This window comes from Ochotona princeps, chromosome 6 (assembly GCF_030435755.1).
Source record: "Ochotona princeps isolate mOchPri1 chromosome 6, mOchPri1.hap1, whole genome shotgun sequence".
NCBI classification, from domain to species: Eukaryota; Metazoa; Chordata; class Mammalia; order Lagomorpha; family Ochotonidae; genus Ochotona; species Ochotona princeps.
In genome coordinates this window covers 29304995-29425915 of record NC_080837.1, presented here as the reverse complement: position 1 = coordinate 29425915, position 120921 = coordinate 29304995, and the positions used below count along the sequence as shown (strand labels likewise).

The window sequence follows — 120921 nt, the reverse complement described above, 5'->3', positions numbered from 1 at the left end:
TTAATTAGAAAAACAGATACACAGAGAGGAGGAGAGACACAGAGGAAGATCTTCTGTTGATTCATTCCCCAAGTGGCCGCAACAGCCAGAGCATAGCCAATCTGAAGCCAGGAGTCCGGAGCTTCTTCCAAGTCTCCCACTCAGGTGCAGGGTCCCAAGGCTTTGGGCCGTTCTCGAATGCTTTCCCAGGCCAGAGGCAGGGAGCTAGATGGAAAATGGAGCTGCTGGGATAAGGACTTTAGTTACTAGGCTATTGCGCTGGGCCCTCCCAATAACTTTCGAAAGTATTGTTGTTACTGGTAAGGCAAAAAACCCCTTGCTGAAGGGTCTGTGGTATGCATCCCTACTTCTATCATAATGGTTACAGAACAGTCACATTGGGGGTCAGCACAGTGCCATAGCATGCTGATTCTCTGCCTTTGATGCCAGCATTACATTCAGGCACTGGTTCGAGTTCTGGTTGCTCTACTTCTGATCTACCTCCCTGCTTATGGCCTGGGAAAGCAGGAGAAATGACTAAAAGCTCCTGGCTGAGTATTGGCTCAGCTACAACTGATGCAACCATTTAGAGTGAAGCAGCAGATCGAACATCTGTCTCTCCTTCTCTCTCTGGAAAACCTTTTGGCTAAAAATTAATCCAGGAAAATTAAAAAGCCACTCACACCCAGGCTCTATGCAGATATTAAGAATAATTAGGCTCTCTCTCCCTTGGGATGGGTGGGCTCCAAGCACAGAAGGTAGAGACCTCTCCCTGTCACATGGTCCCTTCCTGGCCTGCTCTCCCTGGGCATTGTCAGGTGTGTCTGAATGGATTCCTCACCTTCTGAAGAACCCTGGCCACTGTCCCTAAAAAAAAAAACATTATCATCATCCTACTCTAATACCTTGCAGCTAGAAGTGCATCATTGGCAGCTACTTGACATTCATGGCAACTCCTAGAAATGTTCATTTTTAAAAAAGATTTATTTTTATTGCAATGTCAGATATACAGAGAGGAGGAAGAACAGAGGAAGATCCCCCATCTGCTGATTCATTCCCCAAGTGACAGCAACGGCCAGTGCTGCGACAATCCGAAGCCAGGAGCCGGAAGTTATTCTGGGTCTCCCACACAAGGGCAGGGTCCCAAGGCTTTGGGCCTTCCTTGACTGCTTTCCCAGGCCAGAAGCAGGGAGCTGGATGGAAAGTGGGGCTACCAGGATTAGAACTGGCACACATATGAGATCCTGGCATGTTCAAGGCAAGGACTTTAACTGCTAGGCCACCATGCTGGGCCCCCTAAAATGTTCATCTTAATTGTGTTTGCAAGGTAGAGGGATACAGAGTCAGAGAGCTTTACTGGTTCACCCACAATAGCTGGTGCTGGAGCCAGCAGCCTGGGATTCAGTCTGGTTTCCTGCAGGTGTGTGTGTGCACAGCAGTGACTCCTGAAGCCACCTCAGTGGTAGCTCTGATCCAACTCCTTTGGTCAATAGAAGGCCTTCCAAATTGTTTCTCCTCATCTGTAGTCTTTTAACATTTCTCATTAGATTTTATGCTGGCAGGTTAAGATGCAATTGTCACATGTTGATCTTGTATCCAGAAGCCTTTTTTTAAAAGATTTTTATTATTATTGGAAAGCTGGATATACAGAGAGGAGGAGAGACAGAGAGGAAGATCTTCCGTCCGATGATTCACTCCCCAAGGGAGCCGCAACGGGCCGGTGCGCGCTGATCCGAAGCCGGGAACCTGGAACCTCTTCCAGGTCTCCCACGCGGGTGCAGGGTCCCAAAGCTTTGGGCCGTCCTCGACTGCTTTCCCAGGCCACAAGCAGGGAGCTGGAAGGGAAGTGGAGCTGCCGGGATTAGAACCGACACCCATATGGGATCCCGGGGCTTTCAAGGCGAGGACTTAAGCTGCAAGGCCACGCCGCCGGGCCCCAGAAACGTTTTTTTTTTTTTTTTTTTAAGATTTTATTATCATTGGAAAGCCGGATATACAGAGAGGAGGAGAGAGAGAGAAGAAGATCTTCCGTCCAATGATTCACTCCCCAAGAGAGCCGCAACGGGCCGGTGCGCGCCAATCCGAAGCCCGGAACCAGGAACCTCTTCCGGGTCTCCCACGCGGGTGCAGTGTCCCAAAGCATTGGGCCGTCCTCAACTGCTTTCCCAGGCCACAAGCAGGGAGCTGGATGGGAAGTGGAGCTGCCGGGATTAGAACCGGCGCCCATATGGGATCCCGGGGCATTCAAGGCGAGGACTTTAGTTGCTAGGCCACGCCGCCGGGCCCCAGAAACCTTTTTAAACCGAGTCTAAAAAAATTGAGTTGCCTATGTATCAAGGTTTTGTGCTGTGTAACAGATGACCACAAACTCAGTTTCAAATCCCCCATAGTTTAGCTGGGCTGTTATGGTGTGTTGTTTCTTTAGGAAAGGTGCCTAATCTGAAACAACTTTATGAAACCCTTGACTTTTTAATTCCTGAGACCGCATAGTGAAGTTAGGATAGTAATGATTACTCATCCTTAAAATTATTTTCCCATTGTCAGAAATGTCTGTAATTCTTCACAAATAGAAAAGAAACCTTTACTTTGTTTAATACCACCTTTCCCTGGATTATTTTCCTATTTAAATAATTCTTGTGTTTTTAAAAAAATGCATTATACCAATTACATACACATTATATATATATATGCTATATATATATGCAAGCATGTGTCAAAGCTTGTGTATTTCATGACATTTTTTATATTAAAAAAACACTATTTATTTGCAAGGCAGAGAGAATTTTCCACCTACTGGTTCACTACTGCAATGGTTACTACCTGGGCTGGACCAGACTGAAGCCAGAAGCTTCTTCTGAGTCTATCATGTGGGTGCAGGAGTCCAAGCACCTGGGCCATTCTGCTGCTTTCCTGAGGCATAAGCTGGGAGCTAGATCAGCAGCACAGCATGTGGCACTGGACACTGGTAATGCAGGTGATTGCCCAACATGCTATGCCACAGCATGACTCCTGTTCTTGGAATTAGAAACGATGATCAATGAAACGAAGTGGTTTTGCTCACACTTAGGTTATTCCTCAGGCAATCATACAGTGTTACATAGTGCTATATGCATTTCCCATTTTGTTCTTCAACGTACTCTTAGCATGCACTTAAGGGTTAACATTATTACATCATCAAGGAATTTTTAAAATAAAATGATCTTTCCTGGAGACTTCTGATAACCACTGACCTAGATCTATCAGACTAACAGGTCAAGACAATGACAAGACAAACACACCTATCTCCTAGTTTAACTAAACACTTCAACCAGTGAAACTTTTTGGCTGCCAAAAATTTAAACCTAACCTTTTATTTTTACTTCTTTGAAACACAGTGAGACAGCTTCTTTCTGCTGGTTTGCTCTTGAAATGTTTGCAGAAGCCATGGATGGGAACGGCTGAAAATAGCGGTTGGAACTCAAGCCACATTTCCTGCTGGCATGGCAGAGACCCAAATGCATTAGAATCAAAACCCACTGCCTCCCAGACTGTGCACTAACAGCAATCTGGAGTCCCAAGTGGGGCAGAGACCTGGACCCAGGCACTCCAAAAGGGATGCCAGTACTGCAACAAACATCCTTACCACTCTTCGGGTCTAACAACCAGTTTTCAGACATATAACCCTAAATGTGGAAAACTTTAAACCTAATTCTCAAGAAAAGGGTGGACTGGTAAAACATTAAACAGAACCTTAAAACAAAGAGTGGCAGGCACAGTGGGTTGAGTCACTGCTTCTGCCATCAGCATCCCATACTGAAGTGCTGGATGGAGTTTTCTATCTAGCTTTCTGCTAATGCATCGAGGAAACAGCTGACGCTGGTCTAAGTCCTTGAGTCTCTGCCACCCTTGCAGGAGACCAGATGGAAGTTTCTGAGTCCCTGGATTGGCCCAACCCAGCTCCTGCAGTTACTTGAGCAAATGAGGAGTTGGGATCAACTCTTTCAAATAAAACTTAGGGTCCAGCATGGTGGCCTAGTGGCTAAAGTCCTTGCCTTGTGTGCTGAGCCAAGATCCCATATGGGCACAGGTTCTAATCCCAGCAGCTCCACTTCCCATCCAACCCCCTGCTCGTGGCCTGGGAAAGCAGTTGAGGATGGCAGCCATGGGACCCTGTACTTGCATGGGAGGCCTGGAAGAAGTTCCTGGCTCCTGGCTTCAGATCGGCGCAGCACTGGCCGTTGTGGTCACTTGGGGTGTGAATCATCGGATGGAAGTTCTTCCTCTGTCTCTCTTCCTCTCTGTATTTCTGCCTTTCCAATAAAAACAAACCTTTAAAAAAAGAATAAACATAAAATAAGGGTGGGGGTAACCACAATGCACAAATCCTATCTGGGTCCAACTCAAATCATTTTTATTTTTTTATTTTTTAAAGATTTATTTTATTTTACTTTTATTACAAAGTCAGATATACTGAGAGGAGGAGAGACAGAGAGGAAGTGGAGCTCCCAGGATTAGAACCAGCGGCCACATGGGATCAAGGCGAGGACCTTAGCCACTAGGCCACGCTGCCGAGTCCAAAACTCAAATCATTTTAAAAATATCTATTTATATAGTTTGAAAGTCGCCAAGAGAGGTCTTTCATTCTCCAGTTCACTTTCCAGATGGCTACAATGGCCAGGTCCAAGCCAGCAGCTAGAGTTTTATTTGGGTCTCTTACATGTGTGGCAGGGACCCAAGTACTTGGGCCATCATCCACTTTTCCAAGGCCATGAGCAGGAAGAAAAAGCAGAGGTGGAACATCCAGGATTCAAACTGATGCTCTCAGGGGATAGGGGATGTTGGCACCACAAGCAGTGGCTGTATCTGCTACACCATGCAGGACCCTCAAATTACTATAAAACTAAAAAAATAAATTTATCTGAGAGAGAGGGAGACAAAAAGATTTTCTATCTGCTGGTTCACTTTCCAGATGGCCAAAACAGCCAGGAGTCTGGAACTTCTTCCTGGTCTCCCCTCTGGGTGGCAGAGCCCAAGTCCTTGGGCCATCTTCCACTTCCTTCCAAGGTGCATTAGCAGAGATTTAGATCAGAAGTGGATCAGCTGTGAATGCAGTGGTGCCGATACAGACACTGGTGTTGCAAATGGTGGTAACGCCAGACTGCTGGCCCCTATCCAGGGAAAAATCTTAACGATCCTTCTTAGTGGAAAGGGTATATCTAGTAGAGTAGGCACAGCAACTATGAAGAAGTAATGTACGTCTGACTTGAGGATATGAAAGTGTGTTAATTTTGTTGCTTTTCTTTATATTAAAAAGTTTTAAAAATATTACCAATACAATCAACACGCACTGCTTCTAAAATAAAAATGGCACATATGTATCACAAATTTAGGGCATCCCATCAGAGAACACTGGCAGAAAATAATCAATATTTTAAGAATTAGTCTGGTAGGGTCTGGCGCAGTAGCCTAGCAGCTCAAGTCCTCGCCTTGAACCGGCGCCAGGATCCCATATGGGTGCCGGTTCTAATCCAGAAGCTCCACTTCCTATCCAGCTCTCTGCTTGTGGCCTGGAAAGCAGTCGAAGATGGCCCAAAGCCTTAGGACCCTGCACCTGCGTGGCAGACCTGGAAGAAGTTCCTGGCTCCTGGTTTCGGATCAGCGTAGCACCAGCCGTTATGGTCACTTGGGGAGTGAATCAGCAGATGGGGGATCTTCCTCTCTGTCTCTCTTCCTCTATGTATATCTGACTTTCCAATAAAAAGAAAATAAATCTTAAAAAAAAAAATCAGTTTGGTAAAGGACAAGAGTGTGATGAGACTGAGAAGACAAACTAAGAGATTAAATAAGCAAATTATATTTTCAGACACTGGAGTAAATAAAAATGCACTTCAGTAATCACAGGAAAGAACACGTTTTAGGGATAAGAAATATGTAATCCGTCACTTTCAACATTAACCAAGGAGGAGGTAGCTTTGTTTAGAAAAATGAAGAGGAAATGATGCAGAAACCAGCAGTGATCCTTACACCTGGTGTCACACTCTTAATGCACAGAGTGTTGTAAGAGCAAAGATGAAAACCAGTTTGTGTGGGTTCAAATGCTAATCATGCTGTATCTTTATTGAGAGTCTTATAAAAATTTAAACATTCATAGAAAGCCTGTATCTCTCTTTCCTTTTATAATGAGAAATATTTCACTGTACAGGACAGAGGAGCAAGAGGCAAAGCAAAACCACAGAGGCTGTGAAAATACTGAACAGCTTTTCAGAATGATTCAACTCATTAAACATTTGTAAACAAGAATAAATTTATTTAATTTCTTTTAAAGATTTAATGATATACAAAATGTATATAGTATAATATCTTTAAGTAATACACTTTTTCTTTCTCCCATCAATATTAAACACTATTTAAACAGCTTATTATCTCTTTTTGCCTTGACTGTATCTATGAGATACACTACTGGATACATATAAGCTTTTTACTGCTTTCTTCCAAATGAAAATTAAAATTAGTACCTAGGAAACAAACAAAAAGGAAAAAAAAAATCAAAGCATAAAACTTTAGTCAGATGAAAAGCTTTTCTTCTTGTTGAATATTCAACAATATCTGGGGCAGTTAAGTTCCATTTTATTGGCATAAAGTTGCATTGCAATCTCCCGACACACATAATAATCCAATTAATTTCTTAAATAAGTACCACAAAAACATTCATGTTCAGATGTTCCAACACAATTTTAAATATAAGAAAGTTCATATTTACAATCTGATTTGATTGGTTAATAAAAATCTTTGGAGAAGTGTGTAACTTCCAGGTTGTCACTATAGACATTAACAGGAAAAAAGTACTTTAACTTTCCTCACAAGGTAATTTCCCTTCAACAGTGAGCTGAGGTTTCCTTTTATAGGTTTAGGTTATGTACCAGTTTACCATGGCTTTCTTCTACTTAGCAATGACTTGATGGAACAATGTAAAAAAAAACAATACTTTTGCACAATTTGGGCTCTATTTAACAAAGACTGGCTCTATCTTTAAATATGGAGCCTAACCCTGACTCACAAATAAAGTCTCTCAGAAAATGGTGGTCAGCTCCGCCTTCTCATATCCCTGGGAATTCAGAACTGTATCAGGCCATCTTTCTATAGCAGACAACAAGCAAAGAGTTGGGAACCAAGTGACATCATCATGGAACACACTGAACACATTGAGGAAGACTTCGGACTGCCACTTAACCAAATGGCTGACTTCATTTCTCCAGCTGCCAATAAAATGTGCGCGGACACCTAACTTTGGTTAATGGTATTGCACCATGGAAGAGGGCATGATCACCCTTGTCAGAACAAAGTCAAATGAGATCCTCTATTAAAAGCCCTTTAGAAAGTCATAAATACTAATTTTTTCATTACTTTAAAAATTCTCAGTTGCCAGCACTGCCCTATAGGGAGTTTCTGATTGACTAGTTTTATCAGGCCCAAAAAAATGCTGACCTTGTAACTGTGCTGGAGTCAGCAAATTCAATTTGCATACACCTCTATATATTACTAGGTAACTTCCTCTTGAAGGAAAAGTGACAGTAACATTTTAAGGTGTCAATAAAATCGATGATTCTGTAATATTATAACATTAGACGAACAGAATTCGTTGATTCTGCTTCTTTGGTGGAATTTTCAGGTTGAAGAGTCAAATCTGATGGCTCATCCTGAGGAAATATAATCTTATCAGGTGTATAGTCATTCCTCTTCAGATCTATATTCACCACCCAGGACAAAAAGAAAGAAACAAGCATTATTTGTATTGTTTCGAAAAACAGAACATATTTCAAACAGCTTTTAAAAAATGTGTCAGAGATCTATTTTCCAACAGGTTATTACAGTATTATATGTATAACAATCAATAATTGATTCAATAATTATTATGTACTGACCATGAGTCATTAATCTGGCTTACATGTACATGTGGGAATGTTGCCACGAAAAAGGAAGGCAGACAAGCCCCTGTTTCCATGGGGTTTATATATGAAGAAAAGGGAAAAGAAAAATGAGAGCATTAAGTTAGGAACATGTATTTGAAGAAAATAAGTTGATGAAATGTGATGAGGGCCAGCCTGGATGGCGCATGGACATTTCTTTCAGATAGGGCTGGGCAGAAAAGCCACAGAAAGAGACTAAATATTGAGAACTGAATTACCAAAGTTCTTAGAGGACTGTTCTGGGCAGAGGAAAGGTGGAAGTCTAAAGACTGTGAGAAGGAAATGGGCTTACTATGTTCACATAGTTTATTTGCCATGAATGAAAGGAAGACCAGCAGGAAACCAGTCAAGCAATGGTTATGGGTCAAACTACAGCTTTTGGTCCAATCAGGCATGCTGGCTGTTCTTATAGTTTTACTGGAATAGAGTGAAGTTCATTTACTTCATCTATGGGTATTTTTGCATTATGGATAGTTTTTCTTCTTTTTCTTTTAAGCATCTATTTATTTCTACTTCAAAGTCCAAGAAGGAGACTGAGAGAAGTTCCATCTTCTGGTTCACTCTCCAAATGACTGCAACAGAGGGAGCTGGGCCATCTGAAGCTAGGAGCTTCCGGGTCTCCCACGTGAGCACACGGGCCCAGGGATTTAAGCCATTCTTCACTGCTTTTACAGGCAATAAGCTGGAGCAAAAGCAGGACACAAACCAGCACCCATATTGGACAACAGCGCCACAGACAGATTTATTAAGATTTATTTTATTTTCATTACAAAGTCAGACATACAGAGAGGAGGACAGACAGAAAGGAAGATCCCCTGTCCGATGTTTCACTCCCCAAGTGAGCCACAACGGCCGGTGCTGTGCTGATTTGAAGCCAGGAGCCAGGAAACTCTTCCAGGTCTCCCACATGGGTGCAGGGTCCCAAGGCTTTGGCCCGTCCTCGACTGCTTTCCCAGGCCACAAGCAGGGAGCTGGATAGGAAGTGGAGCTTCTGGGATTAGAACCGGTGCCCATATGGGATCCTGGTGCATTCAAGGTGAGGACTTTGGCCGCTAGGCCACTGTGCCAGGCCCTGACCCCAAATTTTTTAAGTTGTCTGCATTTGGCTTATGTCACAACTTCCCAGACCCGCCCTCACAAAATCAAAGCTGGGAAATGAATGATCTGCATGGTCTGCTCCATATCAGACATGAAAAAAACAACTATGGTTTTAGACAATCTTTTTTCATCCGAGCCATTTTCAATCACTAAGCAAAGAAATGGAAAGCAATTTGCCGGCCCAACTGGATGCATTTGAGCAGAGTTAAGGTAGAGACAGAATCCAATTTGTGTTAAAGGACTATTCTGATCGTTCTGCAGAATCTACCATTAGCAGGGAAGTGGCATCAGTCCCAGAAACATGACAGTGACAATGCAGGAAAGAAACAGATGAATTAGAGAGCAGAGAATCTGAGGAAGTCGTTACAAAAGGTGTGAGAAGAGAAACTGGATAGTTTAGGCTTTGGGACTGAGCACCACAACATACGATCATCAAGCTCTCTTCAATTGAAAATAAGGAAAAGATCCTGAAATGTGCATGTGAAAAAAATCAATTGACATATGCAGGAATGCCAATGAAACTCACAGGAGACTTCTCACAGGAAACTCTACAGACAAGAAGAGAATGGAACGACATATTCCAGATTCTAAAAGAAAAAAATTGTCGGCCTAGGATAACATATTCAGCAAAGCTTTCTTTTGTCTTTGAAAATGAAATAAAATTCTTCCACAGTAAAGAAAAGTTAAAAGAATTTGCCTCTTCCAAACCTGCCCTACAAATAATACTTCAAGATGTTCTTTTGACAGAGAAGAGGAATAGCACCAAACAAAACCAAAGGCAAATGGGAAGAACATCCCAGTAAAATGACAACAGAAGACTAAACCAATGAACAACCCATTGCTAAAATGACAGGACCAAAGTACCATCCATACATATTAAACTCTGAATGTAGATGGTTTGGGCTTAATCAAATGTCATAGATTAGTGGACTGAATTAAAAAATAAAACCCATCTATTTATTGTCTAGAAGAGACATACTTCACCAACAAAAATCAGCGGAAACTATATCGCATGGGTTTTTTTGTTTTCTGTTACTTTCATCTCTTCAAAACACTTTCTACTGATTAAATCATTCAATGACTCATAGATCATACAGTAACATCATTTTCTTCAAAAGGGTTCTTGATTTTCATTTCTTCAGCTACACGTTAGTCATTTCGTAGCATGTTATTTAACTTCAATGGTGTTGTTAATTTCTTTTTTCTCCCTGATGTTGATTTTGTTTTGTGGCTTTTAATTTGAGGGGATGTACAGTAGCTGTGTAATGGAGACTGTCATATCTAGTAATATGTCATTTAACTTCATGGCATTGTAAATTTTTCTTTCTATTGTTGATTTTGTATTGACTTTTCATTTAAGGAGATGTACAGTAGCTGTAAAATGGAGACTAACATCCAGATGTGAGGATACAATGCAGTATGCATTTCTACTTCCAGACAAAGATGGACTTAGAATGAAACTGTTCACTGTATCTAGACAATAGGATGCTGGACTCTCTGCCATTGTCCATGCCCACAATGATGGACATATGATTGTGTATGAAGAACTATATTTTAGTAATGATATGGAGGAACTAGGTGTAGAATTGGGGAGGGGATAAGGGAAATGCCAGGAGCCTATGAAACTGTATCATAAAATGATAATAATAACAATAATAATAATAATAAACACAAAAAGAAAATCACTGTTAGCTGACTTGCAGACGCAGCAAAATTCACTAGGCAAACAGGATGTTCTGGGGTAGCCAACTAACAGGAGGAAATTAAAGTACAGAGAAAGGAGGAAGAAGGCAACTGTAACCTGGGTGATAGAAGGTTATACAGCCCATACTACTCCTCAATGAGGAACCAGGGCAGGGATCTGCATGCTGGGATATAAACTGCTTGTTGTTCACTGCCCCCCTGTGCCCGTTCCTAAGACATCCTACCTTGCAACACAGATAATAAAGTCTTGCTTTAACTGTGCTTCCCAAGGCTAGATCCCTGTCTTCAGAGGACAGGGGCGGCTATTTCGCACAGGAACACAACTACCGTACAACTTATCATACAAACAATAGTAGACAGACATGCAATTATAGCTCAAGTCTTGATCAGGGGGTTAACAAATGCATGTAACCATGAGCAACTAACCTCAACTCTAATTATTAAGCATAAATGAGGCTTTACACTGTTGCTATTGCGGTGTCTTCTATTTATGAAATTCTGTTCATAATAATTAAAAAATGTTAAATACTCTATTTAAACATTGTATTATCTTGAAAACAAAATAAAATTGTATCTGTGATGTTAATTTCACCAGTATACATTATAGATATGGCTAAAATGAAGCAAATTCAAACCACTCCATTTCTCCCACTGGTTCTAAGTAAATGATGCCAACAAAGCAACCATAAAATGACTATCTGAGGGCTCGGCAGCGTGGCTTAGTGGCTAAGGTCCTCGCCCTGATCCCATATGGCTGCTGGTTCTAATCCCGGCAGCTCCACTTCCTCTCTATCTCTCCTCCTCTCAGTATATCTGACTTTGTAATAAAAATAAAATAAATCTTAAAAAAAAAGACTATCTGAGATTCCTCAAACAGCAGGCTGACTGAGAATGGCACATACAGTGACGAGCTTCCTAGTTTTTTCTCACATCTAAGCATAGATTTCAGGAGAGCTCAAGCTCCTAATTGTAACAGTAAATGCAGGCAGAAAGAACTAAAACCTCCTGGCCTGAGGATAAGGAGGTGGTTTTAGGGGATGCACAATGTTCTGGGAAATGCCCCCCATTTTCTCTTCTTCTGATGCTGACCTAAGATAAGCCCCACTCATGAAGAGTCGCTCCTGAAGTGCTTCCTGTCAGGGAAACAACTAAAATCCCCAGAAAATCACTCTCATTTGATAAAACAGGACTTAGTGCCTGGAAGAGTCAGTCGTGTTTAGCTAACTACCAAAGGTGCATCCAGCTGCAATAAGCATATGACAGTACAAGGAGGCTAAAATCTTGGCTTTCTAGTTGGAGTACAAAAAAAAACTAACAAGGGGCTGCTGCTCTCAAGTAGTAGGCACCTCTGGCTTCAGCGCTGGCTTGTGGCCCAGCTGCTTCAGCTCCAATCCAGTTCCCTGCTGATGGCCTGGTAAAAGTGGCAGAGTGGCTCAAGTCCTCAGACCCCTGTATCCATTGTGGAAGCCCCTGACTCCTGACTTTGGATGGGCTCAGTTCTGGCCAGTATGGGCATTTGGGGAGTGAACCAGCACATGGAAGATCTCTCTGTAACTGTGCTTTTCAAATAAAAAAATAAAACAAATCTCAAGAAAAAAAATTGAAATAAAAAGAGGACCTTGGCATTCACAGTTTGAAGGACATCATTAGAAGAGGAAAATGGATAAAAGGACACCCTCAATTTGTGGGTGAATCCTAGACACTTCATCCTAGAATCACGCGCATGGTGCATGCAAGGAAAAACAATATAACAGTCTTTGGAACTACAGTGCAATACAATCACCCAGGTCCCATGGTTGCCCCACTGGCACATGGGTGAGACAGACCTGAGAGCTGCTGTCAAGACTTTAAAAACCTAAGGAATACTGGAAGCAGAGCAATAGAAGGTAGATCAGAATCTGTGAAGTAAACTAAAGTAAGCCGCCTGCCTTCCAAAGCAAACTACAAGAAAACCAGTATTCTCTATATTTTTAAACAAGATCCAGAACCTAGCAATATTCAAAATACACAGAACACATTCTGAGGCTGCTGTGGTGGCAAAGTACATGAATCCTCTACCTGCATTGTTAGCATCCCATATGGACTATAATCAAACCAAACCCAATAATATATAAAATAACACAATGAAGTGTGAATTGCCCTAGAAATGCAAGACTGGTACAACATTCAGAAATCAATGTATTACACTATATTAACTGACTAAAGAAAAAAAATCACATGATCATACAATAGGAAGAGGAAAGACTTGATAAAAACAAATAAGCATACAGTGTATGTATGAAGTTTCAAGCTATCTATTTCTAAAATATGTGGGTGCTGGTTCAGGTCTCCGCTGTTCCATTTCCAATCCACTTCCTTGCTAATACACCTGCGAAGGCAACAGAAGATCTGAAGTTCTTGGGCCCCTACATTCATGTAAGAGATCTGGAAGAAGCCTCTGGCTTTATATGGACACAGCTCTGGCCACTGCAGTCATCTGGGAGAGTGATCCAGAGGATGTGAAACCTCTTTCTGTATCTCCCTCTATTTTTTAAAAAAAACTTTTATTTTTGAAAACTCTTTCAAATAAATAAGCAAATCTTTACAACAAGACTTAACAAAAGATCACAAGAAATTCAAAAAAAAAATTCAAAAGATCTCGTTCAGGGCTCCCACATGAGTGTAGGGGTGAGAGGACTTGAGGCCTTCTCCAGGCCTAAAGCAAAGAGCTAAATTGAAGGTGGATCTACTGGGACTCAAACTGGCACCCATGTGGAATGCAGGCGCTGCAGACAAAGGGAAGCTTAGCACCAGCCCCAGGAAATGAATATTTAGGAGTATACACAGTGGGCCGGCGCGGTAGCCTAGTGACTAAAGCCCTCGCCTTGAGGCTAAAGTCCTCGCCTTGAATGTGCCAGGATCCCATATGGGCGGCAGTTCTAATCCCGGAAGCTCCACATCCCAACCAGCTACCTACTTGTGGCCTGGGAAAGCAGTGGAGGACTGTCCAAAGCCTTGGAACCCTGAACCTGCATGGGAGACCTGGAAGAAGTTTCTGGCTCCTGGCTTCGGACTGGCGCAGCACCAGCTATTGTGGCTGTATAGGTAGTTAATCATCAGATGGAAGATCTCTGTCTCTTCTCTCTGTATATATGACTTTGCGATAAAAATAAAATAAATCTTAAAAAAAAAGTATAAATAAAAAAAGCTTTCAAAAAAAGTGAATTAAGTAGGGTTTAGAACACCAGGTTAATATATCCAAATATCAATGATATTTCTGTATACCAGCAACAATCAAGTAAAATTAAAGAGACTAATTCGAATATCTAATAACACTTGGCTGGCCCTATTTTAAGCACTTTACAAATACCAACTAATTTAATCCTCAAAACAAAACTAACAACAAGAAAATAAAAAATACCAAAGCCAAAAAACCCAAAATAAAACCTGGTCACAGGGCAGGTGTTGTGGTGCAACAGGCTAAGCCACTGCTTGCGACATCAACCCACACTGGATGCCTAGGACGGAGTCCAGCCTTCACTTTAGAGCTGACTTCCTGATGCTGCATCAGGGAGGCAGAGATGGCTCAAACACCAAGGTTCTGCCACTTATGTGGGAAAATTGAATGGAGCTCCTGGCCACACAACAAATGCTCCAGGTATGAGGACAGTGAACCAACAGAAGCAGGCTTTCTCTGTCTCTCTACCTTTCACATAAGTAAATATATACATCTTCAAACATACTTACACAACCTGGATAATACAGGTACCAATCAGTCTGAGACCAAGCTCCTAAGTATGAAGTTACTAGCCAAAATGAACAGGACTTAAAAACAGTTTACAGCTTAAGGGTGAATCCAGACAGTAGTAGTTTAACATAGTACACAGAGGATTCTGTAGCACAGTAAAGGTAAAAAAAAAACCATGGTTGTGCTGCAATTTACACCTAAATAACAACGCACAATGCTTAATACAAAGTTTACTAATATGAGAGAATGAAAAAACCACAGTTCCTATTCCTGCTTTATGAAATACTCTTTCCCAAAAGAGTATATTGAATGAATGAAGATAGAAATTGAAGATTAATATGTACATTTACATGATTTCATTTTTGTAAAAGGCAAAAGTGCATTTATGTGTGTTTATATATACTTGTATATACAAAGGAAAATGTTTCAAAGGATGTACTTTAACTTGTTCACAGTGATAACCTCTGGGGAATGGGACTAGAGGGAAGGGGATTTATGTGGCTGTCTGTATACTGGGTGGGATATTGTGCTTTTATTTCTGTATTTGAATTTTTAATAAATATGTATTATTTATAATAATAATAATAAAAAAAGAAATACTCTTTCCCAATTCGGACAGGCTAATTAGACAACCTATTTATCCTTCAAGCTAGTTGCCTGGAATCATTCTCTGCTCTCCAAGTTTCAATTTGACAACTTGCTTATACATTCTACAGCACTCTTGGTATTTTAGTGGTTTCCTTTTCTCTTGGAAATTATTGGTCCCGTAATTCCCTGCTAAATATTGTTAACAGGGAATATCTGACTTCACTCCATGAGGGGAGGAAGTATGTCTTATGTCTGTCTGTCTGCTCATATTATATCATCAATATCTAGCACAACTCCAGGCATTCTGTCGACATGTTAACACATTAAGTAAAAACATAACATTAAGTAATGAAAAGAAATTACAGGTTCATTTATAACCAATGATGTGCATTTGTGAAGAACCTGCTAACACTGACATAATTAGAAACCATTAAATGAAGCTTCTGTACCTCTTTTTGTTTTTTTTTAAGATTTTATTTTTATTACAAAGTCAGATATACTGAGAGGAGGAGAGATAGAGAGGAAGTGGAGCTGCCGGGTTTAGAACCAGCGGCCATATGGGATCAAGGCAAGGACCTTAGCCACTAGGCCACACTGCCAAGCCCAGCTTCTGTACCTCTTGCCTCATGAAGTATTGTAGGAATCAAGCTAACAATGTATGCATTATCATGACGCAAAAAAGCTTTACCTGGAAGTTTAAGCTTTCTACAGCAAGAATTACAGTGATGTTTTGCTCTGAAGTTTTTTATTGCATCTTCCCCTAGATTTGCTGGGCCAAATACCATATCACAGGATCTGTGGAATGGTTAAAAAAAAAAAAAAAGTTCATGTAAACATAAATGAAAATTTGAAACTATGAAAGTATGCCATAATGGAATTGCTGAAACTTATTACCTCTTTTCTTCTGCTTTTATCACAGATGGGTCAGTCAAATTTTCACCTACACCTTTTTATGTATACATAAAAAAGACAAAAAACATTATGTAATTGTTATAAACAGACACTCATACAATAAAAATAACAAATCACTCATCATAGCAATTTCAAACTATTCAAGGGAGGCAGGTTTCCTCTCTTGATATTTCAAAACTTGATTTAAACCTGTAGTTTATCAGGAACAAAAAAAAAGCTCTTGAGATGTGAGGGTTAAATATCTCGGTGGGTAGGTAGGCAGGGAAAAGGCTACAAAGAAAAGTCTATACAATCTACCCTTGTTGTTTCTTAGTTAGCAAAGAACAATCTGCTACATGAAAGCATAATCCACAGAACTTCTAAAAATCAAAAACCACATATGCATAATCCACAGAACTAGAAAAATTACAATCATAATGCCACATAACACGTTTTCACAGAAAACATGCAGATAACACAAAGAGCACAACTGGGAGCATCTTTCTTTACTTCCAGCTCTCCCCACAAGTACTATGTGGCTAAATCTTTCCACCTCATCTATTCTTCCCTCATTTCATCCACCCCCACTTAAGTAATACCTAGTAATATTTTGAATAACCATAAATATTTAACCTATTAAAATGAAATCTAATGAAATGTCTTGACTTCACAGAAGGGAAAAATCAAAATTAAAACAAGATGCTAATTTCCACACAACAGACTGGCAAAGATTAAGAATATTCAATACCTGCACCTGGCACAGTGGCCTAGCAGCTAAAGTCCTCGCCTTGAATGTGCTAGAATCCCATATGGGTGCCAGTTCTAATTCTGGCAGCCCTAATTCCCATCCAGCTCCCTGCTCGTGGCCTGGGAGAGCAGTCGAGGGCAGCCCAAAGCCTTGGGACCCTGCACCTGCGTGAGAGACTCAGAAGAGCTCCTGGCTTTGGATATGTGCAGTCCAGCCATTGCCATCACTTGGGGAGTCCTCCTCTCTGAGTTTGCCATAAAAATAAATAAATTTATATTTAATACTTGAAAAACTGTGAAATGGGCACTCACACTAATACTGAGTGTGAACTCGGCTAACTACAAGCTCTTGTGAAAGTAGTGCTTATTAGAACAAAGACAGTGACCTATGTTGTCACACAGCAGGCATGATGAGTATACTTTCTAGTCCAAGTCCCAGCTGCTGTTTCCAATCCAACTTTTTGCTAATGAGGCTGGGAAATCGGTTACTGATGGTGCAAGTACTTGGGTTCCTGCTATCCACAAGGAAGAACAGGATAGAGTGCCTGGCTTTGGCCTGGTCCATCCCTGGATATTGTGGGCATTAAGCAAATGACCAGTGGATGGAAGATCTTTCTCTCCATCATCTTCCAAATCAATAAATTACTTTAAAGTTAGGGAGAAAAAAAGCAATGGTATTCATTTCTTTTTAAAAAGAAATCAAGGGCCTGGTGTGATGTCATAGTAGTAGGCTAATCCTTTGCCGGCAGTGCTGGTATCCCACATGGTTGATGGTTCGAGTCCTGGCTCCTCCACTTGTGATTCAGCTCTTTGCTTATGGCCCAGGAAAAGAGCAAAGATGGTCCAAGTCCTCTGACCCCTGCACCCTCGTGGGAGATGGCACTCACTTCTTTTTAATACGCCCTATTTTGTGGAAATAGAAGTAATACTACAAGCATATGTGCATTGCAGCACTGTCTGTAGTATCAAAAAGCCAAACACAGACTGAACATCTATCAACACAGGACAGAAGTCACGCTATACCTTATACAAAAGACTATCATGAAGTTATTTAAAAAAAGAACTCAGGAGTGGGTACTGGGCCTAGCAATTAAGATACCTACATCCCACAGTGGAGTGCCCAAGTCTGATCTCCGGATCTGGTTCCTGACTCCAGCTTCCTGCTAATGCAGATCCTGGGAGGCAGTGATGATTGCTCAAGGAGTTGGTTCCCTGCTACCTGTGTGGGAGACCTGGGCTGAGTCTCGTGCCTAGCGTCAGTCTGACCTGGCCCTGGCCACCTGGGAAATCAGCAGAAGGTTGGTGTTCTCTATCTGACAAAGGAAGGAACAGAGGTAGGGATCTAAAAGACATCCTTGACGTATTGTCCCGTAGGGGGGAAAAAAAACTGGAAAAAAACTTGTTCATTATTCCAGATTTGTTTTTGTTTCTGTTTCTGTTTACTGAGGGAGGGGGAAGGAGGAAAGGAGGAAGGGAGCCAGCCTAATACAACAAAAGCAACTAAGGAGGGAAAAAAGCTTCCATTAGCTTTTCCCCCAAGAAGCTATAAGGTTCCTCTACACCTTATAGCAGCAGAACAGGAAAGATGGAGATGCCTCATTCTTTATACTCAGGGACCGCTCCATACTAATTTGATGTAGTTTCATGCAAAATGGCTCAAACATATTAATCATGCAGAGGAAAAAAAAAAACATAGTTATCTTGCTCACCAAAATCAATCATTACATTCACTAAATCAGGTCTGACAAAATTTGTTTTCTTCCCTACTTATAAATGTTTGAAGGAAATGAAATTGTATTAAGTGATATATTTTAATTACTAAATTTGAACTGACTTAAATAAAAATTTTTAGAGTTCTCACTATGCTTGAATATAGATCCTTAATCATTAATATACACTGATTAATTACTAAGAGGGTATTACATATACACAGATTTTCATTCTTGAACTGAATCAACCCAATTATTTGCTCTTCAACAAATCATTTAATCTTTTTTCCAAATCATTTAATTTCTATCTTTACAGTAAAAAGATTGAGAGATAAGCATTCTAAACAATTTTCTTACATGGTTTAAAATTGAATGTGAGTTTACCTTTGAAATGAAGGATGCTCTTAACAGAGAAAAAAAATTGTGGAAATCGTAACTTACTAACCCAGCAGAGCTAGAACAAACTTTCCTTTGATTCCACTTTGAAAGGAAACAGACATTATTTCAAGTAAAGCTGTCCTCTTTTATTATTTTTCATATAGGAGTCTATCCAACAAAGACAGTTATGAGTAATTTTTTTTCTCTATGCATGATGTTCCACTTGAAATGCAATCATTTACTTTCCTTCCTCTTGATTCTGGGCTGCCCCTTAAAACACCTGGACCAGTAAAAAGTGGCAGAAGGGATGTGGGGTTGGTTTTGAGCTTAATCCTGAGGAGGTTCTGCTTTTGCTCTAGAGGAAGCCCACTACCATGTATGAAGTCCACAACATGGGAAAGCCTGAACCAGTTAGTTATGAGAAACATCATTTGGAGAGCTGAAAAACCAGCCAAGAGTGAAGGGCTAAGATACTTTTCCTATCAACCTGTTCAATGGCTCCAATGAGACAAGCCTTCCAAAATGACAGCAGAGATAAGCTACCCCTTACAAGCCCCAACCAAATTCCTAAATCAAAGTGAAAAGGTATTTAATTCACTAATAGAACATGAAATTTCATGTTTCTGCTATCGAAACAACAATTGAGACAGCTAGCTTCCTTCATTCAAGATAGTGGTGGCAACAAGCTATGGCTTATACTTTTGTCATAAGATTTTAAGTTGGCACATTTCTGTATATTCTATGTAACATATGAATAGGTAAGAACCTACTGTGAAATTGCATGTTAGTACTTTTACAAATATTCACCTTGTAATGGCTGGTGCAATGGATCAACCAGTTAATCCTCCCCCTGTAAGCGCTAACATCCTTTATGGGTGCTAGTTGGTGTCCCAGCTGCTCTGCTTCCCAACCAGCTCCCTGCTTACGGACAGAGAAAGCAGTGGAGGATGGCCAAAAGACTTGGGATCCTGCACCTGTGTGGGAGACCTCAAGGAGACTCTGGTTCCTGGGTTCAGATCGGCTCAGCTCTGGCTGTTGTGACTATTTGGGGAGTGAACCAGTGGATGGAGGACCTCCCTCTCTTTCCTTCTCTCTGTAAATTTGCCTTTCCAATAATAAATAAATAAACCTTAACTTTTTTTTTACCTTGTAAGTCAAGTACCAGTAATTCTCCTCTAGTATATTCATAAGTCCAGTGGCTGAAGGCTAGCATGATCTCTTCCAGTGTATTAGTCGGAATAATTTCATCCCCATTATTGTTGTTATATTTTCTAAATTCTCCGGTCATACACTCTTCCACAGCAAACCACTGTCCTGCTGAATGGCAATACAGCAGGAAAACTTCCAGGAACCTTGTGAAAAATGAAATATAGATGTAACTAATATTTTGTTAATAAAATTGTCATTGATCTGCAAAACATGTAAGTGACCATAATATTCAACATCATACATATTGGCCAAAAATGGAGGTTAAAAAAAAAATACTACCATTAAATAATACTGAAAAATTAAGGAACATGTGAAGATTTACCTTGGAGAATATGGTATAGATTTAGGTTTCATCTGATTGAAGGCAAACGTGAGCTTTTGTGCTGCTCTCTGTTGTTGAATTTCCTATAAGAGGGAAAAATTTCCTGTTCAATATTTAAGCTAAGACTTCCGTTGGTTTCTTTACACTTCAGAACTGACAAAATGAAGCTCAAATTAAGCTTCACTATTCTGCATTCACCATCACTTACTCTGAGGCAGAGGTGAAGAACTGTATCTTCTTTATAAATACTTGACCATGTGTTAATCACCTCGGGAAGAAAAGACTTGATAATATACAGGTGTCCTGATTTGAGGATATCATGTTCTGACCAGGTACACTGCACTTTAACAGCTCTTCGTAAACCTCCTCCCATTTCCTCTTTACTTAAAAACTCTATTTTGGCACAGAGGCCTAGCTGTGACCATGAAGACATACTGTTATTCAGTATGCTAGGAGAACTCTCTTCCAAACGATACACTGTGACAGGCTCACCTGCAATATGAACAAACATTATTTAAGATTTTAAAATGACTCTTCAAAGAAGATACAGTAAAACAAAAACAGTCTATCATTAAGGAAAAGAAAACATACTGGATCAACTTGCAGTCTTAGAAAAATTTCCTTAAAATGGCAAATCATTGGCAATCAACAACAAATTTCCATAATATCTAAATTTTTGTGCCATGACAACATTTTTTAAATTGTGAAACTTCTTAAGAATAAACTTTCAGAAACCCAGTAGAACTTCTACATAGGTTAGAACTATCTGTCCCCAAATCCTGCAATGTCAATTCATCTGTTGTAATTATGAAAGAGTAAAGTAGAACTCTTCTAAATTGGAAAGCACCAGCTTGTGGATATGCTGCAACTATAGTTTTGGTGTGTTCATCCTCGAAGTCTGCACCACCACTTAAGTAGTCATACTATTTAAGAATTTATATGAAACTTGTGTTTCTTCATGTCATCTTTTATTCTTTCTCTCATCCATGTTCTATGTGTCAACTAAAAATCAGCATAATGTAAAGTTTCCCTTTTCTTCTCTTTTGGATTTACCTCTTGGAGGCACAGGTGTGAACGGAATGCTCTGGGATAGCCTCATCAAGTTGTTTCGTTCCACAGCTGCATAAAAACCAAAGAAATAATTAAACCTCTAAACATCCAAAATATTACTAACTTTTATTTTTAATAATACTCACCTGAGTAATAGTAATTGGTATCTATAACTGGCTTAAAAGGAGAGGCGAGACCTAAAAGAGCAAATAAACAAATTAAGACAACTTTAAAAGTACTAGTGCAGCAATACTTCATGCTCACTCTCGTACAGTCAGTTATTCACCTCACAAAGAAAAAACAAATAATAGGTATGTCCAGAATACACTATAATATTATCCTAATTCTCTCTGCCAGATTAGTTGTATGTTCATGTGGAAGGAAGAGGCACATTTATGTTTCTCATTCTCCTCAACTATCATAAATTGCACTTTCCTCAATCAAGAAAGACAAAACGACTCTGCCTTCTGGGGGCTGGGTACTGCAGGCATACAAACATCTTAACCATCTGTGAAGGCTGTGAGGTCAACTTCTGCAATTTTTTGTTTAAATAACTTATTTGTTTTTATTGGAAAGATGGTTTTATAGAGAAGGAAAGAAAGATCTTCCATTTGCTTCTTCACTCCCAAAATGCCCACAATGGCTGGAGCTGATCTGAAGCCAAGAGTCAGGAGCTTCTTCTGGGTCTCCTGTGTGGGTGCACGGGCACAAAGATCTGAGTCACCATCTGTTGCTTTCCTTGGCCATAAGTAGGGAGCTGGATCCAAGCACAGGAACTATACTAGAGCCAACACACATATATGGGATGCTGGTGCTGCAGGGAGAGGTTTAGCCTACTACATTCCAGTACCGACCCCAAGTTTCATTCTTTTTTATATACATCCTCTGTGTGTTCATGTGCCTGAGTTTGTGTGTATTCATCTGTTGATGGACACACAGATTCATTCCACATTTTGGCTATTGTGAACAGTGCTGCTACAAACATGCTGGGACTTGCAGGAAAGAGGATTAGCTTGCAATGCCACTGTCCTAGTCCCAACTTCTGCAATATTAAACACACCCTAAAACCCTTCCCCCATCTCTAAAATTTTTAAGGAGCATTGCAATAAGTGAAAGACAGAATAAATGTGTTATGTACTAAGTTTCTAGAGCACAGATTTAAAAAACCTATTGTCTCACAGAAGTTGGTCAGCAGTTTTAGCATTATGTATAAACAATATACACAGAACACATGTATGCAAATGATGAGGATCATAAAGGTGGGATAACACCTCTTGATTGAAAAAAGGTCATGAACAATCTCAAAGGGGGTCAGTTATTACAGTCCAGCAGTTAAAACAAACACACTCTCTATTCTGGAGTGTTCCCAGCCCCTGTTCTTGACTCCTGCTTCCTGAGTGAATACACATCATGGGAGGGAGCAGACTCAAGTAGCTGGGTCCCTGCCACCAACCTGCGAGGCCAAGACTGCATTCCAAGCTCACTGTTAGGGCTTCAGGCCAGGCTCTGGCCATTATGGGCATGTGGGAAGTGAACCAGCAGATGTGAACTGCCTGCCTGTCCCTCAAACAAAATTTAAAATTTATTTTTATCATAGAGGCAGATTTTACAGAAAGAAACATGCACCTATTCCTTTGGTGACTCACTCACCAAACGGCTGCCAAGGCCAGAGCTGAGTCAATGTGAAGTCAGGAGCCTGGTCTTCCATTTGGATGCAAGTGTCCAAGGACCTGAGCCATCTCCCATTGCTTTTCTAAGCTGTAGGTTACGGAGCTGGGCCTCAAGTGGAGGAGCCAGGACTCTGACTGGCACTTCATATGGGACACCGGCACTGCAGAACATAAATAAAAATTTTTAAAAAGAAATCAAGGGTAGGGGCCCGGCGGCGTGGCCTAGCGGCTAAAGTCCTCGCCTTGAAAGCCCCGGGATCCCACATGGGCGCCGGTTCTAGTCCCGGCAGCTCCACTTCCCATCCAGCTCCCTGCTTGTGGCCTGGGAAAGCAGTCGAGGACGGCCCAATGCATTGGGACCCTGCACCCGCGTGGGAGACCCGGAAGAGGTTCCTGGTTCCTGGCTTCGGATCGGCGCGCATCGGCCCGTTGCGGCTCACTTGGGGAGTGAATCATCGGACGGAAGATCTTCCTCTCTGTCTCTCCTCCTCTGTGTATATCTGGCTGTAATAAAATGAATAAATCTTTAAAAAAAAAAAAAAATCAAGGGTCTGGTGTGCTAATCCTTTGCCGGCAGTGCTGGTATCCCACATGGTTGATGGTTCGAGTCCTGGCTCCTCCACTTGTGATTCAGCTCTTTGCTTATGGCCCAGGAAAAGAGCAAAGATGGTCCAAGTCCTCTGACCCCTGCACCCTCGTGGGAGATGGCACTCACTTCTTTTTAATACGCCCTATTTTGTGGAAATAGAAGTAATACTACAAGCATATGTGCATTGCAGCACTGTCTGTAGTATCAAAAAGCCAAACACAGACTGAACATCTATCAACACAGGACAGAAGTCACGCTATACCTTATACAAAAGACTATCATGAAGTTATTTAAAAAAAGAACTCAGGAGTGGGTACTGGGCCTAGCAATTAAGATACCTACATCCCACAGTGGAGTGCCCAAGTCTGATCTCCGGATCTGGTTCCTGACTCCAGCTTCCTGCTAATGCAGATCCTGGGAGGCAGTGATGATTGCTCAAGGAGTTGGTTCCCTGCTACCTGTGTGGGAGACCTGGGCTGAGTCTCGTGCCTAGCGTCAGTCTGACCTGGCCCTGGCCACCTGCACCCTCATGGGAGATGTGCACAAAACATCTGGTTTAGCTCTGGCCATTGTGGGCACTTGGGGAGTCAACCAGTGGATGAAAAACCTCTCTGTCTCCTCTTCTCTGTAAAATCTTTCAAATAAAATTAAATTTATATAACTAAAGAAAAGAAATGTAAGGGGAATGGCAGCGGGTTACACCATTGCCTGTGCTGCCAGCATCCTATATGGGCACTAGCTGCTCTACTTCTGATCTGGTTCCCTGCTAATGCTCCTGGGAAAGAAGTGGAAGACAGCCCAAGCACTTGGGCCTCTGCCATCCAAGTGGGAGACGTGCTTAGTGTTCAGGCTTCTGAATTCATCCTGGCACAGCACCCCATCAATGCAGCCACTTGGGGGATGAACCAGCAGAATATCCTTTTCCCCTTCCTTTTGTATTTAAGCAAGCAAATCTCACAAACAAGCAAACAAAAAACCAGCTACAAAATCTATCTCAGAGGAACAAAGGAGTAACTAAGTAATTTGAGAGAATGATATTGCATGCTATCTTTAGAAACTGTATGCAGTTTAGTATGAACAATCTAATTACACATTAGAATGACCCGTGAAACTTTTGAACATGTATTCAGCCATATTTATCTCATTTCAAAGCAGTCTAATTCTGTAGATATGTGCCATCATGGAAGATGTGATTCTTTGTATGTGAGCTGAATATGCTGCCAAGACTGCAAGTTAATCAGCACAGCTGTACAAGTGAAACTATGGAAGCAGGGAATCAAATTGGAAAGAACCTAATATACCATGTAACAAAGAAGGCAGTTCATCGAATCACAATGGGTAAAATGTAAAGTGAAAGAGTAACAGGACAGATTAGAAAAAAAGCTTCAACAGTAAAAATGATAGTACCCACTAGTGAAAATGCACATGCTATTATTTCACATAAAAATATTCATAAAAATCATAAAAACATTAGAGGCACAGGATAGCACATACTTATTCTATTTTTATAGCACAGACACACCTCCCACAAAAACTAACTTATTGTGTAATTTAGAGGCAGAGGTTATAACAAGATCAAGGCACTGGCAACATTGTTTATATTGCTTTTGGTGTTGATTACAAGGGTATGCATATTTCCCAAGTTTTTAATGAGAGCCTATCCACACTATTCTGCATACACACAATATGCTTCAACAAAAAGTTAAAAAGAGAAACAATGGTCTGAGCGAAAGGAGTGATGGAATGTACAGTTCAGCGCAGCGCAAGATTTGGAAATATTTATCAAGTATTTGGGATGCACTGGACTTCATGTTACAATGTCAAGGTGATCAAAATTATGTGCTCACATAGCTGGCTAACAGTATCACTCAGCAAAACAGGTATTATTAGAGAAGGAGCAGGTTGAGAAGAAAGGATGAAAAGAAGGGGTGACAATGAAGAGACTATGTTTTCTAAATACCTATACTATTTCAAAAAAAGTTATTTCAGGGAAAAACTTTCTACTACCTTGGTTTTTAAAATTTGCAATCTAAAATGTATCTATGATATTGTCGTATTTGCTGTAATAGATCAAATATGATTCAGTTTCTCACATTAAGTCTACCAAAGACTCACCATTTAGTGTTCCTTCTTCAGACGGCCTAAAGAAACATAAAAAAAAAAAAAAAAAAAAAACACATACATACTATAAGCTGTGTTACCATGTTCTACTTAATCAACAACTTGTATTTTTTAGTTTAGATTTTGGGGAGATTCATTCCTGTGCTGCAAAAAGGCTTTGGAATGATCTTGTAGAATTATAAAAATATATAAAAAGGATTAATGAGCAAAAATCCAAGAGAATAAAGAGGTCATTTTGTAAAACTCAATTTGATGTGGAAATTTCTCTTCATGATTAATACATTTATTTAAAACAACACACAATGGCCAAATGGAGGTTCTTTTAATTCCAAGAATCACAGTGTAAATCACAGACATTGGAACTGCAGGAAGCAAAAGAGATCATGGGCTCAGCTGTGCGTTACATAACTAATGGTCCTGCTCAGGACTCAGAGGACCAGACACAGAAGCACCTAACAAGCAGAGGACTTCTCCAGTATCTTTCCAGCTTCCCATATTCTTTGTTTCCTGTTGGTTTTCACCTTAACACAGTATTTTCTTTTAACATATATTCTGATCATAGCACTATCCCTTCCGCTGCTCCTGACAATGCACTGTTTTCTGCATTTAAAGAGTGATCAATTACCCTTTTGGTTATTTCCCTGGGTTAGCATGCTACAAGACAATGGTCCCTTGACACACACTACAATTAACATCAAGTTGAAATATCTATTCAGTATTCATATCCTATTGCTTTGATTAAAAACACAATATACCCTTAAGATGTCTAGTAATAAATCTTCCAAGTGTCACCTAGGGCTAGGATATTTCAGTAATTTAAAAGCAATTTATAAAAATTATTTATCTGACTATGAGATCTATTTTCTTCTCCTACCAAATGGGCAACACATCAGACTTTTGAAAATGTTCTTGGGAATCTTAAAGTAATAATTCCTAGGCTGAAACACACAGGTTGTCTTTGTTTATTCACGTCGAATCTGAACTGAACATCTTCCTTTCAGGAACAATTACCTGTAAACTGTCTTTCATGTGCCCTTTGATTTTGTACCAGATCAGGTTTCTAGGGGATCTTCCTATCTGTATATCTTCCTATTTGTACATTACTACTCTATCAATGTGCTTCCCAAAAGTAGATACAAAGTTTGTTTAAAATGATGAACAGAGATGCTAATCAAATACAAAACTAAATTTTCAAATTGGGTCTCTCAATGTATTTATTTAACAACAAGAGGGAAATAGAACAAAACAATAAAATCTTATTTTATTACTATCGGGAAGATAGAATTGCAGTTACAGTATAACTACATAAAATGATGAAATCAGATCTATGCATGAGTTACCTCAATCTCATGTATATAAAGATAGGACAGACTACAATAATTACAGACCATAGATGAAGGAAATTTAAAGAAATAATGCAACGATCAGAGGAAAAAAACATTTGGTAACTATAATACTTCTCAGACTAATGATGTGAAAAAGGCTTACTTACAACGTTTCTCTGTTTGATGGTTTATCTTGTAACCAATCCTTCAGTAAGAAAACAAACATAAACAAAAACTTAATACAAAAACAAGTTTGTATCATTTATGAACTCTGTTTAATGCTATTTTGTTTCCCACTGTATGTTTTAAGAACGAAGAACATTTTAGGGCCAAGTGCTGTAGTGCAGCACATTACACTGTGGTCTGTAGCAACAGCATCCCATATGGGTTCTGGCTGCTCCAATTCTGATCCAGCTCCATGTTAATGTGCCGGGGAAGGCAGCGGAGGATGGAAAAAATCCTTGGGCCCAGGAAGAAGCTTTGGCCTTACCCAATCCTGGTTGTTAGGCTATTTGGGGAGTAAATCAGTGTGCAAGATCTTTGTCCCCTCTGCCTTTCAAATAAATAAAATGAATTTTAAGAAAAATAAAGAGATACCTGGCTTTAGATCCTGCTCTGGTTGTTGCAGGGGAAAGAACTACTGTGCAGAAGGAGATTGGTCTCTGTATGACTGACTGTGTCTTTATAGATATGCCTCTATCTTTATGCCTGTCTCTAGCTTTACATACATACACACACACATGTTCACACACACAAACATACATATACACACAAACATGTATTAGAAAACATATAATCATTTTGGCACAAAAATTTTTAAAATTCATGCATGATCTCTTTTACAACTTTTCATGAACTTTGTGAAGACTCTTTGCCTATACACTATGGCCCTCTGCCCCCCAAAAATCAAAGGATAAAAAGAAAAACTGAGATACAAGCTGAACATTCAACAATAATCATGGTATTTTTCTTCACATTTCATGGCAGCCTTTTGGGTTTAAGTGCATATGGTTTTTATTCTGCAGGTTTAAAATGGTGTTTCTACATCTGGATTAGCTTTACTCTTCCATTTTCAGATGTTTCATCAGTTCGGAAAATTCTAAGTCTCTCAAGGTCAAGTAGATACACGTTCCATGCCTTTTCAACATATTTTCCATCTAATTATGGTTCTATATTGTGTCAGGTTCAGTTGAGTAACTGTCCCCACACATGCCTAGTGTGTTACTTAGGTTTTCATCTGTAGTTCTTATTTCTATATTTTCCTTTCAAATTTGACAGTCTCTTAAAACATAATTATAAACAATGATTTCTATAGAATTCAATATAAAGGAAGAATTTTACTGCTTTCTCCTGAGCTATTTTTCTTGGTTTCCAGTCTGCTATTAAAGGAAATCAGTAAAATCAAAATGAGGAGGTTTCAAAACAGTTCTTGGAAAACTGGAATTAAAAGATAAAACAATATTGATTTCGACATTTTTTGAGGTATCCCATTATCTTAGCACAGTTCATGTACTTAGATTTAATTAACACACAGAAGAGATCTTTGCCTATCTTCCATATAAACTATCTCATTACTCACTGTAGGAAGAAACTTTCTGTAACTGCTACCGTGCACTGATGGTATGGTATCTTATCTTATTTAACTCTTTCTTTGAAAAGCAGAGATGCTGACTGATCTTCCAGTCACTGATTCATTCCCCAAATTCCCACAAACAGCCAGGATTCACCAGGCAAAAGCCAGAAGCCAGGAACTCCATCCAAATCTATCACATGGGTAGCAGGGTCCAAGTTATCCGGGTCATCACCTGTTGCCTCCTAGGGTGTGCATCAGCAAGAAGTGGATTGGAAACCAAGTAGCTGGGTTTCCATACAGACCTGAACCAGGAACCCCTGAATGGGATGTAGACATCTGAAGCAGCAACTAAACCACTATTCCAAACACTTGCCACAGATCTAAGTTTTCTATGCCATAATCTTTTTGAAAACTTGATGCAGTCCCAAATAAAATACTGCCACTTCTAGTTCTTTCCTAGCAACACTGTAATGAATAATATGCATTGGTATAATTAAAATGTACAAACCGGTAATAAGGCTGCTTTGGAATCTACTTCATGAGTATCTTCTGCAGAAGGCCTTCGACTACTGATTTCCCCTAAGAGAAAATTAATGAAAAGTCATACAATTAAATTTTTTAAATACTGATTAACCAAACAGAAGTTTTCTAGCAACTTTCATAAAATAGCTTATTATCTACCTAATACTGCTGACCACACAAAGTTATATGCAGTCCATGAATTGAATAGTGCTGTGGAAAGGCACTAAGAAACAGAGGAAAAACTTAAGTAAAACATCTCTCACCCTTGTCCCAAACTCACCCTTCTTGGAGGCATAAGACTCAAGAAAAAATCTACATTATGACTATGATGACAGCATATAGTCTAAATATTATGAAGAAATTTATTCAAATATTAAAGAATCTAGAGTTTTTGCTCTAACCATAATATAAGTTTATTGGTGTGGAAGAGTAAACAGGTGTGTGTATGGGCTTTGTGTTTTGCGAAGAGATGCCTTTTTTTAGAAGGTAAACAGACACGGCTTAAAATGAAAATACGAGGATGCAGCAATATAATCATACTAACTTTGAAAGTAACTATGTTGTCTTTTTTTCTTTACTAATTCTACAGCTTTATTGCTCTGATTTAGAATGTAAGAAACAGCAGTCCCAGATTCCCAGTATTGTTCTCCATTATGGACTTTGCATATTTTACAATGGACTATATTTGCGGTAACTTTTTTGAAATGTTTTTATCAAAACCAAGGAACTCCTTCATATTCCTACTTTAACTTCCAATGACTATTAAATTTCATCAAATCCCCTTTGTGTAGTTACTGAGAGAATCTTCTAATTTTCCTCTGGTTTACTTTCTTCATGCATCACAGTAATCATATGTTTGAATGTTAAGCCAATTTACATTCCTGGAGAATAAACAACTTGGTCAGAATATAGGGTGCTGAATTTAGCAGACGAAGAAGAAAAAATAAGTGAGGGTAAGAGGGACATGGCAATACTGTTTCTGAAAAGGAAGCTTTAAAATTATTCAACTTTTAAGATATTAGAGTATATAATCTTGACTCATTTTAGAAAGCCTGGTATGGAACACCAGAATATCTTCAGTAAAAAGTTAATGGTACAAAACAACATCTATGGTATACTGTTTTCTGTTGTTTAAGGAAAAAGACTGAATTGTCATGTATTACTGTATAAACATGAAGATCTAATGGGAGACAAACTAATAATGGCTACATTTGGAGTTACATGAGACTTTCCAAAGTGTGTCTGTGTATTTCAACAACAAACCTACAAATGTTATTAGCTGTTTTTAAGATAAAACAGAAAAATCTGATGAACGATACAGATTGAAGCATGATACATGACAAAAAGTCAGACCTATCAGAAACAATTGTTTATGTAAAAAATATGTTAGCCTTACGTGACTTATTTATAGCTAACACTAATGGACCAGAAAACTTACTCCTATATAATTTATTATCCAGGCATTTATCAAATATTAGATAACAGTTTAAAAAAGCATGTATGCTAACAAAATTCATAAATCAAAACACTTACCTTGTTCCACATGAAGAGAATCTGGAGTTCTGTGACACTCAGTAAAGCCAGCAAAAGAACTCATGTGTTTCAGAGTGTTTTCAGAGGGATTATCATTCTGCATATAGTGGACATACACATAATTTTAAAAATAACTGAACTGAATGCCATGCCACTGTTCTAAGTAAAAAGAACCCCTTGATTATTTATTTAGCTCAATATACCTTATTCGAGATGGACACAAAGGGGAAAAATATAGATTATGGTTATTTTCTTCATACAGTCTCAAAAACTGTGTCAAAACACCTTAATTTGGCTATTGTAGACAAATCCATATGAGCCACTCCTATATAAATTTACAAAAGATTAAGGACAATGGGCCCAGCAGCGTGGCCTAGCGGCTCAAGTCCTCACCTTGAAAGCCCCGGGATCCCATATGGGCACCGGTTCTAATCCCGGCAGCTCCACTCCCCATCCAGCTCCCTGCTTGGGCCTGGGAAAGCAGTTGGGGACAGTCCAATGCATTGGGACCCTGCACCCGCATGGGAGACCCAGAGGAGATTCCAGGTTCCCGGCTTCGGATCAGCGCGCACCAGCCCGTTGCGGCTCACTTGGGGAGTGAACCATCGGATGGAAGATCTTCCTCTCTGTCTCTCCTCCTCTGTATATCTGGCTGTAATAAAATGAATAAATCTTTTTTTAAAAAAAAAAAGATTTAGGACAATATAAGGGATCTGTAGAAAAAGAATCAACTCACAAGAAAGAAAACAAAGGAAAGAAAAATGGAAAGGAGTTATTTTACACATGCATTGGCACACTCACAACACTGACTTGGAACTACTTTGTATTTGTGGATCTTGGTAATTTTCTTAATGATCTGTATAAGGTATTCATTTAACAAAGATCTGTTGGCTGCTTGTCAAACTTCTTTCGAATTTATTTAGACTTATCTATGCTTCACATATGTAGGTACTTTATTCTTTTTTTATAATTTATCCCACTATATTCTATTGCCTGCATGTTGAGAAAGCTCTTCCGGGGATTGGTTCATGTCCTGGCTTTTCCACCTATGATCCAACTCTCTGCTAATGGCCGGGGAAAAGCAGAAGTTGTCCAAAGAGTTTGGGCCTGCGCCACCAATGTAGGAGACCTGAAGAAATCTTGGCTCCTAATTCTATGGAGGTCCAGCCCTGGCCATTGCAGTCATCTGGAGAGTGAACAAGCAAACTAAATAAATAAATCTTAAAACAAAGACAGATGAGGTTCTACTGGCTTATGGCTTAAGTTTTTTTGTGATTTCAATTTTCTCATTAAGTTGATACATCTTTCAGCTTTGATCCTAATGTTCTTCAGTCGCAGTGGTTTTACACAGCCAGTTTACAGCTATTTCTTGCCTGCTTCATTTTTAAGTGCTTTTTGATATACTCTATGATAAATAACATAGAAATTCTGCTCTGCAACTAAGAGACAGCTTTGAGGCATTTCAACAACTAGAATTTAAAATTAAAAACAAAACAAAAAACATTTTAATGGGCCCAGTTCATGTCCTGACCACTCCACTTTCCATGCAGCTCTCTGCTTATGGCCTTGGAAAGCAGCAGCGGATGGCTGAAACACTTGCGACCCAGCACCTACGTGGGAGACCCAGAAGAAGCCCCTGACTCCCAGCTTCATATTGCACCGTTTTGGCCACTGAGGCCATTTGGGAATTAAGCCAGTGGATGCAAGATCTTCCTCTTTGTCTCTCCTTCCCTCTAAATGTGAACAGCCTTTCCAGTAAAGATAAATAAACCTTTTAGAGAGAGAGAGAGAGAGAGAGAGAGAGAGAGAGAGAGAGAGAGAGAGATATGAAAAGTAGAACTTCTCCACCAAAGTTGATTTCGCTGTTACTGTAAATGTAACATATACTATTCTACAGTTTTTCTAAAATAGGTTCAACTGAAGTGAATTTTAGAATTAAATAGTGTTGGTTGGATCTCTGTAAGATTTAATCAGTTTATTTGTAATCTTGAAAAGGTTAATAAACTGTCTTACCATATTTCCCTTTTTCTGTAGGTAGATAATTTCTGCATTCTAGTGCTATGTAAAAGTTTTTTTGTTGTTGTTTTGAAGATTTGTTTTTATTGGAAAGGCAGATCAGATTTACAGAGAGAGAAACCAGGAGCCTCTTCCAGGTCTCCCACACAGATGCAGGGTCCCAAGACCTTGGGCCATCCTCTACTGCTTTCCCAGGACATCAGCAGGAAGCTGGATGGGAAGTGGAGCAGCCAGGATACAAAGCAGAACGCATATGAGATACCGGCACTTGAAGGAGAGGATTTAGCTGCTGAGCCATCCTGCCAGGCTCCTCTCTTCTTTCTTTTCTGTTTTCATCATTAGCTGTCAGCCAGAGAAATCTAAATACAGTCAACCCATGTATTTAGCTGTCTTTCTAAAGTTGCTGTTTTAACAGAAAAATTCAGATCACAGGAATAAAATGGCTACAAACGTTGTGCAAAATACAAATACGAGAGATGCACTGAACTTACACCTTTTTCCTCACTAAAAGGACATGTATATTCTAAGCTGAATTTCTGACTCCCATTTATACTAGAGACTTTACCTGATATTTAGGCATCTCTGTATACGCCATAATCATTTTTCTTACATCATTCTGCTGTCCCTATGAGTAAAAATCACAGAATTATTATATTTATATATTATTATATATATATATTATATATTATTATAATATTTTTAAGCTTAGAGCAAACATGGCAAACACACACACACACCTAACACATCTTAACTTTCACATAACCAGATAAAATTCTAAGCAATAAGACTTAGCCAAGAGTCATTAAATATATCAGTATTATTTTAATATGAACATACGCTGTTAAAAACACAAATGGTACTGCAAATGCCACCAAAATGCATAGACCTATCTTCTCTATGAAGGATAACTAATAATATGGCCCACCAAAATTATATAATTCAATCTGGTTCCTATGAAGAGCAATTCATAGAAACTCGTATGCCACTGTAATTTTTTTGGCTTTAGTTTAAGGAAAAATTTTGTTTTCATTTAATCAGTTCAACATTTCTGAGATGTGAAATCTCTAAAGCAAAGAGAAATAAAGATAAAATGAGTGAAAGAAAGTGAGACTGTCTTGTTTCAATAGCATTTACTTACAGATAGAATTTCTTTTGTTTTGTTTGATGTTTCCTTAAATCTCTGCAAATCCATACTATCTCTATGTCCTTTTAAAAAAATTACAATAAAAATTTTGGTTATCTTTAAACTGTAAAAGTAATGACATCACAAAACATCCACAGAAATAATGATTTATGTTGTTTTTAAAATTTCAATTGCTTTACTGTCCAGTTTAGCATGTTTGATGAATAATATTAAAAATATTTGTCAGGACATTTGTGAAGATCAGTAACAGCAAAATAAAAGCACCTTCAAGGATTCTAACATGTGAAAAGGGGCCTGAAATTTAAAAGCAAAAAGGGAAACAATCTTTTCCACTAATATATAGAGGTAAACATACATTTTAAAGATAACACATTACACAGTAACAAACAAGCTAAAATGGACTTTCAAAAATAGACAAGGCTAGACTTAGGGCAGGGAGTCATGTATCTAAATCCACAATCAACTGCACAGAGCCCAGCAGAGGCCATCAGCACTCTCAGGACCTAGATAATCTGCTAGGCTGGCCTTAGTGCAGATCTTACACTGATTCATTAATATTCTTAGAACTGTATCTATGCTCATTCCATAAACGCCAGAAGTTCCAAAGAGTAGCAAGCCACCTAATGGAAAAAAATAATCAAGGACCTATCTTTAAACAATTGTTATCTTCAGAAAATCACAAAAGCAATGACCATCGGATCGCTTCGAAAACCCCTCATAGCAAGCAAACAATCATACAAACTAAAAAAACCTAAAATAAATAGACAAACAACAAAAAGTAGAGCTTGGAATCTGACAGGAAAGAGCTGGCGTGGACTGGCTCATGCCTCGCTGGGTGGGACACAAAGATTAGTCACTCCTCACCGTGGCGTTGAGGATTTTCCTGCACACACCCCCCCAAAAAAATGTTCTGCACCTTAATTGTCGACAAATGTCTAGTTAGAGTTACAAGCCAGTCTAGATTATCCTAAAATCTGCCAAGATCAGCAAAATTATACTTCAACACAACAAATGGCTAAATACAAAAATGAAATAGACACGAGACAGCTGAATGGTACCTTATAGCCATTTTAAGGTGTATAGCAGCCGGTCCTGTATATAAACTAAAATTGAAATGTCAATGAGCTAATCATAGGTTGTGGTTAAGAACTTGCTTTTTTTTTTTTTTACATACTGGTTACTCAAAACCATGTCAATTCCGTAACGTTGCAAATTGCTGTTGATGTTATATTGGGACTCTTAATTGACTGGGATGATATTCTACCAGCTCTAACTTCGGACCAGAAATGGTCTCCCCAAGAAACTGTTCAACCCATCTGGACAATAAGTAGCTGGACTCTATGCTTGGTATACGTTTGCAAGGAAAGAATCTTGATTGAATTTGAAATGTAATACTGCATCAAGGTGGAGGAATCCACCAGGGGGGAGGGGCGTGGGGAGGGGTGTGGGGATTCCCAGAGCCTATGAAACTGTCACATAATGCAAAATAATTAATAAAAAAAATTAAAATAAAAAAAAAGAAAATCCCGAGTGTATACTAAGAAGTATTTGTTAAATACTTCTAGCTATTAACAACCAGAAGTATTATGTTCTTCAAATTAGAGGATTAAATTCTTCAAATTGGAGGATTTTATTAGCTCTATAAAATATTTCTTCTTAACACACCCCTACAATGGCATACCATTAGCATTTTACTATATTTAAATTTCCATTACCACTAAAAATAAAACAAAGCACATCCTTAACAACCCAGTCATTTGTTTCACTTTCACTGCTAAACTTTTTCAGAGCTGCCAATAGTGACTCTACTATCTCTCCTTCCTTTCTTTCCATTCACACTTTATTTCACAATAATCTGGCTTCCTCTATCACTTCCTTAGCAGTTTTGAAGGTCATTAATATGTTATTACTAAAAGGCTTTCCTTTTCCCATGTTATTTAAGAGATCACGGGTATAAGAATACATCATTTTTTCCTGAAGTGCTCTCCTTCGTAGAAATATAAATGCGTAGCACCTAAGGACTTCATAATGACAAATGAACAAGGTACAGGCTTAATATTTTCTATACTTCACAATTTTCTATTGTTATTGTAGGGTATATTCCAACTTACTGAAAAAAACACAATAAACAGTATGGTTGTATCACACTAGTAGCAGTCTCATACATTTCATCAAAATGCCATATCAAGTGATTATATACCCCTTGGGTTTATCTAAGTATGCTCTATAATAGAGTCTCCTAATGAGAGCCTGGCGCCATGGCCTGGCGGGTCAAGTCCTCGCCTTGAATGCGCTGGTTTTGATCCCCGAAGCCCCACTTCCCATCCAGCTCCCTGCCTGTGGCCTGGGAAAGCAGTGGAGGAAGGCCCAAAGCCTTGAGACTCTGCACCCCTCTGGGAAACCTGGAAGAGCTCCTGGACCAGCTCAGCACCAACCATTGCGCTCACTTGGGGAATCATCAGATGGAAGATCTTCCTCTCTGTCTCTCTTCCTCCCTATATATATCTGACTTTGCAAAACAAACAAACAAACAACCACACCACTGATAATGCCATCTTGTCAAAACTCTCAGAATATGCCCCCATGATTGACATGACTCATTCTCTTCTCAATTTAAACTATTTCCTAAAAACCTAATTATTATTTGTATATCCTTTCACTCTCACGTGTCCTGAATTATATCTCTCTTGTTTATAAAGCATTACTGTTTTTCACTTGTTTCTAACTCCCTCTATATCCTTCTGTTGTCCCCAAAGGACTGTAACAAATCATGAATACTCAAAGTTTTTCAATGGGAGATGGCCAAATTCAACTAAAATGTTTAAATTCCAAAGAAAAGCCCAGAAATTTTCCATAAAATTTCAATTATGGCAAATAACACGAAAGAGGCTTTCTCATCATAACTCTTTAAGAATCCAATTTAGCCTATCTCCCCCACTACTAATTGCTTTTAAAAATTGCAGAACTACATATTTTTTTTAAAAAAACGTAGTATACTTGTCACATAGTACTTATTTTTATTATCTAGTTATTTTTTCCTTTAGTGATAACTTTCATTTCTGAGCGGAAAACAAACAATACTGACAAGGCGAATACCAGTATCACTTACCTACAAATGCTCCAAATTCTGTATTGTCTCCTTCTGCAGCTTTAGAGGAAACAGTATCATGATCTTTGGTTACACTTTCCAAGTGACTTTTGCAACTTGGTTGGGATGGTGTACTAACAGAAAACTTGGTTGGAGGGGATGAGAGATGTGGTGTGCTACTAGGTGAACTGCCTACTTTTTGACCTTTATTAAATCCCTTTAATATTTCTAAGCCATGTCTTCTCTGCCGTAGTTCAGAAGGAGAAATAGCACTTGAAAATAAGGCACTGCACGAGGAACCAGCCTCCGGAAAATTGAATTCTTTCCTCTGGGGTAATATAGGTAAATCTTGACCAAATACATTATACTGGGGATCTTTTTCATGTTTCATAAATATATTGCAAAAAAAAGGGTTATTACTTTCAACGTCACCTTGAGGAACAGAGGAGCTAAGCGTATTTGCAACACTATGCTTTTTCCACACAGAAGGTCTGACAGGACCATCATCAATAAGGTTTTGTGTCAAATGTTTAGAAATACTCAGTTCTCGTGTTATTTCATTGTGAACTTTGCTAGCTTCTGAAGCCTTCTGAGCAGTGAGAGTCTTCAATGTATCTACTGTTAGGGCTGAAAGATCCTGTAAATGTCCAATTTGAGAATCTAATGACTGTAAAGATCTTTTTATGTAGTTGACACGATCTCCAACTTCTTTAATCTGAATGCACATCTGTTCCACTCTGTAAAGGAAAAGCAAGCTTTCTGTAAATGCTAAAAATTGATATAGAAATTTCATCTGTGGTCTCAATAAATTATGGTAAAAGCAAATTTTACACACATTCTAACATTGTAAAATTTTTTTAAAAAGATTTATTTTTATTGGAGAGGCAGATTTATTGAGAAGGAGAGACACAGAAAGATCTTCCACTTGCTGGTTAAACTCCCCAAAAGGACACAATAGTCAAAGCTGAGCCGATCATAACCCAAGAGCTTCCTCTGGGTTTCTGATTTGGGACTTGGGTCATCCTCTACTGCCAGGCTACAAGCTGGGTGGGCAGTGGAGCAGCCAGGACACAAACTTGCACTCATATGAGATGCCAGCACTTGCAGGCATAGTGATTAGTCTGCTGAACCATCATGTTGGTTACTCCAACATTGTAAATTTTTTAATAAGACATGGTTACTTATTACAAGGCATACCCTAAGATTTAAGAAGGAATCTAAATCCTAATATAAAATGCAAGATTTTAAAAACATTTTGTGGGGCCAGCACTGTAACACAGCACCTTAAGCTGCTACCGGCAACACTAGCATCCTATTTGTTCATGCTCCAGTTGCTTCAATTCTGATCCAGTCTTCTGTCAGTGTACCTGTGAAAGCAACGAAAGATGGCTATAGACACTGGGATCATTTGAGGAATGAACCAGTGGATGGAAGATTTCCTTTGTTTCTGTCTCTCCCTCTGTAACTCTGCCTTTAAAAACACATATTTTTTAAATGGTTGAAAAGTGATCTCTATTTGGGCGGGGATTCTATAGGCTATTAATTCCAACATCTTTACAAATAATTTGGGTATTGATACATCCACACAGATCTACCATGGCTACACAGACACCAGATGCTTCCAGACTGTAGCAAGTCAATGGAACAAAAGACTTTCAGAAAGTGAGGATAGTTTTATTCCTCTCACAGAACAGTAAAAAACATTAATTCCTCATTATTCTAACTAGGATTAAAAAATTAATAAAGTTTGATTTCTTGAGATTTGTGAAGTACTGAACCATAAGAAATTGATGTTTTTCCAAAATATGAAATGATCAGTAAAAATTATTTTGTCTGGGACCCAGCATGATAGCTTAGAGGTTAAAGTTCTTGCCTTGACCATACCAGATCCCATATGAGCACCAGTTCTAATCCTGAGCCCGGTGGCGTGGCCTAGCAACTAAGGTCCTCGTCTTGAACGTGCTGGGATCACATATGGGCGCCGGTTCTAATCCCGGCAGCTCCACTTCCCATCCAGCTCCCTGCTTGTGGCCTGGGAAAGCAGTCGAGGATAGTCCTAAGCCTTGGGACCTTGCACCCGCGTGGGAGACTCAGAAGAGGCTCCAGGCTCCAGGCTCTGGATCGGCTCAGCTCCAGCCATTGCAGTCACTTGGGGAATGTATCAACAGATTCAAGACTTTCTACCTCTCCTCCTCTCTGTTTATCCGACTTTCCATATAAAAATAAATCTTTTTAAAAAAACCATTTTGTCTGACAAAATAAGTTTAACAATGTGACCATGCATAACATACAGACATAACCAATACAGCTTCATTCTGACATAATCAATTTTAGTGAAAGCAATTCTGAACCTTTCAAAAGTGACACGAATTCTCTCTTCACTTCCAGAATGAAATTTGTCATCTTTTTCATTAAAATACATCTCAACACACTGTTCTTCAAAATCATGTAGTTTCTTTTGATCTTCTTCTGTTAGGAAAAGTTCTATGGAAGAAAAAGTAGGGGAAAAATGAATAAAGAACTATCAAGCTATCAACTTTACTTCATGAGTTTTCCAACTTTTATTCAGAACTCTTCAGAATAAATCTACTTGAGGTGGGTAGGAGACTGGGTGGGGCTTCTCCCTTAAAATCCCCTTTTACATCAGATATATTAAGGAAACAATACAGAACTAATTGTCTTGCCCATCTTCCTGTAGTACTTGAACCTTTTTACCCTAATTATGTCAAGATTGTCAAATAAACAAATAAATAAATAAATAAATTTTTTTAAAAAATTAATCTACCTGTACATTTTCTCTCTTTTCACTGCTGTGCTTCTACTGCTGTAGTACTACACAGGCACTGTCTTCACTCATGCTGTGTCACCAGAATAATTTCAAACACTTCCTGCACTTGTTAATTTTTTTGAAGATTTATTTTATTTGAAAGGCAGACACACATACACACATAGATCTTTCTCTCCAAATGGCTACAACAGGCAAACATGGGGTCAGATTTGAACCAGGAGTTTAGACTTGCATCTGAGTTTTACACTTCGGTTGCTGGCAGTGGCTCAAGTACTTAGTCCATTGTATGCAGCTTTCCTGGGCCAGATAGTAGGCAGCTGGTTCGAAAGCCCTAACACCGCCTCGCCAACACCCCCCGATCACATTGCACCTAAATTTTTCTTTAGGTTTAGAAAATTTAACAAAAGCAGGCATTAACCAATTAAATCTTCTGAATAACCAATTTTTAGCTTTTAGTATAATACTGAGAAGTGATAAAAGCATTTGCATTTATGTATTTTACTTACTTGGTCCACTAGAGGTCTTATCTTTCTTTCTTCTTTTACATATGCAGCAAAAAAGAGAAACTATATGGCTAAGAATGATAAGCGGAGGAGGCAGAACTGGTTTCTCATGATAAGCCATAATAAAATGATAACGCTGGTACTTCCACACAATATTGGATATTGCCTTCACTTGTAAATATACATTGCTAAAATAACAGAAAAAAATGAACTTAGCTAATTGTATCTTAAGTTTTAAATACTTAAAGCTTTGTTTTAAATAAGGACACAAAAGTCGTAAGTTTGAGGTAAAAACATTCTTGAGGACCTTACTCATGCCTGATTAAAAAAATTGCAGAAAAATATATTAAAATTTGAAAAATTATATATAAAGGGCAAAACCACAGGAAACTAGTCAACCTTGATAGTAATTAAAGGAATGTAGGGCCCGGAGTGCTGACCTAGCAGCTAAAGTCCTCACTTTGAACACACCAGGATCCCATATGGACGCTGGTTCTAATCCTCTGCTTGTGGCCTGAGAAAATAGTTGAGGACAGCCCAAAGCCTTGGGACCCTGCACCCGCATGGGAGACCTGGAAAAAGTTCCTGGCTCCTGGCTTCGGATTGGCTCAGCTCTGGCCATTCCTGTCACTTGGGGAGTGAATCATCGGTCGGAAGATCTTCCTCTCTGTATTTCTGACTTTGCAATAAAAATATTATTATTAAAAATATTATTATTAAAAAAAGAAAGGTAGAGAAAATAAGGTCCTTTAATTTATTATAAAACTGGCAACCACTGAAATAATAATATTCAGTGTTCACATAAGTTAGGGTACAGGCCTATGTTTTGCTTGTAAAACTTCTCAAAGTTCTATTTTTTTAAAATACATTCTAAGAAAATCCTTTTTCAGTTTTATTCAAAGGATTTCAATAGTTTAAATTTCAATTTTTTTTAAGTTCTGTACATTTCCTTCAAAACAAGTAGAAACTAGATAGTCAATGATTTGTTACAATGAACATTTAAATGAACTTACTTGAAAAATGCAATAAGAAGATTAACCATAATAATATACTGTACAAAGAGGTAGACTGCTTGAAGAAACGGAGTCAGCCATGTCCCAGGACCACAGATTTCACGGACAGAGGAATCATTTGCACACACTTAAGGAAGAAAAACAAATTTTGGTAATTCACCAGTAATTGCTATTACTTAGTATTTAAGCTTATTTGTTTACTGTACTTAAGAAGTCTTGGTTACACACAAATCTGTATCAGTTACCAGTAACAGCCTTAGCACAACTTCAGTACAGAAAGACCTTTGGGAGAATTTCTCCACTACTCTATTCTGACAAGACTACACATAATACAAATGCTTCACTGATGAGCTTACCCTGAGGTGCATTAAAGTGGGCAAAATTTCTATAATCAGCCACATCACAATACTTCTTTAAGAAACATGTTTTTTGAAAAATTTATTTATTTTGGAAAGGCCGATTTATGAAGAGAAAGAGAGACAAAGAGAAAGACCTTCCATCTGCTGGTTCACTTCCCCAGATGGCTGAAACGGCCAAATCCGATGTGAAACCACGAGGAGAAACACATCTTAACAGTATGAGAGTCATACTAAACCCTGTCAAGCCATTAACATAAAGATCCTCTTCAAGATCTATTGGTAGACAGCCTTTTTCTGTACTCTTGAGGAACAGGTGTTTTTCACCCCAACCTGCTAGCTGTTGAATTAGTTACTTTGTAGGGTCTGTTAAGCCTGTGACTGAGAAGTGAACTGAAAGTGTGCCGTGGTAAAAACAGGCGCTGCCACTGTGACTGAACAGGCTAATCCTCCACCTTGAAGCACCAGCACCCAATATAGGCACTCGTTTGTCCCAGCTGCTTCACTTCAATCCAGGTTCCTCATCGTGGCCTGGGAAAATTATTCAGTATGACCCAAGTCCTTGGGCCCCAGCAGCCACATGGGAGACCTGCACGAGGCTCCTGGCTTTGGAGCAGCTCTGACCACTGTGGCCATTTGGGGAGTGAACCAGTACACGGAAGATCTTTCCCTGTCTCTCCTTCTGAGGATGGAGCATTGGAGGGTGGAAATATCACAATGCTTTTAATACTGCATTGTTAGATATGTGAAATTTGTTTGTATAAAAACATGTAAATGAAGGAAACAAAAAAAAACACAGAAGTTATCTAATTGTGACATAAAAGAGGATTGTAAAAGTAGCCAGTGCTTCTCAAACATATTGTAATTAGATCTGAATTCCTTCTCATTCCCCCTTGCATTGTAGTTTCTGAAGTCAGAACAAAGCTGAATACAAACAAAGGGAAAGCTTTAAAAATTACTGTTAGCTACCTTTACTAAGGTGATATAAGAGTCAAAGTGTAAATATAACAAAACTGTACAAAACATTTCCTTTAAGAAATGATGGTAATTATGTCATTTCTTAGTTTATCCAAAAACTTTACTTACAATCTTTGATAGCAACCTGAAAATCTGAAATCCCTAAAAACTTAACACGATAAAAGCCCTTTAAAAATCACAGAATATTATTATTTTTGTCATTGACATTGTGCTTGACCCCCATCAGGATTGGTCAAAAGTTGTCAGAATAATCCCAGTCCCCTTTACCTCTAACCATATACTATAGCTAAAGTTAACTTAAGCTAATTAGAAAAAAGTTTCTAAAGGAGATTTCTGTGAAAGAAACTTTATGCTATAAATAAGGATAAGTAGTATCTCTTCCTTTCTTTCTACTAACAATAGTCTTACAATTAAAAGGCAAACACACACAAATCAGAAAACATGATTAGGGAGGATGGAATAGGAAAGAACAAGGGTTCTTGTTTATGTAAGTATCCAGTCTGAATAGCAGCATGCCTTTGAAATTTTTGTTATGTGAGCTGATAAATGTTCTTATGTGTTGGGCCAGTTTAGGCCAGACTTCCATTATTTAGAGCCAAAAAAAAATTCTAAAATATTTTATTTTAATCATTATTATAACAGAATATTGATTTTAAAACAAAACAAAAATCTTTACGCATAAATCCTTACCATCAATTTCATATGCATAAACTTCACCAAAAATCATCCAGTATGGATGAAAAACTATATCTTTAGCAAGAGTCCAAGATGGTGCTTCATGAGGATAAAGTATTGCCTTTCTGGGAACACCAAAACTAAGTAACACAAGAGCCATAATCACAACAATGTAGAACATATTGGCCACCTGTTAAAAAATAAACATCATTAAAATATAAAGAAAACTAAATTCTACAACAAATTCTCATTTTTAAAAATGTACCTGATGTTCTAATAGGCAAATATTAGTAGAATAATTAGGCTTTTTAAAAAAAGTCCAAGTAGTATTCATTGAAAGCATGGTATATACAATCTAGAAAGCTGAACAAGTTACAGGCATCTTTATCAACATGCTGAATTGTATTATTGGTTTAAAGAATAAGAGGTCTATAGGCAAATAAGCAGATTTCTAAGTGTCCTTCCCAAGAGCTTTATTGTTCTTTTGTCTTAAGTGTACTTTACTGCATTTTGTCTTTAATAATCATCTTCTACTCACTGCATAAAAGAAAGTTTATTCCTATTGTTCAGATCCCTAACCTGGTGTGAAAAACCTCTTGGCCCAAACAAAACAACAAATTCACAGCATGTGGTATCAGAAAAAAACTACTGACACCAATGTCTTAATAGCTTTTTGCTACTCAGGTATTTTGCCAATTCCAACTACATTGAAAATGGTCTAAATTATCTTTTACCTAACAAATCACTGAAAAATAAATTTTTCTGTTACACTGTAGTGTGAATTTTAATACCATTATGTAAGAATTCAAATTAAGTAGAATGTTATTCCAATTTCTATCTTTTGTTTATCTCTATTTATTTAGGTATTTTCTTTTGTTTCCCTTTACCTACTAAGGCATGTAACTTCTCAGAATTTCTCACTCTGGTAATATATATCTATCCATTAGCATGGGGAGAAAAGTCCATGTACATCAAAACACTATATTTACAATAAATATGAACTTATTTTGAATATCAACAGTTACAATGATAAATTGGTCCAAAAGAAATTATTGTAATATTTTTATATACTTTTAAAATTATTAAGTAGAACTGAAAGAGTAAGTACTCTAGCCTACACGGAATAATTTTACAGGGATATAATATTGGGGGAAAAAAGCTATTTGAACAGCTGAGTCTTAAAACATCAGCTCATATGCAGAGTAGAGGCTCTGCACTCTGCAGGGTTGTGACACTCCAAAATTCAATTTTTGTATTTGTAAAATGGTCAATTAATACACTTATTCAGCATTTTGAAGATTGTTAAACATATATTCTCAGTAAATCTAACTCTGGAATAAAAAATTTCATAAGCAAAAGATTATCACAGTATCATCCATGTCATTTCAAACGTTTTAGAATCCAAGTATCTGCATTTAAAGGAAAAGTTCAATTCAAATACTCAATGTAAAATCAGAATCTGCAGTGAAATAACTGGAAGCTATCCAGTCTGAAACTTGTGGTTTGCAAGTGTTTTATTTATATCATTTCACATAAAACTGACAACTTTCCTTAGAGCAGAACTAAATTTAATTATTTAAAGATATCAAAATATTTTCCCTGTTGACATAAAAAAAAAGTGAGAATTCCAAGGTTAAATGTGTAGGAAGAAAGGAAGATGTTCAGCGTTTATCATGCAATTTCATTAGGCTGCTATCAAATATATAAAAGGAGTCTGATTGTTAATATGTTCAAGCTTAAGATTTATTATTTTGAAAGTGAGTTACTGAGACAAGGAAACAGAGAGAGACTTTAGAACTGCTAATTCACTGCTTAAATGCCCTCAACAGCTAGGGTAAAAGCCAGGAACTTCCTCCAGGTCTCCCCTGAGGGTGCAAGGACCTGAGGACTAGGGCCATCTTTTTGCTTTCCCAGGTGTACCAGCAGGGAACGGGATGGCAGTGAACAGCGAGAATTTGTTTTAGCTGTTTAGCTGTTAGGGACGTGAAGTGAATCAGCATTAGTACTTTTTTTAAAATTACTGATACTAAAAAAAAAAAAAATGAAATAAATAAAAACTGCATGATGGGTAAAGACATTAAAGAGAAATGTGGTTTCATCATATACAGAGATAATATCCTAACGATCGCTGTACTGTTTCACAAAGCACATATAATAAACATTAAAACATTCTTGGTAAACAATTATAATCTATAATTTGCTGCTAAGGTTATAAAAATAATAAATGAAGAATGAATGGTCAGCATTTTTGCTTATTTGGTTTTTTCCTATTTGAAATGGATTTATCCATGTAGGCAACAAATATCTACTAAGGAGAGCTTCTATTCCCAGATTATAGTCTAAAGATGATAAAAAAATCCAGTAAGAATATAGCATAAAATATAGTTAGATATATTCTAAATATTCTAAAGTGAAGATACATAGGTTCCAGCAGTAAAGGATAACAAAAACAACATGATGGAGCTGATATCTAAAGGATAAATTTAGGTTAATGAGTCCAAAAAGCTAAGAGTCGAGGCATAGGGCTTGGCAGCGTGGCCTAGCGGCTGAAGTCCTCGCCTTGAAAGCCCCAGGATCCCATATGGGCGCCGGTTCTAATCCCAGCAGCTCCACTTCCCATCCAGCTCCCTGCTTGTGGCCTGGGAAAGCAGTCGAGGACGGCCCAATGCTTTGGGACACTGCACCCAGGTGGGAGACCAGGAAGAGGTTCCTGGTTCCCGGCTTCGGATCGGCACGCAGCAGCCGTTGCAGCTCACTTGGGGAGCGAATCATCAGATGGAAGGTCTTCCTCTCTGTCTCTCCTCCTCCTCTGTGTATCTGACTTTGTAATAAAATAAATAAATTTAAAAAAAAAAGAGTCTAGGCATAGGTGGAGATGACATCATACCAGTATCTAGTCTGGCACAAGCAGAGATGAAATGTTAAAATGCTTACGTGACCTGCAGCACATGTAAAGAGGTCAAGAATAATAAAAGGGAAGCAAGGAAGATGTTGCCAAGGAAAAGAATACAAGAGCTTTACTATTTCTTATAATTCTATATAATTTATAATTACCTCAAAATTAAAATTTAGACAGTCAGTCAAACCAATAGCCAAATTGGGCATAAGGTTATGGGCTCACTGAAACATATTGATCCCTTAAAGTGACGTAAAACCCTTAAATTTTTTTTGTTGAAACATAGAAGTGATATTATCAGACGTAAATTTTTATAAACAATTTCTCTAGTTACAATGTAAACTGAAGACAAGCCAAAGTAGTCCTGAGGAGACTGAATACTAGACTACTACAGGTGCCAGATGAGTTGAAAAGAAATATACGGATAGGATTTAACAAATGTTAGTAAACGTTCTGTGATACAAAATATTCTTTGCAAGGATCATTTAAAACATCAAAGCATTTCTAGAAAACAAAATGTTTTTCTTAATGTTATTCTATCAAATATTTCTCTTTAAGTTAATAATGTATCCACAAATATATATCTGAGGCAAATAATTACAAAATTCACTGATTCAAATAAAGCTGGTAATAACACATCTTTATGAATTTTAAGAAAAAATTGGCAACAAATCCATAAGTATTAGCAGACATGTTTCAACTTACCATTTTTCCAATCATCATTACATAGGGTCCTGCCTGTTGATTTACTGCTAGAAAATCTAGCAAACGCACATACCAAAATATTATGTTAAGACAGTAAATTAATCTTCCAGCCACAAAAACATGATTATCATACGCATTCTCAGAGTTCCATTTTGCTCCAAATCTTAGTCCAAATCCAATGAAGAAAGAAATTATAGCAATTGTATCACTGATATTGAAGTAATCACTAAACCAAACTTTAATCTTTTGGCTTATTTTTCCAGCTTCGGACATGAAGATCTAAAGGTTTAATTAGAAAAAAAAATGGCTTAAGCAATTTCTTCCTGTCAAAACGTGTTGTACTTAATTGTAATACCACAGTAGCATTTTAGATATCTTCATATTTCAAAGCATTTTTAAAGTCAGTTATGTTGGTATTTGATTACTGAAATACCAAGATAAAGGACTTCCATAAGCAAAGTCATTCAATAAACGACTAAAAAATCTTAAACATGTATGTATGTATACATATATTATACACACATGTATTACTCTATAACCAGAATGTACAATATTTTACAAAGAGATTTATTATTTTTGTAACATTTATTATATTTTTATTGGAAATGCAGAGCTACAGAGATGAAAGTCAGAATGATCTTCCGTCCACTGGTTCATTTTCCCCAAACGGTTTCACCATTAGAGGTAGGCTGTTCTGAAGACAGGAGCCTCCTTAGGGTCTCCTATGTGGGTTCAGAATCCCAAGGCTTTAGACCATCCTCATCTTTTTTCCCAGTCCACCAGCAGGTAGCTGTATCAGAAGTGGGGCAACTGGCACTAGAATCAGCACGCATACAGGATGCCAGTACCGCTGGTAGCGGATTAGCAGATTGAGCCATGGTGCCGGGTCCAAGATTACTTGTTTATTTACTTGAAAGGCAGAGTAAGAGGAAGAGATCTTCCATTTTCTGGTTCACTCTTCAAATTGACCAGGGATGGCACAAGACAACGCCAGGAGCCATGAACACCATTTAGATCTTACATGTGAATGGCATGGGCCTTTAGTACTTGGGCCATCCTTTGCTGCTCTCCAGGCACATCTGCAGGGTCATGCACTAGAAGCAGAACTAGTGCTTCAAAACGGGATCTAACATTTCAGGCAGTGGCTTATCTGCTGTGCCACATCTACCTGTGAACACTATTAAAGGTGTTTTATTTCAAATTGAAGGAGCACTTGGACAGCACAGCCATAACTTTCAAAGGTGCCTTCTACCAGAAAGTAATTCAATGGTTTAAGTAGCTTAAAAAAATCATTTAGGGGCCCGGCAGCGTGGCCGAGCAACTAAAGTCCTCGCCCTGAACGCCCTGGGATCCCATATGGGCACCGGTTCTAATCCCGGCAGCTCCACTTCCCATCCAGCTCCCTGCTTGTGGCCTGGGAAAGCAGTCGAGGACGGCCCAAAGCTTTGGGACTCTGAAGCCATGTGGAGACCAAGAAGAGGTTCCTGGTTCCCGGCTTCGGATCGGCGTGCACTGGCCATTGTGCTCTCTTCGGGAGTGAATCATCGGCTGAAGATCTTCCTCTCTGTCTCTCCTCCTCTCTGTATCTGACTTTGTAATAAAATAAATAAATCTTTTTTAAAAATTCATTTAAACACATATCTTTCTTGGAAATAAGAATTTTAAAAAATTTAACTTTTCAGAGTAATGTTAAAATTCACAGCTTTAACACCACAGTGTTTCATAAATACTGACATCTCCTTAACTCTTGTCCCTTGCACAATAAATCACACCACAAGAGGTAACCACTATATTGACTATGCCACTTATCCCTGTGGAACTGATTCATGAATATTTAATTTTAAACAAGTATTGCAACCTGCCTTTTAACAATTTACAGCTTAATTTCTTCAAACACATTATTAAAGCCACACATTTCATAAAAATATAAATCGCAACACTCAAATAAAAATACAGATAAATTCTTACCACGTCTATATGGGAAAGTACAGTGCTCTGTAACTACTTCTCATTTTCATGTACTTTTGAAATGTAAGGCAGAGACATAAAAAAGTACACATGCAAGTGTATCAAGAAATAATATCTGGTCTCAGTGCAGTGGCCTGGCGGCTAAAGTCCTCGCCTCGCTTGTGCAGGAATCCCATATGGGCCCTGGTTCTAATCCCAGTGGCCCCTGTGCCCATCCAGCTCCCTCATGTAGCCTGGGAAGGCAGTTGAGGACAGCCCAAGGCCTTGGGACCCTGCACCCTCGTGGGAGACCTGGCAGAAGCTCTTGGCTCTGGATTGCGGCCACTTGGGGAGTGAATAATCGGACAAAAGACTTCCCTCTCTCTCTTTTCTCCTCTCTGTATATCTGACTTTCCAAGTAAAAAACAAAAAGAAAGAAATATCTGTGTAATAGCTTAAATAGGAAGAAAAAAACTAAAAACAAAAAAAAAAAAAAACTCAAGAAAAACAAAAAAAAAATCCAACCAAACCAAAAATCTTAGTTAAAGGGGCCAGCATTGTTGCAAGTACCAGTTCAGCACCCAGCTGCTCTACTTCGCGGCCCTCTGCTACTGTCTGGGAAGCAGTGCAAGAGAAGCTCTCATGGCTATTTGGGGAGTGAACCAGTCCATGCAAGATTTCTCTCTCTCCTAATTCTTTCAAATAAACTATTCTTGAAAACACACACACACACACAGAAGGATATAAATCTACATAACTAAGTGCAAACTACAGTACACTTTACTGAGCAGTAACACAACAGCAACAGCAAAATAATCTGTTTTTAGTTTATCCACATGACTAGTTATTATTTACTTACTCATTATGAAGAGTAACAGAATGAATATAGTAATGAGGAAATTAAACTAAAAAAAATGAACTGCACATTACTGACAGTCTTCCAAGTCACTTTTTAGAACAGCAAAAAATATCATCTTTTACTTCTAAACTGTAACACAAACTTAAAAAGACACCCAAAACAAAATGAAACTGAGCATCTTCCATTTTTCCACCAAGTTACTTTAAAAAACCAAAGACATACCTCACGGACTTTCTCAATGGCATAGGTAAAAATATAGGCAATAACAATCCATTCTTGAACTGAAGGTAATCGCTCCATTTGTACAAGAACTACAAATGTATAAAGCATCAGAAAACCTAAATACGCCAACTGATTAAAAAAAAGAAGTATTAGTAAAAATCATAAATCTTTATTATAAACATTTCAAAGCATCTACATAGATTACTACTAAATGAGACTGCGAATCATCCCTCACTAATACAGATTTGGAAAAAGCTCTTCTTCAACAGACACTGCCCTTAATAAAGTATAAACAGTCCCCAGAGTATAAATGTGTGGTTCCAGAACTGCTGACCTTGTAATTTACCATGGAAAGAATCTGAACAACTATTAGGTCAATATGCTCAGTACAGATGACTGAATTATTTAATATATCATAATGCATTTGAAATTACTGTACAATTGCACTATCATAATCATCAAGGAACACAAGGACCTGCTTCCTTCCAAGTAAAAGTATTTTCCTAGGAAAGACATCTAGTATCTTCCTAGCTCCAGATCATAAAAGCTGAATCTCAAGAAACAGAAACAGACATGAAAAGGATTTACTCTGGATAAGGAACAGCCCCATTTCTGACACTGAATCACAAACTTTATAGGGAAATGAAAAGGGCTATAAATAATAAGTATCGATTCATTTCATTTTAGGGGAAACCGTAATCTTAATGACCGTTAAAATAATTATAGCTGGGCCCGGCATGGTAGCCTAAAGTCCTTGCCTTGCACACACCGGGACCCCAACCTTGCACGAGTTCTAATTCCGGCAGCCCCGCTTCCTATCTATCTCCCGTCTTGTGGCCTGGGAAAGTAGTTGTGAATGGCCCAAAGCCTTGGGACCCTGCACCTGTGTGGGAGACCTGGAGAGGCTCCCAGCTTCGGATTGGTTCAGCTCCAACCGCTGCCATCACCTGGGCAGTGAACCAGCAGATGGAAGATCTTCCTCTCTATGCATCTGACTTGCTAATAAAAATAAATAAATCTTTAAAAAACATAATTATAGCTAAGAATTCTCTCATTTCTCTCCTTCCTAACCAGTATTAGAACAAGTTACATTCTTGATTTAGCTATAGTAGGGAAATAAATGGCAATACATAAAGAAAAATTCCTGTGATCACCCAAACTGCTAATTTTAAGTGTATCTTTTGAAAAATGTTATGCTCATATGATTTAAAAACATACCGTGTTAAACCAGAACTTTACAATGGGTGCATGATAAAAGGCATAGAACTTTCGTGTGATTGGAAGCTTTTTGGATTTTATTTGTATCTCCATTTCGTTCTTTCCTTCATTACTACCCAAAATCCTTACTTCCTTAAACACTTCCTAAATTAAAAAAAAAAGTAGGTTGTTATATAATAATTCACAGAAAAACTGTATTTATTTAAATTCTTTTTCCTCCTTACCATGGGGATGTCTTCTGCTATGTTCTGAAAGTTGTTTTCACTGTCTTCCATTGTCATCTGATGAGCATCTTGAGATTGTGGGATGTGAGACATTTCAGCCTTAGTTTTATATTCTAGCATTAATATGGCAGGTGGAACTAAAATGCTTAAAATGACCTAAAATGTTTAGAAACATAAGTTTGCATTTTACAATTAGTGCTCTTTAAAAGCATAATAACCAAATCAATAAACATGCAATAAATATTTTATGACTGTTAACCATTTTGCTGTTAGAAGTACAGGGAAACCCCAAATCTCAATCGCCCAAGTAGAACTGTTTTGAAGCGTCAAACAATGAGAATTATGAGGGAGTTAAGATAATTCAATGATTTTTTTATAGATGTATCTTTTAAATAAATTCAGGTTAGAATTCATTAAGAAAACACATTTTTTTGGGCCCGGCGGCGTGGTCTAGCAGCTAAAGTCCTCGCCTTGAAAGCCCCGGGATCCCATATGGACACCGGTTCTAATCCCAGCTGCTCCACTTCCCATCCAGTTCCCTGCTTGTGGCCTGGGAAAGCAGTCCAGGACGGCCCAATGCATTGGGACACTGCACCCGCGTGGGAGACCAGGAAGAGGTTCCAGGTTCCCGGCTTTGGTTCGGCGCGCATCGGCCCGTTGCGGCTCACTTGGGGAGTGAATCATCGGACGGAAGATCTTCCTCTCTGTCTCTCCTCCTCTGTGTATAGCTGACTGTAATAAAATGAATAAATCTTTAAAAAAAAAAGAAAAAAAGAAAGAAAACACATTTTTGTTTAAATAAAATTTGTTTTAAAAAGGTGCTATGTGCTAAATTGTATCCTAAATCCCCTTGCAAATGTTCCATGTTATATCCGTCAGCTCCTGCTTGCATAAATAGAACAGGTTTTTTTCTGAATCTTACATAATGGGAAACCTTAAAGCACAAGAAAACTGTTATTCTGTAGCAGAAGTTAACTATTCCCTCAACAATATTTTTACTAATTAATACAGTTATTCATTGACAATAGCTGACAACCTGATAATATAATGGACAAATACCTGCCTGATTTCTCTTCTATATTTCTGTACCTTATTTTAAAAGATGTAAAAGAATAAAAAGGGAGGTTTAATAAAACTGAAAGACCATTTTATCCAAATTCTTAACCGTATCCAATATACTTCAAGTAACTTAAAAGTAACAGGTAAGTTTGGCAGATAGGTCTTCCATTTTAGAATTTTTGAGTCATCCTTTCATAAAGCAGCGAGTTTTTGCCAGGGATTTACATGTCATGTTTGGAAGCAAAAATTCACAAATTTCAGCCCTCCATCCCCGCCCCGCACTCCCAGCCCAGCAACTCCCACCACCCTGCACAAGCCAAGGCATTTACTACACACCTAGCTAGACCCTCTACCCCACGTCACCCCCATTTGTGTGTAATCACACATTAACACTGAGAGTGCCTATAAAACATACCTTGTACCATGAATTTTTCCTCATATTAAGCCTTCCCATCCACATATCAGATAACAACATCTGTGTACACGTGTGAGCTACAAAGGGTCTAAGTCTTGAAGAAACTGCTAATTTAAGGCAGGTAGAATTACTCCAATTTTTCAGTTCATATGTGAGCAATTTCATAGCCATGGTTTCATCTTGCCTGAACGACTGTTCCAGTAATTCAACAGCCAGCTGACCAAAATCACTACGAAAAAAAGTCGAAATATACTCAATTAATAAACCACTAATCAAAATTCATACAATACTTTACAATTTTCAATACAGTATTTTCATACATATTTACAGAGCTATGAAACATGAGAATAACTGCTTTCAGAGATTTATATGTATCACAAAATGGCAAAGTCAGTCACATTAAGTATGAGAGTAAATGCGAATGCAAGGACCTTCTCCAGGTCCCAGAAATAAAACTATAATCTGTCTGTCTCTGTCTCTCTCACACACACTCATATCAGAACTAATAATGTTACAGTGCTCTATTTAAACACAAAAGATCTTTTGGGGCCAGCATTATGGTCTTGTGGGTAAAGCTTCTGCCTGCAATGCTGGCACTTCATGTCACAGCTGCTCCACTTGCAATTCAACTCCCTGTTTAAGGCCTGGGACAAGCAGTTTAAGATGGCCTAAGTGTTTGTGCCCCTACCACCCACATGGGACACCCAGATGAAGTTCCTGGCTTCTGTCTTCAGCCCAGTACAGCCTGGGCCATTGTGGCCATCTGGGGAATGAACCAGAACATGGAAGATCTAACTATGACTTTAAAAATAAAACATTTAATATTTATATATATGAGTCTCTACAGAATATAGCAAACATTGAAAAGGGTCTGGTATCCAACACAGAGGAAAAACAAGATTAGGGAATAAGAAACCATGAGAAACATGCAAATCTTCAATACCCACTCAACTCAAGTCTGTGAGTTCTTTTCAGTGACAACTATTACTCTCTCTAAAGACTACCTACTGGGGGATATGGAGTGTCAGCTCAGGGACAGCTTCTTCAAACTACCTTTGCAGTTTAATATTCTAATAATATCTATATGTAAACTGCATAACTATCTTATTCTTCTAAATAATATTGCACCATCTAAAATGCCCTAATGTGAATCTAGTCTATGTTTTAGGCTAGACCTAAAACCTCCATTATTTCATTTCCTTATCATCTCAAATGGAATTTTCTTAACCTATCACTACCATGTGCAATTATTAAACTGGCTTCTGGGATTTATTTTATCTTTTTTGTTTTGCTGTTGAAACACTTAACTCTTAAATTGCGAAAATAATTTTTTCACACACAGTGTGTAATTTCTAAATTTAAAAAAATATATTTATTTATTTGAAAGAATTATTGAGAGACAGGGAGACGATGAGAGACAGGGAACTCTGCCACCTTGTATTTCACTCCTCCCAACGGCTGCAATGGTCAGGGTCTGGCCAACCTGAAGTGAGGAGCCAGCATCTGAGTCTACCATGTGGGTGGCAAATGCACAAGCACTTGGGCTACCTTCACTGCTTTCCTGAGAAATTAGAAGGGAGCTGGATCAGTAGTGGACGAGTCAAGACTTCAATTGGGCTAGAATGCTGACCCATATATAATATTTCACCCAGATTTAGACCGCCCAGCTCCGTTTGACAAGGCAATTTGGGGATTAAACCACTCTATACTTGACTTTGAAGTAAAAATAAATATATATATTTTAAAAGATGCCTTCAAATTGAAAAATATCACTTACTTGGAATACTGCTTCAGTTCTTCTGAAGTATCATCTACCAGGTCACTCTGCTTTGCCTCATATGCCATTGAACGATAGATCTTACAGGCAACTAATGCTTTAGCCATTGATTCTTCACCATGCTGCCATAAAAACCGGGCCATGACCTGTCTCTTCATAAGGCAAGCCCAAATTAACAATTCATTAAGTGGGTAAGGAAAACGCTTCGCTTCTGGATCATCAATATCTACAATTTCATCTTTGGTTCTTTTCTTCTTTCCTTCTTCCACAGCTGTATCAATCTTTAAGAGAAAATAAATGCTATAAGGCCCATTATAATAAGGCCATATGTTACTCATGTTAGTGCAGTTTTTGTCAAATACGTTTAGCCCAATTTTTCAATTTTACATAAACATAATTTTATAAAATTTTTTATGCAATATTTCTACTGTAGTCTGCAATTCAGTTAACAAATATGTCATCTCAACAAATTAAAAACAAATCCCCCAAATTAAAATGCCTAAACATTTCAGTCAATATCTGAAAAAACTTTAATAAATGTCTGATGATACCTGATTTGCAGGTTCTTAAACAAAAATGGGATATAATGAAACATTCATGAATATATTTTGTAGTTATTATCAAAGTTAACTATGTAAAGTTTATCTGAATCATTACCTCACAAGGAATATCTTTGCATACTGAGAAACGAAGATCCACAGAAATATCAAAATAAAAAATTCTTATTGAAAAGTATCTTTTGGTTTATGACTCAGGAGTTGAAAATGAACAAAATCAAAAACCAGGAAAGAGAATACTTAAATATACCTTTGGTCTGTAGGGCTGTGCTGTTTTAATGAAATGATTATGCCTCATTTTTTCCTTTTTATCTGCTCTACTGCCAAAAGACTCGTGACTCTTTCGCAACTGAGGAGTGCTACTGGAGGTATTTCGGCCAGATCTCTGAAAATGAAAGACTATTGGATTTTGCAGCTTTAAATAATCCTGACAGGCTATAAAAATTCAAGAGTGTATTCATCTACCTCTGCAAATATTTGTATATATATACACGCACATACATGGTTGGTTTGGGATTTTGTTTGCCAAATGGTTCTAACTAGTCGTTTAAAATCCCTCATTTTTAGGACAATGTTCTTCTCATCTTTCTAACATATCTAATTCTTAACATTTAAAGTGTATGGATTAATAAACAAGAGTTGGTCCTTTAAACTTAAAAATAAAACAGTTCATGGATTAAATTTTAAAGCACATACAGATACACGCCCCCCAAGCTTTACATACCCGATTGTTTCCACCAAGACTATTATATATTAATCGAAAACGTTTCCGAGTATAGGTGCATCTGTAGGTTCCTCCCATGAGATATTCAATAACAAGTCCTATATCAATTAGAGTGATTTTATATCCAGGAGGAAGATTTCCCTGGAAATAAAATATTTTAAATAGATAAAACAGTATTTCTTCATATTGCCATGCCATGACTAATAGATCTACTGTTCAAAATGTTACATGGTCACGTGTAGTAAGAACTTGGGGTTACTATCAGTAATGCTTTACAGGAAATGGGAGTGATTTCTTTGTCCATTTCCTTTTCTAAGAAAGAATTCTGTTGTGACTGCAGCTGAAGGACTATATTATTGGAAGATACAGGGGAAAAGGCTGGGGAGAAAAGGGCAGTGGCAGAGGGGAAGACATATACCTACAAAACTGTATAATGGAAAATAATAATAATAAATGCTATTCCATTGGCTAAAAATATAAAGAAAGCAAGAAAGCAAACAAGCGAGAAAGAAGAAAGGAATAAAGGAAGGATGAATTCTGGAGCTCTGAGGTCTCAAACTGTGGTCTGGGACAAACAGACGTATGACCTAAAGCAGAAAGGTAAAGTGTATCTGCACCAATATGTCATACGAAAAAGGCACTGAAACAGCCACATACGCCCTTCACTGAAGTACATACAACAAAATGAATTTTCTCACAAAAATGTTATAAAAGTATCAACTACGTTTCCAGACCAGTTCTAAAATGCCTGGAAGTTATTGTTTAACCAAAATTATACTGGGTATATTACAGCTTTGCAGAGAGGAGAGACAGAAAGATCTTTATGTGCTGGTTCATCACCCCAAAACAGCAGGAGCTGAAACAATCCAAGACCAGAAGCCAGGAGCTTCTTCTGGATCTCCCATGCAGGTGCAGGGTCCCAAGGCTTTGGGCAATCCTCCACTGCTTTCCCAAGTCACAAGCAGGGAGCTGGATGGGAAATGAAGCAGCCAGGACATGAACTGGTGCCCATATGAGATTCCAGCGCTTGCAAGGAGAGAATTAGCAAATTGAACCACTACGCTAGGCCCAGACAAATTTTTATAGCCTTATATGGGCGCTTAAATACCTTTTATGAAACTGCTCAGAGCAGGGCTCGGCAGCATGGCCTAGCAGCTAAAGTCCTCGCCTTGAAAGCCCCGGGATCCCATATGGGCGCCGGTTCTAATCCCAGCAGCTACACTTCCCATCCAGCTCCCTACTTGTGGCCTGGGAAAGCAGTCGAGGACGACTCAAAGCTTTGGGACCCTGCACCTGTGTGGGAGACTTAGGAAGAGGTTCCTGGCTCCCGACTTCGGATCGGCACGCAGCACCGGCCGTTGCGCTCACTTGGGGAGTGAATCATCGGACGGAAGATCTTCCTTTCTGTCTCTCCTCCTCTCTGTATATCCGACTTTGTAATGGAAATAAATAAATCTTAAAAAAAAAAAAAACTGCTCAGAGCTAAGACTTCACTTTAATATATAGCATTAGAACACAAACCATCTTTAAGTTAAGAAAAGTGGCCTGTTTCAGAATTTAAAAGCTGACTAATTTCATTAAGCAAACATAAGGACGTTTGATCACCGGATGATCTGTATTAACTAAATATCATATCGTCACCATTTGTTTCATTAACTAGATTTTAATTATATGATCTATTATCTTTTAATAATACACTCAATATTTTATTATCTGTGTAATTTCTAGGTATATCCTTTGAATCTCAAATTTGAAAAATGACTAAAACACTTCTATGCAAAGTACAAGATTTTTGTTATACGAGCGGGTATTGTGCACAACAGTTAAACTGTAGCTTTCAACACTGGCACTGTAAAGGAGAAGATTCCAGTGTCAGCTATCCTGCTTCTGATGTAGCTTCCATCTGATGTAGCTTGGCTTGGGAAGGCAACAGGTGATGGATGGTTCATACTCCTGGGCCTTTCCCACCTTCACGGGAGACCAGGACAGAGTTTCTAGCTCTTGGCTTCTCCCTGGCTGGGATACAATTGTTGAAGCAGTTTGGGAAATGAACCAGTAAATAGATGATCTCTTCAGATATAAATCTATTCTTCTCTCACTGTTGCTCTTTCAAAAAAACCTTTTTAAAAAAGAATATATTACAGAAAAAAAAAAAAGAATATATTTTCTTAAGAAACCTAACACATCCCATTATCCTTAAAAATAAAAGACATATTATAAGCAAATTTTCAAACCACACTGTCAACTCTTTTTTAAAATTTATTTATTTTTATTACAAAGTCAGATATAAGTCAATTCTTACAAACTCCATCTGATTAATTGGAATCAGAAAATATTCAACTACTGCCTTTAAGACTTAACCACTAAATTAAAAAAAAAAAAAAAACTTTCTGGGTCTAGCACACAGACCTAGTGGCTAAATTCTAATCTTATAACCACTGGGATCCCATATAGGCTCCAGTTTGTGTCCTGGTTGCTCTAATTATCCAGCTCTCTGCTTGTGGCCTGGGAAAGCAGCAGAAGATTGCCCAAAGCCTGGGGACCCAGCACCCGTTGGGAGACCCAGAAGAAGCTCCTGGCTCCTGGCTCTGGATCTGCTCAGCTCCAGCCACTGCAGCAGCCAACTGGGGAGTGAACTAGAGAATGGAATATCTTTCTCTCTGCCTCCCCTTCTCTCTGTAAAAATGTCTTTCCAATAAAAAAAAATTGGAAAAAAAAATCTAAAAAAAAAAAAAGGCTTTTCTTTATTTGAAAGGCACAGTTATGGAGAAAGCAGAGATAGAGATTTAGGAGTGACAGATTTCTTCATCCATTGGGTCACTCCCAAAATGGCCGCAACAACTGAAGCTGAACCAATCTGAACTTCTTCCAGGGCTCCTATGTGAGTAGAGGGGCCCAACGACTTTAAGCCATCCTTTGTTGTTTTCCCAGGTCAAAGGCAGGGAGGCAGGGGCCTGGAGTCGAAGTGGAGCAGATGGGACTTGAACCGGCAGCCATTTGGGATGCTGGTGCAAAGGTCTTTTTAGCATAGTTAATCAATATACCCAGTCACATTTGTTTCCAAATATCAATTATGCTTTGTGCTAAACCATATGCAAATGGTAAGCAATGCAAATGTTTTATAAAATCCTGGTCTGAAGGTCTCACAACTATTCAAATTTGAGGTCAGAAAGCTTTAATCACTTTTTAAAAATCAGATTTAGGTTCCTGGTTCCCAGCTTCAGATTGGCACAGCACTGGCTGTTGTGCTCTCTTGGGGAGTGAATCATCGGATGGAAGATCTTCCTTTCTGTCTCTCCTCCTCTCTGTATATATGACTTTGTAATAAAAGTAAATAAATCTTTAAAAAAAAAATCAGATTAATAGGAAATGTACAGACTCCCGAAACCTTCAACTATTGTCTGGGGTCGGAGTATGTAGGGTAGAGAAGCAGCAGGATAGTCAGTTGTTGTTAATGAGAACACAGGTACTTTGAGCTAGTTAATGCTTTAAAACTAGACTTCAGCTATGGTAGCACAATGTTGTGAATATAATACAAGTCAATGACATCTACTTATAATGAATTATATGGTGTGTGAAATACAACTCAATAGCTACACAGAAAACTGTATACAAAATATTGAATTACAGAAAACTTTTTTATATTTATTTGAATGAGTTTTAAAAAAATATTTCTTTTAAGGACAGAGTAGAATTTACAGAGAGACCTTTTGTCTGCTGGTTCACTCCCCAGGTGGTCTTAAAAACCCCACCAGACTCTGGCCAAAGATGGGAGCAAGGAGTTTCCTCTGGGTCTCCTATGTGAGTGGCAGGGATTGCAGGTCATCTGCTGCTTTCCCTTGCACATCAACAGGGAGCTGAGTCAGAAGTGGAACAGCTCGGACGGGCTATGCCACAAAGCTGGCCCAACAAGAAACTTGAAAGTTATAACAATGTCTAAGTTCTTCCTATGAGGTACTAGTTTAATATTACAAGATACCAACTACATAAAAGTAAAAATGACATTTCTATTTTGTTTCTGGTTTTTAACAGTACATGAATACTAACTATCAAGAGCTCAAGTAAATGAAGAATTTTAGGATGAAAGCCCTTAGTCTAGAAACTTAAAACATGGTTAAGATAGCTAACTGAAACAAACTATACTGGATACCCATAATTTGGCTATAAAAATGCTGGTAAAGGTTTAACACTATAAATCTACAAAAATCTCAGCAGAGAGGAATAGCATTTGGTCACCACAAAAACAGCTTTAGCTTGTACAACAGTACTACACATTCAGTTACTATAGTAGGTTTTTTTTACAACAGGGAGAGTATTATAGCATTTTTACTCACTAAATCTACCATAAGATACTAGTCAGTGTTCCCTCAACTTCTTATTCAATTTCCTTTATATTTGGACAAACTTCTAGGAATATATTTTTTCCAGAAAACATTCTATCAATGATCTGCTTTTTATGGATCAATATGCATAAAAGCCATGGCATTCTATCTTGGACCAAGGAAGCTTTGAAACTTGCTTTTTATTTCAAAAACTTTCCTGCTGCTTGATTTTCTCAAGAACAGATGTCCTGTCAAGCGATTTTTAAACACAAGACTTGAGGGGATTGGGGAAAAAAAAAACTTTAAAAACAAACTCTACTCTTACCTGTTTGACATCTCGAATAAGATGTAACAGCATTGGGTTAGTTGGTCCTTGTTTCTTCAGGGAGAAAAACATTAAAGCAAACTGTTATTTTTCTCATAAAATAACTTCTTGTTCCTTTTTATTATTTTTAAAGTTTTTATGAACATTGTGTGCAATTAAACTGTTTTCAAGTTCTATTCATAAAATGGGGAAAAAGATACAGGAATCACTAAAACTTCTACGGAAATGTGTAAGAAAAAATTATGGAATTAAGAAATTTCTGCACTAAGTTTTTTTCCCGTCTTTCACTGTGAAGATTTGTTTATTTACAAGACAGAGTTAGAGAGAAGGAGAGACAAAGAGGGATTATCCATCCACTAATTTACCCCCCAAATGACAACAAGGGCTAGGGCTGGGCCAATCCGAAGCTGGGAGCCAGCAAGTCCTTCCAGGTCTCCCACATGGGTGCAGGGGCCCAGAGCCTTGAGCCATCCCCTGCAGCTTTCTCAGGCCATTAACAGGGAGCTGGACCAGATGTAGAGCAGTCAGGACTCAAATTGGCATCCATATGGGATGCCAGCCCCTAAGAAAATGTATCTTAAATGAAGTGCTCCGACTTACATACAACTTAATGTAATGAATTCTCTGAGAAACACATTAGAAGATTTATACTTTAAATCTTACTGCTTAACAGAATCATGGAATGATTTAACCATACAATGTTACTGTCAATTTTTATGAGTTTAATACAAGCAATCAATTCGACCCACCTTCTCAGTTGGATATCTACAAGAAGACGTATTTTCAAATATAACTGGGTACATTTAGTAATACTTTCATGGGGGAAAACTTTCTTTTTGATATTCCTAGCTTTCAGATTTCACACAATATCTAATATAACACTCAATACTGCATTCAAATTAGCTCTCACTTTGACACTGGAGACAGGATATTCTATGCTAGAACAGGAGTTCAAGTCCTAGCATTCCACTTCTGATCCTGCTTCCTGCTAATGGTCTGGGAAAGTAGAGGATGGCCCAGCTACTTGGGTCCCTGTCACGCACAGAACTGAACGGAATTCTGGAGGTTAACTTTACCTGAGAAGGCCTTGGCGGCAGTGGCTATTTGGGAAGTGAACCAGCAAACAGAGTATCTCTGCCACTTCACCTTTCGAATAAATTATATTTTTTCAAAAATTACCCTTTTTTTAGTCTTTTAAGAATTTATTTATTTAGCACCTGGCATAATGGCTCAATGGCTAAATAGCTCAAATGCTGGGATCCCATATGGGTGCCGGTTTGTGCCCCAGCTGCTCCACTTCCCATCCAACTCCCTGTTTATGGCCTGGGAAAGCAACAGAGAATGGCCCAAAGCCTTGGGACCATGAGCCCGCTTGGGAGGCCTGGAAGATGCCATTTGGGGAATGAATCAGCAGATTGAAGATTTTTCTGGCTCTCTGTAAATCTGATGTACCTTTCCAATAAAACCTTTTTAAAAAAAATATTTATTTATTTGTTTGTTTATATTAAAGGAAGAATGACAGAATAAAAGACAGCAGGGCTGAGCTAAGTTTCGACACCCATGGATGTACAGGACAGCCGCATGGGATGCACGACAACCTGGGACCAGTCTGCTGCATATACATGGAAGCATTGGAAAAAGGACTGGGGATATGGAATAGTAGCTATACGCCTCGCCTTGCATGCACCAGGATCCCATAGAGGCAGCAGTTCATATCTTACTTGCACCACTTCTCACTCAGCTCCCTGCTTCTGGCCTGGGAAAGCAGTAGAGGACAGGCCAAAGCCTTGGGATCTTGCACCCACATGGGAGACCCGGAAGAAGCTCCTGGTCCTGGCTTCAGATCAGTTCAGCTTTGGTCGCTGTGGATATACAGGGACGAAACCAACAGATGGAAGATCTTTTTCTCTGTCTCTCCTTCTCTCTTTAAATCTACCTTTCCAAATAATAATAATATAATAAATAATTCTTTTTTTAAAGAAAAATAAATTAAAAAAAGGAAACCAGGGCTGGGATGGGGTCCAGTGCAGGTCACCCTGACGTTCCCACTGGTGAACGTGAGGGATGGTATGTGGTGGTCAAAGCTGGGCTGGGCCATAACACGTATGGGTTTACATAAGAGAAAAGGCTGGAAAAAGAACTGACGCGGCACTGTACCTATTAGTGTGTGTGTTTGTGTGTGTAGGCTGACATGAGTGATGGACTGAGCTGGACCCTGTACCGGCAATCACAAACAACAGTCAAGTCTAGGATCGCCTCAAGTAAGCTTTCTGTGGGTATCCTCCCAATTGAACGGCTGGACTCAAAACTCAAACCATGAGGAGAATGGCAGGATCAGTGGTCTGACAGTGAGTGTTAGAACTGGACCTTCTCAGTGACTAAGATGGAACAGTGGACGGCATACCCAGATGCACATGGAGGATATGGCACCCCAGTTGGGCCTGCAGAGGACATCTGGTATCACAGCAGAGGAAAGAGAGCAGAACAAATTGGTCAACTACCCCAGCCAAGTGCTGACAGCAAATATCTGGGTAATGGGGACTCTGGAGTGGACTGTCACCAGATGGCCCTTGGAAGGATTTCCTCATCCTTGAATTGACAAAATCAACAGCATTTCAGGGGCCGGGCAGCATAGCCTAGCAACTAAAGTCCTCGCCTTGAACCGACGCCAGGATCCCATATGGGCACCGGTTCTAATCCCAAAGCTCCACTTCCCATCCAGCTCCCTGCTTGTGGCCCAAAGCCTTGGGACCCTGCACCCGCATGGGAGACCCGGAAGAGGTTCCTGGTTTCCGGCTTCGGATCAGTGCAGCACCAGCCGTAGTGGCTCACTTGGTGAGTGAATCATTGGACGGAAGATATTCCTTTCTGTCTTTCCTCCTCTCTGTATATCTGACTTTGTAAGAAAAATAAATAAATCTTAAAAACAAAACAAAACAACAAAAAAAAACAGCATTTCAGAATTATCAAAAGCACTCAAGCGGAATCCTTGGAGCAGGTCCCATACATCAGGGACCTTGGGATGGCATTGAGTAACCATTCTCCCTCCCCTGGTACTGAGGCAGCAGGGAGGCCAGGTGCAGCTCCACCAACATCCTTCCAGATGTAAGAGAAAGAGAGAGACGATTTGGAAACAGTGGTCTCATCATGGTCAACTATGTAAACAAAATAAAAAATAAAATATAAAATAAAAAAAATTCGCTAAGACCCTGTCCCCCATAAAAAAATTTAACAATGACTTACAGTGTTATAAAGTTCTTCCAATCTTGGAATGGTGAGGAATTTATGCATGCTTACTCCATTTTCAATAAGAAGTTTCACAAATGCAACTCTATCCATTACAAGAGCATCAAGCATAGCTTGTTCTAAAGAACCAACCTGAAAGAATAAATTAAAATTAACTTATTAATTAAATATATATATACATTTCACATGTACCAATTATACAAATACTTCTAGAATTTACACCTATTTGTTAATGAATAGTTTTAGAATATTAGATTAACAATAATAAAAGGCTAGGCCTTCAGAAAATAGGCAAAAAGATATTTGTAGGATTGTATTTCATAAAGCACACTCCAAAAGTGCATTTTCTTGCTTAAACAACAACAACAACAACAAAAAACCAAGCTATACTGGAAAACAAAAGAAAGTCCCCAATCAAATAAATGAAGAGGGGGGAAAAAAACAGCTTAGAGTAGTGATTTTCAATTTTTAGAAAAATATATTTTGGAAATAGTTATCTAAATATTCAATAGCTATTGCTAACACTTAATGGACATAGTCAAAAGACACAAGAAAGCATTCAAAGTACTGCAAGGGCCTGGTGGTAGCCTAGTGGCCGAAGCCCTTGCCTTACATGCTCCAGGACCCCATACGGGCGCCGGTTTGTATCCTAGCTGTTCCACGTCCCATCCTGCTCCCTGCCTGTGGCCTAGAAAGCAGTGGAGGATGGCCCAGAGCCTTAGGACCCTGAATGCCCATGGGACCTGGAAGAGCTCCTGGCTCCTGGCTTCAAACTGGCTCAGCTCCAACCACTGCAGCCATTTGTAGCCAGCGCACAAAGGATCTTTTTTGTATCTCCTGTCTTGTAGATCCAACTTTCCAATAATTACAGAGGCTTATGAGTGAACATTCAATAATTTTGCTTTTATATAGGAATATAAACTGTTCTGTCATGGTGTTACACTACAATGAAATGTCCAAAACTAAAATTTACTAGATTGAGGCAAGATTATTATTATGCTTACTTTAGAATTTTAACATAAATTGCTTACACTTAAGAGTTTAGAGTGAAATTACATTGCTAGACAGCCAAACCACTGTGTGATTTCAGTTTAACCAAACACATCTTTATCATTCAGTCTAAACTGCCCCTTTTAAGTTTTTAAAGCCTACTTCACAAACTTTTCAACATACTACCTAATCAGATCCTGGTAAATTAGCAGAGACACATGAAACATGGGGATTTCATGAGTTTCATTAGTGAGGCCCACTTTATGAATATCTCCAGTTCTGTTTTTGAATATTTCTAATATTTTGGTATCATGTGATCAAAATAAATGTAGAAAAATGGGTCTCCCATGTGGCTGCAGGGTCCCAAGGCACTGGGCCATCCTCGACTGCTTTCCCAGGCCACAAGCAGGGAGCTGGATGGGAAGTGGAGCAGCTAAAATATGAACTGGCACCCATACGGGATCCCAGCAGGTGCAAGGCAAGCACTTTAGCCACTAGGCTACTGCACAGGGCCCTAGCTGTTATTTTTCAGTCTTATTCTGATTCCATTTCCAGAAGTTTATCACACAATGACAGTACTTACACATAGCAGCCTGTATTACCATTTCTTTTTCCAATGTAGCCTCAATTCTCATCACATAGCAAAGGATATGGTGTTTTTATGTGCAAAATAATCAAAGCTATGCATTATATATGATGAAATTTCAAGATGGATGGTCTGGTGGATTCATGCCCAGGTTCAGAATTACTGCTGAGGGATATCCCTGGAGAAGGCCACTGTACGTAAATGTAAACGAGGGGCTGACACTAAATGGTTTGGAGAGGGGAACATGAAGGCCTTTAAAGGTCAGAAGCAGCAGCAGCACATGTGGGAGACCTGAGCTGGAATAGTTAGCATCGACCATCACTAAGTACCAGTCACTGGCACACACTAAAGCTAAGGCCGGGGCCTATCTGGCAGGGCAAGATCACAGTACCTACCAGTGTGAATTGGAACAGGGGACAGGTGATGTTTGGATGAGCTATGACAGTAACTAACATATGAAATGGGTCTGATGGTAGAATTTGTGGGAGATATGTAGAACTGCAATTTCCACTGGCATGCCCAAGAGCTGTGGATGAGAACAGGCCTTGCTGGGGAGCTAACGGATGCCCCAGCTGAGTCTGCGCTGGACATAGTTACAGCCTGCCTTGGCATGGGTGTCTCGGATGGGGTCTGGAGAGCAGCACACTGGGCTACACTCCAGCATCACTGGTATTTGTGAGAACCAGGGTGGGTATAGAACGGGCTGGGCTAGGTTTTGACTCCCACTGAACCACACTGAGCCACACTGAACCATGAAAGCTATGTCTGGGCATGGACCAGGTGTGGCTGGGCTTCAACACTCAACAGTAAGAACCAGAATGAGTGTGGGCCAGTTCAGAAAGATCATTGTTCCTGCTAGGACAAGAGGTAGACAAAGTCAACCCGAGCAAAGGACCCACTGTTGTGTGCAAGATCTGCCACTGGGAGGAGACCCGATATGGGAGACTGAGAGACTCCTCTGTTGGGATACAGTCCCTGCAGGTGAGTGTAAGAACGAAGGCAGGGAGCAGCCCCGACGATACCAGGTTACAGTACCTGCCAGCATATATGTGGTTCAGGTCTGGGGATAGACCAGGCTGGACCAATTCATAACATCCACTGGCAGATCTGAGAACCAGGACAGGGTGCAGATGGGCCAGGTCAGGCCACAACACCAGCCAGTTCACATTAGGGCTGGAACAGGGATCGGGCTGGACTGGGCTAGGCTATAGCATATACCAGCAGGGGCTAGAACTGGGGGCTGGCTGGACTGAGCCAAGCTGAGCAATACAATAGAGGATGCTGAGGTGAGGTGAGGTGAGGCGAGCCATGCCAGCCTTGGGTCAGTAGGTACTGGGATTACGAGCCTTGGGGGCAGGGATTCCAGCGGTGCTTAGGTTCCTGGCCTGGGGCCTGCTTGTGAGATGGGTGCCAGGTTCCTAAGCCCTGGAGATGGGGGATCCTCTGGTGCTCGGGTCACCTGGCCCAGGTTCTCGGGCCTGCCCATGAGGAGGTGCTGGGTTTGTGAGTGCCGAGGGTGGAAGATCTGGCAGGGCTCAGCTTGCCTGGTTTGGGTCCTTCGGCCCCTCCGATGAGTGAAAAAAGCTGAATCTGATGCACACAGATAATATGGCAACTCACTAGATACCACAGCAGGAAGGAGAACTGAACAAATTGGATAACTACCACTGCCAAACAGTAACAGCAAAAATCTGAGTCAATGGATACTTAAGGTTGACTGACAATTAATGGACATTGGGAGGGCTTCCTCACCCTTGGATTGGCAAAATCAATAGCATTTCAGAACTATCCAAACCACTTAGAATCCACAAAACATGCATCACATCAGGAGCCTGGGTTAACACTGGGTGGTACGCCATCCCTGGGTCATTTGGGAGACTGGGTGTGGCTTTCCCCTTTATTTCTCCCCTTTTCCCAGAGACAAGAAGAAGAAACAGAAAATTTGGAAACAATCATTTCACCCACTTTCCCCTAACACTCGATCCTTCCCACCCTGATCAGCCATGTAATCATCATCAAATATAAAATTAAAAAAAAAGAAAAAAACAGCATTAGTAGTAACCTCCGCAAAAAAGATGGGGGTCTACTTTCCTTGATATTTTCACTACTCAGTTCTATTGTAACAAGGAAAGTATTTTGACATTATAGTTAAAATCAGATTAACCTAAATTAACTGTCTTATTTCAAAAATGTAGTACTTTTTCTGGTAATAGCCTGAAAAGTATCATGGCATTACCATTCATTTTTTTACTTAAGAATATTTTCCTTTTTTATCATATGTAGATAATTTTGTTACTACTAGTATTAACATTCTTTCATTACCCTCGTGCTCACTTAGCTCACACAAAATTTTTTAAATGATTTATTTATTTTTCCTGGAAGGGCAAACCTACAGAGAAGGAGAGACAGACAGAAATATCTTCCATGCACTGGTTCATTCCCTAAATGGCTACAATGGCCAGAGATGAGCCAATCCGAAGGCAAGAGCCAGGAGCTTCATACGGGTCCCATGCTGGTGCAGGGTCCTAAAACTTGAGACCATCCTCGACTGCTTTCCCAGGTCACAAACAGGGAGCTGAATGGGAAATGGAGCAGCCGGGATAGGAACTGGCACTTATAGGGGGTTCCGGGTATGCAAGGCGAGGATTTAGCTGCTGGGCCATTGCACTAGGCCTTCTCTAATCTTATCTTATTCTTTCAAGGTGTGTTTTCCTACATATCATGGTGTTTAAGTTATCAATGGTACACATGTAGCATTTACCCTGGCAGTAGGTATAGCAAGTATAAGCATGAGATCTTTTAATGTTGCCATTCTTGAACAAATGCAAACTGAAATATTTGTTTTTCATTATAATTTACTTTTCTCTGCCTTTTTTTAAAAGCAATTACAGCATTATACTGCTATTTAGATAACATTTATAAAATTTCATTTTAGCACAACAAACACCATAACAAAATTCTTGCTTTAATACAAGGAATGAGAATTTACTTAACAGGGTTTATAACTGTTATAATAAAGCCTGACAAAATCTGCACATCCACACAAAAAGTCGAAAAAAAATCTTTGTAGTCAGACTTTCCTCACACAATGCATACTAATGTCTTGCAATAAAGACGAAAAACTGAAACAACTCTTAAGTTTGGCATGAGGCACAAAATGAAATAGGTAGCACGCACAACAAATCCAAGACACAAATCATAAATACAAAACAGGGGCAAAAGTTTAGCCTAGTTGTTATCTAAATTCTACGGTAGAAACCTTGAGTTCAATCTCTGGCTCTAGATCCTGATTCCAGCAGCTTACTAACACAGTCCCTGGGAGGAAGTAGTAACGGCTGAAGCAATTGGGTTCCTGCCACCAACACAGCATACCTAGAGTGAGTTCCCAGCTAGCTGTATGCAGTGAACCAGCAGATGGAAACAAGCTCACTTGTTCTCTCTGGTTCCCTCCCTTTCTCCAGCTCTTTGCTTCTAAAAAAAAATTCAACACCTAAAGAAGACAAGCTTCCTCCAAATTTTTAAATCTGAGTTCAAAACTCCATTGAAATCATAAGGGAATAAAAGCTTAGTTTATAGGTTTGTGTTTTACCACACGTGATAAGCACCCATTTCGCTGCAGAGGAGGAGAAATGACTTCAGTTTCTTTACCATAATAGCACTCTTTAGAAAAATGGATAATACAAGTCGTATATAAAGCTTTCTCTCTTGTAATCCTTTCTCTAAATATATCATTATCACCACACAGATATGCACATTTATACATTCATAAAGATAATTTACTACCACTAAGATCAGAGTGTATATACTTTTCAGCAATTTGCAATTTACATTCACTATGTAAACAGAAAAGATCTAATTCGTTCTTTACAGAGGCTGGAAAAATTCCAAGACACAAATGAACATTTAATTTATCCAACCTCTGATGGATTCAGACATCTAAACAAAAATTTAACAACTGCTTACTAAATACCAGGCTACAATTACAGCAGTAAACAAAAGTTTTCCAACTTTCAGAAAATTTGCTTTTTGTTGATGCAAAGGTAAGTAAGAAACAAATAGCTATCTTATATGATTTGTTCAGTGGTGACAACTGCTAGTGAAATTATAAAAAAAAAAAAAGGGGGAAGAACAGAAATTGCTGGCGAATGGGGATGTTATCAAAAAGGAGACAATTAGAAGAAATACAGAAGTAAATCCAGGTGGAGGGTTAGATAAGAGTGTTCCAGACAGAGCTGAGCACATGGGAAGCTCAAAGAAAAGCAAGAAGGCCAAGAAGGCTACTTGAAAGACTGTGATCTGAGTAAACATGACGTGATCCATCTTTTGTCTGAAAAAGGAGAGGGAGAATCAGTGTAATAAAACTGAAGAGAATGTTACTGTTCAATAACACAAAAGAAAGGTGATGATATCTTGGATCATGATATTAAGATCAGATAATAAATCATAAAAATAAAAACATCTTTAAAAATTAGATATATTGAATGTGGAGACAACAGGTGAAAGTAGATTGGAATATACAAAAAAATGAAGAGTAAAACAGGATAGCAAAGCCTCTCACATCTGTGAAGAAGTTGTTCTCATTGAGTAGGAGGGGAAAGAGCGCCAAAAGAATAGGTCTAAACATCCGGGGGAAAACTTAGCTTCAATGCTCATGTCGGGTCCAGGCATTTAACAGATACCTAGATTTTATTTTTAAAAGCAAGTTTTTACCAAGAGGCAAATATAATGTATTAAACCATAAATGAATCTGGATACTGTGGAAATGTTTAATCAAATCCTTTTTGCATTTTCAGCAGAAACTTTGTCTGGCTAGAACAGTTTCTGCAAATAATTTGTCACTACAATTATCATTCAGTATTCATGCAAGTACTCATGCCAGGACATTCCTTTGGGTACCAAAATTCACACATGTAGAATGGTGTAATATCTACATATAACCTGCATATATTCTCCTGATACTTTTAATCATTAGTAAATTAATTACACATCTTATACATGCAAACACTATGTATAATAAATAATTGCTTTCATGTGTTATTTAGGAGACAGGAATAGTAAAGTCTGCATACATTCAGTACAGTGGAAACAATCAGTATGCAATCCAAGAATAGATTAATCAGTGGATGCAGAACAAAGACCAACTGTACTGTTTAGTTTACATTGTATATATGTTATTTACTTACCAGCCACTGCTGTCCATACACAAACACATGATTTTTGGCAATGTCAACTCTGTCCCATGCCAGTGTAAGGATAAGCTGGTCAAATGCAGATGCATTAGTACCTAGTAAAAGAGAGAAGATTTGCCAAGTTCAACTAATTCATTTCAGCTAAAATACGAATGCACACATAACACCCCACCACCACACCTTAGTAATAATTGGTCTAAGACTCCATTCAGAAGAAGATGGCCTCAGAGATTAGGAAAACCCTAGGGTTAAGGAATTTCACTTTACAAGTAAAATGTGGGACAACTGCATTCACTGCAAACAACCAGGAATGAAGAAAAAACAAAAGCAAATAAAGAAGCTAATCTATTTTAATCAGAGATAGTACCGATTCTAAAGCTCATTCATATACTTTGTTATTTATCTAAAAATGAGATTACACTACACAAAATGTTCAGCAGCCTACTCTTAACGTTATACCTCAGTTTTCCTCATAGCATACACTCCTCATAGCCTCACACTCATATATTGTTACATTTTAGAAGCAAATCACAACTGATTCAACAAACACTCCAAATGGTAAATAGTTATCTGTGACTTTTTGCCAAGCACACTTTTGTGCAGGTTTTATTATTAGAAACAATGCCATTTACTCCTAAAATATAATTTAGAAAGCTTATAATATCCAGCAGGAACCTGAGGCTACCCATTTCTGTAAGTGCCAATGAGGGGAGGAAGATGAAGGGAAGACTTACTAAAAATCTATTTTACTTTTTTACCATCATGGTGATTATTCTTCCAGTTTCCCCCAAGATTTTGGTTCTTCCACTGGTGTCTTTTACATAAATTCTGATCCATTTTCCCATAAGATATTCATCTTTCTCTTACTCATTTATAATAATAGCTCCTTGTAAGTTCTCCACTTGAGTATATCTGTACCTAACTTCCTCATTTAAAACATGAAAAAATAAGAGGAATTCTGCCTCTTATGGATATACTAGGAACAGAATAAGATAATCAATAAAAATCACTTGCTTTCATTTTATAAAAATGCCTGATGTGCACTCTCTTCAGGAGCTAAACATCGGAGCAACAGAGTAGAGTAGCATGGCCTCTGCAAAAATATGACAAGCAAATTCATAAAGCATTCCCTATCTCTTTACAACAATTTCTGATACATGGGCGATTAATTGTTGCCTTAGATGAACACCTCTGCTGAGAAAGTGAAAGGAAAAAACTCAGTGTGGTATGTAAATCAATTCCTTAGCTCTGTAAGACACTAACAGATTTCAACTTCTCACTTCAAAATGTAACAGCCTGATGAAGAATCCATCTTTAATTTCTATTACCTAATACATTACGACTTTCAAACATTTTTCAGCCAAGAATCTAAAAAGAATAATTAAACAAATCTGGAAGAACAAATCCTATTATAATATTTCAAAATAAATAATTCTACAAGAAAAACACAAAAAGCTAACTTGCCACCAATGAAAATCACCATACTTTCACAAAGAAAAATGACTGAAAACCTCATGTTCCAAGCATTTATCCAAATTTAAAACTCATAGTCTATAGTAACAGGCCATAAATTAAATGTTAAAAGTTAAGAAGTTTTAAAAATTTTACCTTTCAGTAATGCAGTAAGTATTGCTACATCTATATCTTGATGCTCCTCTGATCCAATGTGGAAAACAGTGATCTATAAAAAGTAATTTCCAACATCATACTTTCATGTTTTCAAAATAAGAGCAGCATAAAACAAAGCAATTTGAAACTACACCTTAAGAAAAACATATGTATCTTCCAAGGCAGGGGACAGAAATAACTTCATTTTAACAAAAAAAAAAATTTTTAAAGAAAACCAGAGAGTTAAAATATATCATTTACCAAATAAATTACAAGTATAACAATATTTGATCTTTTAAAAAAGACTCATTTGTGAACTTGAAAGGAAGTGTGACAGAGAAAGGGAGAGATTTTCTATCTGCTGATTTACTCCCAACATGTTTCCAACAGCCAGGTTTCAGCTAGGTTGAAGCCAGGAATCATGAATCATATACCCTGTTCTCCTCCATCACACAAATTTTAGAGACTCAAATACTCAGACAATTGTTCACTGCCTTCTCCAGCACATTAGCCGGAAGCCAGATCAGAAACATGGTAGCCAGAATTCGAACCGGCCCTCTGATATGAAATGACAGAATCACAAGCTGTGGCTTAACCTGCTCCACCACAAAGCCTGTCCCCATATTTTCTTTTCAGACCTACATTATACCCCTTGCTAGGGTAAGTAACTGATGGTTTGAAGCTATAGATTACTTTTCAGAGTCAAATTTTATCATTTCTTCAACTCATACTGCACAAAAACTTGCAAACACGGGTTGGGCATTGTGGCATAATAAGTTAAGCACTGCCTGCAATGTTGGTAATCCAATATGGACACCACACTGAGTTCCAGCTGACAGACTTCCTATCCAGTTCCCTACTAATGGCTTGGGAAAGCAGCAGAAGATGGAATATTTGGGCCCCTGCACTCACATGGGAAATGCAGAAGAAGATGATGGCTTCTGGCTTTAGCCTGGCCAGCCCTAGCAGTTGCAGCCAACTGAGGAGTGAACCAGCGGACAGAAGATTTCTCTCTAACTCTGAAAGGTGCAATAAAAACACGTATGTTATCTAGATCATGTATCTATCACCAGCCTCCCTAGGCATCAAACTGTTTTAAAACCTTATTGTGGGGCCCAGCAGCATGGCCTAGCGCCTAAAGTCCTTGCCTTGAACGTGCTGTGATCCCATATGGGCGCCAGTTCTAATCCCGGCAGCTCCACTTCCCATCCAGCTCCCTGCTTGTGGCCTGGGAAAGCAGTCAAGGACGGCCCAAAGCCTTGGGACCCTGCACCCGTGTGGAAGACCTGGAAGAGGTTCCTGGTTCCCGGCTTCGGATCAGCACAGCACCGGCCGTTGTGGCTCACTTGGGGAGTGAATCATTGGACGGAAGATCTTCCTTTCTGTCTCTCCTCCTCTCTGTATATCTTTATAATAAAATAACTAAATCTTTTTAAAAAACAACAACAAAAAAAACAAAAGTATTTCACCAATTCAGAAAATGTCTTGAAAGAAAGATTATTCTAAAATCTACTTACAAGCTCTTTTTTTTTCATGCACTCCATCAGTGTTTGAAATAAATGAACCGCTTCACTCTGACCAAAGTTAAATGTTTTCTTGATGGTTGAGATAATATCATGTTCTGCAGCATCAGGAAGATGCCTGGAATAAGAAACAATCATTCACTAACTTCACTCTCTACTATTCTTTTTTATTTTATTTTTTCCATTCTCTACTATTTTTTTTTTCATTCTCCACTATTTTTTAAGATCAACATGAAAGACAGGTGTATCCATTTAAAACCTTTGGAAATACTGATAGTATAGTAATAATAAATACTTAATTTCTGGACAGAAAATAATTCTATATTGTATTCTACATATATTTTCTATATATAATTCTATAATACTATTTTATCCTTCATGAGATTTCACTACAAGTCTTCGGGAGAAACAAAATAGGAGTAATTTTTCTTTTTGAATTGCTCTATGAATTTTTTTTACATAGTATGTGCTATAATACTAGAACACTACTTCATAAAGATAATTTTACAATATTATGGCAAATAAAAAATGTTTTCAAAAGTTTTAAATGAGCATATTCATATTTTTCTTTCTGTGAACATGTAATACATTTACAAACACATTGGCATTTACAGAAAATACCAACACATCCAAAGACTTACGGAACTCTCCTTCTCACTTTTATCTGCCAGTTTCATCTCAACTGTTTTCAGGAATCACTACTAGTTTCCTAACTTTTTACAAAAAGATTTCATTTATTTCAAAGTCAGAGGTGTACACACACACACACATACACACACACATTTTCCACCTTCTGGTTCACTACTCAAATAGCCATCATGGCCAGGCCCACTCCAGGCTAATGCCAGGTGCCAGAAGCTTCACTTGGCCCCTGTTGATGCAGGGGTACAGGGATTTGGGTCCTCTTCCTCTGCTTCCCAGGCAAATTAGTAGGGAAGTGGACTAGAAGTTGAACAGCCAAGATTAGAGTAGGTATCTGTATGGTACACTGGCACTGCAGACAGTGGCTTAACACAATGCACCACAATGCTGACCCTAGTTTGTACAGCGTTCTTAAATCTTCCATTTGTACAATTATCTGCTCTTCCTTTTCTTTATATACAAAGTATTATAATATACATACTTTCTACACCTTTTTTCCACACACATACTTCAATAATCATTCCAAATGTAATACAATTTAATTTTACTCAACTATGAAACATGTCACTGTAGCTATGCAGTGTAGGGATGTAGATAATGTTTATCTAATCTACTCCTTACAAACATTATACTGTGCTCTAATCCCTCATAAACACTCCTGTAGCAAGTAACTTTACTTGTTACTAGTATGTCTCCATACTACTAGATCAAGACAAATGCCTCTGATTATGTGATGGATCCTGTCGAACATTATCTATTAAAAAGATGGCTGTACCATGTCTTAATTCATTTCAATATGTGTATGAAATAGTCATATACAAAGCTAGTTTCTCAAGCTTTAAGCATGCATCATACTGATACTGAAATGTTCATGCTCATAAATAAAAGGAATCCAATATTTAAAACCACAGCAACTTTAGTAAAGATATTAGAATTTCATTATTCACATACCCTTCTTCTTCTGTTTGCTTATAAATGTATGCAAGTAGATCTGCAGCTCTGCCCGTTCCTTCACACACAACTACTGGAACAGGAGGGCTCTCCTGAAGATACTCTAGAACAGTAAGGATAACATTTGGCCCACCCTCAAATACAAGTGCCACGACAGGAACACCTTGGCAAATTCCTTAAAAAGAAAAAAAAAACTTCAATTAAAAACAGACAAAATAACTTTTATTAAATAAAAAAAGTCAAAACAGAATTTTTATGAGATTGGGTTCACTTTACTTCAAGCATAACATGACACTAGTCTCCTATAAGTAAGTGGAGTACTGAATAAACTGCCACCAATCAAATCAATTGTAAATGACAAAATGAGAGCCCAACATATATCCACTGCCACATAAACATTATTGCATTGTTTTTGTCAACTATTTTTTTTAATGATTTAGTTATTTATATGAAAGGTAAAGAGGGAGAAAAAGAAAAACACTGAACCTCTACCCATGGGTTTACTCCCCAATTGTCCATGACAGCCAGGGCTGGGCCAGGCTGAAATCAGAAACCAGATTCCACCTATGTTTACTATATGAGTGGCAAGAATTTGCTATCTTGCAGACAACTAAGCAAAAGGTTGGATCCAAGATGAAGCCCTGGGACACGATCCCAGGAACTCCAATATGGCATATGGGTATCCCAAGCAACAACTTAACTTGAGACATCATTATACAAACTGTAGTCAGAATTAGAAGACTAATCAAGAAAATTACAAGGTTTCTACCTGAGTAATAACAACAAAAAAAGTACAGTGGGGAAGAGCAATTTGTTTTTAAAATAACCTACAGTGCAGTGAAAAAATAAAAATGGTAATGGTAGGATTTGAAAATGTTAACTTTTAGCAAATGCTCTGGCACCAACATAATCTAATTGACTCTGTCATTCAATTTCCCTTCCTCATGTTTTGTTTTTTTGAAAGCCAGAATTATAGATTAAGAGGAGACAGGGGAGAGAGATCCATCCTTTATCCAATAGTTCACTTCCAAGATGGTAGCAATCTTCAGGGCTGGGATAGATTGAAACCAAAAACCTAAGCCTTCTTCTGGGTTTCCCATGTGGATTACAGGGAGCCAAGTACTTGGGTAAACTTCCAGTCTGTTTTCAAGCCATTAGCAGGGCGCTGGGTCAGAAGTGGAACAGCCAGGACTCAAATAGGTGCTCAAATGGTATGCTAAGATTGCAGGTGGAGGCTGTATCTGTTATGCCACAACACCAGCCTCTCTTGATAACTTAAGGTTATAAAATCTCTTACATTTGAAATAAAACAGAACTGTTCAACCAGAAAATTCAACCATAGTTGGAAGAAAAAGTCAATTCCAAGAACAGCATCTCCTATGACACATCTGCCACAAAGCAAAATCTATTCACTTTAGCTAAAAACTAAAACACAAAATTCTAACTCAATAATAAAATGATTGTTTTCCTCTTCGTTATGCAATCTTGATGTTAAAGTCCTATACTGGAATATATTACATTTTAAAAACATTTCTGAACTCCGAGGCTGGTGCCATGATGTAGTGGGCTAAGCACGTTTAAGATGCCATCATCTCAAATGGGTACAAGTCCTAGTCCCAGCTACTCCACTTACCATCCAGCTTCCTGCTATGACCTGGGAGGCAGCAGAGGATGGCTCAGCCTCCCAGTCCCTGCACCCAGATGGGAGACCCAGAACGAAGCCCCAGGCTCCAGGATTCTGCCTTCAAATTGGCTCAGCTCTGGACTTCGCAGCCCATCTGGGGAGTAAACCAGCAGACAGATCTGTCTCTACTCTGTAACTATTTTTTTTTAATATATATGTATGTAAATTTCTTGGGCTGCAACAGTAACACAATATCTTTTTGAGAATTTGAAGATTTCTTTAAAAAAAAAAAAAAAAAAACATTTATTTAAATGGAAAGTCAGATATACAGGGAGGAGGAGACAGAGAGCAAGATCTTTCACTGATTCACTCCCCAAGTGGCTGCAATGGCCGGTGCTATGCCAATCCGGAGCCAGGAGCCAGGAACTTCGTCCAGGTCTCCCACATGGGTGCAGGATCCCAAAGCATTGGGCCGTCCTCGACTGCTTTCCCAGACCACAAGCAGGGAACTGGATGGGAAGTGGAGCTGCCGGGATTAGAACCGGCGCCCATATGGGATCCCGGTGCCAGTTCAACATGAGGACTTTAGCTGCTAGACCACGGCACTAGGCCCTGGTTTCATCTTGATACCTGGGTACTCTATAGATTCTAACTAGGATTCTTTTCCTAGGTCTTATCATTTGGCTTCAGATCAGCAATTTTTGATTGTTTTATGTTATCTTGCTATGTAAAGAGAATAGCTCTTTAAAGAACACCCTACACCTTACTAGAAATGCCAAGTAATTGGTATAATTTGTGAATTCCCTTACTAGCATGAATTCTTTGTTGATTAATGGTTTTTTCAAGTTCTCTTCTCAGTCTTACTTCTGCCCCATACTTTCCAACAGTGCCATCATCCACCAAAATAAAGTGGGAATGGAGATTATTCAGAACATTCAGTTTGCTCAGGGGATTCAGTAAAGTTTGATAAGGAGCAACGACCTAAATGATAATAAACATGAGTTAGTGAACAGGATTAAACACAACATTGCATGATACAACATAAATTTTCAAAGAATCTATAATGATGAGTTAAACTCTTTTACATATTAAAATAAATTACAAAGAATGTATCAAGAAGCCCAACTTTTTTTAAGTAGCTGAGGATTAATCAACAATGGGGCTGAACTGCACAATTGTGTCTTGATTCTACTATATAATTACGTATTTAATCATCATGTGCAAGAGGAAACAATATATAGGTAAATAAGCAATGCAAAGAAACTATTAGGTTATTAAGGAGAAAAAAATGCACATATAAAGAACTAGAGAAAAACCAACAAATTGTCACCTCCTTTCTTTTTTGACTCAATAGAATCCTTAAAATTAGCATTTGAAATAACTTGAAAAATGATAATAGGTAGTTCTTTTTAATAGTTAATTCTCTTGATAAATATTTATAAACCAATTCATGAGTTTAGTTCAAACTACTATTTGATTCCTATTCTTAGTGACACTAAAATTAATTCTTAATGTCATAAAGCCATTAAAAATTTAATTATGACTGGCATGATACAGAAAATATCTGTGCACTAATGTTGTACTTTACAAATAAAAAAGGAGCCTAATATCATAATAGCAATTATTGAATGTTTATCACATTTTCAAAAGCAGCAAAAGAAAACCACAGAAAAATACTTTTAAACTTTTAAAAGTATGGTATTATTATGAATGCTTTGACTTTTATTTGGTTCTTGATATAATCTTGCTTACATATAAATTCAAATACAATAAATTTTCAAAATCATTCTTACATCTCTCCCAACAAGATCATTTCTGTTTTCAATCACTCCCCATGGAGCTATTCCAATAGTGCAAATTTTTCGAGATGATCTGGAAGCATGTTCTTTAAGGGCATCACCAACATGTTTTGCTACACCTGTTCAGAAAAAGGTTTAGTCATTTTGCTTGAACTGGGTTCAGAAACATTGTATGCGTAAGATCTAACAATGACAAATTGTGATAATTTCTTCATATATCCAAGCTATAAGGCAATGAGTCCATAGCCAAATTTGAAGACACATGAAACAAGAATAAAAAAATAACCCCTCCAATACCTGATCAATACAAGTGCCTTAAACATGCAAAATTAACTTTTAGCATGTTAAGCTTAATTGCTTCTCCATCTTTTGGCTAAGAGCAAATGCATGTTAAGCTTAGTTCTCTATTAGGTTTCTCCTAAAGACAATTGTCACTTTTTGTTACAGTTATAAGTACTATGTAGAACAACTACAGCTCAATGGGTATGTCCAAGAAGCAAAATACACACACCCCTACTTAAAATATAAAAGTTGTCTAATTAAAGGGAAAAAAAACAGAGAGAGGACAATTCCCAAGAACATAAGCAATAATCCCCCTTACCAATGTCACTCAAAACCCACAGTGGAAGCCTGATGTGAAAACTGAAGTGACTAATGGATGAGTAGTGTAAGCAAGGTAGGTATGTTGCACAAACGGATGATTTACAATCTATGAAGGACAGAATACAATGTGACATGATGTTTCATCACGCTACTCAAAACACACAAATTTAAAATGAATGAATTGGTTATTTCTAAAATTATAGTTAATAGTATTTTTAGATCACTGTTGACCTGAATAATACAAGTGATCTTAACTGTATACCCCAAAATTCATGAAGTCTTAGCCCAAAACTTAAGTATCTGGAGATAGGGCCCTTTGAGATGACTAAGTTAAAATGAGGCTTTTAGGGTAGGACTGATATTCTTGTAAAAGGAAATTTTAACACACACACAAAAAGACACCACACAGCACGAAGGCAATCAACTGCATGCCAAGGAAAGAGGATGTAGAACAAAACAAGCCTACCGATACCTTAATCTTAAACTTTTGGCCTCCAGAATCATGAGAAAATAAAACTCCAAGCCACTCAGTCTGGTATTGTGTTGTAGCAGTCCTAGCAATCCAACGTACTCATTTACTTATAATAAGACAACAGATTTCACCCTTCATTAGATTAGAGATAGAACCTTCACTGGTCTTTTCAACTACCATGTCTGAATCATCGGATGGAAGATCTTCCTCTCTGTCTCTCCTCTCTGTGTATCTGACTCTGTAATAAAATAAATCTTAAAAAAAAAAAAAAAAGTCTTCAGTTTCAGACACACTATCACAGCAACGTGAGTTTTATGGTGAAGCTTGAAATTGCTTGAAAATGAAAAAATGAAAAAAAAAATCTTTGATGCTTTACAAAAAAAATTGATGCTTATGGAGACAATGCTTTAAAGAAGCCTTGGTACGGTCATGGAAACGTTTGGGGAAACGCTGAAGGAATTTTGCTGGTTGACTTCCTAGAGGACCAAAAGTTACCTTATTCTGGAAAGCTCTACTAAAATAATCCTTTAGCCGCTCTGATTTCCATGGCATGAACATGATTTGGCTAGCAAACTCACACTCATGCTTAACACCAAAGTTATAAACTGGATGGAAGAAATATGACTGAATCATAAGCATTGGTAGAGGGACCTACAGAGGTCCTTGGGTCACGGAAGAGTATCCTAGGAAGGTAGTTCTTGCAGGAGGATTGGTTAAAAAGCTGACTTGAGTCTGGCTACTCCTCTTTCCTGGATGGGTTTGTGATTTTTTTCCCTTTGCACATGCCATGCCATTGCCATCCTTTCGGCCATACCGGAAAGTTGAACCTACCAGCAAACCTAATCTTAGACCACAAACCTCCAAAACTAACAGTCACACCTTATTCCTTCATAAGCAGCTATTTCATTTTAGTGATACAAAGCTGACTAATGGGGCGAGTATTGCAGTGTAGTAAATTAAGCCATCAACTACAATGCTGGCATCCCATTTCATGCCAGTTCAAGCCCCATTGGTTCCAGCTCCCTGCTAATGCCCCTGGGAAAGCCACAGAAGACTGCCCAAAGGTTTGGGTCTCTGCCCCCACAACAGAGACCTAGATGCATTTTGAGGCTCCTGGTTCTGGCTGGCCCACCCCAGCCATTATGGTCATTTAGAAGGTGAACTAGCAAATGGAAGATTTCAGTTTCTCTTTCTCTATCTCTGCCTCCCCAGAAAAGCAACTGATTCGTTTCTAAAAGCTGACTAATACAAACAAAATGCTCCTGTTCATTCCTCTCAACAACAGCCATTTTGCCAGAATTTTGATAGGAAATTATGCATCCATCTCACAGTCCAGATTTGGATCCTACTTTTTCATTCCCTTTCTTAAATTTTTTTGAAGGTACTTGTTTTTCTACAATTAATAATGTACACAAAACAGGACTGATATCGTAAACTGCATAGATATGAATTAAAAACCTGGTATTCTACACCGAAGTATGTTGAATCTGATAGAGGTTATGTTGAAAAATAAGGCTTGTATTTTAAATTTTTACCTGTTAATCCCAGTTTTTCACAAAATCTTTGAATATCCTTCATATTAGTTCCATGGAGACAAATATCTCATCTGTTTTCACAATTGATACAATATTGGTGGCCCAAAAAATATGTAACACATTTGAACTGTGTTCAAAAGCACAGTTGCTGATAATCCACGAGATGCTTACAAGCAGATCCAAGCAAATAACTATGGTTTGCTTTAAACATTAAAACTAAGTTGCCCTCCTAATATTCAACCTATTCTAGTAATACAGAGGAACTGGCATGAAAGGTGATTTTTGATCAACTATTTTTTACCACCGTTACCACCGTTGAGACAACAGATTGGCTTCTTCTTTCAATTTGCCAGTACCCAGAATACAAAAATTAACACAATGAGCAAGGTCGGCAAACCTTTTTAAATAGTTCAAGCAGTAAATATTTCAGGCTTTGCAAAGTATTTAGCAATCTCTTCTTCTGCTGCTATAGTACAAAGTAACAATTACATAATAATAATGAACAAGTATGGCTGTTTCCCACTAAATCTTTATTCAGAAACACAATGAAGAAGCTGGATTTGGTGCCAATCTCTGAATTATATTGTATTCTTAAAGATCAGATAACAACCAAACAGGTTTATACTTACCATTTTTACCAAGAAAGGAGGCCCAAATATAAATCTATATTGGCTATTACTTTGAATGCTGAATTGACAGTTTAAAAAAACTTAATAGGCACACTAAATAAAATTGATTTAGTCACCATATTACCTGTGTTAACTCCTCCAGTTAAAATCCAGGCTCCGGTTGTAACTGCAGCTTTAATAAGACCCTTTCCAAGCAACTGCTTAATTCGTGGATGGAGCTCAAATTTCTGCATACCTCCATGTACAGAGATAACAAGCTTTGGTAATTCCATTTGCCATTCTTTAAGCAGAAGTTGTAGAATGATTTCTGGTTTTGTGTCATATGATAGTCTCACATACTAAAAAAATATTTTAAAAGGAAAAAATGATCGCTCATGTTTGATGGTTTCAAAATGCAACATTGTATAATATGAAAAAGATTTTACTTGACTCAGATGACTTAAAAGTAATTTTCAGGAAGACTATTTTCAACATATTTACACTCCTTGGAATAAGCAATTGATTTTCAAGTTGGAAAATTCATTCTGTAAGAAATACAGTAGCAGTAGTAGTACTCCTACTTTTTAGTATTAAGATGGTGTTATTCTATTTATAGTCAGTCTCCATTAATCAAATTCATAAATTTACCTTATTTAACTATGAACACACTTGAGAAGCATGAAGACTGCCTAAAATGATAAGAAAAGGAAACAACTACAAGTATTCCAAAACTTGATACTAAAAGGTAAACATAAACTGATAACTTGTCAATTTCTTTCTTTCTGTCATGGTACCACACAAATTGTTGTACATTACTGAGACAATATGAATTTGGTAAAATAAATGGATATCTGAAATACCTTAGCTCTGTAGGAATGAGAACCCCCTTGAAAATTTATAACTCCATAAGCATCTGTTGGGCTCTGTTCTGTATGCTTTTCCACAGACCATTCCTCTGTTGCCTGATTAAAGTGATCAACCAATTTCACATCTGAGTATTTCATGGCAACACTTGCAGTAAAACAAGCATGTTGCTTGACTAAGCGACCACAAAAACACCTAGAGGAAAAAAATAAAATTATAAAATGACCTTTCAAAATATTATCCATTGAAAAACTGAATTAATATAAATCAACAAGGAATATGAAAATGGTCTTTTAAATTCTAAGATGTCAATAGTATCTTCAGAAAGTCATAAAGTAATGTAAATATATCAGTACATAACATTATCATCTGAAATATGGGACATCTACCAAATATGGTATAGCCATAACTAGGAATAGCATTCAACAACAGAAACAAACAAACCACTAACATACAATATGGATGAATCTCAAAACCATCATGCTGATGCACCAATATTGTAATGTAGCACACTCTAGTAAAATGACAAATCAGAGAAGTCCCTACTAACGTGCCTGGGAAGACAGCAGAAGATGGCCCAAGAACTTGACTCTCAGGGACCCAACACAATAGCCTAGTGGTTAAAGTTCTTGCATCATACGCATCAGGAACCCATATGAGCACTAGTTCTATTCCCGGTAGCCCTACTTCCCATCCAGCTCCCTGCTAGCTGCTTGTAGCCTGGGAAAACAGAAGAAGACGGCCCAAAGCCTTGGGATTCTACACCCATGTGAGAGACCCAAAGATGTTCCTGGTTTCAGCTCAGCTCAGCTCAGCTCCAGCTGTTGCATCCCCTTGGAGAGTGAATCAACAGATGGACGATTTTCCCGTCTTTCCTTGTCTCTGTATATCTGACTCTCCAAAAAAAATTAATTAATTAATTAATTAATTAAGAAAGAAAGCAAGCGAGCGAACGAGTTTGGGTCCCTTCCTTCAATGAGGGAAGCAAGGATGAAATTTCTGGCTCCTGGCTTCCACCTAGCTCTTACATAGCTGTCGCAGCCATTTGAAGAGTGAATTATTGGATGAATGATCTTTCTCTCTCTCTCTGAAACTTCCAAATTAGAACAAAACATCACCCTTAGTCAGGGATGAAAGACCCTAGAGTACATTTGATATCATGTATCTAGAGCTCAGAAAAAGGCAATTTAATCTGCACAGTAATGACTGATTAGTGATTGCATAAGGCCTGGGACAAAAAGAGATCATGCATTATATTTAAAAGCACAATTCAGGAACTAAGACCCTAGAGGAGGTTCTGACAAACTCTTCCGATCAGGTCAGTGTCTGAGCAAGGACAAGGTAGGGTTGGCACTGTGGCCTCGAGAATGGGTTAAGTCAATGCCTGCAACACAGACTTTCCGTATCAGAGCACTGGCTTGGATTTCAGCTGCTTCACTTTTGATCCAGCTCCCTGTAGCTAATGCACATGGGAAGGCAGCAGAAGAGGGTCCAAGTACTTGGGCTCCTGCCACCCACATAAGAGTCCCAGATGGAGTTCCTGGCTCCTGCTTCTGTCTGGGGCAATGAGCCAGCTGATGAAACACGCACATTTGCTTTCTGATCTCAAACCTTGTCTCTCCACCATTCAAATAAATAAATAATCAAATAAATCTTTTTTCTTTCTAAAGAGCATAAAAGTGGCTGCAAAGAGACATAAAAATAAAGTTTTTGGGGGCCATGCTTCAAAAACACTGTATGTTTTCTGTGATGATGAAGCATGAATACATTGGTGAATCTGATTATTACTCATGATTGCAGAGATATGAAAATTGTTATGAATCTCAAAGACAGGTAAACAAATGTGCAACAACCAGCCCTAAGATCTAGAAATCTACCATGAACAATCTGCTTTCTTCCTGTCAGCTTGGTTTCACTGTATTGATAACTTCAACAATCATCATGCACCATGAACAAACAAAAACAAGACAAAGACACACAAGAAGGCAAAATCTTGGAATTGTTTTTCTGGATATAGTAATACAAATTTTGAAAGAACAAACAAAAGGGAGAAATTCATACTAGGATACTATTGAAAAAAATGTTGTAAGCAGCAAAGCACTGACGTCACACTCTGCGCAGACCAAAGATAAGAATGAGAGCTGCTTCTTTAAAGGGCCATCAAGCCTGAAGTCAATGGAACCACGTTTAAATTGCTTAAAGGGAAAAACAGTCACATTAAAATCCAGAGATGTAAACAAAACTACCAACCAACCAAAGTGATCAAACAGATGCTTACAGATCAGTCCACTAAAGGGAGTAAAAATTCTATTCATGAGCTTACAAAATATTAACTGAAATTGACATTATTTGGGCCATAAAACACCTATTTACAACAATAAAATACACATAAAGAATATAAAGAACATCCTCCAGACAACGAGATTAAATTAGATAATGACATAGTTGGGGAAATTCTAGGGTATTTGGGAATACAATTACACAACTCATAGATCAAAGAAAGGTAAAAAAAATAGAAAATAGGGTACAATTTAGCAGTTTATTAGAAAAGTTATATGCATGTATCTATACATTTTATAATGGAAATATAACACAACAGCACAAAAATCTGTAGTAAAGTTTAAATTAGAAAAGATCTTCAAGAATAATAATCTAAACCTCTACCTAAAAAACTTTAAAAACAGCGATAAGAATTAAGTACAGTAGTTAAGAAACTACTTGGGAACTCTGTGTCGCTTATCAGACCTGGTTTCAAGTTCTAGCTGTACTTTGGATTCTAGCTCTCTGCTACACAGACCCTGGAAGGACGCAGGTGATGGCAAGTAGCTGGGTCCCCATCATCTACACGGGAGACCCAGACAGACTTCTGAGCACCTGACTTTAATCTGAGCTAACCCTGGCTACTGTAGGCATTTGGGAACACCCAAAAGTCAGCAGATGGAAGCTCTTTCTGCCTTTCGAATAAATCATATTAAAAACTAAAAGAACAAAATCTACCCAAGGTAAATCGAAAGAAAGAATAAAGAAAGCACAATGAGGATGGGTGTCTGGTGGCGCACTCCACAACACGTACTTGGGCTCTGTATACAACTCCTAACTCTAGCTTCCCCCTAAGCAAACTCTGGAGGTCAATAGTAATCGTTCAAGTTACTGGGTTCCCAACACCCACAGAAGAAAAAAGCACAGTAGTTTTCTGGATTCCAGCTTAGCTTCAGCCCACTCCAACCATTGTGGGCTTTGCAAGACTAAGCCAGAGGGTTGAAGCTCTCTTTCTCAAAATATAAATTTAAAAAACAAAACACAGGGCCCAGCAGCATGGCCTAGTGGCTTAAGTCCTCGCCTTGAACGCCCCGGGATCCCATATGGGTGCCGGTTCTAATCTCGGCAGCTCCACTTCCCATCCAGCTCCCTGCTTGTGGCCTGGGAAAGCAGTCAAGGACGGACCAAGGCTTTGGGACCCTGCACCCGCATGAGAGACCTGGACGAAGTTCCTGGTTCCCGGCTTCGGATCGGCACAGTACTGGCCATTGCGGCTCACTTGGGGAGTGAATCACTGGACGGAAGACCTTCCTCTCTGTCTCTCCTCCTCTATATATCTGACTTTGTAATAAAAAAAAATAAAACTTAAAAAAAACCACAATGAGACAGAAGAGAAAAACAATGGAATAAAAACCAATATAATAAAAAACTTACCATCGAGGAGACCAATAAAACTAGCAAATCTAAAGCCAGATTGAGGAAACAGAAAAAAAACCGAATAAGAAATTCAATTAATCATTACTAAACCTTCCTACAAAGAAAAACTCAAGGCCAGATACCTTCACTGGTAAATTTTGCCAAACATTTAAGAGGAAATAGTGTAAAATTCTACACTCTGAGCACAGGTGCCACAGCGAGCCGACCCTGTCGCTTTCCTGGGGCTGTGTCCGTGCCCCCTGAAGTGAATGTGGAGGTCCTACACCCCCCAACTTCAGCATGGGTCCTCCCAGCTGGCAGCCCTGAGCTGACCGTGGCCCCACCCGTCCCTCACGCAGAAAAAAAAAATTAAGAAAAAAAAATTCTACACTCTGCCAGAAAACAGAAATAGGGAAGATTTCCTGATTCATTTCATGAAGTGAGATGCAACCTGATGACTTAAAAAAGAAAAGTGCTATAAGAGCAAAACAACCACCACCACAAGACTAGTATTCCTGTTTAGGGTAAACATAGAAATATTCAACATAATATTAGCAAACTGAATGCAGCAGTATATTGAAAGCAAAAATAATCGATTTCAAGAGAAATTCATCCTAGGAATACAAGGGATAAATCATTCAAGGTAATTTGTTAGGTCACAACAATCAGTTCAGAACATGGGAATGGATAGAAACTTCAATGCATATTACTTATTAAATCTTATCAGTGAGTACCTCCCATGCTAAGCCCTATGATTCCAGCTGATAGGCAAAACTGGAGGTAAAGTAGGGGGTTGGGAACTCCTGAAACAGAGTTAGACAAAACATGTGAGGTAACTATTTTCAGATACTGAGTAAGAGGAAATATGGGATACACTAACTGAAATGAGGCTAACACACAAATCAAACCTCCACAATTAAACTGGTCTTTCTTCTCATCTCCTCAAAAGGCCAAGTACTTGCACCAAAATAAACGTAACCAGCTCCTGGCTGAAGCTGGCCACTGTGTCCCTTTGGGGAGTGAACCAGCAGATCGAAGACCTCCCCCCTCTCTCTTGCTGTAACTCTGACTTTAAAGTAAATAAATAAGTCTTTAAAAAGAAAACGGCAGGGGTGGGAGGAGATGGGGTAAGTTAGAGTTTGACTGTACTGTATTCTAACTAGTGATCTTTATTTTTCAAAACTTATGAACTGTATTTATATTAAATGTACCTGACAAGTTGCTGACAAATCTGACATCCTGGAAGGCATCTGAAAGACACAAAAACGCAAAGAACATTTAATTTTCCAGAAGAAACCCGAGATCATGTGTATCTTGATTTATACAAGCAACTATTTTAAAAAATTATTTTTCAAAATTTAAATACAACTAATTAGTTGTGACAAAGTATAGAAAAAAAGTACAATTTAATGACATAAAAATACATAAAAAATGTCTAGAAACAAACTGCCTAAAACATTTGTGAAAAGCAGTTTCTCTAATAAAGAGCTTATTTGAACCAAGTTTTAAAATCTAATAAAAAGAGGCCCGGCGGCGTGGCCTAGCGCCTAAAGTCCTCGCCTTGAACGCGCCCAGGATCCCATACGGGCACCGGTTCTAATCCCGGCAGCTCCACTTCCCATCCAGCTCCCTGCTTGTGGCCTAGGAAAGCAGTTGAGGACGGCCCAAAGCTTTGGGACTGTGCATCCGCATGGGAGACCTGGAAGAAGTTCTTGGCTCTTGGCCTCGGATCTGCATAGCACCGGCCGTTGCAGTCACTTGGGGAGTGAATCATCAGACGGATGAAAGATCTTCCTCTCTGTATCTGACTTTCCAATAAAAATAAAATAAATCTTAAAAAAATAACTAATAAAAAGAAAATATACATGACCATAGTTAATAATAAAAATATACATACAAAAATGTATTTTAGTAGGAAAGGACTTATTTTAAAACAATATCCTGGTAAGGCAGTCTCGAATCTGATGTTAGTTATGTATGTGTACATCTCAATCATCTCTGTGGCAGCATTATGCCAATATTCACCACAATAAAAACTCAGATTCCTTTTCATACCGTAACTCTAATTCAAATTGCATAGGCTAAATGTATCTGTGTTATGTACACAAACTGAAAAAAATGTATAATGTAAGACTTTGCATCATTTTTCCTGATTCCTAAAATATATATGTGTGTGTGTATGTATATATGTGTATGTGTGTATGTATGTATGTATGTGTGTGAACACACACACACATATATATAAAACTGAAATAGCTGAAACACCCATTAGGAAGAGACTCCCAGGGCTGGCATTATGGTGTAGAGGATAAAGCATCTAGCCGGGAACGCAGTAACCCATGGGGATTTGAATCCTGGCTGCTTCCATCATGATGGAGCTACCTGCGTAGGACCTGTCAAAACCAGAAGTTGACTCAAGTGTTTCGGCCTCTGCCACCCATGTGTAAGATCTACAAGAAGCTCCTGGCTCAGGGTTAACCAATGCAGCCATCTTGGTTACGAGTAAACCATGGATGGATCTCTGTTGATCTCTTTTTCTCTCCCTCCCCTCCCTATAACTGTTTCGAATAAATAAATCCTTAAAAAGAAAGGGAAAAAAAAGTAAAACTTTCAGAGCAGCAGAGACCATGGTTTGACAGGAGATACAAGATCCAGAAAGTTCATAAAGTGTAATTTTTTTTCTAAGTGCTTGTGAATACAGATGTTCTATAACTTGGTCTTGATGAAACTTCTGTCTTTGATTTTTTTTTTTTATTTGTAGGTATCAGGAGGAAAAATTAGCAAAAATGCATTTTACAGACTAAAAAGTCAGAAACACACATACTCTTTGATGCTAGGCTTCCAGTAAATGCTAAAGTGTGTTTAGGTACTAGCAAACAACTCTATTAGGTCCACATACATGCACCTCAGCATGAAACACAGTAATGGGTATTCAGTAAATGACCAATAACCAAATACATAAAAATTAGTGAAAAAGACAGTACTAACTGTCTTGTAATACAATAGCATGACTCCAGTGAACTGTGACATGGGGGAGTACTTTGAGGAAGAGGTTTATGCCACCATGACACAGAGGGCTAAGTCACAGTTCAAGCCCAATATCCCATATGAGTACCACTTCTTGCACACTTTCTTTCCAAAGTAGCTCCCTATTAATGTGCCTGGCAAATCAGTGGAAAATGGCTCAAGTACTTGAAACCCAGCCACCGAATGTGGGAAACCTGGATGGAATTCCTGAATTCTTGCTTCGGCCTGAACCAGGCCCAGCCATGCAGGCAATTTGAGAAGTGAACCAGCTGGACTATCTCTCTCTCTCTCTCTCCATCTCTCTCTTTCCTTATCTCTCTCTGCCTTCCCAATAAATAAAAGGAATCTCTGGAAAAATTCCAGAATACTAATACATTGCTAATGCTGTTGCCTCCTGATCCTGAAAGAATAACTTAGCAGCAACTATGAAAATCAGCACTTAACTAAAAATACACTTAATGATTTTTGTTTCTAACAAATTAAATGTAAAAATAGTAACATAAATATAAAAATAATTCTATATTTCTAGAAAACTCTTCAAGGAACAAAGGTAGGCTTACCTGTGAGGATCCTTGGAACTTGGTATGATATATACACATTCCCTCTTGGTCAAAGTGCTTTCTATCCAGGATTTCTGGGACTAAAACAAGTTTGAGAGGATGGTAAGTACACTCATTAATATAATTAGGATATAATTTCATGACTAAAAACATGGAAACAGTTCTGTACTATATAATTTTATCCAATTCATTACATATTTATTATCTAGTACATTCTTTGGGGATGGTAATAACCTAAATCATTAGAATAACTGCATTTAAACCCAATGTTATTCAGCTTATTAAGTCACCAATATAGTGTAGATATCATGGCTTCAAAAAGCCAGAAAGGAGGGAAGTCACGTTTGGGACGCCTATCATTGGTCAAAAGTCTCAAGAAGAACTACAGTGATCTCATGAAATAGACTATCTGAAACAATTAACAGAGGAAGCGGCAACCAGAGAACTGGAAGAAAGCCCCGGCTCCTGGCTTTGGATCAGCTCATCTCCAGCCTTTATGGCCATTTGAGGAATGAACCAGCAAATGGAAGATCTTTTTGTCTTTTCCTCTCTGCAAATCTGCCTTTCCAACAAATATAAATAAATCTTACAAAAAAAAAAAAGGAGAGAGAATTTACCTAAGACATAAGGGCATGGAACTGTCAATGGTGCATGGACAGAAAAAGGAAGCAAATTTGAATGAAGAAAAGCCAGCAGCAGAACAAATACACACTAAATATCAACAGGAATTTCAGGTTATTACATGATTATATTCAATTGATTGGGTTACTAGAACTATCTTACAAATGATTAACCAAATAAAAATTGTCACAATACACGAAGCAAAAAATGGAGAAATACATAAATTTAGAATCATAGTAATTAACATTTCTTTCAATTACTAAAAAACAAAAAGTAATTAGGAAAGATATTTAGTAAGCAACATAATTTACAAGTCTGAGTAAATGATATAGGTTTATTTCTGCATATAACAAATGAGATCCATTCACTCTTTTCAAAGCATACAAAGGATCCTAAGTGATCATTAAGCAAAAAAGAATCATTTGAAAGGCAGGCTTACAGAAAGAGACAGAGACAAAGGGAGGTCCATCCATTCCCAAATGGCCTCAACAGCCAGGGACAATGTCAGCCCAAAGCCAAAGGCCAGAAGCATCTTCCAGGTTTCCCATACTGATACAGGGGTCAAGCAACTGGACCATCTTTCATTGCTTTCCCAAGTGCATTAGCAAGGAACTGGATAGTAAGTAGAGCAGCCAGGACTCAAATGGGCACCTACATGAGATGCCAGTGCTGCAGATGATAGCATTCCATTCTGTACCACAGGCCAAAAAGATCCAACAAATTCTCACGTAGTGGGGTACCTTTCAGATCATATTCATTGATTACATGTAAATACAAATTGTAAATCCTTATTATTTAAAGCTCTTTAACATGAAGTAGGGACCCGGCAGCGTGGCCTAGCGGCTAAAGACCTTGCCTTGAACGCCCCGGGATCCCATATGGGTGCCGGTTCTAATCCCGGCGGCTCCACTTCCCATTCAGCTCCCTGCTTGTGGCCTGGGAAAGCAGTCGAGGACGGCCCAATGCATTGGGACACTGCACCCGTGTGGGAGACCCGGAAGAGGTTCCTGGTTTCCAGCTTCGGATCGGCGTGCATCGGCCTGTTGCGGCTCACTTGGGGAGTGAATCACTGGACGGAAGACCTTCCTCTCTGTCTCTCCTCCTCTGTGCATATCTGGCTGTAATAAAATGAATAAATCTTTAAAAAAAAAAAATGAAGTAGGCCTGGTGTGATGGCTCAATTAGCTAATCCTTCCCTTGCCAGCATCAGCATTCCATATGGGCTCTGCTTTGCGTCCCAGCTGTTTCACTTCAAGCCAATCCCCCTACGGCCTGAGAAAGCAGAGGATGGCCCAACGCCTTGGCCGAGACCAAGAAGAAGCCCCTGGCTCCCAGAATGGTTCAGCTCTGGCCACTGCAGCCATTTGGGGAGTGAACCAGTGGATAGAGGATTTTTCTGTCTCTCCTCTTTAAAGACCTGCCTTTCCAGTAAAAATAAATAATAAACCTTTGAATAACACCAAGTACAAAGAAAACAAATTTTCACAGTTCAATCATTTTCAAAAATTATTTATTTTTCATGATGCAGTTCTACAGGCTCAAGGATTTCCCATTCCAGCCTCCCAATTTACTCTCCCCCATACCCCTGCACCAGTCCATCATTCTGCTATTTAAGTGCATCATGACACTGTAAGTATAGACAATGTGAAAAGTCCAGCATCCAATTGTCAAGATACATTTTATAATCTCTTTAGAAACCCATCTTTCATTCAGGAGTGGAGATGCATACTAACTGTATCTTCTCTTCTCAGTATGATCTATCTTTCCAAAAACATAAATATGTTAAAAATATAATCAAGGAGAGGCAATTGGCCTAGCAGTTAACCCAGTGATCAACATATCTACATCCTACATCAGAATGCCTTAATTTGAACTTCAGGCCCCAATACCAGCTGTCTAATCACGCAAATACAGGAAGGCAGTAAGTGACGGCACAACTGAGTCAATGCCCCCACACAAGAAATCCAGATGGAGCTCCTGGCCACTGTGGCCATCGTGGGAGTGAACCAGCAGACAGATAATCTCTATCTTTCCCTCTTTGTAAAAATCATTTAATCTTTAAACTGTATTTATATATAAATATATTTTGTTATTACCGCTTTACCAAGTGTCCCTAATTACTGCATATATAAACACACATTTAGGCATGTAAATGTGTATGTGTGCATGTGAATATATAATACATGTGTTATATAGACTATAATGTGCATATTCATACAAATTTTATATACATTTATATACAAAGTAATTGATACATATAAAACATGTATATGAATACATTTATATACATACTATATGTATATGTGTGTATACTTACACCCTCATAGATACAAGACTAATGTCCCAATATAAAGAAACTCTGAAAATTTTAACAGTAAAAACAATAATAAAAATAAAAAACCAGAGATATACATGAAATAGTACAACAATACCCTGCCTTAGCAAGAGACTGCTTGTAAGACCCCCAGTGGATGCCTGAAACGATGGCCAGTACCTGCTGTAGGAGGACATTGTAACCCTAGAAGTGACGTCAGAGAGCACAGGATTACAGTTAGTTGGATAATATCTGCATGAGAACAACCGAATGGCTATCTTTTGTATACCTTATTGGATATTATTTGCATAAGAACAGTTTAGTGGACAGTATATATATGAGAACACCTGCTGGAATTTACAAGACAAAAGGAGTTCCAAACAAAAGCATTGATGGTTTTGTTGATAAGCTCAATTAATTAGTCCTCTCTTATCCTATATGGCCCTCAGTGTATCAAGTCTGATGCCACTAATAAACTAAAGCTTTTGACCATCAATCAGGGTCCAAGTGTGTTATCATTGGCTCCGTGCACCAAGTCCATCGCTGAGGGACAGCGACACCCGCTCCTACAATTTAATGATTTTTCCCCCATTTTAACGAAGCATTTATATACTATGGCCATAACGTTTGAAGTTTAAGACATGACAGCAAAGCTATCACATTTTCACAGGAAATTTGATTTTTTTCGATCTGTTTTTACATAGATCTTAGCAATCTCAGCATATTTCTTTTTCCTCAAGTTGAGAATTTTCGCTCTTTCTCTTGAAGGAAGCACTTAATAGCTTCCATTACTTGAACTACTAAATAAAACAGAGTTTACTTACATAAGAACATTCAACCAGTTGATCTGGTAACAAAGATAGCTAAGAAATGAATGGATGTGTAGAGTATGCATAGCCTGAATATGCTGGACTAAAGAATGGTTCAAGTTCAGGGCTGCAAGGAGCAAGAAGCCATAAAATTCTATCATGTTGAGGCCGGCATCATGGTACATCAAGTTAAGCTGCTGTTTTCTGATATTGGCAATCTACATCTGAGTGTTGGAGTACCAGCTGATCCACTTTACATCCAGATTCCTGCTGACGCCGCTGGGAAAGCAGAGTGTGAGAGGAGTTACACTGGGTAGTAGGCAGTTAGGGTATTCTGGGTCCCCAAGTCATTTTTCTCGAATATAAAGGGGCATTTTCCCCACCATGTCTTGGATTCACCAGAGCATGTCTCTCCTAAGACAAGTGCATATCTTAACTTATCAGGAACATACTTCTCAAAGAGACAAGGGTGACATTAACATATCTATTCCCCACCTGAAGCCTCTGCCCGATTCTGTCTCTGGCCATTGTCAAGGGGGAGGGCTTCAGACTGGCCTCATTAGAAATGGACCAAGGAAGTTGGCCAGTGACACCATTCTGGCCTTTTGTCCCAAGGCCAGGTACCATGGAAACCAGGAATTTCCTTTGTTTATGGAGAAACATCTTTGAGGGGAACCTTTAAAAGATACTTTCCCCACCATTAATACGGGTTTTTCTCTCTTAGCTTTTCCTCCTGCCAGTATGGCAGAGGATCTCGAGGCCCCCTCCCATCCCTAGGATGGGAGTCTACTTTCTCAACTTTTTCTAATAAATCTTACTTTAAAACTAAACTGTGTCCACATGAAAATTCTTCTTTCCTGCGAGACAAGAATTCAGGTTGCTGCAGTATTCGGGGTTCAAAAACCCTACAACAAGAGGACAGTCAAAGTACTTAGGCCTCTGCCCCCACTTCCCAAGAGACCCAGATGGAATTCTGAGCCTCTAGCTTCAGTCTGGCCAGCTCTGTTCTTTGTGGCCATATGGAGAATGAATCAGCAGATACATAGTATCTCCTATCTCTCCCTCTCTCAGTCACTGTGTATTTGAAATAAATAAGTCTTCAAAAATTTTAAGGTATTATATTTTTTAAGAACTTGCATTCTTTTTTTTTCCTCTTTTAACATATTGGTTACTCAATACCATGTCAACTAATTCCATAACGTTATAAATTGATACTAATGTAATGTCGGGGCTTTTAATTGATCGGGATGATACTCTGCCGGCTCTACCTTCAGACCAGAGATGGTCTCCCCAACAAGCCGTTGAACTTATCTGGATAATAAGATGTTCCACTCTATGCTTGGTATATGCTTGCAATGAAAGAATCTCAACTGAACTTGAACTGTGGTTATGCAACAAGGTGGAGGAATCCACCATGGGCGGGGCTTGGGAGGGGTGGGGGGAAATCCCAGTGCCTATGAAACTGTGTCACATAATACAATGGAATTAATGAATAAATTAAAAAAAAAAGTAACTGAACCTCAGAAAACAAAACCATAGATAAGGAGGACTACTGTACAGATAACAGGAGGCATAAATTTGATGGTCTATTAAAAAGTTAAATATAGGGCCCAGAGCAGTAGCCTAGTGGCTAAAGTCCTCGCCTTGAACGTGTCGGGATCCCATAAGGGTACCAGTTCTAATTCTGGCAGCCCCGCTTCCCATCCAGCTCCCTGCTGTGGCTTGGGAAGGCAGCAGAAGACAGTCCAAAGCCTTGGGACTCTGTACCCAGGTGGGAGACCTGGAAGAGGCTCCAGGCTCCTGGCTTCGGATTGGCTCAGCACTGGTGTTGTAGCCACTTAGGGAGTGAATCATTGGACAGAAGATCTTCCTTTCTGTCTCTCCTCCTCTCTGTACATGACTTTCCAATTTTAAAAAATCTTTAAAAAATAGTTAAATATAAGCAGCATGTCTCAGCAATTCATTTCCCATATTCAAGAAAAATGAAAATATGTGTCTATACAAAGACTTGCATTTCAAAGTGCAGAAAAGCATTATTCATACACACCCAAGGAAGTGAAATACCCATACAATAGGAAACAAGTTAATAATATAAAACAAGTCACAGATTCACACATGTCACAGCTCCACTTAAACAGCAAGCGCAGTGGGAAAAGCCAAGCACAAAACTACATGGTTTACACACATTAGATTTTTGAGAAATAAAAATCATACTGACAGAAGTAGGCTGAGAAACTGTCCAGGGTTCAGTAAGAGTAAAGATAAACTGAAAACAAATAAAACAGAAATTTCTGAGGTAAAAGTGTTCTAAAACTAGACTGTGATGATTACATTCTTGCACAAATGTGCTAAAAACCATCAAATTCTTCTGTATACACACAACTCATAAATTTTACATACTATGTTCTTTATACCAAATAAAGCCATTTAAAAGGAGAGGGTGTTAAAAAAATGTAAAACAGGGCCCAGTGCAATGGCTCAGTGGCTAAATCTTCACCTTGCCCAAGTGTCAGGATCCCATACGGGTGCCAGTTCATATCCCGGCTGCTGCACTTTCCATTCAGCTCTCTGTTTGTGGCCTGAGAAAGCAGCAGAGAATGGTTCAAAGCCGTGGGACCATGTACCCGCGTGGGAGACCCAAAAGAAGCTCCTGGCTCCTGGTTTGGGATCAGCTCAGCTCCAGCTGCTCAGGCCACTTGGGGAGTGAACCAGCAGATGCAGACCTTTCTAGCTCTACTTGTCTCTGTAAATTTGATCTGCTTTCCTACAAGAAATAAATAAATAATGGAAAGGGAGATACAATGAGTTTAGATTACAGTTCCAAAAGAAGGAAATGGGCAGAGGCAGTGTTAACATAGATTAAAGATCAACAAGATCTCTTTGTTTCTCCTCCTCACATAGCACTTTCAAATAAAAAATGCAGATAGCTGAAGGCTCAAAGACTATCAACAAGTCACTATCAACTTTTCTTCCTTGGTGGGAATCCTTAGATCAACCATGCTACAGAGAAGTCAAAGTCCAGGGTGAAGAGCTACACAAGCACCGGGTAATGGAAACAGCCCTGCCTCACCCATCTGAAGTTACCTGTTTTTCAGCTTTGATGGAGTATAACCAATTAATAACAACTGTTTATATTCCAGGTAAATGACACAATCTTCAGATCTGATGCATTGGGAAATGATTTCCACAATCATACTAGTTAACAGATCTATCATCTCATAGCTAGTGTTTATGTGCTTACGATAAAAATCCCTTAAAAAAGATCTATTTATTTCAAAGGCAAAATGATAGGGGGTTGTGGGAGATATCTTTCATTCTGCTGGCTCAGCACCCAAATTTGGCCATAGCAGCCAGAATTGGATGAGGCCAAAGCTGGGAACCAAGAACTACAACATCCAAAGCACACATAACAGATTAATTGACAATTGCTACATGTTGGGCAGTGTTCTAAACATTTTTGTAAGCATCAATTCATTCCACAATCAGTGTTCAATGGAGTACTGTTAGTGCTCTTATTAATATGGGTTCAGCTCAGCTGAGTAATCAGTATGTAATCTCATAGATGTTAAGAAATTGGCCAAAGCTACACAGTTAATAGTTTGTCCAACTCCAAATCCTCTCCTGAATTTCAACATTCATCTGAAAGGCAGACACATATGTATCACCTGCTCCCTAAATGCAGGCAACAGCTAAGCAAAACTAGCCAGCAGTCAGGAACCTCACTTGATCTCCCATATGGATGGCAGGGACCTAAAAAGTTGAATACATCAGCAGGATGCTTGAACGGAAAGCAGAGCCAGGAACAGAATCAGGCACTGCAAAGTCAGATGTGGTGGTCCCTGGCCCAGCCCTCGCTGCTGCAGGTTATCTGAGGAGTGAAGCAGTGAACCACAGATCTTTCAGTGTGCCTAACTACACCAATGTGCCAGCATAGTTGCCTATTCTACTCTTTCCTCCTTTATTTTAAAGATGTGGGAAGGCCAGGAATGCCAGACCAGGACATGCCACCCCAGCCCCCAGGTTAAGGGATGGGGCAGGAGACTGCCCAGAGAAGGGGATCTGGGAACATGTTGGGAATAGGGATGGCTGAAGGCATGTCTGATAGCGGAGTAATGAATTCTAGGGGATTCCACCAATCAGGCCACTGCACTGACAGGTGGGCAAGTGAACAGGCAGGACCACTCTGCTGGCCAAGCTTTGTAATATGCTCCTGGGTCTGTGAATGCAAAAAGGTGGACGTGGTCAGCCAACTGACCTTGGATTTTCTCAACCCTGGTATAATGAAGCTGAAGCCAACGTCGCTCCAAACTATCAAAACCACTCATGTAACACCCTTGGGACACCCCTTCCCCACACTGGGGTCTCCAGGACGTGGTCAGGTGGCCACTGCCCATTCCCAGATGCTGATATAGTTTGACAAAAGGAGTGGCCTGCTCCCCTTTTCCCCCTCCCCACAGTGGACACAGAAGAATTGGAGTATCTGTCCCATGCACCTTCCTCCATACCTCAACCCTCTTCATCCTAATGGGAGACCCACATGTGCATGCATCCCTTTGTTACATGATATTAAAAATAAAATTAAAAAAAAAAAATTCTTGGCTAAAACCCACAGAAAGTAGGCCCCTAGTCAGATCTAGTTCGAATGGCATAGTTTTCCAAATCAGGCTCTAAATCTCACAATAAGTTAGTCTTCGCAGGTTTATTAAGTCAATTTAAACCAACAAACAAGCAACAAGACCTTTCATGTGCTTCCCCTAAACTGTTGTCCCTCTTTCTACCCATTTTTATAATCCTTGTAAAGCCTTTTCTTAACAGGTGTTTTCAATCAGAGGAGGGAAAAAATAGCAAGGCTAATGAGGTTTAGAGGTAAAACAACAAAGGCATTTTGTGTGCAGGAATTTAAAAGCATTTTAATGAGCCATAAGGATACAACTACGAAACCTAAGCATAACTGAGCAAAATCCAGTTTGAGTTCATGTAGGGGACATTCTGTCCAGAAACAATGGTCCTTTCCAACCACTTCAACCCCAAAGCAGCTTTTCCTTCACACCTCATTCCTTCACTAATTGTACCAATTTTTACACTTTTATGACAAATATAAAGCTATTCAAACAGATAGGTTGAGTTCAGGACCTAGCACAAATGTTGCATAAGTCAGTTTCATTCTGCTATTTTTGTTAAATTGTCAGTATTGTCAACACCATTCTTCATCACTTCAGACCTTCCACTGAAGTGTTAAAGTTGTAACTAATTTTTAATTGAGAAATAAAAATTATATACTTATGTACACCAATTTGACTTTTTGTCTCAATGTAAACAACATTAAAAAAGAGAGATGGGCCCGGAGCGTGGCCTACCGGTTAAAGTCCTCGCCTTGCATGTGCCAGGATCCCATACGGGCGCCCGCTCTAATCCCTGTGGCTCCATTCCCATCCAGCTCCCTGCTTGTGGCCTGGGAAAGCAGTCGAGGAGAGCCCCAAGCCTTGGGACCCTGTACCCACGTAGGAGACCTGGAAAGACGTTCCTGCCTCCTGGCTTCGAATCGGCACAAAACCGGCCGTTGCGGCTCACTTGGGGAGTGAATCTGTCTTTCCAACAAAATATAAATAAATCTTTTTTTTTAAAGGTATATCTCTTTTTACTGCTAAGTTGCAATTAGAGAGACAGAGAGGTCTTCTATTTGGTGGGTCACTCCCCTAGAGAAAATGATAGCCAGAGCCGGGCCAACCTAAAGCCAGGAGCCAGTAGCTTCCTCCTGGTGTCCCACTTGGGTACAGGGGCCCAAGGCCTTGAGGCATCCTCCACTGCTTTCCCAGGCCACAAGCAGAAAGCTGGATTGAAAATGGAGCAGCCAGGACTTAAACTTGCACCCATACGAGATGCTGCGCTGCAGAGAACATTTGCCTGGCCATTCACAAGGTCCCACGGTGCATGCGTTTGTTTCTTCTTCTCCCTCTTAAATTTACTTGTTTGTTTGAAAGTCAGACTACACAGAGACATCTTCCATCCACTGGGTCACCTCCCAATTGGTCACAATGGCCAAGGCTAAGCCAAGCTGAAACCAGGGCCAGGAGATTCTGCTAGGTCTCCCAAGTGAGTGGTAGGGGCCCAAGCACTTGGGCCATCTTTTGTTGCTTCTCCTACGCAATTAGCAAGGATCAGAAGCGGAGTAGCCAGGACTCAAATCAGTGCCTATTTGGGATGCCAACTGCAAACTGCAAACTGCAGCCCCAGTGCTGTCCCAGAGTCTCAGGTTGCCATCATCCTTTCACTTTGAAAGCGTCTAAACGTGTGAAATGGGTCTCTATTAAGCAGCATATAGAAGGATCTTGCACATTAATTCATTCGATTATTCTATGTCTATTTGCAAAATTTAAATTACATTCAAAACAATAACTCATTTATATGCAGGGACTTTCTACTACCATTATTTTCTGGTTGTTTCATAGATTCTGTGTTTTTTCTTCCTCTCTTGCAGTCTTCCTTGCAAAATTGCAGTGAATTTTTAGTACCTTTATCTGATGTATCCACTATACTTTTGCCTTTCATCTTTCTGCTTTGGGCTCTGGTCTGTGGTTACTCTAAAACTTACAATTTTATTCTAGCATCACCTGCCTCACTTTAAAATTTTAATTCAAATCTCACCTATTTTAATAGTGTATAATCCCTTAACAAATTACTGTTGCTATACTTCTAATCTCTTTAAATTTCATATAAAAATGTGATTACATACTACTATCATAGTATCCAAATATTTGGAATTTGTGTTTACATTTGCCATTAAGCTTTTGTAAGTTTTTGAAGATTTATTTTTATTTCAAAGGCAAATTTACAGAGACAGAGAGGGAAAGATCTTCCATCAGCTGGTTTACTCCCCAAATGGCCACAGTGGCCTGAGTTGAGGAGCTAGGAGCTTTTTCTGAGGTTTCCCACGTGGATGCAGGGGCCAAAGAGCCTGCATTCCCCTCTGCTTTTCCAGGCCAAAAGCAGGGAGCTGTATCAACGTGAAGCACCCTGGACACAAACCAATGCCCATTGGGGATGCCGGCGTCTGAAGATGGAGAATTAGCCTGCTGAAACATAGCACTGGCCCCAAGTGTTATAATTTCATATTTTTGTTACTAATTAGCATCTTTTTCCTTTGTTCCAAAGAATTACAATTAGCATTTCATTTTTTTCTTTAAGATTTTTTTATTCTTATTGGAAAGTCAGATTTACAGAGATGAAGAGAGACAAAGTTCTTCCACCCACTGGTTCACTTGCCAAGCAGATCCAATAGCCAGAGCTGTGCTGATTAGAAGCCAGGAGCTTCTTTTGGGTCTCCTTCGCAGGTGCAGTGTCCCAAGGCTTTGGGCCGTCCTAGACTGCTTTTCCAGTCCATAAGCAAGAAGCTGGATGAGAAGTGGCTCAACCAGGACACGGAACTAGTGCCCATATGGGATCCCAGAGCGTGCAAAGGATTTTAGCCACTGAGACATTGCACTAGGCCCCACTATCAGCATTTCTTAGCACAGGTCTAGTGGCAAGAATCTCTCATAAGTTTTTATTTATTTAGATAAGTGTTTGTATCTCCTTCATTTCTGATAGATAGTTCTGCCCACAGTATTTTTTTTTTTCTAGACAGAAACACCTCTAATCCACTGGTTCACGCCCCAAATACCTGCAATGGTCAGGGCTAGGTCATGCCAAAGCCAGGAGTCAGGTTCTCAGTCCAGGTCACCACATAGATGGTGGGAACTCAATCATCTGAACTATGATCACTGTTTCTCAAGCTCCAGGACACTGTGCTGGAGGCAGAAGCCCCATGTGGGAAATGAACCCAGGTATGCCAATATCCAACACCAATGTCTTAACCAGGATTTTATTCACTAGGCTAAATTCTGGCCATGCCAATAGTACTATTTGTTGCCCATTTTATTTCCTCCAGTACTTTGAGTATTTCAAGACTATCTCATTCCAAGGACTTACTATCACTAATTCTGCTAGTTTAAAAGCCAAATAGTCTTCCTACAAAGAGCACTTGCATTGTTTATGTCATTTACACATCCTGTGTGCAAGCTGTAAGTTTCACTCAATAGTAAGTTTTAACAATTTTAAAATTCGTACTTTCTGCTTTGTCATCAGTTACCTGATCAAATCTCTCGATTTATAACTTCATGCATATGTGTAGATTATACAAATCATATTTTATATATTTATCTTATATAATATATTATATATATTTCTTAAGCATTTCTTTTTTTCTCGGCTGCAATACCCAATTTTTACCAAGAGGTGGCAAACTACAAACACAAATATGAAAATTTCCTAAATGTATTATGTTCCAGCCAATAAATTACAAATTGGAATTATCCCTTTACCTGAAATGCTTGCGAGTAACAAAGCTTCACAGTTCAGTTTTTAAACATTTGCAAATACATAATGCAATAAGCCAAGTCCACACATGAAATTCATTTATGTTTTGTATACATCCTATAGCCTTTATAAAGTACTGTTAGTGCCTGTGAGTTCAACAATGAGCCTTGAAAGTTCTAGGATGTTATTTCCCACTTGTGGCATCATTTGGGATTTGAGACGTTTTAGATAGATGTTTAACATGGATGTTCACAGAATGTTAGCATACAAAGGCATCATGAAGTCTATCTAATGATCTTCAGGGCCTTTAAAGCAGATTTTGGCCTGAGCATCTGGCCTGGTGGGCAACATGCTGCCTGGGAAGCCATGTCATGTAAGAGTGGCTGGGTTCCAGCCCTGGACTTGCTCCAATCCAATTTCGATTCAACACACACCTGCAATACAAACAGCTCAGTATCTGGGTCTCTGAATTCACATACAAAAGCAGGATGAAGTTCCTCCTAGCATCAGCCTAGCCATGTCCGACTATGGCAGCCATCAGGAAAGTGAACCAGCAGAACAAAAATATTTCTCCCTTGTCCCTTCCTCTCTCTAAATAAATCTTTAAAAATCTTGAAAAACAAAAACTAGCAAATGGAAAGTGGTTAGAAAATTTCTGTAAAGGAGAGCTCCACTAAAAAGGAGCTCTAAAAACTGCATTTTATTTATTTTTCAAAGATTTACTTAATTTTTTATTAGAAAGTCAGATTAGAAAAAGACAGAAAGATCTTCCATCTGCTGGTTCACTCCCCAAGTGGCCTCACAGCCAAAGCTCAGCTGACTTGAAACCAGGAGCCAGGAGCTTTTTCTGGGTCTCCCACATAGGTACAGGGTCCCAAGGATTTGGGCCGTCCTCAACTGCTTTCCTAGGCCACAAGCAGGGAGCTGGATGAGAAGCGGAGCAGCTGGGATACAAACTGGCACCCACAGGCGATCATGTGCATGCAAGGTGAAGACTTAAGCCACTAGGGAACCACGTTGGGTCCAAAACCTGCATCTAAATTCTGCACAAATCTCTGGATGGCTCATGAACATACATATATAATCATCCCAACTTTTATAAGTGGATCTACACTCCAGGTCAGTGCAATGGCTCAACTCGCTAATCTGCCTACATGTGCCAGGATCCCATATGGGCGTCGGTTCATGTGTTGGCTACTCCACTTTCCATCCAGCTCCTTGTTCATGACACGGGAAAACAGTAAAGGATGGTCCAAGGCCTTGGGACCTTGTACCTATATGGAAGAAGTTCCTGGCTCCTGGCTTCAGAATGGCTCAGTTCTAGTTGAAGTGAATTAGCAAATAAAATGATCTTTCTGTCTCTCCTCTCTCTAGATCTGTCTTTTCAATAAAAAGAAACAGATCTTAAAAAATTATGCAAGCATCAAAAAAACAAAAATAAAAGGATCTATACAGATATTTCTGCTTTCTACTGCAGGAAAGAGCATGAAGTACAGTTAATTTCATCAATGATTGCCTTATTTACCTTGGATTATAATTCCATACCGTTTGTGGATTAAACAATTAAAATATTCCATATATTCCTCACATTTCTGGAGACTATAAATCCAAAACCAAGGCCCGGCGGCGTGGCCTAGCGGCTAAAGTCCTCGCCTTGAACACCCCGGGATCCCATATGGACGCCGGTTCTAATCCCGGCAGCTCCACTTCCCATCCAGCTCCCTGCTTGTGGCCTGGGAAAGCAGTCGAGGACGGCCCAACGCATTGGGACCCTGCACCCACGTGGGAGACCCGGAAGAGGTTCCAGGTTCCCGGCTTTGGATTGGCGTGCATCGGCCGTTGTGGCTCACTTGGGGAGTGACTCATCGGATGGAAGATCTTCCTCTCTGTCTCTCCTCCTCTCTGTATATCTGACTCTGTAATAAAATAAATAAATCTTTAAAAAAAAAAAGAAAAACATGTGAGACAAATAATTGGTAGAAAAGTTCCATATATTGGGGCAAGCACTGTGGCACAGAAAACATGAATAATTATACCATAATATATATCTACACAAACTAAGTGCAAAAGTGAATATTTGATGGACTAAAGATAAAATACTGAAACAAACTTTAGGTACTGATACTGTTGCACAGTAGGTTACACCACTGCCAGCATATCACATGAAAATCAGTTCAAGTTCTGAGTGTTTCACTTAAGATCCAGCTCCTTGCTAACGCAGACAGTAGAAGATGTGCCAGGCCCTTGAGCCCGTCCGTGCACGCATGCAGGAGAACAGGATGGGTTCTTGTCTCCTGGTTTCAGCCTGATCAGACCTGGCTGTTATGGCCATCTGTGAAGTGAACCAACAGATGGGAGATCTCGTCTCTCTCCCTCTCTTTGCCATCCTGCCTTTCAGATAAATAAATCTTTAGAGAGTAAAGTACATGCTATCAAGTAAATATTAACAAATGAATACATCAAAGTTAAAAACCAATACACTATATACGGAAACTCCTCCAGTTAATGACTTTCCCAATCTTTTAAAGGATGCCACCAGAGTAGTCTCTCCACTTTTGTCACAGTCAAAAGTATACAACTGAGCCATGAATAAACTGCCCTCAGGTTCATTCTAACAATTTGGTAATAAAGAAAATTCTATCAGGATTCATATCACCGGAAGAAAGCATGGTGTAATCAAATTTTTTAAAAGTAACACATACTTGGAGACAAAGTGCAGTATGTCTCTATGCTTTACTCCCAGTGAAACAGCTGAAAATATCTGACAGTAGGATGCTGGACTCTCCAACACTGCCCATGCCTACAATGTCGGGAAGCACTTCAGTAACACCATGATGGACTTATGGCTGTTCATGAAGGACCACCCAATGTAATACTGAATAGAAAATCATTGGGGGCGGGGGAGGGTATTTGGGAAGGGAGAATGGGAAATCCCAGAGCTTATGGAACTGTATCATAAAAAAATAATAAAAATTAATTTTTAAAAAAGTAACACATTTTCAAACAACCTCAACTTTTTAATTTCATATCTCCCATCTGAGATCTCACAAAAACATACTTGCCCTGCATATCACAAGCCTTCTCCATGTTTCCATGCTGTGGCAAACCAGTATCTACTACTTAACAAGCAATTAATAAGTAATGTTGTGTTCTGTCCTTTATATAAATAAAAGAGAACCAAACAGAGCCTACATCAGTTTTCTCAAGGCATTAATACAACTGATCTGTGTAAAGCACTCAGAACAATGGCCACAGCTAAATGTTAATACATGTCAGCTAATCTAAAAACATTTCTTTTTTATGAAAAAAATTTTATTAATTACATTGCATTATGTGACACAGTTTTATAGGCACTGGGATTCCCCCCACCACTCCTCATACCCTTTCCCCATGGTGGATTCCTCCATCTTGTTGCATAACCACAGTTCAAGTTCAGTTGAGATTCTTTCATTGCAAGCATATACCAAGCAGAGTCCAGCATCTTATTGTCCAGATTAAGTTCAACTGCTTGTTGGGGAGACCATCTCTGGTTTGAAGGCAGAGCCAACAGAGTATCTTCCCGATCAATTAAAAGTCCCAACATAGCATCAGCAACAATTTATAACGTTGTGGAATTAAATGATACAGTATTGAGTAACCAATAAGTTTAAAAAAAAAAAAGGCAAGTTCTTAGCCACATCCTGTGACTTCTTCATTGACATTTCAATTTCAGTTTATATACAACCGGATTCTATACACCTTAAAATAGCTATAGATTACTATTCAGCTGTCTCGTGTCTATTTTCATTATAGTATTTAGCATTTTATAGCGTTGAAGCACAATTTTGTTGAACCTGGCTTTTTTCCGGGTAGTCTAGACTGGCTTATAACTCTAACAAGATATTTGTCACCAGTTTAGGTGCAGAACAGTTTTAGGAGGAGTGTGCAGAGAAATCTTCAAAACCCTAGTGAGGAGTAACTAATCTTTGTGTCCCACCTAGTAAGGTATACGTGAATCCATGCTGTCTGATTCTAAGCTTTCCTTGTTGTTCTCTATCTATTCTAGGTTTTTTGTTTGTTTGTTTGTTTGTTTTGAGGGATTTCGGGAGTGATCCTGATAGTCACTGACAGGGAGTGTGGGGACCAAAACATTTCTAAGGCCCAGTATCCTGCTGCAATAGGCTAAGCCTCTGCCTGCAGTACCAATTTCCTGGTTCAAAGTTCTGGCTGCTCCACTTCCCATCCAGCTCCCTGCTTGTGACCTGTGAAAGCAGTGGAGGATGGCCAAACTGCTTGGGCCTCAGCACACATGGGAGGCCTGGAAGAAGCTCCTAGTTCCTTTGCACTGGCTCAACTCTGACCAATATGGTCACTTGGGAAGTGAACCAATAGGTGAAAGATCTCTCCTTCTTTTTGTAAATCTGTCTTTCAAATAAAAATTTATAAATCTTAAAAGAAAAGTACATAAAACCTACCATACACTTTCCTCAGACAAGAGTAATTTCTATATATTGGATAAAGTAAATCATACTCTTAAATTTAAAACTGTGAAAACTACTGGTTAACATACCAAAGTAAATGGAAAGCCCCATCATTTATGTCCAATGAATGTTTCACCAATCACTTCCTCATAGCAACAGCCTGCTTCTCAGACTATTACATTCTACTACTCTAAAATATTACCAAAATGTCAGAAGAAAGTGCTGCTAAATTTCATTTTGCACATACCTTTCCACCAGTAAGCTATAGTATCAAGGAGACTATAGTCTTGATACGGCTTGACTCAAAAGCTTTCTTCTTACTTTCCATGAGGAGTTAGGTTTCCAAAGGTTGACTTTAAGATGTTCAGCAGCTGAAACTGGTATTTTTGTTTACATGGTAATTGTAGGAGAGAAAAATAGTGTTTTAATAGACTTTACTCTTAGTATTACTCCTGAAATCAAGTAACGGACCAATTATCAACTGGCTCCTACAAAAGGAAACAATGGTGGTACTTATAAAAAGTTGGGGGGAGGGGCCCGGCGCAGTGGCCTAGCCGCTGAGGTCCTCACCTTGAAGGGGCCGGGATCCCATATGGGTGCCAATTCTAAGCCCAGCAGCCCCGCTTCCCATCCAGCTCCCTGCTTGTGGCCTGGGAAAGCAGTCGAGGATAGCCCAAAGCCTTGGAACCCTGCACCTGTGTGGGAGACCTGGAAGAAGTTCCTGGCTCCTGCCTTCGGACTGGCTCAGCTCCAGCCGTTACGGCCGCTTGAGGAGCGAACCATCGGACGGAGGACCTTCCTCTCTGTATATCTGTCTTTGTAATAAAAATAAAATAAACCTTTAAAAAAAAAGTTGTGGGGAGGTTGCCAGTATCTGCAGTGAGGGCTGGTTTGAGCTATGGCCACTCTAATTCAGGATCCAGCTCCCTCCTAATACACCTGGGAAAGCACTGGAAGATGGTCATAGTGCTTGGGCTCCTGCTGCTCCATCAGGGACACCAAAACAGAGTTCCAGGCCCCTGGCTCAGGGTGGTCCAGCCCTGGCCCTTGAAGTCATTTGGGAAATGAACCAGCTTTTCAAAAAACAAAGAAATCTTCCTAAAAACAAACATGCAAAAACTTTAAGAAAAAAATAAGTTGGGGCCAGAAAACAGCAGAAGATGGCAGCCACAAGGGAGACCAGGCTCAGCTCCAGCCATTGCAGCCATTTGGGAAATGAATCAGAGAATGGAAGATCTTCCTCTCTGTGGCTCCTTCTCTCTACAGAGCTACAGCTTTGCCTTTCCATTAAAAATAAATCTTTTTTTTTTTTTTAATTTAGAAAAAATAAATTGATACCTTGCAAAGACGCATAGGTACCTCTATACACCAGCATCTCTTTAGCAGAGTTTGGAGAATTTCTAAATGGTCATAACATTAAACCCATACCCCACCTCCCAAAAAGGTTAAACAGATTACAGAAAATTTTCTAAAGTCAAAATGAACTGAACCAAGGACCAAAATAAAACCCCACCAAAAGTACTTATTCAAATTAAAACTAAGCATTTGATCATGTAAATGAGAAGTAAACATATAAACACTGAATACATATTCAAAGTAATCTGTAAAGCATTTTCTAAGTGACAGCCATTTAAGTCCTTTTTATCCATCAACAAAGAATCAGTGTAAATCCCCATAGTCTAATGATGCTTATATCTTAAATTAATCTTAACCACTCTGAATTTTGCTTCCAAATATCATAGCTAAGACAGATATAACAGGCAGTCATACACACAAAATCTTTATGCAACAGAAACATTCCCCTAAAGAAAAGAAAACCAGGAATTCAGTTTCAAAACATAAAGGCAAGAATTATCAATGGTTCTATTAGAACATTACTGGCAACCACTATAAAAAGTATATGAATGATGGGAAGATTTACAAGTCAGGGATCAGGCAAATAAAAAATGAATACACTGGTGAACCTTAACATGAAAAAAACAAAAACAAAAAAATTAAGAAAACATGTGACTATTAATGTGATGCAACAGAAAAGACACAGCACTACCTGTTAAGTGGTATTGACAAAATCTAACACCACACTCTGACTAAATCTTTATATTAATGTTAGAGCATTAAAGCTAGGATACAGAGGAAAAATTCATGAAAGTTCAGAGAGGCATTCAACAGGAATTCTTTAAGGCAGATACTAAGGGTCTGTCGACAAATAAACTGTAAATAAGACCAAAAAGAAAGCTGGAGGAAATACACACTGAAAGAGTTATCACTCAAATAGGATGTACTTATTCAGAGTCTGATTAAAACAAATCAATTGGACAAAAAGAAACAATTAGGGAAATTCACTGAATATTTAATAATCATTGAGAACTAGTAAATTTTAGGTGCGCCAAAAGTACCAAAGTTATGTTGAGTCCTGACTTTTTAAGACATGTTGATACATAAAATACAGTATCTATAGATGCTATATGCCTGCAATCCGCAAGCACACACAAGAATCAGATTTGGGATCACCTCAGATGAAGTTTCTATGGGGATCCCCCAAAATGAATTGCTGGACTCAGAACCCCAGCCATGAAGAAAACTGCAGGTTCCATGGTCTGACCGTGGAGTGCATGTGTCAGAGCTGAGCTTCCTCAGTGGCTCAGATGGAGCAGTGGACAGCATATCCAGGTGCACATAGAGGATATGGCAGTACATTGGAACCTGCAGAGCACACCTGGTACCATAACAGAGGACAGAGGACAGAACAAATTGATCAACTACCCTAGCCACCTGTTGGCAGTGAAAATCTGGGCAAACAGAGACTCTAAGGTGGACTATGTCAGTCAGTGGATTCTGGAGAGATTTCATCATGCCTGGAGTGGCAGTAATTTAGAACTGTTGAATTATCAAAACCTCTTGGGCTGGAGTCTCGGAACATGCCCCACCTCAGGGACCTGGGGTGGGGTCGGGTGGCTGTCCTCCAGCCCAGGGTACAGAGGCATTAGGAGGCTGGATGTGGCTTCTCTCCTCTCTCTCCCCTCCACCCAGACACAGGATGAAAAAGAAGAGAATGTGGAAATCTCACCCACCTTCCTGTAGCCCTTGACCCTAATCAGGCTAATCAACACTGTAAAAATCATCAAAAATTTAAAAAAAGAATTTTGAAAAAATAAACATCTAAAAGTAAAAAAAAAAAAAAATCTGGTCCACGTCTCTTTATAATATACTCATCGATATCTATGCCACCCCACACTCCACTTACTCCAAATTATGTACAGCACTGTTCCAAGAAACAAAGGATGCCCTTGTTATCCAAAGCTCTCTTTTTTTTTAATTATTTATTATTTAACTTCATTAATTACATTGCATTATGTCAAAGCTCTCTTAAGACAAAATCACCAATTCATTATTCCTTCTATTTCCAAGCTAATTCCAACTTACTATTTCCTCTACCATGGTCACTTGTACCATTAGTTCTTTTTCAAGCATACCAAGACTTTCTCTTGCCCTGACAACGCCATAGTGACACAGTAATCCCTGCAATGGTATGTCAAACCTTTTGCTTTTGGCATATATAAACTCTCCCATGAAGATTGCTAAGTATTACACTGCCTGAATCGTGGAAGACACTAAATAGTGTTATGAGGTAATGTTGGTAACAGGTAGATCTTGTTTAAATTACTAGAACATGAGCTGTTTAAAAGTAAGCTTGCCTAGGAGCCTAGGCTGAACTTCCACCTGCAATGCCAGCATCCCACATGGGCCCAGTTTGCGTCTTGGCTGTTCCACTTCCCACCAGCTCCCTGCTGATGGCATGGGAAAGCAGCGGAAACGGCTCAAGTCCTTATGTGGGAGACGTGGAAAAAGCTCCAGGCTTCAGACTGGCTCAGCTCCAGCTGTCCCAACTACCTGAGGAGTCAATCAGTAGATGTACGATTTGTCTTTCCTCTCTGTTACCTCTGCCTTGAAAAAATAACAAAAAGAGCGACACACTGGCTACAGAACCCCTCCCTACACCCATTAACTGAAAAATAGCACAAGTACCTTCACGGGGTAAGAAAGAACTCTGGTTTCAGTTTTGTATGGCACTGAAATCAGTTTGTGGAGCAAAGTAAACCTGCCAGGCTCCAGCAGAGAGAGAGACTTGTTTGCATTAAGCCTATCAAGTTCAACCACTGAGCAAAAATACCTCTCTAATCTTAATGACTTTCTTTGAAAGAAATCTTCACATTTGGTTCTTGGCCTTAATTAAAAAAAAAAAAAGCTCTATCAAAAACTGCAATGCACCGCCTCTGCGTCTCTGCATGCCTCTCCCCTCCCCCCACAGCAACTCTTCTAGAAAAAACGGATGAAGCTGATCATGGGGCGCCCCGGGCCCCACAATCAGCGTCTCAAACATGTTTTCATTCTCCCTAAAGAAAATCCCAAATCAGACCTACCGTCGACATCAAATCCCTTCCCTCGGCTCCAGCGAGAAGCGTGTGTACCTGTAGCGTATTCGCTGCATAGCCCACAAGGCACGACTCCAACCCCCCTTTTTTTTTCGTTCTCTCCCAACCCTCCCTCCTTGCACATGGTGAACTTGAGCAGAGCATTTGGCTGCCTTATCTGTCAGCCTCTGGCGCCGGGAGGACCGCGCTCCCGGGAGATGCGGAGCTTGGAAGCCGAGCGCTGCGTCTGGCGCGCTGCGGCCGCTCAGCCCGGCCAGGAAGTCCCGGCGTGCGCCTCGGCCGCCGCCAGAGGCCGGAGCCGGGCTCAGCCCAGGGGTCTCGCCAGCTCTGCTCCCCGGCTTCCAGCGACCACGGCGCACACCCCGTCCCGCCAGGGCAACTCCGGGAGCTTGCGGACAATTCAGAGGCTTCGGAGCCCCACGCCGCCACCTCCAGGAACCGGACTCCCCGCACACACTTGCCAGCCAGGGTCCCTTGCCCGCCCGCAACACCCCATTCTCCACCCGGGCCTGCGTGGGTCGAGTACCATTCTCCTCACGGGGCGGACTCCGGAAGGGCAGCAACTCCACCTCCTCCTCCTCCGCGGCCTGTAGCCATCTATCGGGAAGCGTCTCCGTAGGCGGCAGCAGAGGCCGCCGGACAAGGACAGCCCAGGGAAACCTTCTCAGAACTAACTCAGCTCCGGCGCTAGCAGCAGAAGCCGAGTCTTTCATAATTGTGCGACCAACTCCTCCGGGTGACTGGCCACAGGGACGCGCCCGCGCCCGCCTCCGCCGGCGACGGGGCTGAAGACAGACCACGTGAGGGGCGCGTCGGGTGCGTCGCCGCCCGCGGGGCGGGTCACGTGGAGGGCGCGCGCCCTCGCGCTGGCGGGGCCGCCTCTGTGTGCGCGCGCGCCGGGTTCGGGCACCTCCTTCCTCGTGGCCGGGGTTACCCGAGGCGGGCGCCGCGGTCTCCAGGTCCTCGCCGGCTTCCGAAAAGTCGACCGGACCTCCCGGGGCGGAACTCGGGGAAGCAGTGGCAGAGGATGACGGTGGCAGGGCTCTCGGCGTGGTGTCCGCCTGCGCGCAGCTTCCCGGCCCGTCTTGTGGGAAGGGGCTTCTTAAAAATCCTGTTCTGTCTGCCCAAACTCTGCGGTCATCTTCTTAACCTTAAATCGTGTTCTTCCCCTGACTTCCCCTGTTCCTGCCAGTAACAGTCCCTCCGGATTTAAGTTACAGGACTACCTTTACCCCCACCCAATGTCCCCCCACAGACACACGCGCGCACTCGGCACTCCTGACCGACTTTATTCCCCTTGTCTCACACGCGCTGCTTGGTCTTCCCTCAGACGGGCCCCGGTTGGCTGTTAGCGGTAGTTTATGATCGTTCCTGTCAACTGGGAAGCCCGCAATCCATTTTCCTGAAAACGCTGGTTTCTACGCATCGTCTTTCTGCCCCGAAAGACTTTTTGAGTTCCTAAATCCGACCCTCTGCACTGATATTTACGTTGTATTGAAAAATGATTAAGAGGCAAACTGCACATATTTAAGTGTACCAGTCAATGTGCGTTGACATGGACTCCACCCATGAAATCACCACCACAATCGAGACAGCACCCCAAGTTTTCCCCAGCCTTTTACACTTCCTCCCCAGCGAAACGTTCCTCCTGCGCTGATGTCTCAGGCCACCCCCCACCCCCACCCCAGGTATCAAAATCTGCCAATGCTCAACTCCCTCATATAAAAAATTCTAAGATCCTTCTGATGTGACTTCTGTGGGGAGACAGGGCCAACTGTACTGATGTGCTTCCTGCATATTAGTTCAAGTTTTATATACTGCAGTCATAAAACATGCACTTTTTTTAAACCCTGGCATCTCTCACCCGGTGTAATTACCATCTCTTCAGTGTTCTGACCCACAATTCGCTGAAGTCTGAACTTCCCTTCAGCAAAACTGAGCCACACACTACTTCCTGCAGCAAGTTTTGACCTTGTTTGGGAACCGTCTCCGAGTATTGGGTATACTTTCCCCACCTGACAGGTCCAGCAAGACCAAGTTCAAAAATTTCTTCATATGTATGTCATACTGGCTTGTCAGTCCCTTAGGGCAGGTGTTTTGACTAATTTGTACATGTGTTCAATAAATGTTTATCTTCTAGATTTCAGCTGGGCCTACACATTTGCTGCCCGAGGAGACTTACTACTCTAGTAGGAGGAGACAAGCAAGTCGGAACACCAGCACAGACTGAAGTGAGAGCGCCTCCTTTCCCCCATACTTTGTCATTCTGTTCTTTGGGTGTCCACACGTGCCTCAGTCCTCCCTTGAATGGTGGAATAATGCCAAGAGTTTCTTGACTGTTGAGTTGCTGGAAATGGGAAAGGATATTTATTCTTAACTAAATGAATTCTTTCATTTTCGTGTGATCAAACAGCCTTAAGATTGACGGATGCTGACTTCCATTCGGTAGTCATTCTGGTGAATTATTTATTGGAAAAAAGTATGTATTGAATGCCTAAAAATATGTCAGGAACATTTGTAATCTGCATTGAACAAGACAGATTCAGTGTCTCAGAAAATATTGACTGTTCTTTCTCTCACACGTTCCCAGTAGGAGCTCTATTTACACGATGGTCAATGGCACATCTGTTTTCCACTCTCACTGGATAACATTTCTCTGCTTCCTCTCCTTGCTCAGATTTTAAAACAAACAGTTTTTGCTATACTCTGTTTAAAGCAGTAAGTAAAGTGCCAGTGAAAATGTCTGTCCCGGGTCCAGCGCGATAGCCTAGTGGGTATAGCCTCGCCTTGCATGCACTGGGATCCCATATGAGCGCCAGTCCTCCTGGCTTTGGGTCGGCGCAGCTCTGGCCCATTGTGGCCACTTAGGGAGTGAATCAATGGTTGGAAGATCATCTTTTCTGTCTCTTCTCTCTGTATATTTGACTTTCCAATAAAGAAAAAAATAAGTCTTTTTTTAAAAAAATCAAAATATATTTATAATTATCTTTTTTTAAAATGTCTATCCCAGCTCTCCTGGATTTTTAGTTCTCAGCCTGCTTTGCATATTCTCATCACCAAAAAGGTTTGAATCACCTCCAAGGAATGAAAATTGTTTCCTGTGGAGGAGGGTGTGTATGTGTGAAAAAAATTATCATTTTTATTTGTAAAGAACAGATATTTATCACAGTACATAATTAAATATAAAATAGTATTAGAATTTCATGTGTGTCATAGAAGGGGTGCAATTGGGAAAAACAGGCCCCTCTGCTGGCATCTTGTAACCTCAAAAAATTCTGAGAATCACCCAGGTAGGCCACACCCACGACTCTACACTTTGTGGGAACAGAAAGTGTGTGTTGCTATTTTAACAGTAAATTTTTGGCTAACTTATTATGCAGTAATATATAGCCACTAAAACTGTGTTATAGGAACCAAATTCTGGCACAGTGGGCTAAGCTGCTGCTTGTGGTGTTGAGCAGTGGTACAAATCCCAATGCTTCCATTTTGATCCAGCTCCCTGCTAGTCCACCTGGGAAAGCAGTGGAAGATGGTCCACATGCTGGTGCCCCCGCACCCACATGGGAGACCTGGCTGGAGTTCTGGGATCCTGGCTTCAGCTCAGGCTGTTTTATGTCCTTCTAAGGAGTGAGCCAGCAGAGGAAAATCTCTTTGTCCCTTTCTCTGTAAGTTTGCCTTCCAAATAAATAAATCTTATTTCAAAATTGTGGTAGAGGGCCCGGTGTCGTGGCCTAGCAGCTAAAGTCCTCGCCTTGAACGCCCCCGGACCCAATATGGGCACCAGTTCTAATCCCGGCAGCTCCACTTCCCATCCAGCTCCCTGCTTGTGGCCTGGGAAAGCAGCCGAGGACAGCCCAATGCTTTGGGACCCTGCACCCGTGTAGGAGACCTGGAAGAGGTTCCTGGTTCCCGGCTTCGGATCGGCACAGCACCGACCGTTGAGCTCATTTGGGGAGTGAACCAGTGGACGGAAGATCTTCCTCTCTGTCTCTCCTCCTCTCTGTATATCTGACTTTGTAATAAAATAAATCTTAAAAAAAAAATTGTAGTAGAAATAAATCCTTATGCAGTGGTCAAATTTAATCACCAGTTGAAGATATTTGGAAAACTTGGAGGTGATAGAATCTGAACTGAGTCTTGTGGGAAAAGTGAAGAGCATTACATGTGAAATGAAACACCCTCAAGCAAAGACACAAGGCATGACAATCATATCAATCTCTAAGTGATCAGATGTCTGAGACTGCATTAACAAACCCAGTCAGCCTCTTCTTTAGAAATAATTTAACAAGAATGACCTTTATGTTACTTAAAACCCACCAGAGCTGCTTTTTTTTTTTAAAAAAAAGATTTATTTATTTTTATTGGAAACGGAGATTTTACATAGAGAGGGAGAGACAAAGATCTTCTATCTGTAGGTTCACTTTCCAAATGGACACAGCAGCTGGAATGAGCCGAACCAAAGCCAGGTTCAGGGTGCAGGGTCCCAAGGCTTTGGGCCATCCTCGACTGCTTTCCCAAGCCGCAGTAGGGAACTGGATGGGAAGTGGAGCCGCAGAAACACAAACCTGTGCCCATATGGGATCCTGGCACTTGAAGGTGGATTAGCCAGTTGAGCAAATGTGGCAGCCTCCATTAATGTTTCTTATAAACAAATTCAAATACCTTAAAATCTGACCTTATCTCTGTTCCAGAATTATGTCAACTCACAGTTTCCCTAGGCTCTTTGTTATCTTCCTCAAATGTTCATTAATCAAGATTCAGTTTGTCTCTACTTCTCTTTGTTTGTTTTTTGGTTAGGTTGGTTGCCTGTGATAGGTGGGTGTGGGGAGAGGTTGGACCAGGGATGTTTGGCTAAAATTCTGCTTGGTATGTACATTCCCTTTTGGAGTTCCTGGGTTCAAATTCCAGTCCTGCTTCCCATACAGTTTCCTGCAGCCTAGGAGGACAGCAGTGATGGATGCAGCACTCGGTTCCCTGCTACCCACAAGGAGACCTTGGGGGAATTCAGGCTGTAGGCTTGAGCTTAGCCCAGGCTTTGCTGCTGTGGACATTTGGGAAATAAACCAAGGCATGGAAGCATTCGCTCTTTCACTTGCTCTTGATTTTTTTTCTCTCTCTCTACTTTTCAAATAGATAAGTTTAATTATTTTAATTGTAAAAATTTTGGAATTATTTTATTTCTTCCCTGTAAATGCACGTGCACACACACATACACACACACACACTCTTTGAGTTAGCCACCCCTCCTGTGTGTTCCTGTTATATACTGTGTATTTGCTATTATTTTATATATTTCCTATATGCCTATTATGCCTTTTATCCTAGCAATCTACTGAACAGTCCCCCCCGAAAGTATTCTAGTGCATGAAAGTCATAACTGTAACCATCTTCCTGATCACTGAGCTCAGTGCTGAGTGACACCTAGGAAGCACTTGACAAATACTTGTTTGAGAATCAGTAAACCCTCAAATGAGCCAGCATCTGAAGCTATAACTATGTCCTCTCAGCCTAGCATGGAAAGAATGCCAGATTCAAACAGGGTGCTGCCCCTACACAGTTGAAGGCACACTGATGTAAAGCACACCGTGGGAGTTGGTGTTCCCATTGCTGAATCTATCAGTCATCCATTCACTCAATGTAGTGACCATGCTTGTGTGCTCTAGGCCGCTCCCTTACATGGCTCAGGCTTTGTGCTTTTGTTTGCAACTCATTCTTGAAATATGTTGTTCCAAACCTTTTTGACGAAATTGGCCTTCACTTCTACGTGTCCAGTCTACTGCACATGACATAATAGATAACTATGAAATGTCACCTAAGCAAGTAAAAGAAAATCCGAAGCATAATTTTCCTCATAAAACCAATTCCCTTAATATTACTCATATATCATGGAAAACATCTTTTAAGCTTATATATTTACTTTTATTTTTTGAAAGGTAGAACAAAGATAAAGAGAGACACAGAGGGCCCGGTGCTGAAGTCCTCACCTTGAATGTGCTGGGATCCCATATAGGCACCAGTTCTAATCCCAGCTGCTCCACTTCCCATCCAGCTCCCTGCTTGTGGCCTGGGAAAGCAGTCGAGGACGGCCCAAGGCTTTGGGACCCTGCACCCATGTAGGAGACCTGGAAAGACGTTCCTGGATCCTGGCTTCGGATTGGCTCAGCACCAGCCATTGCAATCACTTGGGGAGTGAACCATCGGACGGAAGATCTTCCTCTCTGTCTCTCCTCTCTTCTCTCCTCCTCTCTGTATATCTGTCTTTCCAATAAAAATAAATAAATCTTTTTTAAATTAAATTTATTCATTAATTACATTGTGTTGTAATTACATAGAATCTGGGATTCTCCCCCCCACCCTCCCCCCATGGTGGGTTCCTCCACCTTGTTGCATAACCATAGTTCAAGTTCAGTTGAAATTCCCTCTTTGCAAGTATAAATAAATAAATCTTTAAAAAAAGATAGAGACACAGAGAGGAAAAGAATAGTTTGCAAATGCTGGTTCACATCCCAAATGCCTCCAACAACTGGGGCTGTGCCAGACAAAAGTCTGGAAGCTGGAACTTGTAAGTGACAGGAACCCAAGCACCTAAGCCATCAGCTGCTGCCTTCCAGGGTGAACATCAGAAGGAAGCTGGATCAGAAGCTGGGGCAGGAGTTCATGTCAAATATGCCTGCTTTGGGAATTCAGGCCTATTATATCCCAGTTTGAGAACTATTGCAATAGAACCATAATTGTTTGTTTTTTTTTTATGAGCCAAATGTTTATTTGTTCATTCCTTATACTTGAAGTATTCTTCAATGATATCTTTGGCTTGAGATTCTTTGCCATAGATCTTAATGACTGCGCAACTGCAGCCAACCACTTTACCGGGCTTCCCCCCTCCGTCAATTATACAGAGGCCTACCCATTTCCCAAGTTTTCTTTTTGTCATCAACATTAATGAGGTTGATCTGGTGTTCAGCACACAGGACCTCCACCAACTTGACATACATGGGCTCATCACAGTTGGATGGCAGCACACAGAGGTGGGCTTGGCGCTTGTCTAAGGCTTTAACTGCTTCACAGATGCCATGTGCAATGTCATCATGGATGAGGGCGGTCTTGAGCACCTCTTGTAAAGCGGTATTTGTGTCCATTACACCTCCAGCAGTGATGCCTTCCTTGGCCATGGCGGTGGGTTAAGAGTGAAGCCAAATCTTGAATGCACTCAGGCCTCGCCTCCGCGGGGCTCGGCAGTGGTGGCAGTAAAGAGCCATAATTCTGAACATTGTTCACGTGACTTAATGCCACAGTCTACTCATATGTGTATATTTCTGTTGTAGAGAAGAATTACAGTGTACTCAAAAAAGCATTTTCAAGCAAAAATTTTCTTATCCAGATAAAAATTGTATGGGACAATGAAGAACTGAAATGTAAAATTAAAACAGTATTAATATTAGCATGAAAAGATGAGACAGATGTACATTCAACAAAGTACATGTAAGATTTACATGAGAAAAATCTAAAATCTGAAAAAATAAATGGACAAACCTCAAAATAAATAGGGACTTATTCCACATTCATTGGTAAGAAGATTCAACACTGTCAAGACATTGGTTCTTCTCAACTTTATCTAGACTCAATGTAATCACAATTGAAATCCTGGCAAGCCATTTTTGAATATTGGTAAGCTGATTCTGAAGTTTATGTGGAAAGGCAAAAAAAACAACATAAAAGAGCCAGCACAATATTGAACAAGAACAGTGGACTAACATGATACTATCCTGCTTTAAGACCCAGCACACAGCTCCAAAATGAAGACAGAATGTACTGGCTAAAGAATCATTAAAATAGCTTAATGGGACACAAGTACTGTCAACAGATCTTTGACAGAAGAACAAAGTTAATTCAGTGGAAAAGGATAGTCTTTTCAACCAGTGGTGCCGAAACAATTGCACATCAAGATAGATGGATGTGAGGGCGATCTGGCTGCGACATCTGTCACCCCATTGATCGCCAGGGTTGATTCAGCTGATCTGGCTGGCTAGGCGGGTGTCCCCTTCCTCCCTCACTGCTCCATGTGCGTCTCTCCCGAAGCTGCAAAGAAGACGCCATCCCCGCTAGAGGAGGACCCGTCTTCGGTCAAGGGTATAGGAGTGGCTGCACTCCCCTGCTAGAACCTCCAAACAAGCTCTCAAGATAGGAAAAAAAAATTATCCGTGACACAGGCCTTCTACCCAAAACAAAAAAAGTATCTCAAAACAAATAACAAATCAAATGTAAAAATTAAATATATAAAACTCATAGAAGATAACGGAATAAAAACTAACTGATTTAGAGTTTTCTGATGACTTTTCAGATGTGATGCCAAAGCAAAACTCATAAAGGAAACATTGTTTATTTGAACTTCATGAAAATTACAGATTTCTGCTCTGAGAGAGATACTGTTAAGATACTGAAAAGACAAGTCATAAATTGGCACAAAATATTTGGAAAATGCCTAACTCTTAAAGACTGGTATCCAAAACATGTAAAGAATGCTTAAAATTCAACAAGAGAAAAAATTTAAATCTGAAGAGAAGGCAAAAGATCAGAACGTACAGTTCTTCAAAGTATATGCTGGGTAAATCAGCACATGATGAGATGTTCCACGTCATATGTTATCAATGAATTACAAAGTAGAAGAAGAGAGACCTATCACCATATACATTTTAGAATGGCCAGAAGCAAAAATACCTACAACACCAAATTTGGCAAGGATATGGAGCAAGAAAAACTCTCATTCACAGGTGATAGGAATGCAAAATAGTGTAGACTCTTTGAAAGGGACATTTCTTTCAGGACCAAACATAGCCTCGTAATACGATCCAGCAGTTGTGTACCTTGATATTGACCCAGATGAGTCAAAAGCTTACAGGCGCACAAAGTCCTGCACATAAATGTTTACAGCAGCTTTATTCATAGTTGCCAAAAAACAGAAGTAACCAAAATGTCCTTCAGTAGGTGAATAAACAAAAAAACTATGACATATCTACACAGTGGAATATTAGCAATATGAGGCAATGAGTTACTGCACTATGAAAAGATATAGAGGAACCTTAAATGCATGTTGCTAGATGAAAGAAACCCAAATGGAAAGCCACATACTGCGTGATTCCAGCTATATGCCATCCTGGAAAAAAACACAACTATGGAAACATTAAGAAAATCAGTAATTGTCAGGGCTTGGGAGAAAGGGAAGTAGTGCAGAGGCAGACTAGAGGGCATTTTCAAAGCAGTGAAGCCATTAGGTGAAAGAGATCGGAACATGCCACACCCAAATATGTCATTTTGTATTGATTAGTTTAAGCTAAAGGCATTGAAAAGTCAGCAGATACAAGAAGGGCATTCTGACCTCTTCTTTTTCTTCCTGAAAGCAAGAAATGAAACTTCCACATGACAGACATCCTCTTCAAGCCCGGAGGAAAGAAACATTCCAGCCAATGATGACAGGCAGTGGGAGCTGGGAGAGGTCTGTGTAAACCATATTGAATGAAGCCTTACCTTCTCTCCACTACCAGTTGGTGTTCAGTCTGGTGGAAGCACTTAATTCCTAACCACTTCTTTGGTCTTCACTTTTTGTCTGAAGCCTCCTGAGTTTGTTTTGTGTCTTTTCCTCCTGTTAATCGGGCCTACGTCAGCCCCAGCTGAGGACTTTGGAAGCGGGGGTGGAAAGGTTGAGCTTCCCAATATGTATGGCACTCCAAAAGTACATATATATCATTGTACAGTTATCAAAGACTATAAAATATAAAACACCATAAAGTGAACCCAAGTGAAATTATGAAATGCAGTAATTTGTGTCAATTTGCAATTTATCAGTTGCAACAAAAACAGTACCAATCTAGGAGCCAGCATTGTGACCTTGTGGGTTAAGATGCCTCTTGTGGCACTTGAATTTCATATTGGAGCGCCAA

The 120921-nt window shown here is 39.4% G+C and overlaps 1 protein-coding gene, 1 non-coding gene and 1 pseudogene across 6 annotated transcripts; 1 reads left to right on the top strand and 2 right to left on the bottom strand.

Annotated features, from left to right (window-relative positions):
- Window positions 1–6041: 6041 nt before the first annotated feature.
- TRPM7 (transient receptor potential cation channel subfamily M member 7) lies at window positions 6042–111645 on the bottom strand. 5 transcript variants are annotated; one of them, XM_058665862.1, is made up of 40 exons: window positions 111513–111645; window positions 89995–90074; window positions 87619–87657; window positions 82729–82927; window positions 82014–82227; window positions 78645–78769; window positions 77661–77832; window positions 75228–75402; window positions 73629–73752; window positions 72112–72184; window positions 70498–70598; window positions 63736–63870; window positions 60493–60546; window positions 55846–55986; window positions 55372–55506; window positions 54565–54845; window positions 52788–53016; window positions 51314–51469; window positions 51090–51233; window positions 49872–50000; window positions 46844–47122; window positions 43258–43432; window positions 41234–41360; window positions 40224–40408; window positions 39281–39413; window positions 36951–37666; window positions 33836–33903; window positions 33263–33322; window positions 30682–30778; window positions 29135–29205; window positions 27221–27258; window positions 25723–25748; window positions 21495–21545; window positions 21352–21417; window positions 20507–20790; window positions 20299–20381; window positions 19914–20119; window positions 15937–15988; window positions 15731–15837; window positions 6042–7702 (listed from the first exon to the last, which is right to left on the bottom strand). In XM_058665862.1, exons 1-40 carry the CDS (start codon window positions 111513–111515, stop codon window positions 7572–7574), a joined length of 5664 nt encoding a protein of 1887 aa, XP_058521845.1. In that variant the 5' UTR covers window positions 111516–111645; the 3' UTR covers window positions 6042–7571. The 5 variants fall into 5 exon arrangements, 3 of the variants coding, with proteins under 3 accessions (XP_058521845.1, XP_058521846.1, XP_058521847.1); XM_058665863.1 differs by lacking the exon at window positions 6042–7702 and adding an exon at window positions 15160–15491 and having other exon boundaries at window positions 15659–15837; XR_009245603.1 differs by lacking the exon at window positions 6042–7702 and adding an exon at window positions 17784–17993 and having other exon boundaries at window positions 15753–15837.
- On the top strand, window positions 86570–86695 carry LOC118759357 (small nucleolar RNA SNORA68). Its single transcript, XR_004996149.2, has one exon. It is a non-coding gene; the product is annotated as a small nucleolar RNA SNORA68 (small nucleolar RNA).
- A 6110-nt stretch (window positions 111646–117755) lies between the features above and the next one.
- LOC101518748 (small ribosomal subunit protein eS12-like) lies at window positions 117756–118155 on the bottom strand (annotated as a pseudogene).
- Window positions 118156–120921: the final 2766 nt, after the last annotated feature.

Excerpts from the sequence above, each read along its gene's own strand:
- TRPM7 (XM_058665862.1), bottom strand. Across the intron at positions 82,928-87,618 it reads ATTTGTCAGCAACTTGTCAG|GTGTTTTTGTGGTCGCTTAG; the intron begins GTACATTTAATA and ends TTTTTCCTCTAG. Across the intron at positions 78,770-82,013 it reads AACTGGAGGAGTTAACACAG|GTGTAGCAAAACATGTTGGT; the intron begins GTAATATGGTGA and ends TTTTCTGAACAG.